Source organism: Doryrhamphus excisus, chromosome 18, assembly GCF_030265055.1.
Source record: "Doryrhamphus excisus isolate RoL2022-K1 chromosome 18, RoL_Dexc_1.0, whole genome shotgun sequence".
NCBI lineage: Eukaryota > Metazoa > Chordata > Actinopteri > Syngnathiformes > Syngnathidae > Doryrhamphus > Doryrhamphus excisus.
Window position 1 is genome coordinate 11,520,365 of NC_080483.1, and position 144,179 is coordinate 11,664,543.

The window sequence follows — 144,179 nt, forward strand, 5'->3', positions numbered from 1 at the left end:
TATAGTTTCTTCTTGTCAGTGGGCGAAGACGGGGCCACTTGCATACACACAGAGTAGGAGAACATATATTGTCATATAATTTGTTTGTGTTTTCTCATTGCAATTTTCTTGCTGCTGAGTGGTTAGCGCGCAGGCCACACAGCTAGGAGTTCGAGTTTGATTCCACCCTCGGCCATGCGTTTTCTCCAGGTACTCCGGTTTCCTCCCACATTCCAAAAACATGCTAGGTTAATTAGCGACTCCAAATTGTCCATAGGTATGAATGTGAGTGTGAATGGTTGTTTGTCTATATGTGCCCTGTGATTGGCTGGCGACTAGTCCAGGGTGTACCCCGCCTCTTGCCTGAAGACAGCTGGGATAGGCTCCAGCACCCCCGCGGCCCTCTTGAGGATAAGCAGTAGGAAATGAATGACTGAATTAATATTAATTATTATTATTTTAATTATAAAAAATCATTAACAAAAAAAATTGAATTAATAAATTAATGAAAAAATGAAATGAAATTAAAATAAAATTTATAAATTAATAAAAAAAAAAAAAACCTGGGATAGGCTCCAGAACACCCGCAGTATAGAAAATGAATGAATGAATTTTCTTAAAAATAATGTTAAAATCTCGTATCGTTCTACGACCCAAGTGTTTCGTCTTGTCTTGTGTAACGGTCCCTAAACGTTACACCACCTAAAAATATAAAGCAAATCTGTAATTCTCCCCCTCACAGAGACCAAACTGTCCTCATTCCCTTTCGATCCCAACCCCAAAACTTCGACTGACCGCGACTACCTCATGACTCACCTCTGCTGCCACATCGGTCGCCGGAGCGCTCAATGAGGAAAAGCGAGGGCCGGGGGCTTTATCTGCGCTCGCACAGCTTGAGACGCCTCACCTCAAGGCTGACCTCATCCTGTCATATGATTTAATGAGCGGCGCCGTGTCACAAACTACAGTGTCAGGAGGGGATGACGAGATAGGTCCGCACAATGCGCCAAAGATTAATGAGGTCATCTGGCCTCTCTGTGGGCGTGTGACAGAGAGGACGGAGGAAATATGATGTCTTTGGGGATCGCATAATGACTGACATAAATAGAATCACAATAACAGCTTCCCTTTTCATAGGCAATTATGGACTTGTGTGCTTATAGGAACCTGCTCGGCTCTGGTGGATGTATATATCAGCTTGGAAAGTTATTGCTCAGCCAGGTCAGTGCTAATGACCCGACAATCTTTGTTATTCACATGCTAGCGTCTATTCACTTGTCCATTTGGCTTTCCATTCAGGATGATAACAATCCCACAGGGTGTCCACGAGCAATCAAATCCACTTCCATATGCATGTCTCTCACCTCCACGGGCTGCTTCAAAGGCAGGTATCGATTAATATAATCCATTCTACTCCAACAGCAAACTTTTTCCACCGAGGGCAAGGGCCACTTTAATATTTTGTATGCCAAAAAGTTCGATGTATTTAAAAAAAAAAACTGCATCTGATCTTTGTGGTGCAGATGAAAAAGCATATTATAGTATGGACTTTGCTATTTTATTCTCAATTTTTGCTCTTTTCTTTTTTTTTACATTTTCAAAATATTTCAAGTTTATTCTTAAATAATCTGTTGATATAATAAGAATTTTTTTCTCATAATATTATAAATTTATTCCCATAATATTTTTGACTTCATAATATTTAGATTTTAGAGTATTCTCATAATATTAAAACCTAGACTAATTGACAACTTTATTTAGTTTTGTGTGGTTCCTCATATTATGACTAAAAAAATTAAAAAAAAAATAATATTTAAGCTCTATAATACTACAATTGCATACATTTTCCTCATAATAGTACAAGTTTATTCTTGTAAAATTGATTATTGATATTCATTAGAATGTGACTTTCCCTCTTTCAAGTAAATTTTGTACTTGTAATTGTAGGTTTATTACATAATATTGTGCATTATTCTCATTAAAAAAACTTTTTTCCAACTTTATTTGTTGTTTTGTTTGTTTTAATATTGTTACAAAAAAACATCATAAAAAGATCTCTCTTTAATTCCATTCTATTCCAATTTCTTCCGCATGGGAAGGTCCCGTGGGACCATTGTGCATTTGGAAGTGAGCCCTGAAAGAAGTTTAGGATGGCTCAAAATGTTCTGTTTCAAAAGGCGTGGTGACATCACAGACATCACACAGAATCCAAAGAAATACATCTGAATAGGTGCAGATTCTGGAAGAACTAGAACGCTTCCTGTGCTGGTTATTGTGCTATATATAGCTGCTCTATAGGAGTCCAAAATTCAATACAAAGGGTGGAAAAATAAGCATAATCAGCCCCATTTAAGCTATGCAACATGCTCGGAGCTTCATTACAATGCTTCAATTCAATGCTGCATTACATTTCACAACGTAAAACTACTTTATGTCATGTAACAATACAAGTTTGGGTAAGAATAGATAAGGCACAATATGACATACGATAAGATGCAATGTGATGCGACGAGTTAAAATGAGAAGGTACAAGATAAGACAAGATAACATTCAAAGATAGCATAGAGCAGAAAAAGGTTACATGTGATGAGATACAATCTAAAAACATATGAAATCCAACACAAAATTCAATATAATAAAACTTAAGATATGATACAATATGTCACATTATGATTAAGGTAAAGTACAGTAAAAGTAAAATACAATAAAATAAAGCAGGATATGGTAGGATGTGATTTGATGCAATGTGATACGACAAGATAGATTAAAAGTCAAATCAAAGAAAGACAAGATGTGATACCTTACCGAACAACATCATAAGTTAGATCAGATAAGATAAAGATGAGCTGCATTGTTCCCTAAGGAGACGGTACAGCGAGCATGTGGGACTGCATGAGAAATGGAAAAGAAAATTGCGATGATAATGAAATTACTAGAGGAAGAAGAGTTCCTGGCATTAATGCTGGAGGAAAGCGGAAGCTGAATGATCATGCCTCAGTGAGCAGTCCAATGCATTAAACTACACTTTCAGTCACTTTACTGTTATTTTTATCCCATATTATTATATTATATATTGTGTTATACAATAAATAAAATTATGACGATAAATATCTCCGAGACAGTGTCATCAACTGCTGCATCAATGACCCAAACAATGTAAGGGTGACCACACATCATCATCATCATGTGAGTGAAGCCGGATGAGGTCAACTCCCTGCAGTTCTTAGTCCTGCCAGCTATACCACATATCACCACTGAGAGGCGCTAATGCACCAGTACAGAAGCTCCCTGCTGCTCCGCAACACAGCGCGACGAATCCGCCTGCTCTCTCGCCGCCCTCCGACGCCCCAAATGATCCTCCCAACTGCAGGAAGAGGCAGCTAAAGAGCCAACTGCGACCAGAACGTGGATGGAGGATAAAAAAAAACTGCTATGATGACTGAATGTAGAAAGTATGAATGAGGGTTTCGGCGTGTGGTTCAGATGCTGTGGAGCTCCGGAGGATGAGAACTTGAGCAGCGGCAACTTTTATCTGACTTCCGAGTGTCCTGCCTCCTGACTCAAGTCACACTATTGTGCACCACGGGAACAAAAACTATGTTTTTTTTTTAATATAGGTTATGTTTTGTGTAGCTCGAATTGAAGCTGAGGGGAGATTGCTTTTGCTTGAAGAAGAAGAAGAAGGGCTCTGTGGTTGAAAATGGAGAATAAATGAAATCTGGGATTAATTGAAAGCACAACGATAAGGTAGGATGAATCTCACTTTTAATTAACCTGTGCAATAGTGCATGTTATGGAAACATTTAATGTGACACAAAATGGTGTTCATTTGCACTCATTAAGCAGCCAATCACGACAGTATATGGTGCAGGTGTTGCCAGATGTTCAGCCAGGTCGAAATGAAAGATGCTCAGACTAGATAAAAAAAAATAAAATCCACTTTTTAGAATGCACAAAGGCTCCTCTGTGTATAGACAACTTGCAGCCTCCATGCACCACGTCCACGTTGCACGACGTCCAAGGCATGCAGATGATGGGCATGCAGAAGCAGATGCAGTTCAGGATAAAGTTGCTACGTGATGTTCACATCAAGCAGAAGCAGTATTCTTGAAAGGTCTCCATGATTTCTCAAGATTTCTACTGTATGTCTCTCAACATCTATCAACAAGACACATACAATTGTCTCTGATGACATGATGCAAATGATTGAGAAGCAATTTCCCTCAACATCATGCCTTAATGCTCCTCAGCAAAATTGTTGCTCATAAAATGCTTCAAGTCCACCTTGTGGTAGAGTTCAGTACAGCTTGCCTGGAGGGCGGTAACGATTGAGGACATATTGCATCTGTCCTGTTGTCATGTTGCCAGTTATTACAAAAACACCCAGACTCCATGTGTTTTGCTGCTCTGTTTAGGTTCAGGTACTGCTGGCAACCCTCAGAGTTATACAAAAATATTCATTCATTTTCTACCGCTGATCCTCGCTAGGGTCGCGGAGGTGCTGGAGCCTATCCCAGCTGTCTTCAAGAGGCACCCTGGACTGGTTGCCAATCACAGGGCACATATAGACAAACAACCATTCACACTCACAATCATACCTATGGACAATTTGGAGTCGCTAATTAACCTAGCATGTTTTTGGAGAAAACCGGAGTACCCGGAGAAAACACACACATGCACAGGGAGAACAGAGATGCCCCACGGTGGAATCGAACTCCGCTCTCCTAGCTGTGTGGCCTGCGCACTAACCACTCATCCGCCATGCAGCTCAATACCAAAATATTGCTAAAGAAAAAACTTCCACATTACTCGAGACTATTTTGTGTTGAAAAATGACCACATCTGTCAGGACGGTCTTCTTGACCACAAACTAAAACATCCAAAATGACCGAAAAACAAACTTCACTAAAGAGCTTTTAGAAATGTCTTGTCATTTTTAAAAATAACAAAGACACATTTAAGGAAAAAACACTACATGGTGTAGTGGTTAGCGTTCTGGACTTTGGAGCGGACACCCCGGGTTTGAATCTCATCGGTATTCGTCAGGAAGGGCATCCGGAATATCACAATGCGGATCAAAATAAGATCCGCTGTGGCGACTCCGTAATCAGAAAAAAGAAACAAACAAAATTTAAAGGAAAAACACCCTTGCAGGCTGCACGGTGGACGAGTGGTTAGCATGCAGACGTCACAGCTAGGAGACTCGGGTTCAATTCCAGCCTCGGCCATCTCTGTGTGGAGTTTGCATTTTCTCCCCGTGCATGCGTGGGTTTTCTCCGGGTACTCCGGTTTCCTCCCACATTCCAAAAACATGCTAGGTTAATTGGTGACTCCAAATTGTCCATAGGTATGAATGTGAGTGTGAATGGTTGTTTGTCTATATATGTGCCCTGTGATTGGCTGGCGACCAGTCAAGGGTGTACCCCGCCTCTCGCCCGAAAACAGCTGGGATAGGCTCCAGCACCCCCGTGATCCTCGTGAGGATAAGCAGTAGAAAATGAATGAATGAACACCCTTGCAACAGGTGATACACATGTTCAGTGGAGGTTTTTGAAATCGGTCTAAAACAGGGGTTTTCGAAGTCTAATGTCGAGGCTACATGCTTTTGCGATGAGGACAGGCTGTGTTTACATTACATAGTGAAAATGTAGGAAAGAAATCCTCAAATTGCACTAAAATTTTAAATGTTTATCAAAATCTGCCACAAGTGGTGGTCGATAACGTACTGTATACACACCCCTGGTGAATACAGAAACCTCCATAGTAAATCTAATCTAAAACAGCAATTACCATAAATTTCACCACTTAAAGCAGATATAAATAAACAAGAAAGGCACAAATTCAGGAGTCTTTGTTGTGTAAACTTACTTGTCTAAACTGAGAGTGAAGTCTATTTTCTCCCAAAGGCAAGTGAACGGTCCGTCAACGACAAAGCCAGACATGTTTTGTAGCATTCTTAATAGTTACTTTTAGGGTTAATGGAACTCTTACTTCAGTCCCTGCCTTGTTGATAACTGTGGAGAAAGTCCAGTTGCCATGGATTCACACTCAGCGAAGCGCTGGACAGAACTCTAAGTAGGAAAAGGAGTCCTGTTATGTTATGGTGTCTCCCAGAGACAAAGTGTGTAGTATTTGCTGTCAGGTGCAGTGCAAACATAGGAAGTAGATCTGCATGATAGCACCGGCGACCTCCTTCGATGTGAGTCTGTCTCTCCCCTCGTTCATTCTAACGGTCCTTCATTCTGACAACTGTTGTGCGGTCAGCTGTTTTTCCCCTGCACCTTTACCTCTCCCCTCAATTAGCGCTATCATCGCATTTCATCCTGCCGAGCGCATGGTAATAACCTTACACGCCTATTTTGCCCTGATGCAATTCTGCGGTGATTAATTGAAGTCTCCTCTGAGAGTCCGAAGGATGGTGTAGATCTTTGCCTTCCTCCCTTCGCTGACAAGAGAGCCATTATATTGTTTTATAGATCGCCATCAGTAGCCCTCCTCCAAACCGCCGGGAGGCCCAGCGTTGTTCTGGAGCGTTTTATTGTGCCGCTGTTATTGGTCGGTGTAGCTGACAGGCAGAGCAAAGGCCACCCTGGGATTAGTGGAGATGGGAGCTGAGTGACGGGTGAACTGTATTCCATTGAAAGGATCTCGGGAAAATTGGCTAGTTAAACGGTTTAAAGCACGGAATGAATGGCTTGCATCCAACCTGACAGGACAGATGGTTTGTTCCGCAAATAGGTAGGAAAGAACTGAAATTTTATTGGCTGAAAGGGGCGATTGGATCATATAGGGATTTAGGGGACATGACCTCAACCCTTGTTTATCCTGGATGCTAAGTAAGCCCTCCTTGGGTATACGCCCACCACTTCATGGAGGCAGGTTTCACTACACATCTTAAAATAAAGCTATCGAACAGTTAGAATATGAGCGATATTAGTTAACGGGGCCAGTACTAGCCAGCAATAAATAATATAATAGCGAAATTAATGGTAATGGTAATGGTTTTATTTCATTTGAACAGATTACAATTGAATGCATCATAATCAGTTCACAGTTCCACATGTCCAAAAGGAGTAGGAAGAAGCATTCATTCATTAATTTTCTACCGCTTTTCCTCACGAGGGTCGCGGGGGGTGCTGGAGCCTATCCCAGCTGTCTTCGGGCGAGAGAGGCGGGGTACACCCTGGACTGGTCACCAGCCAATCACAGGGCACATAAAGACAAACAACCATTCACACTCACATTCATACCTATGGACAATTTGGAGTTTTGTTTTTGGAATGTGGGAGGAAACCGGAGTACCCGGAGAAAACCCACGCATGCACGGGAAGAACATGCAAACTCCACACAGAGATGGCCGAGGGTGGAATTGAACCTTGGTCTCCAAGCTGTGAGGTCTGCGCACTAACCACTCGACCGCCGTGCCGCCGAGGAAGAAGCAAAGCTTATTAAATCCTTACAATCAGTAACTGTTACATTTGTCCACTTCCTGCTTTCCTAATATAAAAATAAATAGATATATAATAAATATAAATAGAAATTAAGAACAAATTCAAAAAGAATAGTGCCATAGTGTCCAAATATTGCACCATGCACTAGACTAAAACCTAACCTGATCATCATTTCTTGGATTTATTAGCACCCCTGCAGTCAGTGAAAGTCAGCCATCTATCTACATGATTACGCCCGATTTTTTGGGCACCCTGAGACTGTCTGTGCTGAAGTGTTCATAGGCTAATGTGTTTAGAAAGCACTTTGTTCCACCTCTCAAAGTGCCGGCTGGAGCTGCCAGAGTGAATCCATCGGCCATTTTAAGGGGAAATTGGAAGCCCCATGCACCGTAGAGAACAAATGTAGCATCCTCCCTTCCGTCACCATCATATGTTTTATAGCTGCTACTTAAAGGAACATGTCCAAGATGGGGCTGGCTGCGATGAAGTGTAACTGCCGACAAACAGGAAGACAATAAACAAACAAATTGGTTTCCTGGAAGCCAGCAGTGTCCCACTCAGTCACTCATGCGGCCTGATGTGGCAAGTTGTTTTGACACCCCCACCCACCCCAAGCATCTCTTATTAATGCATCCTAATTTGCAGTGTGCATGTCTGCTGGTTGAGGGTGTGGATGGCGGTCTGTGTGTATTATGCTGTGTGAATGTACATGGTTGTGACAGGGGTCGGCAACTTACGGCTCCGGAGCCACTTACGGCTCCCCTTTGCAGAGGTCAGTGCCGAGGTCAGATAACCATGAACAATAGAGTTTAATTCTGAATGGACATATTCCCTTGTTTCACTGCCAAATGCTCTGGCTCACTCGTGTGCTTGATATGTGGCAAGAAAATAATGTAATATTCACAAACATTTTCAAAACAGCACACACAGCTTTTTCTGAAAAACACCCAACTGTAGATGGAGGTAAGAGAGCGATTTCTAAACTACTGTGTAAGGTAAATGACTCAAAAAGGCTTACATACAAGTTCAGTGTTTAATTTCAGTAGGCCTGAATGCACTCTGCACTTCTTGGAGTTGAATTGAACATTGAGTATTTTTTTTAATTACAACTTTTATAGGCTGTGTATCGTTGTGCAGTAACAGATTATATTTCTTTACTGGAAGAGGAGACTAAATGGCTCTTTTGATGGTAAAGGTTGCCAGCCCCTGGTTTATGGGAACATCCTTGTATGGTTTTTAATAGAAAAGTATTTGTACTTGGCAACTAGTGTGCCCTAAAAAGAACTAATAATAATATATATTATTATTATTATTATTATTAATAATAATTGTATATATTTTTTATTGATTTTATTTTATTTTTATTTAATTTTTTCATTAATTTATTAATTAAATTTTTTTGTTAATTATTTTTTATAATTAAAAAAATAATAATAATATTCATTCATTCATTCATTTTCTACCGCTTATCCTCATGAGGGTCGCGGGGGGATGCTGGAGCCTATCCCAGCTGTCTTCGGGCGAGAGGCGGGGTACACCCTGGACTGTTCGCCAGCCAATCACAGGGCACATATAGACAAACAACCATTCACACTCACATTCATACCTATGGACAATTTGGAGTCGCCAATTAACCTAGCATGTTTTTGGAATGTGGGAGGAAACCGGAGTACTCGGAAAAAAACACGGGGAGAACATGCAAACTCGACTCGGGGAGAACATGCAAACTCGACTCGAGACAACTCGACCGCCGTGCTGCCCTAATAATTATATAATATAATAATAATATATTAGCCCTATATTATGAATGAATGGAATTCTAATCTGTTCCAGGGTCAAAATGTGTCCATTACAAAACATGAACAAACTGTAACTGTTCAAAATAAATTGACCAATGCAATTTTAGTTGTTTTTGGCTCTATTTGTTCTGTGATTGACTAAGGACTAGTCCAGAGTATACCCCCCCCCCCACTAGTGACACCACTGAGGACACACAAGGCTCTTTTGTCCACTTTTCATTGCAATTTTTGCATTTAACCACAGCAAGAACCTTATTCATTGAATTGGTGTATATAACAATATAATCTAAATATAAAGCAAATGGAAAGAAAGAGGTAGACAGCACCCACTAGTCTTTATTTTACATCCCACAGCTTGGAAAACAATTTAGTTCTCCCAACCCTGCTGTGCTTTCTCGTCTCGGTTGCACTCTGTCTTTCCTTCAAACACACAATCATGCACATCACCATCAGCAGTAGCAGTAGCAGTAGCAGTGTGCTTTGGGATTAATTTCTCCTGGGCTTTGGATGCGGGTGCAAGAAAATAAATGCCAGGCAGCACAGGGGAAGCAGCTCACATTCACCTCCTCGCCTGAGAGCCTCGTCTCCCGAATCCCTTTGAGGTCGCCATGCATGCACGCTCCTATATGCTCAATTTGATTATTGTTTACTCCCCAGGCTCACAAACTGGAGTGGTGAAATTGACTTGTTAGATTGCTCCTTTTTGTATCCAATCAGCAGTAATTTATTGGCAAATATTAGCTCCATGCTGCCAATTTGTTTTATTTATTAAAGTTCAGGCAGCTGATTGTCATTTTGAATTTGTAGCCAAGACCGTTACGTTTTTATTAAAACCTTTATGACTGTAATCAGTTATAAATTTATGTCAGCGGCTTCACAGAAGCACGAGGTAGACAAAAGTATCCGGGTGTCAAAAAGGTGTTTGACGGGGTTAAATGTCAGGTTCTAATATGCCAAACACATCCCTCTATGGCAGGGGTCTCAAACATCCGGCCCACGGGCCAAATGTGGCCCGCAGGACACTAGTTTGAGGCCCCCGCCTTGATATGAAAGTTTAATGTTAGTGCGGCTCGCGCAAGTAATGTTCATGTTAAAGGTTAAATAACTGTTAATAGTTATCCTCTCTATTCGTGTGGAAGTGGTACGTTTTTGGCTATTTAAGTTTAAAGGAAATAACTTGAAGGCTACCGTTTAGGTCGCTAGCTCTCTAGTTTGCGAGTTAGCATGTGTCTCAAGACCCTGCAGTTGCGCAATATGTTGTAAATAAAAAAAGTATAAATGTGACTATAGTCGTGTTTTGTCATGTCTACATGTCTACTCTTATTCTTACTCTTATTCTTGATTTGTTTATTTATTTTTCATCTTATTTTGTGTAGAAAAATAAAAAGTAAGAAATTTGAAAACAGTGGAATGTTTTATCAAAACTTTTCTTGTGGAAAATTGGAACCAAAGCGAAGTTTTAAATTTTTTTTTGTTTTTAATAAATGTGTTTTTTTTTTTTTTTTTTTTTTTAAACATGATGCAGCCCAGTCTCACCCAGACCCGAGCTTCAGTGGCCCCCAAGTAAATTGAGTTTGAGACCCCTGCTCTATGGTTTCATGGACCATAAAGGCACATTCATCCCTTTTCTATATTGCTTATCCTTATTAGGGTCGCAGGAATATGCTGGAGCCTATCCCAGGCGGGGTACACCCTGGACTGACATAAAGGACTTACTCCATGAGTAAGAAATACAGGATTGGATCACCGCACACAAAATTACGTGAACCTGCACAATCTTATACCATCCAAAAATAATGCTGACTTTTGATTGACAGCATCATACTTTGTAGTCGATAATTTTAAGAGCTGTTTGTATTAATTTGGTTAGCTTATGTAGCTACATGAGATGGGTGCATCAAGTTTATGATGTGTGAACTAATGTTGTGTTGAAAAGTGTGTTGTGTTGTGTGCGTTGCCATAGCAACAGTGGATTTGTCATGAGTGTGTGCGTTTTTACTCTCATTGTGTGAGTTTGCAGCTTTTATGTGGCCTCATAACATTTTTTTCCCATGTGGCTCAGTGCTTTTTAATGTTTGTGTTTAGATATTTTTCTGCTTATGGGTGCCTCCATCCTGGGCTGGAATTCATTTACAAAGGCTCAATAATTAATGCTTCCAGTGGCTGACGGGCGTGTCTGCATGGCTTGTGCTCATTAATTGATGCCGATGTGCTGCCTCACATGGAGGCTTGGATTTTAGAGTTGCAAAATTCTGTAATTTTGGAAACATGACATTTAATGGATAAAGTTGCAGGAATAAACAGGGCATTTGTTAAATTGCTTGTTATTCTATGGCGGGGAACTTAAAAAAAGAACCATGTTTTATGTAAATTTACATCGCTTTTTATCCTTAACTTTGCATCACAGCACATATTGCCTTGTAGAAATATAGCAAAAAAGATTAAACATGTTCCGCTGTTATAAACGGACATATGTGAATGTGTCGGCTAACTAACTATGGCTCACTAACGCTGATTGACACTTTTCAAAGTTTATCGGGTATTATTTATTTATGCATATTTTAGCATTGTTTCTTTATCACTGGTTTTATCTGTTGACTGTATGTGTTTTATGTTGTATTGTTTGGTACATGAACTGCACACGCTTTGATACTCTGCACAAATTAAGTTGCTAACGGATAAATCGCAGATAGACTCCGCCCATGTGATCATGTGCACATGTGACCATGATCACAACCGTGTCTGCTAATGAGATAGCTAACAAGTAGCAAAGAGCAGGTTGAGTTCAAAAACTTGTCATGCTCAAGTTTCCGATGTTGGCACAGAACTGGGGAAGTTTAATGCGACCAGCGGCAAAAACGAAAAAAAAAGAGTGAGTCCCAATCAGTGAGCAATATCACATTTAAATACTTAATTGAGCACCTTGACACTTCCTGTATACTGTGGATAAAACAATACCGCACACGCATAAGGAAGTACATTTGAGTAATGTCACTTTAATCAAAACTTTTCCTACACGCCACAGTACAGATTTGTGTCGATATCAGATCGATATTGGTCAATATTCAAGCCTGCAATATTGGTATCATATAGACAGTGAAAAAGTTGTATTGGATCACTCCTGACAATAGTGACATAATCGGTTAGCATACCTTGCTATGCTTGGACGCAGCCAGGTCGCAAAGGCGAGGCAGAGGAGGAGTGCATGTGTTGCAAGTTTAAAAGTACACTGTGTACATTATCCAGCTAGTGGACCCTCCCATGGTGGGAGACGTGCTCCTTCAGCTGTACACTGTGGTTCTCCCCACCTGGGTGGACGCATGGCAGCATAGCGTATCCGATATTAATGCACCTCGCCCAGCCATGGCGGGTGGTTTCTCACTTTGTACATTCAGGTTCTCTCAGTCACTATCACTGTAGGTGCCGTAGGAAGTCAGGATGCCCATTTGCAATTGAAGCACACTGAAGTCACACGAGTCACATGCTGCACTCACGATCGGAGAGCCACCGATATTCAACCGAATGAGCAGCAAGCTGCGGATGTCACGAGTTCACTTGCTCCGTAAGTACGACACATTTGCAACCATGTGGTAACACAATTCATATGATTTGCTTTGTGGCACGGTGATCGTGTGGTTAGCGCACAGGGCTCACAGCACAGGAGACACAAGTTCAATTCCACCCTCTGTGTTCTACCCTGCCTCTCGCCCGAAGACAGCTGGGATAGGCTGCAGCACCCCCCGCGACCCTCGTGAGGATAAGCGGTAGAAAATGAATGAATGAATGAATGATTTGTGCACGGTAGACATGTGGTTAGCGCGCAGGGCTCACAGCTAGGAGACACAAGTTCAATTCCACTCTCTGTGTGGAGTTTGCATGTGTGGGTTTTCTCCGGGTACTCCGACTTCCTCCCACATTCCAAAAACATGCTAGGTTAATTAGCGACTCCAAATTGTCCATAGGTATGAATGTGAGTGTGAATGGTTGTTTGTCTATATGTGCCCTGTGATTGGATGGCAACCAGTCCAGGGTGTACCCCGCCTCTTGCCTGAAGACAGCTGGGATAGGCTCCAGCACCCCTACGACCCTCGTGAGGATAAGCAGTAGAAAATGAATGAATGAAAGAATGTTTTGTGCACGGTAGTCATGTGGTTAGCGCGCAGGGCTCACAGCTAGGAGACACAAGTTCAATTCCACTCTCTGTGTGGAGTTTGCATGTGTGGGTTTTCTCCGGGTACTCCGAATGAATGAATGTTTTGGACTGCATTGTAGTGTATATTAAGCCTCACAAAGAATATCCGAACTCGAGGGCTGCTGCTGTGAATCCAGAAATTCTCACCACGTTGGCGGCAGCCTATTCACCTGTCGGCACCCAAATTAAAGAGCAGTGTGTTGCAAGGATGAGGTAGGGAACGAAAAGGGGGGGGGGGGCTTCATTATAGCAAAGAATTGCCACGGGGTGCACGACGTGAAGGGTAAAGTAGGATGAAGAACAGAGTAATTAAGAGCAGAAGGAGTTCGGATGGGGGGGGGGGGGGGGGGGGGGGGGGGGGCAACGGTGCCAGAAATCAATGGAGGAAATATAGAAGCAATTATTTTGTGTCCAGCACTCGCTGACAAAGTGGCAGCTCAGCCAGCCAAGAAGAAAGAAAATGCAGAGAATCAAGTCCAGAGCGCCTGAGTATGGATCTTGTGGGTCATATGAGATCCTGTTAGGAAGCTGTCATCAATCACTTGTTTTATTACACGCCCCTCGCTGATGGTTTCGTGTACCTGGTGAGGAGCGTGCACTGAGAAAAAGGTCATAGCGGTTTGTTGTTTTGGCATCTGCACAGTCAAAACAGGCAAAATATTAAAAACATTATAGTATTGTCTATATCAGTGGTTCCCAAAGTGGGGTACGCGTACCCTGAGGGGTACGTCAATTGCCATACAGGGTATGTGAATAAAAATGAAAAACAATTAGCGCCTAACACTCAAAATTAGTTGTGAGCCTGAAAGCCTCACAGTGCAGATGAGAACGCAGCAGGAAGGAGACAGAGCAAGTTGTTCCTTGCTCTGCGTGTATCGTATCAACAAATAAGTACGTTTCAATGATTCCTCGGTGCATTAAGAGTGTTTCATCTTGAAGATTTCATTTATATTGGCGTTCCAATTCATCCCGGCACGCCGCAGCGGTGAAAATTTGTCACTCTGGATAGGTGCAGTGGATATTCGAAAATGAGGCTTTATTGATGGTTGTATGTATTTTTGTATTTTAGCTCAAACTGCATCACTTAACCTGCACCGTGAACGAGTGGTTACTGAGCAGACCTCACAACTAGGAGACCAGGGTTCAATTCCACCCTCGGCCATCTCTGTGTGGAGTTTGCATGTTCTTCCCGTGCATGCGTGGGTTTTCCCCGGGTACTCCGGTTTCCTCCCACATTCCAAAAACATGCTAGGTTAATTGGCGACTCCAAATTGTTCATAGGTATGAATGTGAGTGTGAATGGTTGTTTGTCTATATGTGCCCTGTGATTGGCTGGCGACCAGTACCCCGCCTCCTGCCCAAAGACAGCTGGGATAGGCTCCAGCACCCCCGCAACCCTCGTGAGAATAAGCAGTAGAAAACTAATGAATGAATGAATGAATGCATCACATAACCCCTGTGACACAAGTTGGTGCTGCATTCAGGTACACTTGTAAATCACAACAAACACACCCACACAGATGTGGATGGAAACAAAAGTATGTTTCCTTTTGCATCATAATACCATCCATTTCTATACCGCTTATCCACAAGGGTCACAGGCGTGCTGGAGCCTATCCCAGCTGTCTTCAGGCGAGAGGCGGGGTACACCCTGGACTGTTTGCCAGCCAATCACAGGGCACATTCAAAAGATGCGAGTCTAATCTACCTTTTGGTAAAGACCATGTATATCCCTAGAACACAATATTCTGTGTTCCTTGAAAAATCAATCAAAATCATAAAAAATGGCCTGAGTTAATGATGTATGGAGTCCTAAAGCTCTGATTGTGTTTTGGTATACAGAAGCACTGTTTGTACATAGTGAAAGGCTGATTTGGAACTCCTTCTTCACAGTGATGGATGGGCATGTCCTCCCTACCGTGCCCCACCCCCTGCATGGGCAGCAGAAAGAGTGACGGCTGATGTTGCTGATGTTTATGTGATGAGTCTGTGTTGAAGAGCAGTAGTGTTCTGTCGCAGGAGCGTCATGATGTGATGACAAATGTGTCACGAAAAGTGTCACTTCTATTGCCAAGAGGACGCCAGTGGAAATTAAAATCACTCCCCCACACGCTTAATCAGTTTTTTTTTTTTTTTTTACATTTTTGCACAGGGTCTTTAAAAACAGGAGAGAATTTGAATTGCATAAAGTTTGAATGACTTTTAGTTTGAATGACACAGACATTTTATCTTTGTGTTGTAGTTGACAAGCAAATAGTTATTCATGTAATAGCTAATAATATGCTATGATTAATTCATTCACTGTAGTCTGCCAATAAAAGAATAAGAAAAATACCTTTAGACTCTGTTGCTGAAAAACAGTCCAAATTAGGAACGCAGTCCAAAACCAATAGCAATCTACCTTTAAAAGAGTGACAAATATAATTAAAAGGTGTCAAGACAATAAAGAGCATCTCACTTGGAGGAAAAGTGTGGGTGCGGTTAAGACTACTTCTTGGAGGAGATAGCTTCTATCACACATCACATTTCATTAGCAGTCAGCCAGAACCTTTTCATGTCATGCCTTCCCCTCCTGGCGGGCTGATGTTCTGTCACATCTTACGCTGTAGAACATGCTCTTTGGAGAGGACGGCACTCGGACCTCGCTCTGATGCAAATGTGTCCCGAGCCTTCGCTCCTGCTATTTCCTAGGGGCTTCCGGATGAAATTGCGGGAGCATAGTCCATGTGTGAATCCAAATCTGCTGCCTGTCAAGTCGGAAATCATTAATTCCATGAAGAAGCCACAAAGTTCTTTCCTCTTATCTACTGTTCCATCTTCAATGGACTTTATATGCTGCGAAGGGGCCACACTGCAGGAGAGAACCTTTACTTTTAATCATGCTTGTCTGTTTCTTGCGAGCATAAAGAGCTTAGCTGTGAGGAGTCTGTTGACGAATGCAATACAATGTAATAGAATAGAAGTAATGAAGTTCAAAGAATGAGTGGATGATCAAATTACACATTTTAGAACTGCTGTGGAGGCACGTTCAGTACATACGTACACACATGCCATAGATATACACAGTACAAAACTGTACCAACATACTTCAATGATATTGCATTTCAAATAATTAGTGCTGTGTGCTTTTTCTTTGGCTTTTTTACAACACTTATTCCAAAAACAGATTAGCTTCAACAAGGGATTGCTGTCTATCACTATCAAATTAGCCATATTATAATTAGCCAAGGGCTGCTCGGTGGTTGCGTGTTTAGCGTGCAGGCCTCACAGCTAGGAGACTGGGGTTCAATCTCCCCATGCAAGCGTGGGTTTTCTCCGGGTACTCTGGTTTCCTCCCCCATTCCAAAAACATGCTAGGTTAATTGGCGACTCCAAATTATCCATAGATATGAATGTGAGTGTGAATGGTTGTTTGTCTATATGTGCCCTGTGATTGGCTGGCCACCAGTCCAGGGTGAATGACGCCTCTCACCCGAAGACAGCTGGGATAGGCTCCAGCACCCCCTGCGACCATCGTGAGGATAAGCGGTAGAAAATGAAAGAATGAATGAATTAATATTTAGCCAAAATATCGAAACAACAAAGTCACGACATAAACAACACAAAAAATGGTTGTTTTACATGAAAATAACACATTTAACGCCATAAAGTATTCTCAGGTGCTCAGGTGTGTTCGAATTTCCCTTCAGTGCGTAGCCTCCTGCACGCTACAAGGCTGCATGCCTTTTCACTTCCTGGTTGCTGTGCAGCTGTATTTATATGGAAAAGATCCATGTGCAGCGCTTCGAAAATGCACTTTGTTTTTACGGCCTAAAACAGCACCAGACATGATCTCTTCTATTGTCCAATTGCATCATCACCTTTGTTGTGCAAAAAATGTAAAAGGGATCGGGCGTTCAGGTTGAAAAACAAACTATAAATCTGTCTGCAAGGGGAGAACATGCAAACTCCACACAGAGATAGCCAAGGGTGGAATTGAACTCGGGTTTGCTAGCTGTGAGGCGTGCGTGCTAACCACTCGTCTGCGGTGCAGCCCATGTCTACTAGTGTTTTAAAAAATTTTCTTGTCTGTGATTTACTTTCATCTGTCTTTGTCTGTGCTGTCTTTTTAAGAAATTATAAATAGACCAGAGCACTGTGCGTTATCTTTGTTTGATCCAGTTTTATATTGGCTCTAATGAGTGTAAAATGTATGTGTGACATATGCGTGTCGGACTCATAGGCAGGATTTCCATTGATCTGTGTGTTGCATTTGTATGTTCAACGCATGCCTGCGTGGGTTTAAAAAAATAAAATAAACACACTGTGAACCTAGTAAGGACTAGTGGTATGGGAAGTGGATGGTAGTTGAACATACATGTACGTAGCTACAAAGGCTAAATGTAGATTATGTTCCATCACTTGGTTTTTCTGCTGCAGTATTGCGTTTTATTTTCACGCTTGGCTGTGTGGACTGCAGCAGAGCAGCTGTGGCATTTAAATGTTCTTGTTTTGGGGAAGCAGGTGGCCCAGCATGATAGATCAGACATGTCATCGCTTCTGTGTTAGCATCACTTCCACACACATACACAAACCCAGCCAAAACCACTAGCTCAATGATTCCACTAGCACCATTGCTGCTTTTTCCACCTTTCTGACCTATGTGGTTGTGCCTGTTGTGAAATCATTTAAACCTGCAATTAAAGCCTGTTGTTTAGGCGATCAAGTCCGGTAATTGTCTTTATGAAAATTTGAATGTGTTTTCTTAATGGGTTAAGAATTTTACTTAAAGTATTTTACGTCATTTGTCATTTCTATGCATGAAAATGCTTATTTTAGGCATTTAAACCATATACAATTTGCCTATTTTTTGGGTCCAATGGAAGTCAGTCGGCATTTGAATTGTCCTGACTTTTCTCCCTTTTATCCTTTTATACAACACCCCTGGACCTCATCATAAATAAATAGAAAAATATATAATTATTCCATACGATCGGTATCTACGTATTACTATTGTTCCTGTTGTGAAATAATTTAAACCTGCAATTAAAGCCTGTTGTTTAGGCGATCAAGTACGGTGATTTGAATGTGTTTTCTTAATGGCTTATAGTTGTATTTTACTTCATTTGTCATTTCTATGTATGAAAATGATTATTTTAGGCATTTAAACCACATACAACTTGCCTGTTTTTTGGGTCCAATGAAAGTCAGTGGGCATTTGAATTGTCCTGACTTTCCCCCCTTTCACCCTTTTATACAACACCCTTGGAACTCATCATAAATAAATAGAAAAATATATAATTATTCCATATGATTGCTATCTATATGCATCAGACTAATGGCATCCTCACAGTGTACTATAATGTAGTTTAATGTGGAAAGTCTTTTAGCAAGACTGCTCCACTTCCTGTACCATGCACCTTGCAGCAGCCCATTACCTTGAGAGGCTCAAACTCAGTGATTGTTCATTATAGTTGTTTCTGATGTTGTTTGTGTGGTTCCATTTCTTTCTCTCCCGCTGATGCTCTTTATTCCCGGAGAGGAGAAGAAGAGGGCATTTCAGAGCGAGCCCACAGCAAACAGGACTAAAAATAATGACTGGGTTTGCTGTGTGCTCCTTGCTTGCCCCTTAGGAATAACTCTCTAAGCACACACAATCTCTGGGTAACCTCCTTAGCCATCTTAAAATATCCACCACAAAATAAAAAGCCTTTATTGATCTGGAAGATGGGTGATTTCCATGCTATTTTCATTGGTTTGCTTGTACGGAAGCACTGAGAAAGTATTAAAATGTTGTTATTATTAGCAATATGGTGACATCATCTCTCCAAGGGAATGTGAGCAGAGTTTGCTGACAATACTTTGAAGAATAATCACATTCCTTTGGCGTACTTGCATGTGTGTGTGTGTGTGTATGTGTGTGTTTATGTGCTGACACCACTCCTATTAATTGTAATCAAATGTTTGCTGTTCACACACAGCTTGGCAACCTGTGCGTGATAATGATGTGGAATAAAAGTTTGCTTCCAAATAAACACTCGTTAGTCATTCGGCGATATGAGTTGCCAAATCGCAGGTGGAGGGAGACACAACAGGAAATGTGGATAATTGAGCTCCTGCAGTTCTTGTTGTATTGTATGTGTGTGCGCAGCAATTTTTTTTTTTTTCTCATTTTCGGACTTCCTTTTCACAGTGTGTGACCCGGTGTTATAAGACACAGCAGTGACAATGTTTAAACCAACAAATATCAACACAAGAATATGTAGTAATATTTACAAGTAGATCCCTACGGATTTCTGGTGTCTTACCCAATTTAATGATATTTGACCAATTGTGTTTGTCTCCAAAATAGGCCGAAGTCAGTAATAATTTACAAATAAGTGATAACAAAGCATAAAATGTCAACATAGTACATAACTTATTATAATAACATACTGTAGCATGCATGAGTCACGAAGGAAAATGAAGAGTCAAACTTCCGTGTCCTTTAAGGACATGCACTTTTATTCCCTCGTGGGAATAGGTTAGCAAACATTCACCCACACATCACAAAACAACTCTGGGTCATTGACTTGAACCACTATGTATGTTGGGAAGCCATAGATAGGAACGAAGGAAGGAAAGAAGGAAAGCAAAGTAGGAAGGAAAGCACAGTAATAGCAAGTTTTACAAGTTTAAAGCTCAGGCCATGCTTATCATTATACTGCACATCATTATGCTTCATTATTATTCAATAGTGATGAGTATATCATCTGTATATTATATTTATATACAATAAAAATGCCTTATTATAGTCATATTATAGGACTGAAGCTTAGATTGTTTGATCGTCACATGTGAACAATGACATTGGAGCCTATCCCCTGCTCCAGAGCTCCCCCTACAGGATGCTAGGTTAATTGGCGACTCCAAATTGTCCATAGGTATGAATGTGAGTGTGAATGGTTGTTTGTCTAATGTTCCGTGTGATTGGCTGAAGTCAGCTGGGATAGGCTCCAGCATACACCTGCGACCCTAGTGAGGATTAGCGGCGTAGACTCATTAAATCCCAGCCATTTTTCCACACATTGTTGCCGTTTTTATTAGTTTTCTTATTTACTTGTATTTCTAGAATGTGCCGTGGCCCATAAAAAAAATAACATGCGGGACGCAAATGGCCCCCAGGCTACACTGTGGACATTTCTGTCGACAGTCAAAGTAAATATATATAACATATTTTCTGGACTATAAGTCGCACTGGAGTATAAGTTGCATTTTTTGCGGGTAATTTATTTTACAAACTACTTGACCAAAACAAACATTACGTCATCTTTTTTCATTTATAAGTCGCTCTGGAGTATAAGTTGCAGGAACAGTCAACCTATGAAAAAAAGTGCAATTTATAGTCTGGAAAATACAGTAATCTGTTCCAGGGTCAAACCTTGTCCATCATCAAATCTTTAGCAACTGTAAAGATAATTTAAAATGATATATTTTAACATTATTAACTGTCATAAAAGTTTACATATAATCTCTGAGAGGTGATGTCATAACTTAAGGTTGTGGTGGTGGATGTGCATATAGGGGCATTGCTGCATGTGGTCACATAAAGAGCACTTTGCAATGCACATTGTTTTCCTCTTTGTTTGTTATTACAGGGGGTCCACTTGTTCCAACGTTTCTGCATAATGAAAAATGCATAATGCATAACAAAAAATCAACAAAAAGACACTTTTATTTATTATTTTCTTAAAAGACAGAGTTTTGTGTTATTAATAGTTTTCTATTAATATTCTCATTACATCTTACTTTATTTTGCTGTTTTTTGTTATATGCCACATGTGGACACGCATGCCTTAGGTTAGGTGTTTGAGGTTTCAGGTGTTTTAGTCTGCGTTTTAACAATTGTAATAAACGAGATTCATCTTGGAAGATTTTTTGGTGCACAGTGAACCTCTCCAGTTTTTTCCATCCTCCTGTCATTTATTGTTTGAACATACTGCAAAGCATCATGTTTATTTACACTTCATCCCCCCCCCGAGGCCCTTTGGTCCCTCGCATCCCTGAACCACTTCCTTCCCATCCTTCCTTTCTTCTAGGCTCTGTTTAATTCCCCATTTTCTGCTTCACCTTCCAGCGTCTTCACTTTTGTTTTGGTCCGTCAAGTTCTCTCCTCATCCGCCAGCTTCATCCAGGGGAACCAGGCGAGACCCTCTGGCCTCTGCCCGAGGGTTTACTCTTCTTAGACAAGCGCCAGGACTGAGCATCCAAAATTGCTCAATACTCAATCTCGACTGTGAATTAAAGATTGCTCCACACGACTTTGATGTTTGCATAAAACATGACAAATTGTTTCTCACAAATTGCATTTGTGCATGACTGATTTGCATCCAGTTGCTTCTTTAATCACCATAATGAGGAGCTATTTGCATGTACGACATTTGTTTTACCATTCCAGCATCTGAAGAACATGTTTAGGAAACAAACGAGGCGAAACTACAGCATGTTTTCAGCACAATGCAATCAACATTAACGGCGATATTTGGTCTTGTCGACCTGTGATGGCTGGCAGGAGGTAAAGTGTGCGCTGCTGGCAGCTGATTGAGTGTTTGCTTAAACTCTGGCTTGAAGCAAGACAAGCTGCAGAGTGTCTGATTGCCACAGCAACCATAAAGGTGGTGCTGATGTGGTGAAACACAGACCAACTACACAGATCAAGAAAATTGTACTTCATGAATGTTTCATGCATTTTTGCGGCTTTATTAAACTGTTCCGGGTCACTGAATTCCTCCTGTAGGGAGAAGATTTACTTTATCCACAGAAAAGAGCGTGAAACAATTTTTCCCCATATGAAATAATGGAGCTAGTTCCAAGGCTAAACAGGCCTGTACATAAAACTTTTAGACTGTTTTTCCACTTTTCTGACCAATTAAAGTAGTTAAAATGTTTTATTGGCTCTGCATGCTCTGTTTTTTCTAACACCGAATTCTACGGTTGCAGACCTGCACTCAGTAAACCAATGTATCTGGAAGTCCTCAGGAGCTCTTGGGAGTATAACCAACCACAGTGGATTGACCGTGCCTGGAGGTTTGAGTGGGAAGCAGGAAATCAATGGAAACGTTGCAGAAAGAGTTGCGGAATCTGGAAGATCTAGAAAGCTTTCTGTGCGGGTTATTGTGTGTAGCTGCTCTATACGACTTCACAACTCAATACAAAGGGATGGAAATTAGCATCATTGGAGCCTTTTAACTTTCATAGAAGTTTGAACCCCTAGGCTCTAATTTCATGGTGCAGTGCAAGGTGGTGGAGCGTGTGGTAACTTGGTGCAGTGCACCACTGTGCGAATCCAATATGGTAATTTGGTAGAATGGACTTTTCTCCGTTGACTCCGGTTTCCTCCCACATTCCAAAAACATGCTAGGTTAATTGGCGACTCCAAATTGTCCATAGGTATGAATGTGAGTGTGAATGGTTGTTTGTCTATATTTGCCCTGTTAGACCCAACATATGGTAATGGTAATAGTAATGGTTTTATTTGAACATGCATCAGATTACAATTGAATGCATCCCATAATCAGTTCACAGTTCCACATGTCCAAAAGGAGTAGGAAGAAGCAAAGCTTATTAAATCCTACCCCTCCATCTGGTACTTTTACAATCAGTAACTGTTACATTTGTTCACTTCCTGCTTTCATACCACACCCTACACCAGAATATGTGACGCTAACGAAATAAAAGACGCATTCTGCGTCAAGGGAACAAGCAATTTTTACAATTTTGAATGTTTAAGATGGCCGCCGGAACTCATGGTCGCAGTGCAGCTGTTTTTCACTCAGTCCAATGTGATAATTCTCTCTGCCAGATTACGTGTGGCCTGCGTGCATGTGTCGCTGTGCTAAAGACCCAACAAGGCAGATGTAGACGTGTGAGAAAAATGTCACCCTCCTCCTCCTCATCCTCCTCATCATGGCACAACAGATGCCCGTGACACACTTGCTTTGTGTGTGTGTGTATGTGAATATGGACATAATGTTCAACTCTGTAGTATTTAAAAGGATACTGATGTTTTTTTTTTCTTCCCAAAAAGAAAGTTGGAAAAAAAAAAGAAAGTGATGAGGTCTTCATTTGAAAAGAGAATATTTTTCATGGATTTTAATGCAAGGCCTCCAGTCGTCTTTGATTGTATGAAATTCAATTAGCACACAATTTCACTGTGCACGACTGTTGTTGTTATGTAATCATAACACTTCAATTCTGCATTTGTCCTATTGTCAACAAAAAGTACTAATGAATGATTCCACTTATTTGTGTCTACTTAGCATAATCTCAGAGAAAAAGGAATACCAACAAATTACAGTGAAAATAAAAAAAAAATTGCAATACAAATAAATGTTTTACACACATAAAAATGCTCAGGTCCGAGTGGTTAGCATGTTGGGCACACAGTCAAGAGACCGGGAAGACCTGGGTTCGAATCTCTGCTTTGATTCCCACATTCCAAAAAGTTAATCGGCGACTCCAAATTGTCCATAGGTATGAATGTGAGTGTGAATGGTTGTTTGTCTATATGTGTCCTGTGATTGGCTGGCGACCAGTCCAGGGTTTACCCCGCCTCTCTCCCGAAGACAGCTGGGATAGGCTCCAGCATACGCTGTGAGGATAAGCAACATAGAAAATGGATGGATGATAATAATACTCAGTTTTCACTTAAATGCAGAATCTGTGGACCGTCGTCATTCCTGCCCATTGGCCAGTGAAGCATATTCCGTTTCACGCCGACCAGGCTGTCTAAATGGTAAATACCATGTTCTTTTTTACGGAGGCTTGTCATAAACTCACCTTACACTCGAATGTGTGACACTAATGGAAAAGAAAGACACACTTTGCTCCAATGGAACGAGCAATTTTTACAATTTTGAATGTTAAAGATGGCTGCCAGCAAATAAATCGGTCATGACATAAATAAATAAAAAGACTAAATGCTATTGCTATAATTAAAAATATATGTATATATGTTCATGGACAATTTAATGTAATTATTTACAGTCGTCTTTTATTTACAACGGTTAATTAGTTCCAGAGCCGACCACATTAAATGAATTTCCGCAATATAGTAGTCAACTTTAATGAATAAAATGTATTTCTAATAAATAATATTTCGTAGTTAGAGCATACAAAATCTGCTAATGACATTCCACATGTGGTTTTGAACAATATTAGACCCCTGTAGACATGAAATAACACCACAATAGTCACCTTTACACTTCTATTATTCATTGTTTACACCACATTGCAACTCTTATGCTACAGGGACTCATGGCGGCCACTAGCTAGCATACTTCTAAACTTCAGGAAAAATGCACTTTTTGTTGAATCATCCAGAATCCTTATGCAAAACATGAAGTCATATTTTTTTCTCTTTTCTGTGCATTCTAGTGACTGAAAACAAGTTAGTATGAGCTAGCAAACAATGCACATCTTTGGAAGGTACCTATTTCGACTATGAGGCTTCTAAAAAGGTTGTATTGATATATTGATATACATGCTGTTATCATGCATTAATACTTACAGTATCTTGCCGTATTTTAATGATTTAAAGGGGACCTATTGTGCTTTGTCCACTTTTCAGACCTATAAATGTTACAAGAATGTTGTACTCTTGTGTTAAACGATGCCAAAGTTTCAAATAATGAGGTTTGTGCTGGAATAGGTGCAGATTCTGGAAGATCTAGAAAGATTTCTCTGCCGGTCGCTGCTCTATAGGAGTCCACAACTCAATACAACGGACTGAAAAATTTGCATAATAGAACAGAAATACAGAAATGTCTTTCTTATGCGCATTGATTTACCCCAGATGCTTATGCTACTTCCGTCAACAACAGCAGCATAGAAACATCAACACTTACAATGTCCGCTCCCATTGGGATGACTGTATCTTCCAGCACTTGTATTTCAATATGTTTTAACTTATAATAACAAACATATGGCTCCATGAGGTTATTAGATATTGGATTGTGCCGGCATACCTAATGTCGTGGTCTGTGAGCGTGCATAGAAAAGTGCTGCGCTGTCACTGATTCGATTACTAAGATGTTATTCTTCACAGGTGATGATAGTGTTTGTGTGTGTGTGCGGTTTTACATGAGAATTGAACGCAGCGGACAACAAAAGAAGAAATCAGGGAGGTGAGGGAGGCTTTGATAAAATTCACGAGGGACACCCATGTGCAATTGGATGAAAGAACATGCTCAGGCACATTTAACATAAGTCTTCCTGGAATATTTTATATCACTGCAAAGAAAATCAGGCTTTACATTCACGGTGGCAGATTATGCACTTGATCCATGCTAATGCTGTAAAGGAGATGGTAAAAGGAAAAAAAAAAGTAATTTTCTCAGAGGACCTGTTTCTTTCTTATCAGCAGGAAGAAAAGCTGCTGTGGTGGTGAGGTGTTCTATAGTGTGCTATACGTGCACGATGATAGCAAGCACACAGTTGCCAATGAGGAAGCAACAACAGGTCAAAGTGCATGAGACGATGAGAAACAACAACACGTTTAGCACTGGGGTTACTAATCGAGAATGAAGTTGCACAGTCACAGGTTGCAGAAATCATGCAGAGGAACCAGTAAGTGTTGACTATTTTAGATTCTGCTTTGATCAAGCTTGGCAAAGTCGTCAAAAGCAGACTCCGGTTCTCTATAAAGAATATAAGATGGCATTTTCTTCAAAGAAAAATGTCTGAAAACGTTGTCTTATATTTGGGGTCTATGGCCTTGTACATGCAAACAATAGCCACGTTTACATGTGGGGTTTTTCTCTCCGAACGACCTTTCCGAAAGCAATGGTGTACATTCATTCATTCATTTTCTACCGCTTTTTCCTCACAAGGGTCGAGGGGGTGCTGGAGCCTATCCCAGCTGTCTTCGGGCGAGAGGCGGGGTACACCCTGGACTGGTCGCCAGCCAATCACAGGGCACATATAGACAAACAACCATTCACACTCACATTCATACCTATGGACAATTTGGAGTCGCCAATTAACCTAGCATGTTTTTGGAATGTGGGAGGAAACCGGAGTACTAGGAGAAAACCTCCACACATGCAAACTCCACACAGAGATGGCCGAGTGTGGAATTGAACCCTGGTCTCCTAGCTGTGAGGTCTGCGTGCTAACCACTCGACCGCCGTGCAGCCCGCAATGGTATACAAGGAAAGGAATATTCCAATCGCGTGTCTCCATGCGCAGCTATAATCAACCAGAATAGTCAATGAGGCATGCCCAGTAAAGCGTAAACATCAACATCACGTGATACCGACTTCCTCGAGTTTTTCTTTCACTTGTTGGAATAACTCCGTATTGCCAGTTTTTCATTCGTCCAGTCTTGAAATTTAGTTTGAATCAAAAACAAACTTTCCACAGCAGTCCAGTGCCGATTGCTCGCCTCCATTTTTTTTAATCGAAGAACGTCTGGAGCTGCGTGTTACGTCATATCTCAGTATTCGCTGAACGAACGCACCCGGGAACAGGAAAAGATAAAGTTCAATCTTGCTAATATTTTATAATTAAGAAGAATTATTTTCTTTTTTTAATAAAACTGGACTTGTGAATGGCGTATAGAAGGGTTTAGATTCTGTTCCACAGATGGCGGTAATGCACACGAAAGTTGCTTGCCAACCGCCAATAAACATCAGAAGAAAAACACCACGAAGAAGAACGCACCCTGACAACTTTCCGATTGAGCGGGTACAAGATACCTCAATCGGATTGGGGAAAGGAATATTCCACCCCTGTGAATCCGATTATATATTCATTCGGATTGGCACTTTTCTTTCGGAATGAGGTGTATACAAAGGTTACATTCTTTCCGTTTGAGCAAATAACCCGAATGGAATTGGAATATTTGGGTCCATGTAAACATGGCTAATGTCGATTTCCTCTTCTTTTTCTATTTGTCTATTTTCCATTTTCCTTCATCAATACGCAATCTATTATCTTTCCTGTTATGTAAATGTGAGCAAGTTAAACACAGGAAGTGCTGTCAGTAATTGGTGAGACATGGAGAAGTATTATGATTAAATAAGATCTGCTTCTTACTACTCCTTTTCGGATCTGTTGAATTGTGCAACTGTAAACATGTAATGTTCCTCAGCATATGTTGTTAAGCATGGTCGATACAAAGAAAAAAAGTGAGTCCCCAAGCGAGTCAGAGGTTTTCTTCCTGGCGATGCAGCCACAACACAGAACACACGTTTTTTTTTTAGCATGTTAGCAAACAATAGACGATGTGTTCGGATGCTACATTTCAGATAATTGGAATTAGTGTAACAGAGTTATTACAAAATATTTCATCCTGCCAAAAACTTTTTTGTTCCTGTGGACGGGAGTTATAAATAGAAGCATCTATTTTTATCCATCCAAGCACCTCATTAGAAGATACAGGCTCGCACTGTTGCCGTCTTCCGGCTTTGAATCACACATAGAGAACCACATCAATCATCAGGGCAATAAAACACAAACAGGACTCGTTCACTTGTCATCAGCTGTCATCATCACTCGCCATGTTCTGTCTTGTCACAAACAACAGCTGTGCTAATTAGTGGCATCCCTGTCAACTCTCACTTTTTTTTTTTTTTCCCGGGAAACTCCCATATTTTGTACGTGACTAACCACAACGCCGTGGCCGTGCCTGGTGGAATATATTAAAATAAACCGTTATTACAAGAAGCTCAAAATCCATATACATACATGTGAAATAGGTGCAGATTCTGGAAGATCTAAAAATCTTTCTGTGCTGGTTATTGTGTGTAGCTGCTCTTTAGGAGTCCACAGCTCAATACAAATATAAAAAAATGAGCAGATCCACCATCAGTTCATCCAAAATGTGACCTGACTTGGCTTTTTCTTTCTGCTATAAGACGATGCTCACAGCTGCACTGCATGCTGTTGGCTTCAGGCCACCAGAGACGTGTACAAGATTGTACAAATACTGTAGTATGTGAGCTTTTTATAGATGCTTTATGGGTTGTACTTCTAAGTCAAACAAGGCCATCTACTGCAGTATGTTGACCCTGAAACAGCGTGAACTAAGTGGAGCACGGGCTTCAACCAAGGAAGAAAAATACTAAATGTGTTTTTGTGATGTATTTGGATGGTGTTCCACTTCAGTCCTGTAGGTATTTTAGTGTAGCTATAGCTGTAGAGTAAATGATCATGGTAAGGATATTCAAACTCAAAAATACCAGACAATTATGTGTATCATTAGCCACGTATACATGGACACAAATATTCCAATTGCATTCGGTTTATTTGCTCAAACGGAAAGAATGTAACCTTTGTATACACCTCATTCCAAAAGAAAAGTGCCAATCCGAATTAATATACAATCGGATTCACAGGGGTGGAATGTTCCTTTCCCCAATTCATTCGTCGTGTGTTTCTTCGCGGGGGTGCTGGAGCCTATCCCAGCTGTCTTCGGGTGAGAGGCGTACACCCCGGACTGGTCGCCAGCCAATCACAGGGCACATATAGACAAACAACCATTCACACTCACATTCATACTTATGGACAACATGGAGTCGCCAATTAACCTAGCATGTTTTTGGAATATGGGAGGAAACCGGAGTACCCGGAGAAAACCCACGCATGCACGGAGAGAACATGCAAACTCCGCACAGAGATCGCCGAGGGTGGAATTGAATGCTGGTCTCCTAGCTGTGAGGTCTACACGCTAACCACTTGACCGCCGTGCAGCCTTCTGGAATTTCCACAATGATATCAATCAAATAAAAGTGCTATGTGTTTTTTGTATAAGGCTGTGGTACAATTATACGGAGACCAAACATGACCATTCCACCCAGCCCCCACCCCCGGATGTTCCAACATGCTGCTTCTGCTTTGCCCATTAACCCCCACCTCTCTGTAAAACCTGTGCAAACTGGATTGATTAAACCTTAGTTCTTTGCTAATACCTCCCCCCCTTTTTGGGGCCAAATGCACATCCCAATCTCGGCCTTGGTAGCGTGTTCATAATCCTGCAGCTTACACTCCAAACAACACATAAAGTGGTGGCTGGATGGAACTTTTAGCCAAAGCCTTTGCAGAGTGGAGGTCCGAGGAATTAGTGTTAGAGTTGTGTGCACATCTCTGAACCAGAGTGGACGCCTGATTTTGGGTTTAATTCCCCCACCCCCACCCCCAATATATGCACATGCCTGGCTCTCACGGGTCTGACTGAATAAGGCTAAGTGGAAAAGAGTGTTAAGTGTGGTTAAAAGGGATAGAGGAGGGTTTTGGCGAAATAAGTGGAAATGGGCTTCAGTACGCTCGGACAGTTCCCGATGGACGGCGGTGGTGTGATGTAAGGTAATATTCTAATGAGCAGGACATCACCAAACCCTCCCTTATGCTTCCCGTCGTCCATTTCATCTCTTAGTTCAAGAGAAGGTCATTAGAGGTCAAATCTTGTTGTCACAGCAGATTTTCTAACTCTTCTTGTATCGTTCCCTATTTCTATTTAGTTAAATCCTGTGTTCAGGTCTATTTTAATAGGTTGCCGTGACAACAGCATCATTTGCACAAAAACAAAATGACACTTCTAGGTGGTTTTAGTTTAGAAAAAGGTCATCTTTGATGAACGGTCCGATTTTTTGGGACCACTCACTTTTGTGTGTGTGATGTTGAGTTCAGTCACTTAACTCAAAATATATTTTATATTTATTCATTCATTCATTTTCTACTGCTTTTCCTCACGAGGGTCGCGGGGGATGCTAGAGCCTATCCCAGCTGTCTATGGGCGAGAGGCGGGGTACACCCTGGACTGGTCGCCAGCCAATCACAGGGCACATATAGACAAACAACCATTCACACTCACATTCATACCTATGGACAATTTGGAGTCGCCAATTAACCTAGCATGTTTTTGGAATGTGGGAGGAAACCGGAGTACCCGGAGAAAACCCACGCATGCACGGGGAGAACATGCAAACTCCACACAGAGATGGCCGAGGGTGGAATTGAACCCTGGTCTCCTAGCTGTGAGGTCTGCGTGCTAACCACTAGACCGCCGTACCACCTATTTTTTTTTATGTTAATAAAAATATATATAAAATAAAAATATTATTATATAATATATTATTTTTATTTTATATATATTTTTATTTTATATACAAGGCCACTCCCCTTTTCATATAGTAAGAGTTTTGCCTACACAAACTTTTCCCACATTTCTGGCTCGGATGGCCCATAAATCTTTCTTATTGAAAATGTCAGCAATAAATACCTACCAAAGCAACAAACACAATATTTATATTTTCTAAAAAAATAATACAATAATAAAACAATGCATGTTCTAGAGGGAGATAAATTGAGGTTGAGAGGTTCATTTTCATTTATGGCCTATAGAGTTAAGTGTGGAGGTAAAAAGGCCTTCGGGGTGGAAATGGGGGTCTTGGTTAAAAGTGTTCACACAGCACATATCCCCGTTCCACTTGACGTCAGGTAGAACGTCGCTACAATAATTTGCTGTGCTTTCGGGTTCAGGCCAAACGCAATGAAAGCAGTTTTCTGCTTCGGAGCCTTGAGCTCGCCACCAATTATTTCAAAGCGCTCGGCCCGCCTGAAGATACTGATGATTTCTCCTCAAAAGTCACTTCATTATGACACAGAAATCTATGGCTCAATGACTGTGAATTTGATTAATTATGTATCCGTCGGTAAAACGGTGTCGAAGCGCGTCTAAGCTGCAGGAATAGAAGTTGTTAGGTGATAAGTGAGTAAAGCAGGCAGCCCATAATGAAGTGTTGCGCCTGCCCTCAGTTTCATATATCTGTAATCCTGTCTAACCTCTGCCACCGGAGACAGCCGGATCATTGCCTCATTTATGTATATAGAAAATGATGTCATAGATTTGTCCATTAACAGATCGTCTGACGGTGTAATTAAAACAGCTCACAGTGATGAATTAATCAATCCCACCCCCCCTACCCCATCCATTGTGAGTGTGAGATAAGGAAGAGCGGGAGGTAGTTGCGGTATTGAGATACTTAGAGATTGACGGGAAGTGTGAGGTCGATGACTGGCGAAGGGCGATGCAAAGTGAACTAAAACTGTTAGGGGTGGTTTAGTACCACAACCGCTATAACACTGTAAAGTGTGTGTATTCAATCCAATCATAGGCTTTGTTTGCTATGCTTTTGTGGTTTGCTCGGTCAAGTATGAACACCATCATCTGAACCCTGCTGTGCAGCAATCAAGCAAACTTGGCCATCATCCACAATTCTTGACATAAACGCATACTGTATGTATTTTTTGTTTTCTGTGTGTTCTAAAGCTATAAAAACAGACAGCTCAATATTCATAATGAGATCCTCATATGATGCAGATGAAGGCCACTATTAATACATCTCCAAAAACCTGGTTTAATATAAAACCTGTGACCATGTGATAATAGGTGCATTGCAAATTTCCCCACAAAATATCTTATCTTATTCATGATAACATGTAATTTTGTGTATTTTGGTCATTATCGGAACTTCCTTTCTCGGCACATTATTTCACATAGCAGCATAGAACACCTACACCTAGGGTTAACTTAACAAACTCAAAAATATCAACACAACAGCACCGGCGGTATTATGAATATGTAGCCGTACCTTTTGGTAGTGGCCTGAGTTGTTGAGTTTGTCGCTAGCCGACTAGCCGACAGCTACTCGGTGTGTTATTGCGTGTCAATACAATACAAAGTGTCAATACACCAGTAACATAGTGTGACTGGCATAATAACAATGTTGCCGCAGCTTGGTTAACATACATGTCACATTACATGTATGTAAAGAAGAAATTGTTGACGCTTTTTGGATACCACTTTTTAACAAAAAAAAAAGTTAAAGAAGGGATGCGTTCTAAAGGACTGTGGGCTTTTTTATATTGATTAAAATGGAGGGAAAGCTGCAAAAAATACTATATAAAAATACTATATACTATGCCATATGCCAGACTATACTATGCCATACTGTAATTTTATTCAATTTTATTTCGACAAACATGAATCAAAAAGCGGGCTGCTGTCACTGATGTTCAATACAAGAGCTTACAGCATTTAACTGACAATTGGCGACTCGTTTGTGGCCCCCAACTATACGTTTGGGGAAACCGTGCAGGTAAAATGCATTCAAGATTCTTACTTAGATTTACAGTATCTCACAAAAATCAGTATTTTTATTTTATAACAGTATATCTTGTCCCTTGGTGGACGAGTGGTTAGCATGTTGGCCACGCAGTCAGGAGACCCGGGTTCGAATCTCAGTTTGGGAATCTCTGTGTGGAGTTTGCATGAGTGTGTGCATGGGTTTTCTCCGGGTACTCCGGTTTTCCTCCCACATTCCAAAAACATGTTAGCTGATTTGTCTGACATCTTGGATAGCAAAGGCTCTCCAATGTGAAACAAACGCCACCGGCTTCAAAGAATTGGACGTACGGCAGCTGCATGACAACATACAATGAAGCGTGCGTCACTAGTGAAATAATCGTCGTCCTCCTTGTAGTTGTTTGTCTTCATTTTGTCATGTGACGTTCTGGGGGAATAGACATGCACAGACAGTGTTTCTCTTTTCCAGCTTGCTCTCTCTCATTCTGTGCATTTTTATGCTCGGTTCTTGCCCGTTTATTATTTATGGATGCATGTGAAGCCGCTTCAGAGCGTGAACCCTACCTTGCTTTGCTGTAAATAATGCATTGGCTGAAAACGTGCACTTTCTTAAAAGGTATATTGCTGGACTTTCCGATGTGGGAGCCACTGTGATGAATGGCCCCCCTACATCCTCCAAAACCTGCCCCATCGCTGTGTCTGTATGCACTAAAGGGAACCCAATGGGGTGCAGCAGTGCGGTCGGAAGTGTTTTTTTTTTTTTTTTTTTTTATGTTTAACTCATTATGATGCAGAGCAGAGCTGAGGCAGTTAGCGCCTGTGTGATTGGTAAGCAGAGGCATGTTTAAACCTCACAAAACAGACAATTCCAACCTTAGAGAACCCAAAAAAGAATCTTTTCAAGTTCCCAGAGCAGCGCCTTGTTTCCGTCTACTTTATTTTCGCTGGAGTTTAAAACTGACCTATTTAATACTTGAGAAGACGGTGGATTGACGCATGTAGCCTGCCGAATAAAGCGAGACACTTTATGCAAATGGTGTTATTATTGCGTTCTGTTGCTGAATTTGGGTCGGGCATAAGGCTTTGTTCCATCACATCTGAAGCGGAGTGTGTGTAGTGGAGCTGCTCAGTGCGCTGAGAGATTGAGGATATTGTTGTATGTATTTTTTTTAAACACCCTTATGCTGTAAACTGTCATCATAGCTGCTAAAAATGGCAGCGGTGGAAGCTGGCATCAACAGGCAAGGCAAAGAATTACATTTGATTTTATTAATAAAAGCAGTCTTTAACCAAATAAAAGAAAGATACAATTGGAAGTAGACAATCTGGAGGTCCCCTGCAGGACCATTTGTAGCTTTTTGGCGACCCCTAGTTTGTCAAACTGCGATGCCACTTTATGAGCAGGTTAAAATCAATTCATTAATTTGGTTACAATTTTGTGAAAGTGTCAGATAATTAGTTTTGCGCATTTGAATGTGAAAGTTTTTTTTTTTTTTTTAGCATCGAGTTCCACTGACATCAGTGTGACCCAGACTTCCTTTTATGGGCATGCCCATGCACAGGCTGTGTGTGCTCAGAGTGTGCATACAGTTAAGTTAGGGAGTGTAACCAATGACAGCAGAGTTTGGTTCTGCTCTCTATTTTGATTATTTTAAAACAGTAGAGAAACCTTTTTCCGATGTTGCATAGATACAGCGACAACACTTACGATGTCCGCTCTCCTTACAAGGATGAAGAGTCTTGAACCAGTCATGATGTGCTATATACGTATATCACTATATTGACACTTACTATGGTACCCATTATGTCATTGGATGGTCATATCACCTCGTACTTCGGTACGTGACAAAAAAAAAAAAAAAAACTATATTAGGAAAGCAGGAAGTGAACAAATGTAACAGTTACTGATTGTAAAAGTACCAGATGGAGGGGTAGGATTTAATAAGCTTTGCTTCTTCCTACTCCTTTTGGACATGTGGAACTGTGAACTGATTACGTGATGCATTCAATTGTAATCTGATCCATGTTCAAATGAAATAAAACCATTACTATTACCATTAATTTGGTATGGCCGTGTCTTCCAACACAAGACATGTGCTCCAGTCCTCAGGTTAAAAAATGCTGACGGTAAACGAGCATCTTGTAGGGAAATTGAGAGCTAGGCATTTGTCTTTCATCTGTGAATGACACTGAGACTAGGGGTTAGCGATGCGTCGTTTTAGTCCGCCAGTGAGGGCTTAAGCGTCAAAATAGGTATTTCCCATCTCATGTTGTGATCTCTGTGATATTAACTTGTTTTCTTGTGCGAGAATGCACAGAAAAAGGGAAAGACATATGTATTGGATGATGGGCAATATTCCCCCAAAAGTGCAGTTCCCCTTTAAGGTTACTTTTACCTTCATTGAAAACATGATTCTTGATGTGACTGCGCCCAAAGACGGTGGCAGCGACACACTTTCCTCTTTCAACATCACCTTCCTGTTTTTTTTGTATATTTCCCAAACCAAAATAGAGCCACAACTGCCAGCATTTTCTTTAAAAAAGTTGAGAAACATGATTGAATTCAAGAAATAAGTCATGACAAAACATGAAAATGGTGTCCGTGTTGATGTAACTAATGTAACGTGTCTTTGGGAACAGTCACTTTTTTCAAGTAAGCTAAACATGTCGCTCTGGGGGCCCTTGGCTTGGGGGCCCGAGGCAGTCGCTTTGTTTGCCGACAACAAACCCCTGAGATACTACAATTTGGAATAAAACCAACATTTGACTCTAGAGTTGCACTAAAACTCAAACCACCCACTATGTCTAAGGTAAAAGTCAAAGGTAGGCAAACTTGCAGTGTGTCAGTAATGATAAGACTCCTCTCATTCTTATTCAGCTTATACATAAGCCTATATATATATATATATATATATATATATATATATATATATATATATATATATATATATAATTTAGCTTATGTTGCTGTATTGGTGTTAAATTGCAGTTAGATGTGCGTTGGCAGAAATCACCACCCTGTAATTGTGTGTGTGTGCGGTCAACAGTGTTGGACTAATTACTGGAAAATGATCTCGACTTTAATAAAGTTATTCTTAACACTGGTCGTCAACTTCTCGAGTCTTCTGACTAACTTGTGTAACCACGGCGACCTCACAAAACAGGATCTTGTTTTAGATTCCTATCAAGTGCACAGGTGACATTGCTATTAATCACATTTGCCTTCAGGTGCCGCATGCCGTTTCTTTTCAATGCATATTTTAATGCCTCAAACCCAGTTGTTAGCTGTAATTATTTGCCGGAGCTGTTGTATAAATCACCACCCCCTAGCACCCCGTCAGCGGGTATATAGCTGTGTAATTAGTAACCCTTGAATTATTTACCCCTGCAATATTGCATTAAGGAGCTGTACTGAACTGTAGTGGAGTCTGTTAGCTGCTTGGCTAGTCTGCGCTGTTAATGACTAAAGTGGCTATAATTGATGATATCAAAATAATATAATGTTTAATGAGCTATACAGACTGTTAGACGTATTGATGTAGCGGTGAAGCATGTTGGCTTCAGTCTACCAATTCTTTGTGTGAACTTTTTTTTGTTTGGGTATATTTCTGGTACAATGTCAACTAGACCTTCACCATGGCCAAACAATCCTTTTAATAATAATAATAATAATAATAATAATAATAATAATAATAATAATAATAATAATAATAATAATAATAATAATAATAATAATAATAATAATAATAATAATAATAATAATAATAATAATAATAATAATAATAATAATATATTATATTTGTAAAGCGCTTCAGCTTTAGGGTTAGAGTTGAATAAAAGCAAGTAAACAGAGTAAAATATACATTAAAATACAACATTCATTCGTTTATACACTAAAACATGGGTAAAAGCGGGGCACAGCAAATGCCTTTTCTACTTTTCTTACCTAGAAATGTTGATCAGCTGACTGGTGTCATGTGATGTCATGTCATTGCAGGATTGGTGGATTCATAATGGTATCAAATGGAGACCACTGTGGTACAGATTGTTGCACCCCTACTAAAATTAACCACAAAATCCAAACAAATACGGCTGAATAGGTACAGATTCTGGAAGACCTATAAAGCTTTGTGTGCCGGTTATTGTTTGTTAGGGTTTGACTTTGATCAGCTGACTCGTGTCATGTGATGTCATGTCATTGCAGGATTGGTGAATCCATAATGGTATCAAATGGAGACCACTGTGGTACAGATTGTTGCACCGCTAGTAAAATTAACCACAAAATCCAAACAAATACAGCTGAATAGGTACAGATTCTGGAAGACCTATAAAGCTTTGTGTGCTGGTTATTGTTTGTTAGTGTTTGACTTTGATCAGCTGACTGGTGTCATGTGATGTTGTGTCATTGCAGGATTGGTGGATTCATAATGGTATCAAATGGAGACCACTGCGGTGCAATACAGATTGTTGCACCGCTAGTAAAATTACAACTGTCAAATTACAACAAAAAAAAAAGCCTCCAGCAGTTGTTCAGCAACTTGTTGCCTGGCAGTCGTTTTAGGCAATGGTGGACTCCAGTTTTCTAATTAAGTAAGCTGCGTCAAAGTCAGTCGCTCCTTTGCCATCAGTCACTGCGCAACACTTCTTATCTGCTCCGTCACTCAGCATAGGCTTAATTGCGTGAGCACGCGGACCCCGAGTGAACACTGTTTATTCTCGAGTGACTTATATTGCTGTAAAGTGGCAGCAGAATAATTTTCCGCTCCAGCAGACGCATTGTTGGGATGAAATGTGGGAATAAAGCTTGAAGATCCACTTAGCATTACTTTGATCTTATTACAGCTTATGGCGGGGCTCAGGCCTCCGGTTTGTGTCAGATACTTTGCACGCCTTTGACTATGCATTCAAATTTTGTGGTGCACTTTTGTGCATTTACTGAAATCTCAATTGTAACATTTTATAAAGGATGCTCGAATTTATTTACCTCTTTATTTATTTATCTGACTTCAAGGCATTGTCGCAGCAACATGATGTAAAGCAGTAATTCCCCTATCTGTAGTATATTTTCTTAAGGTTATAGCTTCAAATCACTGTCTGTACGTCGGTTCCACAGCATCCAGAGCCTTGAGAAATTTCAGGGGTGAAAATATTTCATCCTTCAGTCGGTTTTCTCAGATTGTCATAGGTATATCAGTGAGATTGGGAAGGGCCTTGAAGTGTTCCCTGCCCCTACTCCTTCAGCAGATCAGCAGGTCTTCGTCCCCATTGTAAACAGTGTAGACCAGACACTCCGTCCGATAGCTTGTCAGAACCTCTTTGAAGCCAACTGAACATCGTGCTTTACGGCCTCACTGAACTTTACTTACACCTGAGTTGTTGCTTCGACCAGCGCCAAAGCCGCATGCCGCTTGGCCTGCCGGTACATGTCACCTGCATCAGGAACCCCACAAGATATTCATGCGCGGTAAGATTCCTTCACCTTGACAGAAGTCGTAACCTCCGGTTGTCCACCATCGGGTTTGGGTTTTCCAGCCATGGTTGGCACGGATCTCTTCACGATCACATCTGCAACCGGCTGCCTTAGCAACGGAGACATGGAATACGACCCATTTGGACTCAAAATCCTCATCCGCAGATGACAAACCGAACCGACAGTTGAAGACTCAACATACGGGAGACTCAACATAGTATATACCCAGCACACCCTCACTATACGGAGCCATGTCAAAAAATTTGTAAAGATTTGCTTCCGTATTATCTCCGCAAGATCTCCTGATAGATTGCTGCATTGACTCTACACTTTAAAAAACAGAGTGAACCAACACCAGCAGATGACATGGCAACCCAAATCTCAACAGACTGAGGAAACTTCACACTGGACTTAAGGCAGCTTCTGTCCTTAGCCTGTCCAGCCTTCCTCCAGACTCCAGGACCTTTCTTTCCAAATGAGAGACAACTTTGGCTTTCATCAGAGAACAGGACTTTGGACCACATGGTCAACAGTCCAATTCTTTTTATCCAAAGCCCAGGTCAGATGTTTCGACTGAGTAACTGTAAATTGTTTTGAGTTGTCTTGAGTTGAGGTATTTTCAGGTGTGTAGCAAAGCCTGCTTTTACAACGCTGAACTCTGTGAAGTGTTGACCCCTACCTAGGCTCACTTACTAAGGGCGGGTTAGAGGCGGTATCAAGTCCATGAAGAATGAAGTTTTTCCATCCTGACATCATGAAAAGCGCCAACTTCTCTCAGGAGTGGAGCAAAAAAAAGTGAAGGAGATGCTAGATTTTTCTCATGTTTAGTTATTAAAAAGTCACTTCTGCAAAATCAGGGACCTTTAAGGTGATTTCTGACTACATGTCGATGATGATGATTGAAACAACGATAAAAGCAACAGTGCCTCCGAGGCAGCCAGCCAGCCTGCAGCAAGGAGCGATTTGCAGCAGGATTGGAATGACAGCGTGATCAGCAAAGCGTGTCTCCTAAATCCCTGGATGAATGCTTTGAAGGACCGACCATTTCCATAAAGTGATGGAATTTTCCCCAAACCCTGCTACCGCCAGCATGTTTTTGTACCTCCAAATCCTGTGCAATCCTGCAAGACAGCAGCAGACAAGAGAGAGAAGAAAAAAAAATGGTTTCTGTATTACGTCGTGGGAAAATGGCACGATGAGGAAGAGATGAGGATCACTCAGCTCAGCAGGAGCTGGTGTCTAATTCGTTGAAAATCCGAGCTTGTGAGGGAATGTTGCATGTAATTCTACGCCTAATTAACACTGCAGCATATGGCTCAGATGACACTGTTTGTATGCAATTACAAAACTGTCAAACTCACAAGGACAAAGAGAAGGTAGAAAACATGAGTGCAACACAACAACATGTCGATAAAAGTATTTAACTCGCAGATTTATATGAAAATATCATTGATTCATTTATTAGATTGCTGCCATTTGGCTACATGAATCCCTGGTGGTGTAATGGCTTCTCCCTTTCATGGCAGAGGGCATGGGTTGGACACCCGGCCAGGGTTACAGCAGGAAGGGCATCTGGTGTGAAAATGAAGCCAAAATTATTGACTCTTTTGATTGACTCTCTGTGGTGACCCCTGCCAGGGAAAAGCCGAAAGTGAAAACAAATTTACTGAAGTTACATGAAAGGGGCAAATATTTGGAAAAAAATAATATTAGGAATACCCCTGAATCTTTTTTTTCAAATTTACATTTTATTAAATTACATTGACATAATTACTGTCAATAATAATCTGTCTGTTTTTTACATACGCTTACAAAAGACATTGAATCCCATTGTTTTTACTGTTACTATGTTTTTATCTGTTAAATTACAGATAGGTCCAGACAAATCTGAATATATTTTTCCCCAAAAATGGAAATTCTGTGAATAATTAAAATAATAATAATCAAATAAAATTTAAAACAATCTGAAAACAATATCAATGTCAACAATATCAATGTCAAAAAATGTAAACCACCATGCAAAATAACAGCTAATAAAAAAATAATCAGCTACATTTAAACAATGCTGTAATTATCGTATTTTCCGGACTATAAGTCACACTTTTTTTCATAGGTTGGCTGTTCCTGCGACTTATACTCCAGAGCGACTTATAAATGAAAAAACTGTTAGAGGACATAATGTCTGTTTTGGTCAAGTAGTTTGTAAAATAAACTACCTGCAAAAAATGCAATTTATACTCCAGTGCGACTTATGTATGTTTTGTTCTACCTAATTATGCATTTTTGGCCTTGTGCGACTTATACTCGGGAGCGACTTATAGTCCAGAAAATACGGTATATACAAAAAATAGATAAAATACCAGGGATGAGCGAGTACGCCACTATCTCTTTGTAGCTGTACTCTGAGTGGGCAGAACATAAACAGGAAGTGGGCGTGGTTTAACCAGAAATTGGGAGGGGAAGTTGCTATTACTAATGTTTATGTACATAATGTAATATAATAGCCATACAGGCAGAACGTTTGAAGCAACTCTTGTACTTACTACTGTGTAGGTGTACCTAATGTCAATTCCTTACTGTTACAACTGTCGGTGTATTGCAACTTCTTTTTACTCCTTCTTATATTGTAGGTAACATGACTGTTTTATGATGACTTCATGGAATAAGACAAGCCTGGAATAAGCCTGCCTGTGCAAGACACCGCTGTACAGTGCTGTCTTGTCAAATGCACCGCATACATAAAAGATAAAAAATGAAACGGCGGTGCGGTGAGGAAAGTGTTTTCCTCACGCAAGCCGTTTCAACTTGCCGGTTGCACCGCCTGCAGCCTGTAGAGTCAGTCTAGAAAAAAAGTGATATGAAGACATGAAGAGTAATAAGGAAGTGATGTAGTGTACTCATTTAATGTTCGTACTCGTAAAAAAAAATGCATTATCCGTAACATATCCAGCTCATCCCTATACAATGACATTATGAACAACTGTACATTTGACTTACTGTGAACTTTTTCTCTTATAGTCATAGTAATAACTCATTTTAATATAATATATTTGCACCCTTTGCGTTGCCTAATGAGTTGGCTCTGTCCTGGGTCATTTTTATGCACAAACTTTTTGTCATATCAATTAAATGTGATGTTCGTGCTCTGATCTGCTTCCATGTTCGGCATACTACTTCCCCTCCTTTGGCATGATTTTATGACACACACATGTGTGTGTGAAACGTAGCAGTCATAGAATGACTGTAATGTGGTTGCTCTTCACAAATTCTTAACAATTACCTACACAATTTATAACATTAATCAATATAAAGACTATAAAATAATGCAAAAGTTAAAACTTTGCAAACATTCCCGCTTACCCACTCCATTTACTTGTGTATTAAAGACATGACATTTAAGTAATGGAAGCACTCTAAGCACGCTGGTAATTAATGACAAAATATGAATAATCAGACTTGTGAAGAGTCGGAATAAAGCTGGAAATGATCCAAAATGTCAGGGAAATTGCAGAAGTACAGCAGAATTAAAGTGATGGGATAACAGGCATAAATAAGCATGAATGCTCAATAAGGCAGAATCCCGATTTTACCCCTGATTTTTACTCCCTTCGTCTTACCCCTTTCTCTGCCCCTTGAAACCTTGTACCAAGGTTTCCACGACATCGTCAGCCTTCACCGGTTTCTGGCGGCGACATAGGCAGATGAGACAATTAATGGAGACTCCGCCTCCCTCTTCATTTCATGTTTTTTCCTTGACTACACTTGGTTTGTTGGGCTGCACACCCCTTGGCGCTTACCCCTTGATTTAAGGAGAATTGGGACGCCCACTTGGTTCTCGTGAACATGCAAAAACTAAGGCTAAGGGGTAAGATAAGGGCTAAGGGCTCGGGAGTACAATTGGGATTCAGCCTCACAGATGAGTTCTTGACAATAAGGTCAAGTGCAGGCTTGGTTGATCGCTTCCAACTTTGCTCTTATTTTGCAATTCCAAATCTGAGACTACAAAGGACCTTTAGTTCTACACTTTATAACAATATCTGACCAAAATAAACAACCATGTGACTTGCCGCCTCCTATTGTGTTTACAGCTGCATGAAATGCAAGCAGGCAGGAGTGGAGAGCTCTGGAGGGTTAGCCTGTTCCAGCTTCTCCTCTCCTGGCTGGCATCGCTAGTATTTTGGAGGTGGCTGACCAGAAAAAGCCCGAGCATTTAACTCCACAAGCCAACATTAGGTTCAGACCTGTTGGGAGGACAAAACCCCGAGGGGTGCAGAGGGAGAGGTCGTCCTCTGACACACTTGGCTAGGTTTATCTCTATCTGATTTTGTCCTCCGCCCTCCCTTCCTCCACGGCGGTCCACAGCGAGGTCTGCTTCATTCTGAGTCACGCAGTGACCTCTCAGCATGGTCCATGCCACCGGACACGAGGTACAGCAGCATGGATCACAAAGCTGTCCCAATGCATCATCACAGGAGGGGGCACAGGAAGGGGGCGACCATGGTGGGCCTCGACCGTGTTACTTGCACGGTGAACCTCATTTTCAATACTTTTTCATGCAAAAAAAATACATTGGTACTACATAAAGGAGGTTGCAAGTAAGAAACCATTTAACCATTCGTGTATTTGCATGTATTTGTATTAATTTGATTTATGTCAATTTATTTAGTTTATTTATTTACTTTTCCAGTGTAATAAGTGAATATTTATTTAGTGTCAGATTACATTAGAACATGATATGACAAAGAAATCAAAGCTTGTTCAGAAATATTTTACTTTTTTTAATTTTTTTTATTATTTTATTATATTTTTTTAACACAATAAAAAAATTAAATACAAAAAATCTGTATATTTAATTATGTTTTTTTTTATTTTTTTTTCATATTCATGTTTTCCATATTTAATTATACAATTGAATAGACTTTTCCACAAAATTGCCTGAAAATAATTATAATAATATTGCAAAATGATTTAATAATATGATTTTAAACTGTCATCATAAAACAAACCACATTTGAACACTAGTTATTCATGACATGAACAATAAATCATTTGTAAATCCATAATTTTGTGAGGATTCCTTATTTGTGTCCACACCGGTCCATCGTGTGGAAGAGACCAAACTGGGCCACAGGAAAATTTATGATAAACAAATACATTAACTAAAATCCTAACTACCTAGAATTTCACGTTTTGTGCTAAAGTGCATATTTGTTCAATATGAAACCTTAAGTTAATTCATGCTCGCTAATTTTCAGTTTGTGCTTTTAATTTGATGTCGTTCCCATCTTAGTTTTACACTATTTGTAATAATCACGTATCACCGTCTTAAAGAACTGTGGTACCTGCCATACAGTTAATTACCAGATGGGTCAATGGGCTTTGACACACTGAAGTAGTGAGACATGTAATATGAATCATTTGAAGGTTTTTAAGCTATGATGACTACACACGCATACACACATTACTGCAGTTCATCCCTCAGGCAGGGGCGCTCTCATCGCAAACACTCTTTCTGATGTTAAAAAGGCGTTGGACTCAAGACAGCAAATTGATTTCATAAGCTGTCACGAGTTAACCTCAAGGTCAATGAACGGCTTGAATACCTGAATATCACACATACGCACACGCGTTTTTCTCAATGCGCACACATCTACAGACACTATTACATAGGGAAACTGCCCATGTACTGCCTAGGTACTTTTTTCCTATTTGACCAGTGAATTGTTCAACTTTTGAGGTTACACAGTTCATTGAAGACCACAGTTAGAACAGCAGTTAGTAGCAGTTACTGCTACTGACCAAGGTCGTACTGCAAAACCACACGTCAAATATTGTCAATTGGACAGGAGCGATCTACTGCTTTTAAGGATATATTGCATAATGTAGTGGTGTGTCTTACCAAACATTACAGTAACATTACTGACACCTAGTGGTCAGTGTAGAATACGACCCGTCATAATTTCAATGACTCTTCTTAATGCCTTATACAGTAGTTGTGTTTTAGTCTATTTAAGCATTTTTCTTGCTTGAACATGCTGAAGTTAGGAAAAACACATTGCAATATATATATATATATATATATATATATATATATATATATATATATATATATATATATATATATATATATATATATATATATATATATATTAAATTAAAAATAAAAATAATAATAAAAAGCAGTAGAACATAAATACATGAATATATATTTATTTATTTATTTTACTAATAAGCTACTAATAAGGTGTACCCCGCTCTCGCCCGGAGACAGCTGGTATAGGCTCCAGCATGCCTGTGACCCTCATGAGGCTAAGCGGTGCAGAAAATGGATGTATGTTATAGAGTGAATCTGTGTAATTCAAACTGCAATGTTGTGAGGAACGATTGTATTGCAAAACACCAATCAAAGATCCTCTATATGCCAGGAGCGAGACACTGTTTTTCAGGACCCGGTAAAAAATATATTAATCAGGAAGATCATCTTCATGACAGGAGAAATGTGATGTTTTTAAGGATATATTGCCAAAGAACTAGTCAAAGGATTGCTGGAGCCTATCCCAGCTGTCTTCGGGCGAGAGGCGGGGTACACCCTGGACTGGTCGCCAGCCAATCACAGGGCACATATAGACAAACAACCATTCACACTCACATTCATACCTATGGACAATTTGGAGTCGCCAATTAACCTAGCATGTTTTTGGAATGTGGGAGGAAACCGGAGTACCCGGAGAAAACCCACGCATGCACGGGGGGAACATGCAAACTCCACAAAGAGGGTGGAATTGAACTCATGTCTCCAAGCTGTGAGGTCTGCGCGCTAACCACTCAACCGCCATGCAGCCCCTAGCCAAAACATCTAGTCGTCAATGATCCTATACATGACAGGAACAATCTGCTGCTTTTAAGAACATAATGCAAAAACACTAGTCAAAGATCCTTTATATGACAGCATGCCCAACATCAACAGCAACAGCTCTGCTTACTTACAATGAAACGTCTATAGTGAGCATCGAGTCACAGATGGCCTCCACAGCAGATTTCAGTGTAATGTAGCTAACATATTTCCATCTTGAGTGTGGTCGTGTTCAGGTGGCCTGGCGGTGACGCTCATTAGAGAAATGATTCCAGCAGGTGGACGACACCAGGTGGCTCATCACCAAAGCCAGTAATGCCATTAAATGATACTTTTTAAGGTGGCAGCCGGAAAGCTGACGATTTAGCGACTGGTTTATGCATTACATGTTATCTTAACAGTATATGTTCAAATATGGGTTCCTTTATGATACGTCTGCAGGTTTACAGGTGAAACATTATCACTAATTTCTGATGAAAGTGATGATATTTTGTTCATAATTTGACGTTATGTCACCCAGCAACATAAGCGTCATACATTGACACAAATATAAGAGCATTTTTCCATAGAAAATGTGTCATCATATATATATATATATATATATATATATATATATATATATATATATATATATATATATATATATATACGTATATATATATATATATATACTATATGTACTGTAAATGATGTCATCAGGACATAGGAAACTGCAACCATTCTCCACTAGCTCTTTATAGTATTGTAGTTTTTTAACAAGCTGTACGTCAGTGATTTAAGGCTGATGTAATATGAATAAAATAAAACCACAATTAGGTCTCATTTTATGATCCCTGCAAAAGTTTTATTATCACTGCACTGTAATTGTGCTTTCCCATTTCAAAATCTTTTTATTTTCAATAGTTTTCCCCCTAAATGTGTATTTTATGTCTGTGCCACTTAACACAGTGTGCATCTTGTAAAGCACTTGCCATGTAATGAGCAAGTTTTTTTTTTTATGTAATCCAATTTGTTATTTTGGGATAACGAGCTGGCGCTAAATGAGATCCTGGAATATAGTTGTTGTTGTTGTTGTTGCTGTTGGACGTGGCGTTTGATCCCAAACTCTTTTATTTGTAGTGATTCTCACAGGTACTCATTACAAGGACAAGACTCGTCCAAAACGGAATGACAGACAAGACGCACATGTTTGCAATGTAGTCACACCCGGCGGGCCGATGTGACTCGCCTGTGCTGCTGTCACTGCCACAACAAGATGACGACGGAGTGTTTACAGCTGATGTGTAGTTCGAGCTTAAGGTGGTGAGAGGGCAAAAATAAGGCGAGTGGTTTTGTTTACGTCTTATCTAAACACTGTCTCAAACGTTTGGTTGAGAGAAGACGGGAAGATAACATGCGGTGACGCCGTGGGCGACACTCTCTTCCTTTGTGCCGACAACATAAACCACTCACTGTATAAAATCTGGTATTTCCTCACATTATAGTTACTTTGACGTATACGTATAGCATGAAAGCATTAAATTTTATATATATATACGTATATATATATATATATATATATATATATACACTACCGCTCAAAAGTTTGGGATCAAATTTTTTTGGCTAGTCTGAGATATGGCTTTTTCTTGGCAGTCCTGCTATGAAGTCCAGCATCCTGAAGTCGCCGCTTCACTGTTGATACTGACACTGGTGTTTGACGGCTACTATTTAGTGCAGCTGCCAGGTGACGACCTGTGAGGCGTCTTTGTCTTAAACTACACACTCTCAGATATTTGTCTTCTTGCACAGTTGTGCATCGTTTTTATGTCCTTGTTAGACCCAGTTTGTGCTGCTCTCTGAAGGGAGTAGTTAACAGCATGGTAAGAGATTTTATTTTTAGTTTTGATTTTTAGATAGGTTTTCTAATAATCTATTAGCTTTATAAAATGATGAACTTGGATTAGCAGCCATACCAGGAGATTGATGCAGAGGACTGACAGTTGTTGATAGTAGGCCTCTATGCAAAAATTTACATTGTTCTTTGAAAATCATCTGATTAATTTTAATTGTTTGTTCATTCATTCATTTTCTACCGCTTTTCCTCACAAGAGTCGCAGGGGGTGCTGGAGCCTATCCCAGCTGTCTTCGGGCGAGAGGCGGGGTACACCCTGGACTGGTCGCCAGCCAATCACAGGGCACATATAGACAAACAACCATTCACACTCACATTCATACCTATGGACAATTTGGAGTCGCGAATTAACTTGCATGCACGCATGCATGGGGGAGAACATGCAAACTCCATACAGAGATGCCCGAGGGTGGAATTGAACCCTGGTCTGCGCCCTAAACACTGGACCGCTGTGCAGCCCTGATTGTTTGTGAAATGGATAAAAATGTGTTTTTCTTTGGAAAAATATTCTTTGGAATATATATATATATATATTATATATGGCTATATGGTATATTATGGCTATCAAAAATGGTGCTTTAATGGTGATAACTAATTAATTAATTCCATTAAAGCCACAGCTCATTGTTGTGACAGAACAGACGATGGCGCCCGCAGAGCAAAGTCTGATGCTCGGTAGTCCATTCGTCATTGCAACGACACTTCATTGTCACTAGACAACGAGGACACAAGATGCATTTACCGACACTCCGAACATCACAACAATGTCTTTATTATGTGTGTATGTGTGTTCTAAATAAACAGAGATGCAAATAAAGTGTATAATATATGGATATTATTATCACTCACTTTGGAAGTCTAAATTGCTGCATTTATGTATGCTCAGAAATCCTAGAAAATTCACTCAACTTAAATGACGTAGTGTCTTTAAACGGAACTCGTCGCTCGTAGTAACGCAATTAAAGTATGATTCAATTATGCTACTATTAAAGAAACCGGTGTAAATAGATTTTCAAACTTGTGTGCTATTGCTTAACTTTATTATAATTTTGGCGCTAAAATAAACTCACCACACGCTGCCAAGTGTTCGGCCCCGATCCAAATCAAAATCTTTGATTGCATTATGCACGTTTTGCAGGGTGCATAGATTTTATCACACAAAGACAGGAAGTCCCACACACGGCAGACATGCTTGTTCTGGATGCTGCAGCGGGGGTGAAGCTGATTGGCAGAGGATCTGCATTTTAAAGCAAGTATCGGCCGACATCGATACCGTCCTTTTTCGCTGATATCGGCCAATACCGATCTGTAGCCTCATATCAATTAAAAACCTTCCTGTCCGTGCCCCCTGCAATGGCATTTTGCTTTATGGCAGCTATTTTTTTCAACCAATGTTGCTCAAATTTTATACACATGTCCTTTTGGGTCTCCTAAAGATGTGTCCCAAATGTTGTGGTGAATCTAAACACCCAAAAGTTACAGTAGGTGTTTGAGAGCATTGAGTTGTGTGAGAAATGTCAAGTCAATGCAATTTTGGGGTCAGACTTAAAAATAATAGTACAGGCAACACAATGGTGTATGTAGATTTAAACAAAATTTCACCGTTTGTGTGAAGTTCAAGCGTGGGAAAAACTAAAAAACCCTTTGAGCTGTATGGCCGTGTTTGGCTGAGACACCCGATGATCTTAAACCTACATGTAAATATCCAAAGGACACCTTGAGGAATCCAGTGATCATGTTACAGACTGTTTGTTGGTGTGATCATAATACATGGTCTGTCTGATGTTGATCCAAAACGAAGAGTCTCTGGCTCTCAGTACAAAGCCAGTCACAGTCAACATATCATGCGCTCATTTGTCCTTGCAAGAGAACCAGGACATGAATCTGCCAGTAGAGAAACCAAGCACTTATTCCTCTGACGGAGCTGCACTGGAACACAGCTCTAAGACGGAGTCCACCAGGGCAGTCCTTTTGGCAGGGACATGAGCCACTGATTGGACGGCTTGTGTTTCGTTCTCTATGGGCCTCTCACTCTCCGATGCAGAGCAGTAGTGGACCAAATAGGACTCAGAGTGCTTATAGACCACCGGGCTATTTCGACTTTGCGCACAACGGTGCACATCTAAGTGCTTAGTGTATTTAATAGTGAATATTGTCTACAGATGGGTGGACAATATAATGGGAAGACAGTTAAAATGTAGAAAGACCACAAACCACTTGGCTTATAATGAGTCCTTTGGTTTCCCATTAAATTAAAAATAACTTTAGCTTGAAAGTAAGGTTTTTAATTGATGTGAGGCTACATTTGTGTGGTAGTCGTAGGCCACATGGAGTAAATCCCCACTGTAGCAGAGACGAACACTAAATCCAAGGTGCTACTCTAATTGATGGCCTCAAAGACCAGAAGGGGTATGCTGGACTAAAATCCACTTGATTCTGCTTGCACTGTACACTCAATTATTTTCTGTCATGCCCCCGACAAGGGACAGAAATGTTTTCACACCCCCTCGATATGAGATACTAGAGAAACTGCTAATATCTATTCATTTATTCGGACTGTACAGACTGAACTTGGTACTCATTCATTCATTCATGAGGGTTGCAGGGGGTGCTGGAGCCTATCCCAGCTGTCTTTAATTGAGAGGTGGGGTACACCCTGGACTGGTCGCCAGCCAATCATAGGGCACATATAGACAAACAACCATTCACACTCACATTCATACCTATGGACAATTTGGAGTCGCCAATTAACCTAGCATGTTTTTGGAATGTGGAATGCACAGGGAGAACATGCAAACTCCACACAGAGGTAGCCGAAAGTGGGATTGAACTCAGGTTTCCTAGCTGTGAGGTCTGCGCGCTAACCACTCGACCGCCATGCAGCCCTAAACTTGAAAATGAAACCTGGAAAATGTAACAAAATGGAGAGTATACAAGCGTATTCAATAGTCAAATTGTGTGTTGAGTACTATAAATATGTACATGTTGGCAGGCTTGTACTGAAATGAAAATCTCTCGCACCCATCCCGACAGTATTTGAGAGTCACTGATATAATGCAAATATGTCTTTATATTCAAATATTGTCTTTGTATTTTTCTATGCAGAATGAAGGAGCGGGATCTGCAGAGAATGTGTAGAAAGGCGCTGCTGCTGACCGTCTGCATGGTGTCTCTTTGGGGGCAATTCAGCAGTGCATCATCACACCGGAGCCACATAGGTATGTCTCATGCATGCATGCAATTAATTAAAGCAAACTTTAAAAAAAATATCTCTGAATCTACTATATATTACAGGAGGGGTCCGCTGTTTTATTTTTCTAATTCATAAAATACAAGTCAGAAATGCATAAATGTTAGTCAAAGATTCTCTACATGGCAGGAATAGTCCAAGAGGAGCACTGCTGTTTTTCTATAGGAATTTCTCGATGAAAAGGCTGGTCAAACATCCTCTATACAAAATGAGTGGTCTGTTGCTTTTAAGGAAAAACACCGCAAAAGGCACTAGTCAAAGATCCTCTATATAACAGGAAAGCATAGCTGTTTTTCAGGAACTACTGCAAAAACGCTAATCAAAGATCCTCTATTTTTTAGGTACCCACTGCAAAAAAGCACTAAATCCTGCAAGGGATGACTGAAATGTAACTCCCTATTTTTAAGTACTTATAATTCATCTCTGAACTATAATTTTTCCAAGAAACGAACATGAAGAAAGTGTATTGCATGGTGTTTTATTTAAATTTCGATATGGGCGCCACCAATTTCTCAAGCTGCTTGGGAAACGCATTAACTGATTTCACAAGGAACTCTTTTGGGGTGGAAGACATGACTTTTCGTATTCGCCATAGATTGAATTCATAACATAGATTTAATTCCATACATCATGGAGCAGACACAAAAAATGAGAAAATATTACAACATATGATTAAATTATATATTTTAAAATAGGGAGTTACTTTTCAATAACCTTGTATATAACAGGAACACTGCTGTTTTTCATTCATTCATTCATTCATTCATTTTCTATCGCGTATCCTCACAAGGGTTGCAGGGGGTACTGGAGCCTATCCCAGCTGTCATTGGTCGAGAAGTGGTGTACACCCTGGACTGGTCGCCAGCCAATTACAGGGCACATATAGACAAACAACCATTCACACTCACATTCATACCTATGGACAATTTGGAGTCGCCAATTAACCTAGAATGTTTTTGGAATCTGTAATCAAAGATCCTCCATATGACAGGAAGTGGCCACTACTGTTTTTTTTTTAGGAACCAATCAAAGGTTCTCTATTTGTTTTGTTATTACCTGACAAAAACTGCTTGTCAAAGATCCCAAAATAGGACAGAAGCACTCTGCTGTTTTCATTACTTATTACAAAAATCATAGTCACGAGCCAAAGATCCTCTATATCACAGGGGTTTCTGCTGTTTTGAATCCGCTGCAAAAAAGCATTGGTCTCGGTTGAAGTGATCATTAAGAACTAGCCCAGCCAATGATACTTCTACATTATTTAGCAAGGCGATGCTGTGTTTGTGGGCTGATTCCCAAGTTGTTAAAGAGTTGAGAAGTGAAAAAGTTCTCATGCACCAGTACAGTAATGGTGTCCGTGCATCTTTGTGTGTGTGTGTGTGTGTGTATATGTGTCCAAGGACCAGACCTTTCAAAGTGATTTCCTTTCATGGATAGATGTCCTGGTCCTTGGGCGGGAGGGCACAAACTGTGACTACACATTGAAATAATGAGCCTCATTCCACTGCACGACAATCAAATGGCTCAGCAGCGTCTGAACTAACTAAACCTCTAGCAGCCAAACACTTTGATTGGACAAAGGATCACAAACATGTTCGTGACCGAGCGGCTGCACCTTAAGGGATGCACACACACTGGGTGTGTTGGCAGATGAAGACAAAGATAAAAGCAGGTGAAGAAGAAGAAAGTGTTTTGTCAGAATTACTGTTCCTCTGAGTTGGAAGTTCTGAGTGTAGTTCCGGAAAAATAATGGGACTAGAGTTTGCTTTTGGTGGTTGACATATTGCACGTTTCCATTGGCGTTCATTCTTAGCGCTCGATGGTAGTTTCCAAACTGGTCTTCTGTGAACTTTGTTGATGCTGTACGAAGAAAAGTGATTCGATTCCACGCCCATCCAATTAAACACTCATGGCAGTGAACTGGGATTAACAATTTTCCAATTTACAGATGACATTGACATTATCAGTCACTACCACATATGTGTGACCTCTCATTTAGGCAATTACACTGTTTATTTTCTTTATTTTACTGTAAAAAATCCCCAATTTTTGAATGAAATTGTTAAAAGGACGGCTGCATGGTGGTTGAGTGGTTAGCATTAAAATGCTCCCCGTGCATGCGTGGGTTTTTTCCGGTTTCCTACCCCCCATTCCAAAAATGGTCGACTCCAAATTGTCCATAGGTATGAATGTGAGTGTGAATGGTTGTTTGTCTATATGTGCCCTGTGATTGGCTGGCGACCAGTCCAGAGTGTACCCCGCCTCTCTCCCGAAGACAGCTGGGATAGGCTCCAGCATAGTGAGGATAAGCGGCATAGAAAATGGATGGATGGATGTTAAAAGGAAACATTCCGAAGTACTGCGAACATTATATCCCGCCTCTTCCTGCTTTGAGTACTTTATATATGCCATGCTGACATAACACAGTTATGTTTGTTGTCAGCTAACGATAGCAATTTGGCAAAGTTTAGCTGGTAATGTTAGGTATCATTGGCTGTATATCACAACACAATGAATCCAAATTGACGGTCGCTGAATATACGTGAATGTACGTGAATACGAGGCAACTGCGAGTGACCACTATGAACGGAAGTTAATTTATTCTGACTGAAGAAAAATTAGCAATTTTTTTTTCAACCACTATTGGGTAAGAGTAGTGTTCTTATATTGTATTTTTTGGTTTCAAAAAAAGTCATTCGGAGTGAGTTGCATATATTATTTTTAACCTCAGGGTAATAATACAAACTGAAACACGATGAAATTACTCAGGTTTTTGTAGCATATGTTCATGTCTGTCTGATAAGTGTATGAATTAGATAACAGTAAAAATGTACCCATTTCCGCCTTACTTGATTGCTCAGATGCACACCACCAGGTTTTGGAACTCATCCATTGTTTTTCCAGCTAAATAGCATATTTTAGGAACCATGATGCATTTATTCAACGTTCTAGGCGACCAAGTTACAACTTTCATGCCTTGTAGTATGAAATGGGTGGCTGGTGGTGAGGTTGGGATTCACCCGTTGACTTTTCATGATGTGCATGGATATATTTGAGTCTATATAGACTGTCTACACATGTTTTTTTTTGACAGTGACAGTGTGCTTCTAAATCCCATTTGTTTGACTGCAAACATATTGGCTAAGGCGCTTAATCCGCGGGCTTACGTCGCTGCCTGCTTGCTTTAGTGTTGGTTATTAGGAGCGAGCAGCCTCGCGATGCCTACCCCCCAGGCTGCGCTGACCCTTTGATAAGCACGACCACGCCTGAAGAGGTCAAGTCAAGGTGGGCCCAATAAACAAACCTCTTTAGCCCCTCTGGTTTACCTGCGCCGGAGCAGTTCAACCTTTTGCGATGTGGCCACACGGACTCTCATATCACCGCCTTTAATAAGACCGCTGTTCTACCCCCCCTCCGCCCCAGAGCACCATCTACATTCATTAGCTGGTCATGAAAGAGTGGCGAGGGAACGGGAGTGGGGGGGGCAAAGTGGTCTGTAGAGAATGTAAGTGTGTTAAGTACCTTCTGGCTCTGATGTTGCGACGTACTGAGTCAAATAAGGGTCTCATGAGCCAGCTATTTATATACAGTGGAACCTCCAAAGTCCACCACCATCAGTTTAGTGCTGGTCCAGCATCAAACTATCAACAACATAAAACCTTTATTCATCATACAGGTAATTAACATGAGTTATGGCCGTAAGATTGTGCAAACAATACATGACAATTCAACAAACGTTCATTCATTCATTTTCTACCGCTTTTTCTGGAGCCTATCTCAGCTGGACTGGTGGCCAGCCAATCACAGGGCACATATAGACAAACAACCATTCACACTCACATTCATACCTATGGACAATTTGGAGTTGCCAATTAACCTAGCATGTTTTTGGAATGTGGGAGGAAACCGGAGTACCAGGAGAAAACCCACATATGCACAGGGAGAACATTCAAACTCCACACAGAGATGGAATTGAACCCTGATCTCCTAGCTGTGAGGTCTGTGTGCTAACCACTTGACCGCCGTGCTGCCCAATTCAACAAACATTATATCAAAAAACATTAATTTTCGCTGTCGTTTGGGGTTTCTGGAGCCTATCCCAGCTGTCTTCGAGTGAGAGGCGGGGTACACCCTGGACTGGTTGCTAGCCAATCACAGGGCACATATAGACAAACAACCATTCACACTCACATTCATACCTATGGACAATTTGGAGTCGCCAATTAACCTAGCATGTTTTTGGAATGTGGGAGGAAACCGCAGTACCCGGAGAAAACCCACGCATGCACGGGGAGAACACAGAGAGTGGAGGGTGGAATTAAACTCAGGTCTCCAAGCTGTGAGGCCTGCTTGTTAACCACTCAACCGCCGTGCAGCCATTTTAAGTGTCATATAAATATATAAATAAGCATTATATGATTTAAAAAAATGAAACAACCATCTGATTTGTGTATACAATTTGTGTAGCTACTTTTGGTAAAAGATTATTGCTAATTATGCAATAGAGATACCTTTACCTATAACGAATAGGACATTTAGAATGATTGCAGAGACACGTGCGGCTTTTCCAGCTTGCATGCTCATTTGTATTACCTTCATCATAATGTTTCCTTTTTCCATCATTGGTACCCTTGTGTGGTTGCCCCACAGTAAAAACAAAAGCTAATTAAAATGCAACCATTTAGATGTTAATTAAACAGAATTTTGCAAGATTTGACATTGTTGTGTAACTCTTTAAAGTTTAGTTGAATGGAGTTTCGACTGCACCTATAGCTGAGATTTGTTTTCTCCAGAGCAAATCTCACCGTGTATATTTTTTAAAAGCAGCATTCAAGCTTGTGTGATGGAAAGGGCAAACTCGGAAATGTTGACTGGAAGAGAGGGAATGAAAAACATTTTCCCCGGTGAGGAGGCTGTGAGATGCATCGTGAGGTAGAGTCTTCTTCTTCCTCTTCTCGAGAGAGGAAAATCTATGCAGTAAGGTCGTGAACTCTGTTACATTTTTAAATGTAAGTTATTAAGCTCTTGAATGCTCCGGCAAATTGTGAACAAAATGACTTCTCAGGTTTACATACATATACACACGCACATACATTAATACTAAGCAACTGTGCTCAAGTTTGCATTTGAATGTTGTGGAATATTTAATATCTGTGCACCACAACTCTACAAATTTTTTTGTAAAAATCGGTTATGAATAAATTGCATAATCTTCCCAACTGTATGTGACTGCCAGACAGAACAAGTGGTGGCCTCAGACTTTTGCACAGTAGTGATACAGGGGGTCACCATGGTAGCCTCCCTCAGGGCTAGCATGATAACATCCCCAGTGGGTCACCCCCACACATTTTTGGAGCATCGGTCCTCCAAAGAGCAGATGGACGCCGCAATGGCAGGGCAGTGACAGCAGAGTGAAATTGAGATGGAGATGTGGAGCTGTTTGAGATGCGCCGTGTTGATGACAGAGGTGAGGTGGCCCCGTCTCGCCGTGGCAGCTTCCTAGATTAGAAAACCGTCAAACGTCTGTGGCGATACGCCCCTGAATGGCAGCTGTATAGATGAGCTATGAGTGGCTGTGTGTGGCCTTGGATCCTTTTTGTTTGTGCTTGTGAAGCCGAGTGGGGGGACAGTGTGGACACGGAGAGAATTCTAATGCTTGTGTTCACACACTCTGGAATGGCTCGCACACTAAAAGGGATTGACTAAAGCCTCCTTATTGTCTTGTTAGTCGTAATGGAGGACCCGACCCAGCACCAAAAAACTTTAAGGGTGCGTTCACATTTATCTGCACCAAACAAGCGGGCTGTTTGAATGATGGGTCTTGATCTGCTTGCAAGGGAAATCATGTGGCTTGGTCCACTTGGACCAAAGACATGGACTAGTGTTAAAATGGCAGTAAAAAGCATTCAGAAGTGCTGCACTCGCTCTCTCTGTGTCTCTCTAAAAGTATATTTTAGAAGCTTTTTGTCAAATCTGAGCTGTTAAATATAACTGATGTGTTCAACCCAGCAAATACTAATTTGCTTTGCAGTATTTGAGTTGCAGGGCTGCACGGCGGTCGAGTGGTTAGCACGCAGACCTCACAGCTAGGAGACCAGGGTTCAATTCCACCCTCGGCCATCTCTGTGTGGAGTTTGCATGTTCTCCCCGAGCATCAATCTTCTCCATCCAACCCTGTCTTCTGCATCTGTCTCTCTCACACCAACTACCCTCATGTTCTCCTTCACTACATCCATAAACCTCCTCTTTGGTCTTCTTCTACGCCTCTTAACTGGCAGCTCTAAACGCAGCATCCTTCTACCAATATATTCACGACCTCTCCTTTGGACATATCCAAACCATCTCAGTCTGGCCTCTCTGACTTTATCTCGAAGGCCTCTAACATGTAATGTACCTCTGATGTACTCGTTCCTGATCCTATCTATCCTGGTCACTCCCAATGTGAACCTCAGCATCCTCATCTCTGCTACCTCCAGTTCTGCTTACGGTCTTTTCCTCAGTGGCACTGTCTCCAGACCAAACAACATGGCTGGTCTCACCACAGTTTTGTATACCTTTTCCTTTAATTTTTTTTCTGAAACGCCTGACACATTTCTGCACCCGTTCCATCATTTCATTCCTACACACGCTTCTTCACCTCCTTTTCACAATCTCCATTGTTCTGAATTGTTAACCTCAGGTACTTAAAATTCTCCACCTTCTGTATCTCTTCTCCCTGTAACCTCACTCTTCCACTTGGGTCCCTCTCATTCACACACATACACTTTATCTTGCTGCAGCATATGTGTTTGTCAGTGAGACCGACCCAAGTGGTATATATAAATATTCAGCTATTATGTTTGTATTTCTATTTTGGCTTGTCACTTCTGGTCACATGACGGCGACAACATTGTTTTCAGAAAAGTTGTCTGCATGGCAACAGATTTTCCCACTCAGGAAGTCGTTTTGAAAAAAATCCAGTTTCAGGGCACCCAGAATGCCTTTTCCTTGTGGATGAAAGGCTGGAACGGTAGAATGCTTCAGATAGAATACGATAGAATATGTTTTTCACATGGAGGTGTGGAAAAAAATGGAGAGGGAGAACTATTTCGGGAATGCAACTGTTTTAGTGCATGCAGATGTTCTGACTGTGTCAGGATGGATCCAAATGGCGTTAGCAAGCAACCCCCCCCCCCCCCCGCAGCCACGATCCTGTCTCCCTAATCACAACTCAAATGTAAACCCATTAGTCCATCAGCACTTTTATGAGTGACTTCCAGCTATTCTGGAATGTGTAGGAATAAGGGGATTTTTTGGGGGGGAATTTGATAGAAGCCAAAGGATGATAACGACTGGCGCTAATGAATGCAATCAGTGGCGAGGTGCTAACAGCATGGAGGTAATTGGGTCTTACACACTAAAAGCCTTCCTTTATCTTCCAATTAGAGCAGCCTCCTTTAAAGTTAGTCAATTGCATTGTTGTTAATGTGCCATGCTTGGTTGGAGCTTAGCGCAAGGAGATACAGGCCGTACCCTTTTTTAAAACGGCCACAGCTTCATTGTCTTTTTGTGCTTACATGTCCTTTTTCCATTTGCATCTTTGTTTTTGCAAGTCTTTATTTATCAGTCTCTACCATTTCCTTGAGAAGGACATATTTTTTAATAGCTAGTTATAAACTCTACCAATTTTCTTTTGAGTGACACAGCAGGGTATTAATAAAACAATATGTTGGTGTGCCATGCTAAATAATATAAAATACCAAGTTACAATTTTAATCATATCATATCATATTGTGGCATATTTTTTTTCTGAAGAAATAACTCAACTACAGAGAATATAAGGTACCCCCTAGGGGACTTTTATTATTATTTTAGAATAATGTTCTATGTATGTGTATTACCAGACCCAATCAATAAGTAATTTAAATATAACATGATGCATTTGGGGGCGGCACGGCGGTCGTGTAGTTACCGCGCAAACCTCATAGCTAGGAGACCCGGGTTCAAGTCCACCCTCGGCCATCTCTGTGTGGAGTTTGCATGTTCTCCCCGTGCATGCGTGGGTTTTCTCCGGGTACTCCGGTTTCCTCCCACATTCCAAAAACATGCTAGGTTAATTGGCGACTCCAAATTGTCCATAGGTATGAATGTGAGTGTGAATGGTTGTTTGTCTATATGTGCCCTGTGATTGACTGGCGACCGGTCCAGGCCTCTCGCCCGACGACAGCTGGGATAGGCTCCAGGTCCCTCGTGACCCTTGTGAGGATAAGCGGAGAAAACCCACGTATGAGGAGAAACTGTAAACTCCACACAGAGATGGCTGAGGGTGGGATTGCACCCGGGTCTCCTAGCTGTGAGGTCTGCGCGCTAATCACTCGACCACCATGCAGCCTGTATTAGGGTATAATATGCTCATTTTTCAACCTTTTGTATTGAGTTCATATATAGCAGCTACACACAATAGTTCTTCCAGAATCTGTACCTATTCCAGCTGTATTTCCTTGGATTTGTGCTTCCCGTCAAAATGGTCTATTTCCATTTATTCCACCCACGGCCCGCCTCCAGGCACGTGCACTCTGCTGTGGTTGGTCACACGCCCAAAGTTCTTCCTAACCACGAATAAAACCCACTTTCTAAAACGGTTGGTATAGGAGTTGATAATAAATGAATAAAATCTTTGGAGAGCTAATTGAAAAGTGTTTAGGAGCTACTGGCAGCTCATGATCTACTGGCTGGAGATCAGAGCTTTGGGCAGAGCAGAGGAAGCAGAGCTTGGGGGAGGACAGAGAGTTTATATATAAGGAATTCCTACGGCATGTTTGCTATATACAGATTCCGACTATAAACGACACCACTTTAAAACTATTGCACCTGAAGTAGGCATGAGACAGTGAAATATGATAATTTAAAGTACAAAAAAAGAATGCGGAGAAACACATAATCCCCCTTTTCCACAGCTGCGTTGAATTGCGGTCATATAGAATAATGCTGCTTTTGCCCAGACATTGAGATAATTCATTCATGGTCGGAAAATAGAAATGAATTGACACAAACATGTATTTTTATAAAAAAAATACACATTTCCCCCATTCCGTTGTATAAAAATGTCCATCCACAATAATGAACTACTATTCGACCCCCAACTGAAAGTTGACCTTGAGTTTTGGCCCCATGTGCCGTAAGGTGACATACATTGATACCTTGACTGCTGAGGTCTGCAGTCAAGTCGCAAAGATGTCCGGCTGAAGCCATCCCCATGAGTTGAATTGCACCGCGCCTCAGGATACCATTAAATGACAATACGACCTGTGACTGCCCCTTCTTTTTTTTTTCAAAGTAGCCATCTCCCGGAAAAAATGTGGACAAAACCTTTTAGAAAAACAAAAAAGTAATTCCAAAAGAACTCTGGTAGTTCCACCTATTACATTTTATCCTCCGCTCCATTCTCATAAACTCAATGCTCCTCCTTGGTCATTGACTTTATGGCCCAATGTGGACACTCTGGAACACTATTCCCAAGGAAGTCATGGAGCGCAACCAGAAGATGCAGGAAAGCTTTTATTTCACTTCTCCCAGTCAGTTATCAGGCCATATAGAGCGGGATTAGTAAGGAAACTACCCACCGAGCCAACATGGACTGACTCCAGATGAGCACTCATAAATGTCGGTTAGGATTTACGTGATCACACTGAAGGAAGAAAGGACAGTTGTAAAGGTGATAAATGTACCATTTGTAATGTGTAACAGGAAGTGAAGAAAAGACTATTCCCTAAATGCTCTTACACATTCCTGATCACAATTTGAATGAGAATCACAAGGACCATTTGAAAAGTAGCAGAAATGTATTTTACACTGTCTGATATTAAATAGGTTCTTAGTAGAGCTTCAAAGTGCAAAAAGAAGAAAAGGGAGCAAGTAGGCAATTTATTGCAAACAACCCTGACACTGAAATAGGCTGTTCAATCAGCTGATCAAACATTTAAGACCCAAACTATGGAATGGATTGAGTAAGGAACTCAAACAATGCACAACGATGAGCCAATTCAAGAAACAATACAAGCAGTTGATGTTTGCTAAATACAAGAATGAAGAGTCTTGAACCAGTCATGATGTGCTATATATATCACTATATTGACACTTACTATGGTACACATTATGTCATTGGATGGTCATATCACCTCGTACTTCGGTACGTGACAAAAAAAAATAAAACATAAAAAAACCTTAAACTATATTAGGAAAGCAGGAAGTGAACAAATGTAACAGTTACTGATTGTAAAAGTACCAGATGGAGGGGTAGGATTTAATAAGCTTTGCTTCTTCCTACTCCTTTTGGACATGTGGAACTGTGAACTGATTATGTGATGCATTCAATTGTAATCTGATGCATGTTCAAATGAAATAAAACCATTACCATTACCAAAAAATGTGTACTCAGTGTCACTTCCTGTTCGGTATTCACACGATCGTGATATCTTGATGGCAAAGGCAAAAAAAACTTCTTGAGTTTGATGTCGGATTCTTCAATACTCATCAAATTGTATGCAGTTATTCTTTACTGTTTTACAGAATCTTGAAGAAACCATACGCGGTGGTTGACCTCACAAAATGATGTTGTTACTGTTGCATGGTTTTGTGCTTCCATTTCTCTGCACATTTATCACACAGAAGAGTGGAGCCTGTGATTCATAGCCGTGATGTGAAGCATCCACATTCTTCTCTATGTTGTACTTCTTTGTAGACCTCCCTGTGGTCTAGATCCACGCACCAACAGAGCCCGACAATGCATTTGATGTGCAGCAATGGCAGCCGTTTAGGACCGACATGACAGCTACGCCACGTGTGAGCATGTCAGATGAGGGAGGACATAGAAGACACCGACTTCGTGTTTGAGGCCAGCATGCGTGGCGAAGGCCGGCACGGAGGCCCGTTGATCGTGCCTGTAAAAGCCTTTCAACAGTGCACTCGTTAGTGGTGTCTTACTGGCTGGATGCCATAGCTGCAGATGCAGACACATCAAAGCAATGGTCAAGGTCAATGTGGAAAAAAAACAATCATTAAACCGCTAACACTGTTTGCATTCATTTCTATTTAACAATCAGTAGTGTCCTGCGGTGGGTGTAGCAATGTATAGATAATTATGCAGAATATGTTTCTTGTTTGCTATGTAAACATTACTAAATAGAATCACTACTCTGTATGAAATATAAAATAAATACTGAAAAGAAAATCAGTGCCACCTTCTGCTTGATGTATTGACTTGCCCTTTAAACTGAGGGTTTCATACAACTATTCTTAATTTTAACATTTTATGTGACACCATGCAAAATGAGACGTTGCATCTTAAGATTAAGGGACAAGGAAAATAAAGATTCCATTGCTATATTTGGAGAGCAGAACACAATTCGGATTTCAAAAATGTGTCCAGTTAAATATTGAATTTATATTTAAAATGTATCCTTGTATCCTAGTATCCTTGAGGCGGGAGCAGAAATTATTTGAAGCACATTCGTGGAATTTAGTGAGGTGTACACCGCCTTTTTGGGACCAGTTCTTTCCATTTGTTTGGGACTATCAATTGTTATTATCTGAGCAGGACCACGACATGACATTCATCCAACCTCTGCATTACAGTTTTTATTGACTCCTCATCAATTACACAAAGAGTCACACTGATATTATTAATTGAGAAATCAGAAATTGTGGAATTTATGTACTTGTAAGTACGTGCCGTCTACATTCAAAAAATGTTGGCAAAATTTGAGCGGATTTGGGTGCACGCAGACACGACGTAGCAATTTTAGTGCAGGAGGAACTTTTGCTGTGTGCAGGTTGTGTCAAGGCTATATATGTACGTGGGACGTGCATGCATGCCCTCTGCTGCTGAGGAGTGCACAACACACCGACCGCCCCCACACCAATGTAATGTAATATTCACTCACTATTAGTCATCAAATCAAAATAATTGAATTACCGTATTTTCCGGACTATAAGTCGTTACATAAACACTGGACACCTTTTCTGTTCATGTTTATTTTTTGTGTAGCTGAATAACCATTGTGTTAGCATATCTTACACCTATTCAGCCTGTTCTCTATTCTTTTATTGTTAGAACTTGCCTTCCAAGAGGACGTAATGTCTGTTTTGGTCAAGTAGTTTGGAAAATAAATTACCCGCAATAAATAAAAATAAATTATTCCTACCTAATGATGCATTTTTGGCCTCGGGGCAACTAATAGTCCAGAAAATACGGTACTTATTTTCCGTTGAAATATATCTGCTTTTTTACTGATTAGAGTTCCATTAAATTTGCCAATAAATGGTTAATACTGTAGGTCAATTGAAGTACTTCCCTGTGCAGTATTACAGATGATCTTACTATTATTCGGTACTTAATATTGTTATTTAGCTATCTGACTTTTTCAAAAGTCTCAGACGTGACTTTTTCATCAACAAAAGTAATGTTAGACAATCACACAGAATGACTCTGTGTTAAGTCAAGTACCTGCAGTAAATCAAGAGGAAAACCACTAACATGCCTCCGAGTGTACTCGACCTCGCAATGTTGAAAATGAGATTGTGACAAATGTGCCGGCGGTGTCGCGCGCTATTAGGGGGAGAAAATTGCATGTGAATAAAATGTGCCAGAATGGTTCTTTGAGTGTGTCTGTGAACATTGAGCTGTACTTTTTAAGAGTGAAAAAGAAATACTAGGTTGCTGGATAACTGTACTTGCTGCTCTTACTCCAATTAATCAGTAAGTGATGGCTGCAGTGGAATGGTTCTTCTAAAGCACATACACTCCGGGGGTGGCGGCGGGGGGTGTGTGAGAGGCTACTCATCTGTTTTTATAGTCCACCTTTCCAGAGATCATCCTTAGTGGGAGAAACAAGAAAACTCATTTCAGCTCTGTCAACCAGCAATCTGACCTGTGAGGATAATAAGTCTGATGAGCAAGCAACACTCAAACTTTATTTTAGTGTCTCGCCAGGCCAGAGTTCTCGCTTCGGTTGCTCTCACATGAATAATAAGCCACAATAAATAATATATGTGCATATGCACTGTGCACTGTTTTGCTTGCCCTTTTCCAAGCAATTTTTAAAGACTCCCTCCCACATGAATAGATGACACAAACCATCATAAAGTGTTATCTCCTTTTTTAATATTGTACATTTCTTCTGGTTTGGGTATTAAGTTGAAACACGTTGCAATTATGCAAACCGTCTATAAAATACAAAAATGCAATATAACATGGTGTGGCATTGGCATTACAAAGGAATGAATATTGTGGCGTCTGCCTGGACGTTGTAAGGATGAGGATCAGTTGGTCGATGAACGATCTTTTTAATGAAGCAAATCAGCAAAACACACGGAACAAAATAATCTCAGTACGAGAAGCAGTGCTACTACTAATCTTTTAAATGTTGTTCTACTCAGTATAACAGTTTGATGTTTGGTGTCATCTTACATAGAACACTAAACTCATCACACAGCAACTTAATACTCAAAAGGTGTATCGAAGAAACATAGAAACAAGTTACATTACTTGTTTAAAGTGAAAAAAATATATCAATTTAAAAGTTTTCCCGTAATGCATTGGGTCTGAACAAAGCATTCATTGGTGCCTGCCGGGTCGCTGCAGTGATGTCAGCCTCCCTCCAGCCGTCCATCCATCAATTTTCTATGCTGGTTGTCCTCCGATGAAATTCTTTGCTCAGACACAATTCATTATGAGAAAACTTTAAAATAGTTGGATTTTAATTAAACTCATTGTTTCTTAGATACACCATTTGAGTGTTAAATTGCTGCCTGATGAGTTTAGTGTTCTTTGTAAGAGGACACCCTGACTGTTATATTGATATATTGATGACCTCCTGCAATTTCTAATGGGTTGACAAGTTCATTGCGAGTGTTTTTCATTTTTTCATGACGAGGCGGGGCAAGAGGCGGGGTACATCCTGGACTGGTCGCCAGCCAATCACAGGAGCCATTGGAGTCGGCAATTAACCTAGCATGCTATTGGAATGTGGGAGGAAACTGGAGTACCCAGAGAAAACCCACGTATGCACGGGGAGAACATGCCCACACGAGATGGCTGAGGGTGGAATTGAACTCGGGTCTCCTAGCTGTGAGCTACGCGCTAACCACTCCAACACCGTGCAGCCTCATTCTTATTATTTTTAACATAATTCTACGTGGAGAAAAGATATGAGATATGATGTGAGTATAGCGGTGCACGGTTTGTAATCAGATTATTAGGTATGGAATATTCATTACGGTGCAGAGGAACATGTTACATGAGGAACAAGAATTTATTAGTATTACTGCCTTGCTGTATAGTCATACATTAGCTCAGTTACTGCACCAAATGAACTGAAACAAGACTTTAAAACCAAGGTGCGTATTGAACCATGATTATGGCGTACAGTTACACCCCTCGCGTATGACTTCCATGTTCAAATACATGAAAGGAGGGCTTTTTTAGATATAAAGGAAAGCTACAGGGTAGTCTTTCCACTGATGTTTTTCCCTTAAAAATTCAAACCATTAGAGGGTTCACCCTGCCTCTTTTCCTTTCAGTACATTCAGCCTTACATCTCATGTCTGATTGTCTGCTCTGCAGGTTTACAGCCTCTAAAATTAGTCTTTTCGGAACTCTCTAATTCAATTAAAGTCCGACTTGGTCATTTGTTTCTCACCAGGCACCATCAATGAACATTCAGGCCTTTGTTACATCTGTCTCTTTAATGTGAGTTGTTTTACCTGTCTCTTATTATTTAATACCCACTGACAGTCATCTTTTGAACTCCTGCTGCTGCCGTTCTTTTAGTATCACTGGCAGGCTGCTAGCAGAGGAATATACTTTTATGAGCTGCGATCAACATAGCAGCTTTCAACCTTAAATGGATTACCGAAATGTGGAGCAAACTGTATGAATCATTGGGATTTCATAGAGGCCTGGACCTCCTGGATTTATGTCTGCTGCACTCTCCATTTTGTGTTTTGATGTACTTCTGCATGTGGAGTGTGGAAAAAGGCACATTTTTGATCGGGGCTTCTCGCTGTATCGGGCTCTCACAGTGTCAGAGCAATTACTTCATGCCTAACAGGATGAACAAGATTGCTTCATGATGACATGGATGCTAAAAAATAGTAAAGGGGTTGATGTTCATTCAGTTAAATATTTGTCATATTTGCAGTGCAGGCAAGCACATTTTGGCTTATATCATTTTCGTTTTTATTAGCAGAGTTAGACAAAAAATAATAGTGTTGAGTCCCCTAGCAGTTCTAGTAAGTGATAAGTACATTACTGAAGTGTGTCTCAGTGTTTATGATTGGTTCTTAAAGGGGACCTATTATGATTTTTTCCACTTTTCTAACCTATAATTGTAGTTACGATGTTATATTCTTGTGTTAAACAATGCCAAAGTTAGAGATAATGAGGTTTGAACATTTGGAAGTGAGCCCTGAAAGAAGTTTGGGATGGTTCAAAACGCTCCGTTTCAGAGGGTGTTGCAAAACTGTTCCTTTGTGATGTCACAGAGGAGCAGGCTTCTATATGGGCGTGGTTGAAGCTTTGCTTCTGTGTTTACGTTGCTCGCAATGGCTTGTAAAAAGTGTTTATTTGGATGTGAGGGAAAGTCACATTTGTTGACTAAAGACTAAGGATTGTTTACTTAAGACGCCACCTTCAGGCATTAATGGTTAGAGTTCCTGATTACCTACCAGCAAAAGATATGAATTTTAATCTGTCAACGGCATTTCACACTGGACTGTTTTGTGAACATGGGCCTTTATGCAGCTGGACTAGCCGACAAACGCCTTCCCAACGTTACTTGGTTGTGTCGAAGAGTCAAAATTGTGAAGAGCAAGCAATAAGTAACTATTTATCAGTGTATTAAGTGATGAATTGGGACTTATAAATTAGAATTAATTTTGTGTCATGGCGCAAAATAACTCACACAAAAAAAGTGTAATGACCACATTAGACGTTACCAATGAAAACTGCTAAAAACGCTAAAATGCTAAAGCTACTTACCACTGAGAGATGTCTAGAAGTAACCACTTTTCTTGAGAAACTTCGGACTGTCAACACATAAAGCTGTATGTTAAAAGCGGACATTTTAAAAAGATAAATTGCTGTTTATTATCAACTCCTATAAAGTTGGCTTTGCAGCTAGCGGTGCTAAACACTCGGGAGTGTGACCAACCAAAGCAGAGTGGGTGTGACTGGAGGCGGGCTGTGGGCGGAATACATTAAAACAGACCATTTACACATGACGCATGACATCCAAATAAATACAGCTGGAATAGGTGCAGATTCTGGAAGAACTAGAAAGCTTTCTGTACTGGTTATTGTGTGTCACTGCTCTATAGGAGTCTACAAATGAGCACAATATGTCCCATTTAAAACACCTACTACGTCCACCAAGTTAATTTATTTCTGCTACAACCGTGATAAGTGAATTTCTGAATTTATAAATGAAATATTTTTGTAATTCAGTGAGCCGTACATGCAGAATGCTTGATGCTACTGCGCAAGTGTGCCTAATGCTACACTGCAGGTTACCATTACCACTCACTGTGTACTGCAAAAACACATTTCAAGTGAAAAAAAAGTGGTCATGCTTCCCCAGTTGAGTTGTTGAGTGTCTGCACAGCACTATGTACCGTACATGTTACTAAACACGTTTACCGAGCTCCACATGTACTCCACCAAACTCATGCCGGTGTAATGACTTGCTCCCCATCACTCTCTCTCTTCTTGCAGGTTCAGCTTCTAAAACTTGGAGCTCATCCTCGCTATATTCAGGCTCAAAAAGATAAGGCTCTGGCTCTCATAAAGTCTGCCGTGATTAGTAGCTTCAAACAGACACGTGCTTTCTACACCGCTATTGTTGACGAAAGTAGCGTCAGTTCCTTTTCAGATCCCACCTAGGCTCTGTGAAATCTGTGCGTTCAGGGAAGAATAAAATGATCAAAATACTGTAAGTATTACATATTATTATGAATATACCTGTTAGTGCATTGTCACAGCATGTATTTAAAACAATAAACAATTGTTGAAAGTGAAATTCACAGCATGAAGTTGCAAGGGAGGACTGTATTTACAATTCAAAGAAAGACGCCATTTTAGAAAGTTGGTAATTTCTTGAACAAACTTAATATCAACATTAGAGACTCATTCATTTTCTATTGCTTTTCCTCACCAGGGTCGCGGGGGGTGCTGGAGTCTATCCCAGCTGTCTTCGGGCGAGAGACAGGGTACACCCTGGACTGGTCGCCAGCCAATCACAGGGCACATATAGACAAACAACCACTCACACTCACATTCATACCTATGGACAATTTGGAGTTGCCAATTAACCTAGCATGTTTTTGGAATGTGGGAGGAAACCGGAGTACCCGGAGAAAACCCACACATGCACGGGGAGAACATGCAAACTCCACAGAGAGATGGCTGAGGGTGGAATCGAACCCTGGTCTCCTAGCTGTGAGGTCTGTGCGCTAACCACCCGACCACCGTGCAGCCCCCAAACAATTAATCACAGAAATAAATACAAAGACTCTAAATAATACAAAAGTCAAAACCCATGGCACACGCATGTGCAGTAAAAACATGTCGGTGTACATTTATTTATACTGTATATTCTGTATATTTTGTATTTTGTGTCTGCACCTACTTCACCAAAACAAATTCCTAGTATGTGTTTGATACCTGGCAATAAACCCTTTTCTGATTCTGATTCTTTTACAGGGGACCTAATGTGCTCATTTTCAGCCCTTTGTTTTGAGTCGTGGACTCTTATAGACCAGCTACACACAATAACCTGCTTTCTAGATCTTCCAAAATCTGCACCTTTTCCAGCTGAATTTTCTTGAATTTCCAAAACGCTCAAAATTAGAGACTGCTTCTCATATTTCATAAACTCTTGCTTCTACAAAGAGCACATCTATGATAATGAATTCCTTTCTATGTGCGTCTAATACAGAAACGGAAAGGCTTTTTGCCCCTTTGTTACTTGGATGTCCATGACTCAGCATCACAGTTGTGCAGTTTTCCATGGAAGCAGCCTCCTAATCTCATCATCTTCCTGTCTCATGTTATGTAAGAGACGATTGATATTCAAGCCTCGCTGTCCCTTGTCTTTATGTTGCAGTAGCAGCTGTAGTTTTTACCGTTGCCTTGTCAAAAGAATACCAATTAAGTAGCCAACAGTGTTCATTGTGAGTTAACATAAAAGAGTTATCCTGTCGTTTCTTCATCTTTTCATCATCTTCCTCTTCCATACAAGGACTTTCCTGCTGTATTGACGTTGTCTGATTTCCCTTGTGGTTGTATTTACTGCGTCGGCTAGATGTCATCTAGCACTTGAGTGTCAATACGGGTGGTTTCACTGCTGATGTTGACAATGTGTCCCTTGTTGTCTCTGATGTTCAACAGCTGCTGTTTTTCAGCTTGCTGCTTCCAAATGTATCATTGTAAAACCAGGAGGGATGGAGTTAGGAATACTGGTGTAAGATTCCACGGAGGTGTCTTTTCTCCATTTGCAGAAATTGACAGGAAATGAGCAATTAGTGTTGAGGATTAAGGTTCTTAAAATAGCGCAGTGAAAATGTTTTCTGACTTATTCATGAAGGTCTTACAGGTTTTACATGGTTTAGCTCCCCTGCGTATCGTCTTCATGTTCAACGAAGTGTCTTTTAGCGTCAACAGACAGACACCGTTGTTGTCCGTGTTGTTATTCCATCACTGTATCTTCTTGTGCTTGAGTGGCCGGATGAGGCTGATAGAGTCAGCCGTGCAGCTGACAGCTGGGACATGCTTGTTAAAACGATGCCGCCCCACCTGCATGTTAAATCAATTGTTTGATTGTAGCTTGCACACCACTGGTGGCTAACCCTAATGATTAGTCCACTCATACAGACAATTGGAGCTCGGCAACAAGGTACAATGGACACAGTCACAGTGTAATGGATGTGCTGCTTTCTGTGCTGGATTTATTGGCGTTACAACAAATTGTATTTTAATTTAAATGCATACTGTATTGTGTCAGGAGACAATACTATGGAAAGTACATTTACATATATTATAGCATATGATAGTGTATAGATACATAGGAGTCAGTGTACAGCCTGTATAGCAGTGTCAATTCACTATCCATTGAAACATCTGGCAACACATTGTTATTAAGCACTAAATTAATCTGCTTGAGCATGTCTTTTAAAATTTTACTGAATGAAGTTGCATCACAAACAAACATTTACTTTATGACGTTTGTGAATGTACTGTCGAATGACTGAATGTGTCATGTTTTTAACTTGAACGATTATTTTCAGTCTTTCTATTTATTTCTGAAAGACCTGCAAGACCATTGGTCGTTTCTTTAAACAAGACAATAGCCACGTTTACATGAGGAGTTTTTCTCTTTCCGAAAGCAATGTTATACATGAAAAGGAATATTCCAATTGCGTGTCTACATGCGCCGCTATAATCAACCAGAATAGTCAATAGGGCATGCCCAGTAAAGCGTAAACACCAACATCACGTGATACCGACTTCCTCGAGTTTTTCTTTCACTTGTTGGAATAACTCGGCATTACCAGTTTTTTGTTCGCCCAGTCTTAAAATTTAGTTTGAATCAAAAACAAACTTTCCGCAGCAGTCCAGTGCCGATTGCTCGCCTCCATTTTTTTTAATCGAAGAACGTCTCGAGCTGCGTGTTACGTCATATCTCAGCATTCGCTGAAAGAACGCACCCGGGAACAGGAAAAGATAAAGTTCAATCTTGCTAATATTTTATAAAACTGGACTTGTGAATGGCGTATAGAAGGGTTTAGATTCTGTTCCACAGATGGTGCTCATGCACACGAAAGCTGCTTGCCAACCGCCAATAAACAACAGAAGAAGAAAAACACCACGAAGAAGAACGCAGTCTGACAACTTTCCATTTGAGCGGGTACAAGATACCTCAATCGGATTGGGGAAAGGAATATTCCACCCCTGTGAATCCGATTATATATTCATTCGGATTGGCACATTTCTTTCGGAATGACGTTTATACAAAGGTTAGATTCTTTCCGTTTGAGCAAATAACCCGAATGGAATTGGAATATTTGGGTCCATGTAAACGTGGCTAATGAGAAGTCTAATCATAACAATAAACAGAAAATTTCAGAAGCCTTTCATGCAGCCCAGTTTTCCAAAATATGGGGTCATGCTCTGCTTCACGTTGTCATATAGTCACATGTCGGATCTTCGTCATTCGCTCCCCAGTGCTGACAGCACTCATGCAGCTCCACATATTGACACTACCACTAACATGCTTGAGTGTGTACGCTTATCTTACAAAGAAAGTATGCTTGACAGCAATATGACAGGTCCGATAAAAATAAATAGTGGATTTGTGTACATGTTTATTTATAAATTAGCATTGCCCTTGGAAAAGGAATGAGCAGTACACAACTTACTAATCAACTTCTTCAAAACGCTGCTTATTAATAATAAAGTACATGAATGTCTCTCGTGACATATTTGCTATTTAATCTATTTTTTAATTTGGGTAATAAAAAAGCAGACATGCGAGGAGCAGACATGCTCAGTTTTAAATGGCTGTGCTTATATATTGGCATTTATCAATCAGCAGTCAATGGATATGAATGTGCTGCAGAGGGTTGCATTGATCGTCTGGGAGGGTTGGGCTGTACGCCAGTCCTCATTAGTGGTCTCTGTCCTTTCACCTTTCTTTCTGTCCCATCTCCTTCCTGCTGATGTGATTCTAACTCCTGGCAGTCCTAAGTGCTTTAATAGAAATGTATTGATCATGTACACCCACCTACACACACCCACACACACACAGACATTAGACAGGACCTCTTGCCCACGTCCACCTCTGTCCTGATAGCGAATGAAGTGCAGCTTTGTTCTTCATCCGGATGACAGGGTCACCGTGGTGGTTTGCCGGACCACATAACAAACATGACATCAATGACTGTGATCATACTCACACACACACACACTGTACATACATATGTCTCAGTGCTTTGTCAGTGCGTCCTTGTACACAACACATGGACTTATTATCGTCCCTGTAGAGCTTCCTGTATGACTGTATGTTGCCTGCAAGGTCGACGGAAGGAAAGCAAATCATTTGTACGCTCACGTGTGAAAGAGATCTAGTGTGTCATGTAAATAATAGATAGCGCTTAGGGTTTAACATTAGCAGCGGTGCACATCCGGCAACACTTTTCAACACAACACTACCTACCTACATAGTACATATCCATCCTTTCATCCACCCCCAACAAACCCACCTTCCAACCTACCCATGTACTTCTACATACATTTATCTACAGGACCCCATGTATCATTCAATTTATTTTAAACCTAAATAAATGGTTATGGTAATGTTTTTATTTCATTTGAACATCAGATTACAATTGAATGCATCACATAATCAGTTCACAGTTCCACATGTCCAAAAGGAGTAGGAAGAAGCAAAGCTTTTTAAATCCTACCCCTCCATGTGGTACTTTTACAATCAGTAACTGTTACATTTGTTCACTTCCTGCTTTCCTAATATAGTTTAAGGTATATAGTTCAAGGTGATATGACCATCCAATGACATAATGGTTACCATAGTAACTATCAATATAGTGATATATATAGCACATCATGACTGGTTCAAGACTCTTCATCCTTGTATTTAGCAAACATCAACTGCTTGTATTGTTTCTTGAATTGGCTCATCGTTGTGCATTGTTTGAGTTCCTTACTCAATCCATTCCATAGTTTGATTCCACATACTGAAATGCTATGGCTTTTTAACGTACTCCTAGCATATAAGTGTTTCAAATGTAGTTCTTCCCTGAGATCATATTTCTCCTCTCTTGTAGAGAAGTATTGGATGACATTTTTAGGTAATTGGTTATTTTTTAGCCTTATGCATTATTTTAGCTGTTTGAAGATTAACTATATCAGCAGGTTTAAGCTATTACGTTATTATGTTCTCTGTAGGCGGCATTATGAATTATCCTTACTGACCTTTTTTACAGTACATTTAGTGAGTGAAGATTGCTTTTATAGTTATTAGCCCATATTTTCCACACAATAAGTAAGATATGGTAGAACCAGAGAGCAATAAAGAGTGTGGAGTGATTTCTGATTGAGAACAAATTTTGCTTTGTTCAATATTGAAATATTTCTGGCCACCTTATGTTGTATATTTGTAATATGAGATTTCCAGCTCATATTTTCATCGATTGTGATCCCCAGAAATTTATTTTCTTTCACCCTTTCATAAAGGGATTCAAATGGAGTGGAAAAGAAAGATAAAGTAAGAAGCCTAATAGTTAGCACTTTGTCACAGAGTGGGAGGAGGACTTTGTTTCTATATGTCATGTCAGACATGCTATGGCTGACTTACAATATTTTAATATTGTCAGTTATTTATTAATTAATTATTTTTCGGGAAAAAATGTAATGGGGATGCAAGGGTTGTATTTTTCATATAGAAGTCTCACTGTCAGAAGACCAGCCTGTCAGGCAAAAACACTGTAATAAGATAAAATGTCATGCTGTGGTTGATGTGTAATGTGTAGCTTTAGTTCAATTCCCTGGGCAAAATAACATTCATTCTAGTTGAGAAATGCAAAAGTGTCTCATTCTGAAACATAACATTCATCTCATCTCACATTCTGCTTCCCCAAAAAGCTCGCCTTTAGTCATTTGAATATTATTGGGAGAGATTTAAATAAATGACACTATTTTACTCCATTGAATCTCTGCACTGCTGCTTTTTTTTGTATCATCCACACTTTTTCTAAATTCTTTGTAAAGATTCTCTTATCTTTTTACAAAATAACTTTTTACCCTGGCACAACTTCTCAGTTGAAGGCTTACCAGCTGAGACCGACAACCCCCCCACTCCAAACCTCCCGTGTCCTGTTCTCTGACCTCCCATCCTGTTCACGGGTTGAAGTCCGGCTACGGAGTGTGTGACCTCGTCCAGCAGACTCATTTTTAATTAGCAGCTAACCCTTCTCTTCACATACTCGACCCCAAACAGCCGATTGAGTCCCAGACAAAAAGGAAGCAGGAAGTTTTTTGTTCAAATACTGTCATTGGAGCAGAAATAATATTGTCCTATTCTGTATGTGTTGCAGTGTTCCTCTGTGTTTTGGTGAGACGATTTTCTCTAAACTGACAACAAACACTCCTGACTTATTTTACTCTGCTCCATGATTGCCGATTGTCCGCGTGCACATCTAATTATTCCAGCCACGCAATTCCGACTATTTACAAATTAACTTGACAATGGGTGTGCGATGCCTCAAAAGATAATCACACCAAGGACAAAACATTCTTTACATGCAAAACGTTGAAAAACATGCTTTATTTCTTTATTGTGCATCAGTATGTTTACTAAAGTTACAAAGCAAACTCGCAGGGGTCACAGTTGTTTTCGTGTGAGTGTGAATGGTGCCGTATTGATCGGAGGGAGAAATGTTTTTAATGTTGTAAATGAGATCTCCCAATTGCCAGCTAATGGGAAGATGAAAACTGGCTCCAATCTGTGCTCCAAATCAGGATCCAAATTGAAAATCTTTACGGTTGTAATCAAGTTTTTTCTCTGAAAGGAACCTCAAAAGTGTTCAAATAACGTTTTCTGTTTTGTTTGCAGTGTTTTTTAACCCGCTTATTTCAGCTTTTAGGTGTAAATGCATGCTTGGAATACAGATGAAAGAATGCAATGAATATAGAACAGCAGTATAGATTTTTGATTGGACTTAATTTAAAGGTCACCTTTTATGTAAAATTGACTTTTTAATGAGGTTATAACAGAGATACGTATGTGCCTGTGTATGTGGCTACCACTTCTCAAAGGATAGCTTTGTAAAAAAAAAAAAGGCTTCACTACATGTCTTTAAATAAAGCTAACCTAGAACCTTACCAGCATCGGTAACATGTAATTTGATCATTACACTTTTTTTACAGGCTACCAGTGTTTAAAAAACTTGGGTAGACCCACTGGTTGCTGTGGGAAATGCCTATTAGCAAGTTTAGTGTATGTGTGTATGCGCACTCTATAATGCTACACAGGCAACCGTGTTTGTTCCATGACTTACATAAACTAAACACAGTTAGGACACTGATACATTTTTACTTACCGTTTGCTCTTCTGACTCTTCAACACGACCAAGTAATGTCGGAATGGCGTCAGGCTTCAGCAACAGTTTTTCGGCTAGTCTAGCTGCACACTGGCCCCTGTTCACAGAACAGTCCAGAATGAAATGCTGTTCACAGATTAAAATATTTGTCTTTTGTTGGTACGGAATCAGGCTGCATGTGTGGGTTTTCTACAGGTACTCCGGTTTCCTCCCACATTCCAAAAACATGCTAGGTTAATTGGCAACTCCAAATTGTCCATAGGTATGAATGTGAGTGTGAATGGTTGTTTGTCTATATGTGCCCTGTGATTGGCTGGCGACCAAGTCCAGGGTGGAGCCCGCCTCTCGCCTGAAAACAATGAATGAATTAATGAATGAATGGTACGGAATCAGGAACTCCAACCACTTGTGCTTTGTAGCTTTCCCTTACACCCCAAAAAACACTTCCTGCAAGCCATTGCGAACAATGTAAACACAAAATATGTATTTACGGCTAAGACAAGCTGCGTTCTTGTATTTCTCTGCTTCTCCGCACCTTCATGTTGTCATCGGGCACTGTAAAACATTCCTTACTTTGAAGCTGTAAAACGCAATATGGTAAAAATTGTTGCAGCCATAATCCAAGATAAAAACCTTGACATCACTTCCTGTCCTCCACACATACAGAATACATCGATTACAACACACGAGTACCAGTCTTATTTATGTCTGAAATGTCCTTTTTTCTCAGATGATGTCTACTTTATTGGGGAATCCGAGTGTAGCAATGTTATTTCGTGTCAAAAATTTTTATTTACAAGACCGTAAACAGGCTTTCTAGTTTTACTTGCTCTAAGTATGAAAATATTTACTTTGTAAATTAGGAATCCTACTTGGTGGAAATTAATAGGTCAGGTCTGTAATGAATTTACCATGATAAATGAGGGAGTACTGTCGCATGAAAATAATATCTGCCACACATTGCAGGCATCTACAAGCATGCATTTCTAATCCAGCTCCTGTGTCAGTTCCCATTAGTTGTGCAGGTGTACCAGATGTTGTTCTATATCTTTCATACTCTGGTTGGAGTGTGGGGTCAGTGGATTAGTTGCATCTCAAGGATATGATGCCATGAGGGGCTGGACCGGGTTCCACCACGCGGGGGATGACCTGGATTTCAACTAGCTGTGATGTTTGGATGTTAGAGGCAGGACTACTGTACTGAGAAATTACTCCAAAGGCCCCTCAAAGGACTCTTTCAACACCAAACACAGAAATCTACAGCTGCGGAAAGCTTGTCTGACCATCCTTTTGGTCCACAATGCCAGATTTCTGGACCGGCTGCTTTTTTTCTCTCTCTCTCTCTGAGACAAATCACTCCTCAATAGAGTGATGTTATTGAACATTTTGCCGACGTGTGTTTGCGCTGTGTATGTGAACTCCTGGGGTCTGCATGCATAATGTATAAGTGCTTGGTGAGCAAGCCTGTGTGTATTCAACAATGAAAGCTTCGCAGAGTCATGGGAGATAAGCGCTACAGTCGGTCTGTATCATTAAAACCTTGCTGCTTGGACAGTGGAAGTGTTTACACACAAGAGTGATGGTTTCCAATCCAATAGTCTGTGTTTGTTAAAGCCCACTTTTAAACATTATATTGAGTTAGCCAAGGGAGTTAGCCAGTTAGCCTACCATATGGCATGTGTCATGTCATGTTATTAATACACTGTGTGTATCAAGGTGTCTTTTTATGAATTTTTATGACAAAAAGTTGTTGTTAGCAGCTAGCAACAGGAACCGGAAGTTAGTGCCGTCGCCCATTTATGATGTCATTACTGTAGTTCTTTGTTAATTAACCACTAGCTTCAACAATGCTAAGACAAAACACATTTTTAGACTTTTACAATTGTGGTTTCATATGCATAAAACAGATACAACTGCATATAAATGTCAAATGAAACAATAAATGACATTTACTTTTACCTTTATTGAAGACGCGACTGTTTCCAAAGATATGACATGGCAACAAAATCAACACAGACACTGCTGCCTCCAGTTAGCATCACGTTAATGACACTAACCAAGGTTCCACTGTAGTTTTATGTCGATAATTTACGCATTTTCAATAGTTCACTTTCAGTATATGCAATACTAATTTGTTTTTCATAAAGGCAACAACTTACCGGAATACTAAATCCAATGTTGTTTTTTAATTCCAGTTCATGTGAAAGCGGGAACCTGCGAAGTCATCGCCGCGCACCGATGCTGCAACAAGAACAAGATAGAGGAGCGATCGCAGACTGTCAAATGCTCCTGTTTCCCGGGTCAAGTGGCGGGGACGACGAGAGCGGCTCCGTCTTGTGTGGATGGTAAATTTCCTGGGTTTGCATTTACAAATAAGACTGACATTTTTTTTTTATTACAGTGCACTTTAATTTTTTATGATTTGTGTGATTCATGCAAACATGCAATAGTGACTCTATGTTCACTTTATTTTTCAAGCAAAGTTTTCCATGCCAAATTAGAAAAAAAAAACAGTGGCCATGACACAACGAGCCGTTTAGGGATATGCTGTGTTGCTGTGTGTGACTAGCCAATCACAGCGCATGGAGAGTGAATACATAATTATTATTATTATAAGTATTATAAGTTTAAATATAAGTTATATAAGTAATATATATATATATATATACTATATTATATAAGTTTACTTATATTATATGTAAGTATTATAAGTATTTTCTTGAAACATGAATACAGATAATGACGAAATGTTCCATACTTGTATCCAGCCAAAATGCATTATCCGTAATTATTATTAGCAGAAAAAAACAATACCGATATTAACAGGTATCTGATTTGTATGCCAATATCAACCATCCCTACTGACTATGCATCACCTTTTGTACAAAATCCTACAATATCTAGTGAGAACATGTCTGAATGAAGGACACAGGACAATATATTCAAAAGTTTGTATTTTTCTGGTCACATTTCTCAACCAAATAAAGCTATTTGTGACTTTTCTCACAGCGTCCATTGTTGCACAGAAGTGGTGGTGCCAGATGCATCCTTGTATGGACGGCGAAGAGTGCAAAGTGCTGCCAGACCTCAAAGGATGGAGCTGCAGTACAGGCAACAAAGTTAAGACCACCAAGGTGGGTTTTGACAATTTTGTCTCATTCCCGTGTGGACCTTCTGCATCAATTCACAAAATGTATAAAAATCATGTCAAACGAAATATGCCCTTTCATTTGGAGTTTTGAGTAGTAAATGAGATGAAATGCATCACATTCTAAATACAGAGGCAATTATCACACATCAGGCTGTGGGTGACTGGATGTGGAATTAGGATGTTGATGAAGGGCTGGGCCGCTGTTCGCCATCCGTCACACCCCGTCGTGTTTGACTCGGCAAACGCCTGTCACTAAGCTACTTCCTCTATTATTCATGTCTACAGGAGACCCGAGTCTTTTATTTTAGCCGGATTAATAATTCAGGATCTCCCACACTGCCACAGCAAAGCAGAAACACAGGCGGAGGGACAAGCAGGCCGGAGGAACTCATCACAATTGCAAAGATGATCTGAATATGAGGGTGTGCTTACACTAGGCCGATGGTATGGGCTATGCTTGGGCCCACTTCACACCTCAAGTCTGGCACGTTTGGCTAGTGTGACAACACGCTACCACTCTTTTGGCATGATTGGAAGAGGTGGGCCAGGGCATGACATGAATGTTAGTGAGTCATATAATAAATGTTGTGCAACATGGTCGCCAGCCAATCACAGGGCACATATAGACAAACAACCATTCACACTCACATTCATAGCTATGGACAATTTGGAGTCGCTAATTAACCTAGCATGTTTTTGGAATGTGGGAGGAAACCGGAGTCCACTTAAAAAAACCCACGCATGCACGGAGAGAACATGCAAACTCCACACAGAGATGGCCGAGGGTGGAATTGAACTCGGGTTTCCTAGCTATAAGGTCTGCGCTCTAACCACCACTCGACCACCGTGCAGCCCCCAAACAATTCCCCAACAAAACTCTAAACATTACAAAAGTCAAAACCCATGTGCAGTAAAAACGTGTCTTTTACGGGGGACCTAATGTGCTCATTTTCAGCCCTTTGTTTTGAGTTGTGGACTCTTATAGAGCAGCTACACACAATAACCTGCTTTCTAGATCTTCCACAATCTGCACCTTTTCCAGCTGAATTTCCTTGAATTTCCAAAACACTCTGTTTTATTTTATTACACCCACGGCCATGCTCCTGGCACACCCACTCCACTGTGATTGGTCCCTCTAATCTCACTACCAAACATGCAAACGTAATCATCAGAAACTTTGGCATTGTTTAATGAGAGAATACAACATTCTAACTACATTTTAACTACACTCAATACAATACATTCATATGTGACTTTTACTTATCTGTATACACCACTCATTATTTGCACTAAAATTAATATATATTCTGGTGTTTGCAATACATATCTTCTCCTGTGCAATATTATGTGTATATCTTGGATATCTTGTATATATCTTGTTAAACTGATCTATGTTTTTTTCTTTACTTTTTGTATACTTTTAAACTTAACTATTGCACTGAAAGGAAAAGCTCTCCAATCTCGTTGTGCATTGTGTATAATGACAATAAAGGCCATTTCATTCCATTCCACATTTATAGATCAGAAAAGCATAATAGGTGCCCTCTGATTCATGTCGACTCTCTTCTCACAAGTAATCGATGACAGCTGCCACCTTTCAAAATAGAAATCATTATCATGACTCAAAATAACACTGGAAATAGTCCACAAAATTAAAAAAAATTGCTGTCATGCAACCGTGTAGAAGTGACAGCAAAGCACAGTGTGACCACTTTTAAGGAGAACTGTTGACACAAGATGCAGCTAAAGGACCAAAACCTTGCAACTCCGCATATTATACATGTTTACATGATGGATAGCAAGTATACATTTTCCCCATTGATTCTTTTAATAGCCTATTAAGTCTTTGCTGCAGGCTGGCTCAGTTGGCAGTGAAAGCATCAGTACTAAAATAATAATTTAACGATATTTAAATGGTGGCACATGCCTGTTTGAACCCTCAGTCAGTCAAGTTGTTCTGTGATGGTAAGCAGCTTTAAGCGTCAAACCCCGAGGAGCCTTCTTCTTCTTCTTGCTCTTACACCTCCGCCGGTTACTCACCAATAACCCTCGCAGCGACGCCCACAACACCCTCAATGCGCTCGCTGTGAGGCTTCATCTCACCGCACTCCCTTCCGTCTCAGCTGCTGCAACAGCAGCCAGACGTGAATCAGTTTCACGGGGCGCTCTCACAAATCCTGAGCGCATGGAAGTGAAAATGAGATGGTGTCTCCCAACGCAGTGAGTGGAGAAATCACACCTCCTCACAAAAAAGATGCTTATATTGCATTTGGAAGCTGTCGTTGTCCAGCTGGTGAGGCGGCATCTGTTTGTTTTTTTTGACAGTAAACACCAACCTCATATCATTGCACGTCTGTGTGTGCTTGTACTGTATTTCAATTCCAATATGGAAGACTGAGGACAAGGCGAAGGTTTTTAAAACATGAATAACAGTAATCTGCCTTGCTGATGTATGGAGAGTAAACATACTGTGGCGTTATGTTGTTGTTGTTACGCTGCCAACTGTATCCTTACAGCAACGATGTCTGGGAATGCCAGATGGCAGCAAACGCACCTCGGAAAGGGACCACATTTGTCAAATGTTTTTGTTGGCAGTGCAAAGCCAACTAAATCTACAGTATGTTTTTTCTTAAATGTACGGCGCAGCTTGTCACCTTTTTCATTTAACTACAGTGTTTGCTGTTGATGATGGTGGCTAGTTATGAAAAAAAGGAAAAAGCAAATGTAGAAGAATTTAGATTTTTTTTCAAGATGATCTAGTGTAGTTATTATGATAGTTTAGAGGATGTTACAGACTTAATTTAAAAGCTAAATAGTACACATTTACAAGGGGATTGACTATTCTTCTATTTCATTATTATTATTACTTTATTATGGGCATGCACTGCAATGCAGGCCCCCACTGATATAATCAGTCAAGATTTTTTTAACTGGTCTTATAATTTGGATCAGGAGTGTATTTAAGTGCATTGCTTTATGTTCCAAAACCAACTCAAATGGCAAAAAACAAGTTTTAAGATTTTGAAATGTCCATAAAATGTTTATTTTTTGCACGTCCACCGAAAAAAATCCTCCCGCTGGCTTGTGTGATGTTCTTCTCCGATTTTGGATTAACATTATCACTGTGACTGAGTGACTGCTGTAATTTTTAGATTAGATTTAGACCCTCCCCTTCTCTCTTACTACCACTAATGAACGATGTAAGATGATCGCTGAACAGATGGAATCATAGTAGCCTAAGTTAGAGAATGTGTCTCTGTAAGTCACATCTATATGTCTCCTGGGATTTGGGAGTGGCAAAGGTTGGTGTTTGTTAAAGGTAGAGAGCACACCAGTTTGTCTTTCATTTGGTGGATTTATTAAGCTGTGGTATCGGAAAGTTATCTATGAGTTTTATGTTTGCGTTTCACAGCAACGATGATGCATTGAATGATCACTGAACAAACTGCGAAATGGTATATGGCATATTATCATACACAAAGCCTTTATCATAGACCACTTACCATTCATTCATTCATTTTTCTATCCTCACGAGGGTCGTGGGGGGTGCTGGAGCCTATCCCGAGAGGCGGGGAACAGCCAATCACAGGGCACATATAGACAAACAACCATTCACACTCACATTCATACCTATGGACAATTTGGAGTCGCCAATTAACCTAGCATGTTTTTGGAATGTGGGAGGAAAACGGAGTACCCGGGAAACATGCAAACTCCACACAGAGATGGCCGAGGGTAGGATTGAACTCAGGTCTCCTAGCTGAGCTAACCACTCGACCGCTGTGCAGCCAACCACTTGTTACATAGTTACATGTAAAAGTGCTGTATATTTAATTCCCTGCAAACTGATTGCCTTCAGATGAAGGAGTATTGGTAGAAAAAATGAAGTGACACCGAAAACCGAATACTCACAGCTCCAATTTGAAGAAGGTGTCATTCACGTTTGCATATGATTGATGGTGCAGAGAAGTGCTTTATTATACATATCAAAGACTGTTGTTTACAAGAACTCTTCACTAACTCTTCTCTCTTTTTATACTTTCTTTCTAGGTCACACGATAGTTTCCAGCATAGCCTCGTTTGGGAGAAGCAGTCGTTTATTTCACCGTAGGACACTTGGATATAATTTTTCTTTCATCTTTTTTTTTTTTTGAGGATTGTTCCAAACCAGAGACCAATAAGGACTTTGGTCATGGACATTCTAAGAAAAGGACAGTGTAAGGAGGCATCATGTCCCAAAAGATTCCTGACTTTAGCTCCAGCATCAACAGTAGCCGTCTTCGACTGTCTGCCAAATGTCTCTTTGTATTATAGTTTGACTCCTATGGACCAGAGGACTCGGCCATGAAGATATTTATTAGCTCAAAGACTGTGGATCATAACAAAAAAAAAGAGAAAAATGTGATGTGAAACCTTAGTCTTTTTTCTCCCAAGACTCTCAATACATATTTGTGTTGACACTCAAGTGAGACAAGCATTTTCATTCCTTTTAGCCTTATGAAGAAGATATATTATGTTTCATTCTTATTTGAAACTATACAGTTGTTAGGATGTCAAGTTGGCTTTGCAAAGGCTCCATGTGTAGAAAGGTGGGTGGTGGCGGTTCATCATGGAGGGCTCCTACCAAAAGGTTGAAATAGTATTTGTTGTTTTCAAAGCCTGACGACCACTATTGATTGCAAATGTCAGTATTATCTCAATAAATCTAACCTAAAGGAGGATACCGTCTCTTTGGATTCACTATTCATGTTTTTGGTAAGAAAGGAAATAGGTCAACATCCATGAAAAAATGACCTCATTCACCTTGTACTTGTTTCCGGAAGCAGATGAAATAGAATAACCAGCCATCGTCTATAAAGTGCTTTTTCTTTGTTGTTTTGATTTGGCCTCAAGTGATACTCTTTAAAATAACTCAAAATTGTCTTTCCAAAGGAAATACATGTTTATGTAATAAAAGTGGAATGTGAATGGATGAATGTCTGATTGGGACAGATGGATGCTAGGAAATGATGAATGAACGGATCCCTCTGACTGGATGGACACAAGATGGCTTCTATTTGTCCGGTAATATTGGCCAATCAATGTCATGAAACATAAAACATATTGATATTGGGGTTTTTTTCAGCAACCACACAGCAACAAGCTTCCTAGTTTAGTATGTTTGCCGACTTGAATGATTTCCAAGTTTCACATTTGGAATGTAAACATGCAATTTACATTGATTGTAAAGCACTGCGAGGACCGACTAAGGTGTTTTCCTTTCATATTTCTATTCTAATATCACACCTCCCCAAGAATCAGTCACACTCGCTAGCATACCTGAAGCAATAATAATCTTCAGAAGATGTGTTTAAGGAGCCAAGGTTATCATAATATTGTTACTATTTTCATGTTATTTTAGTTGACTTGAATTTTAATGACTTTTTCCATACCTTACAATGTATAATTTAGTATTTGTCTTATTTTAATATTGGAATATTGGAATATTTAATAATAGTTATTTAATAATAATAATAATAATGATATTATAATATTTATTATATTATATATATTATAATAATATATCTAATATTATAATGTAATATTATAATATGAATAATAATAATAGTGGAAATATTTCAGAAATAAAAACTGTTTGTGCAAACTAAGACAAATTTGTAAGAAAACCAATACGGAGCATCTCTATTTCTGTTGATTAGTGGATAGCTACATGAATACAATCTGTTTATTATCAGTCACACTCGCTAGCATACCTGAAGCAATAATAATATTCAGAGGATGTGTTTAAGGATTCCAGGTTATCCTAATATTGTTACTATTTTCATGTTATTTTAGTTGACTTGACTTTTAATGACTTTTCCCATACCTTAACATGTATATTGCAGTATTTGTCTTATTTTAATATTGGAATATTTAATAATAATTATTTAATAATAATATTGATATTATAATATTATAACGTACTAAAATATATCATAATAATAACAATAATATTGAAAATATTTCAGAATAAAAAAAATTAATAATAATAATAATAATAATAATAATAATAAGTTACAGTTATTATTACTATTATTATAAATATTGGAAATTTTTCAGAAATAAAAACTGTGCAAACTAAGACAAATTTGGAAGAAAACCAATATGGAGCATCTCCATTTCTGTTAGAATAGAATCTGTTTATTAGTGAGTTTATTGATGATTGGATTGATGATGAGTGGATACAATCTATTGATAAGTGAATCAGGTTGGGGATGGCGGTGAGCTCCTTCACCAAGGAGGATTGCAAGTACCTATGAGTCATTAAGATGATCACCATGTGATCGATAGGTGGATTGGTGTGACGTCTGCAGTGATGTGGGCTCAGATCCACCCTGACTCACCTATGGTCTTTGGGGAGTGACCGAAAGGACAAGATCACAGCTTCAGCAGCTGAAATGAGTTTCCTGCAGGTGTCTGGGATCTGCCTTAGTGATCAGGTGAGAAGCTGTGTCATCTGGGAGGAACTCTGTGTTGAGCCACTGCTGCTCTGCATTGAGAGGAGCCAGATGAGGTGAGGTTGGGCGTCTGGCCAAGATGCTTCCCTGGGGAGATGTTTAGGGCATATCCGACCTGTAGGAGGTCTTCGGGAAGACCAGGACATGTTGCAGAGGCTATGTCTCTCAACTGGCCTGACAATGAAGCTGGGGAGAGGCAAGTTGGGCTTCTCTGCTTAGGCTGCTGCCCCTGCAACCTGGGTCTGCATAAGTGGAAGAAGATGGATTGATGATGCTATTGATCGATAGGTGGATGGAATGAAGATGTTTTGATTAATGAATGGCTAGATAGATAGACAAATTATTGGCTACATGAATGGACTGATTAAAATGATTGATGGATTCTACTGACTAAAGGATGTCTGAATGATAGATTGTTGATTAGTGAATGGATAAATGATGGATGTGTGAATTCGTGATAGATGGATGGATTCCATTGATGGGTAGACGGATTCTATTGATTCATAAATCGATGGAAAGTAAAGATAGATGGTAAAAAGAAGATGGACAACAAAGAAAAACCGTCTCAGCTACACAATTAAAATTTCTATTCATTCACACATTTCTTACCACACAAAAATTTAGTCGTCAAAGCTGAGGACATCACTATAAACATCATGACATCAAGTTGACATGGTGACACATACATTATGCGTTATTATGTTCATATCTGGCGACCACCCTTGACAACAATTTTGTTGAGCAAAGTTCCACTTTATGAGAAATATGACTTTCTGTCTGTAATTGACGTATGAGCAGTCACTGCAGACACATCTTTCTACCCAACATTTTTAATTTCGTCAAAATCTTGAAAGCTCACTCTCACAAATCCAACCTACCGGATCGCCTTACCAGAGAAGTGGTGTGTGCATATGTGTATGTGTGTATGTATGTGTGTGTGTGTGTGAAGCAATCCAGCAGTGTGTCTCTTGTTTGGTTAGAAATCATTAAATTACAGTAATGACTAATTCCTCATGCAATCCACCCGAGGCCGCCATGGATTTAATAAAGAGCTGGCGATGAATTATAAACAGGCTGAGGAAAAAGGCTTCATGATTATACAGAGTAATTCAAAAGTGCATTAATAAAACAATAGAGAAACATTGCTAAATCATTTGAGATAAAGGCTATTTGCATAATTCATTAAGATTAATCAGACCGGGGCGATCCGACGTGGGAGCCCCGAGGATCACCGAAGAGAAGAAATGACTGCAATCCCCTGGAAGCAACATTCATCTCCAAACATTGATACAAATCTACCCTTGGATGCCAGGGTTAACCTTTGTGATCCATATAGACCCTTTAGCAGCGCCAACACAATCCTCCTATTATTCACCTTTTTGTGAGCTAATATTCTATTATGTTTAAAGACCTTTTCATATCAAAGCCCTTCTGGGTTTTGGTGCCATGTCACAAAATACCTTAAAAGGAAAAGTATCTGCATTAGTGTTTGAAAGCCTTAGCTGGGATTAGGAACGTACATAAAGATGCGTTTCTGTTGACTTCAGCACTTTATTCTTTGTACCAAATGAGTGTTTAGAATCCTTATCATGTTGGAAAACGCCCATGCTTCCCAGTTTCCCAATGGTGGTGATCATGGTCTGCTTCACAGTGTCGCATTACATGACGAAATGAATCTTCCTCTCAGTGAACCATCTCTCTCCCCTGCATGAGTGCCGGCAGCACTCGTGTAGCCCCAGCTACAATTTTATTTAATGTAGAGTTATTAGGATTTATCACATTCAAACACTAAAATCCTAATACATAGTACAAAGAACAGTTAGTAAATGTCTCATATCAGGATGATGACGCAGCCTCAATGGTGTACCACATCCACCTGACAAGCAGGGTGAGCTGCCTTTTCAGTATTTAATATTTCGATAAATTATTTCACAAAAGATCTCCTTGTTTAGCATATAAATCACGGAGTCAGCTGGTTGCGTTGCTAATGAAATTCTTTGAGGTGTCTTGTAATAGAGTATGTAGGTCATTAGTTTATAGCTGGTGTCACTGCAGCTTTTACACACTGACGCCTCTCAAGCTGTTGATTAAAATCCTCCTACTTCTCCACCTACTCCTGGCTGGAATATATTTCCTGGCAGACCGACTGCAATTGCAAAAAAAAAAAAAAGATGAAAATAATACATGTAGGGTTTTTTTCTTGGAAGTGAAATGACTTTGTATTGCATTTGTTATTTCATTGGAATAAAGTTGGTTGGTTTGGTTGTCTTTCTGCAGGTCTGGTTGTGGCTAATGATTAGGATTCAAACTGTTTTTTTTTATGAAGAGGTAAAAAATGTAGTGTATGTGTTATTTTTCTGTCATACTGACATCATCTCGGTGCACATAGATTTGAATTTTTCTCTCAATTTTGAATTACATGACCATCCTAACACATTTTAACATTTTTTATTCTGATTTCATTTGAAGGGAGTTCCACAAGGTACCATCTCAAAGCACATGTTTTTTTCTCTAATTTTAATTTAATTGAATGGGCTGTCTTTTTCTTCATTTTAGAAATGCAGCATTAAGCAGTCATACCTTTTACACAATATACACTACCGCTCAAAAGTTTGGGATCACTTGGAATTTTTTTTGGGCCAGTCTGAGATATGGCTTTTTCTTGGCAATCCTGCCAGGAAGTCCATCATCCTGAAGTCGCCGCTTCACTGTTGATACTGACACTGGTGTTTGACAGGTACTTTTTAGTACAACCTGTGAGGCATTTTTGTCTCAGATATTTGTCTTCTTGCACATTTGTGCATCGTTTTTATGTCCTTGTTAGACCCAGTTTGTGCTGCTCTCTGAAGGGAGTAGTTAACAGCATGGTAAGAGATTTTAGTTTTAGTTTAGATTTTTTAGACAGGTTTTCTAATAATCTATTAGCCTTATTAAATGATTAACTTGGATTAGCAGCCGTACCAGGAGATTGATGCAGAGGACTGACAGTTGTTGATAGTAGGCCTCTATGTAAATATGTAGATCATTCTTTGAAAATCATGTGATTAATTTTAATTGTGAAATGGATAAAAATGTTTGTGAAATGCATGAAAATGTTTTTGGAAAACAAATGCATTTGCAAGTGATCTCAAACTTTTAAGCGATAGTGTATATTTTTTAATGTTGACCTCTTATTTTTTTGTATTAGTTGTTGAAGAATTAAGCTTCCACTAAAAAAGAAATAAGGTAAGTTTGTTCAACATTGCATGGAGTAAGTTTACAGACATGAACGTGCTCAGGGATAAATATTGCTCTTTGAAAAAACCAAAACAACAACGCAATAAGCATTTAAATATGAAACACTGAGATTCTCTCACTTTACAAAGTGCTGCAATGAAAGATGAAGCTCTCAGTTACACAAACACCATCTGCTGCATTTGCTGGGGCTTTATCTTGACAGGATGAATTAGTTTGAAAAACTGTCAGATACAGCAAACTAATTCGATTTGCCGGTGTCATAATGAAAGCTGACAGACTAATGAAAAAGCGCTTCATCTCCAAAACAACCAAGATGAGCTGGCAAGAAAACCGTTATACTTGTGATAGAAGCTCTCTTTTTTTTAATATCTGGGTTATTTGCCCCAAAAATTGGATGTTCTAATTCATTTTGGGTCAAAGTTGGGATGTTATTTCTCACACCTTGGAGTGTTACTCCTCGGCAAACATAAGCAGTTTATTTTCAAGTGAGCTCTGTAACCTGAGGCATAATGGGATTATCCCGCTCTAAGCACAAAGCGTAGATGTTTGGAATTTCTCATATCAAAAGTATTCCTGGTGTACCTTCTCCTCATCGCTGTTTTTTTCACGCTCGGCCAACTCGAGAGGCGATTTCGTCTGTGAATGATGACGCCGGGACGCCAGCTGCCTCGGCCAAGTCACTCACGCATCCTGTTGAGGCTTCCACTGCCACATTTACTCTATTTAACAGCTCAGACTGTACTTTGCAACATTTGTGCAAAGTGGGTGGTTGGTGATCATACTAAAAGGGGTAGAAAACACCGGCTCTCGGCCTTAATTACTAAATTATTCGCCATGCCCTGGGGGCAGTGATCCATTCTTCTCAAGGGAGGAAAAGGTGCTAAATAATCAGTAGTCCAAAGTCAAAGTGAAGAGGTTTGATAAAAAGGTGAAAATAGTTCAGTCTACACTGGAAACCTCTCAATAAGTTAAAGGGACAAACATGAAAAATGACATTCAGTGGAGTCTTCAAAATAAAAGTTGTAGAATTTGAAGTAAAAAAAATTTTTTTTCTTTATTTCATACATGAAAAACATCCAAAGTACAACAAACCAACCAAAATCAATACAAATAAAAATACCTATATATATTTTAAACAAACACAAAACTCGAAAGGGCGAGGGAAGAAGTCAAGACTTATCTAGTCCCACCCCCTAAACACCAAAATTCCAACCTCATCCCAACAAAACATATATTATTCCTTGTCTACACAGAATAAAAACCCCACATCCAACCACCGTCACCCAGCTTGAGGCACCCAACCACGTGCCAAGAGCAACCAGTTCAAAAGTACAAAAGTCAATCAAAAATCTAAATCAATATTATGCTATTGTTTCAGTGAGATTAAAAAATAAAAGTATGAAAAAGAAAAAAGAAAAAAAGAAAAATATTCTTTAAAATACCTCAAATTAAATAATCACACTTGAGTCTTACTACTTCCCTAAAAACTTCAATCTATCTTTATTTCTGCTCACAATGGGAAAAAAGTCAGATTGCCGTCAAATCACTTTTTCTCTTTATTTTTCTCAGGCTACGACGTCTCCCCCAAACATTTCTGGTGCCTCCAAGGCTTGCCTCATACTTTGAAAACTGCAGTTTCATAGCCATTGACAGCTACTGTAAGACTAAAGGTATTACTGAGGCACCTCAGTTACTATGTTTTTTGGTTACACATTTGGCAAACGTTTTGCTTCATTGTGTGTACATTTTCCGGTTAACATACCGAATGGTGTGCAGTAAGTTACTAATATATTACATGAGCCTAACTGTGCTCTTACTGTATTTTTGGCACCAAACATTCTTGTTAGCAGCTTACTATTACATGGAAACCAGAACCGTGAGTCAGCTCCGTGGTCCCATCTATAACCTCCTCAGCGGTTGACACTTGGCGACTCAAGTCTCTTGCCTCAAAAAAAACTAAACATAACACGGATGAGTGACGGAATAGCCGAGAGTGCTCCTTTGGACCGTACTCCTCCCGGTCGATCAAATCCTGAAAACCACTGCCTTCCTCCTGACATCGAATAACGTCTTGACAGCATATGCAGGGTGACCGTCGACTAACCTTGGAGGAGGAGGAGACACTGCTGGAGGGCTCAGGACACTGGTCTTCACTGGCTTCAGGAGCGGGGTGTGGAATACGGGGTACACATTCAAGACAGCCAGAAGGATAAACCTGATAGACCAGGGATTAAGTACACAATCAATGAGAAAAGGACCAACGAATTTGGGTGCGAGTTACCTGGATTCTCTTGCCAATGGTAGACCACAGGAAGAAAGCCAAACCCTTTGTTGCGAGTGGCAATAATGGTCAGCCAATCTCTTGTTACCTTCTGACATGCGTGACAGAGCAGAATGGGTGTTGAGCCAAGCATGGCAGGCATGTCGGAAGTGGGCAGAAACAACCTTGGCTTACTGGGATTGAAACATGGGTGGCTGAAAACCACAAGCGGAACATAGAGGTGCTGATAGCTGAGTTATGGGCATATCCAATCCAGGGTACATGAAAGAACAATAATGTAGACTGTTGATGACAGACACAGTGAATAGTAGCCTCAAGGTCTTCAATGGAACTTTGGTCTGGGGGTGGTATCCAGAAAATAAGCTTGACGATGGCCCCAAAAACCTGGAGTGGTTCTTCCAGACAACAGACATAAACTAGTTAGCTCTGTTTGAGACAATGTTTGTAGGGATACCATGAAGTCAAAACACATCAACTACCAGTAACTGGCCTGTCTCAAGGGCCATTTACTGGTGGGATGAGTACCGCCTCTGTACAGATTTGGGAGGATGCAGACACTGTGTAGCACTTTTAGTGCAGGAGGAACTTTTGTTGTGTGCGGGGCTGCGACGCACTCCAGCTGATGTGTGACGCACAATGAGTGCAAATGTCTTTGTTTTCCAAAGAAAAACACATTTTCATGCATTTCACAAACATTTTTATCCATTTCACAAACAATTAAAATTAATCAGATGATTTTCGAAGAACGATCTACATATTTGCATAGAGGCCTACTATCAACAACTGTCAGTTCTCTGACTAATTGACTAATCGATTATTAGAAAACCCATCTAAAAATCTAAACAAAAACTAAAATATCTTACCATGCTGTTAACTACTCCCTTCAGAGAGCAGCACAAACTGGGTCTAACAAGGATATAAAAACGATGCACAAATGTGCAAGAAGACAAATATCTGAGACAAAAATGCCTCACAGGTTGTACTAAAAAGTACCCGTCAAACGCCAGTGTCAGTATCAGCAATGAAGCAGCGACTTCAGGATGCTGGACTTCCTGGCAGGATTGCCAAAAAAAAAAGTCATATCTCAGACTGGCCAAAAAAATGTCCAAGTGATCCCAAACTTTTGAGCGGTATTTTTTTTTTTCACAAGCTTCTGTTATGGCTCTGATACATCAATAATTGTAATTCAAAACTATACTAAAAATATAAAACTTTTGACTTTACAGTTTGCATAAAATGCTCATAAAGCACCATTGACTCTTACTTACTGGGAGCCATTGAAGTTCAGCTGATGCACCATCAGAGCCATACTGATGCCTCCAAGTGGACCTGAGCGATTAATACTAATGACATATCAAAGTCAGCCACTCACTCTCCATTGTGTGAGCCAAAAAGTGATTAAAGATGTGAGGCGGCCCACCAGGTACAAGGAAACCTCCTAATGCAGCAGATGTTCCTTACTAATTATCCATTATAGTGCACACGTCTCACAATCCCTTCGGTTTTTCTTGCACTTCTTCTGGTTAGATGGTGGTCAGTCGTTGTTTAAAAAGAAGTACTTGGGACGTACCTCACCATCTGTGGAACTGAAGAGGAGACAAGATATGTGTACGTAGTTATTTATAGAAACATTTGCATATGTTGTTGCTAGTTAGGGGATTTCATGGCTGTCTCCGTTGACCTTGTAACCTTATTCTTTTTCTGTCAATGCTATATAGCTAAAAAGCCAATGGGACTTTGTTTCATTAAAGTCAATTACATCTTTACTGTTATTATTTGCAATGCAATGCAACATGGTCTGTTTGTGTAATATATCCTCCTGTCTTCAGGCCATTTCTTGCTGTAGGCAATCCAGTCGACTGCAAGCCAACAGGGGGCCGCAGAGCTGCATGTTCACCCTCATCTGAGGAGAATAAAAATGTCCTGTCTTGCTATCTTGTGTGTTTATCCATCCCTTAAACGTTTTGACCTCCAAAAAGTAAAAAAAAAAATAAAAAAAATGCCAGATTTGATGAATACAGGAAATGAGCATGACAAAATACTGTAAAGGTTTAAACAGGAAGTCACGAAAAGAAGGAAAAAAACCAAACACACCTTGTATTATTATTATTATTGTTTATCACTTTAACTTGAGGGGTTCAACTTAAAGGACAACCACACTCTTTTTTTCATCCACAATCCTTTTTTACCACAAGTCATTCTACTTTCTGTGAGTATTATTTGTCCCGTTACAATGGGACATTATTACCGTATTTTCCGGACTATACATAAGTCGCACTTTTTTTCATAGGTTGGCTTTTCCTGCGACTTATACTCCAGAGCGACTTATAAATGAAAAAAAAAAACTGTTTATTTACATAAACACTGGATACTTTGTTACACCTGCAAACGTAATACAAATCTGCAGCTTTGAATGTAATAATCCCACAAATGTAATAAATTTGTAATAGTTATTACATTGACAATGTAATAGTTATTACATTTGCAGGAAATTCAGTATTACATAGTATTCAGTATACTGAATTTCCTGCAAATACAAATGTAATAGTTATTACAAATGTAATAGTTATTGGATTTGCAGGAATGTAAATGCAAATCACCTTTCAAAATTTAAAATTAAAAATTCAAATTTTGAATCCAAATCCAATTCAAATTACATTTGAATTTCCTGCAAATGTAATACTTATTACATTTGCAGGAAATTCAGTATTACGTTTGCAGTAGGCAAATTTTATTACGTTTGTGGGAAATTTCTTACATTTGCGGGATTATTACATTCAAAGCTGCAGATTTGTATTACGTTTGTGGTTTATTACGTTTGTGTTCAGTTATTACGTTTGCGGGTGTTTTCTGTTTATGTTTATTTTTTGTGTAGCTGCAGCATAGGTGTATCCCATTCCGTGCACTACTGGACTGTCGCTTTTTATGTGTTTTTATATCCTCAAACGCACATAAAAAAAGACACATGTGTTCAAAATTCTACTAAAAAAGTGCAGTTTTCCTTTAAGATGTTTCAGTGGAACCATAGCCTGTTTTCTTTATCAGGTGTAATAAATTGTGGCATCTTGGTGGACCAGCTAAGTAAGGGACTGATAAACAGCATCTTGCCTGGGGCCACCACAAGGGTAGAAACTGCCCTGCCCTGTTGTGCTTCATCATGTATGACCTCAGTCTGTTATTTCCTGTCACCATGAGGTGGCACTGTGACAAATGTAAGCCATTGATGTATGGCTCTTTCAGGTGGGACCTTCATTGTACATGTGTGGTCAAGTCCACACATTCTGGAGATGACTTATTAGCTTTATCTCTGTCCGCACTTTTTTCTATAGAGCGTCTCCTGTTCAGGGTCAGGCCAGGGCTGGAGCCTACCCAAGATGACACGTTGAACCCATGCCATGCTGTTTTTAGCAGTACCACATAAAAGGATAATCCCGCTTCTGTCTAGACTGCCTAGAACCCTTCAGGCTTCACTTGCAATCCCCTGTAGAACTAATGCACTCCATCAGAAGCACCTCGGACAAACCCGGACTGAAGCGAGGTCCGTCCAGAGTGGATTACGACACGCTCCGCTGCCATTCCTGCTCTTGTCCATGAGGGCCCGAGCCGATCAGAGGTACGCGGGAAGGTCAACCCCGCTGGCTGGAGGAGGCAGTGAAAATATTGTCATGATGTGATGCACAGCGACTTTTGTGACCCGAGGCCTGTGTTTTAGATTAAAACATGTTGGCTGAGAGAAGAGCTGGAGTCAAAGGAGGTGTAAAAAGGCTACTGGAAAAGGAAAACACCCCCGCCACAGTATTTTATATGTATGGAATGTTACTGACAAGCTCCCTCACCGAAGAATCTGATGGATAAATCTATTGAGACAACTTGTCCTTGTGATAACGATCTCATATCAGCCATTCACGACATGATACAAAGGTTTTGTGGTGACTTTGATGTTTACAATGCAGGATATCTTTCTAGAGCAAATGGAATGTTTTGTCTGTTGAGGGCTATAAGTAAAGGAGCCATCGATGTACCAACAATGGCTCCTTAACAATGGCTCAAGTCCGTGTCCTGCAATTGAAGCACAAATACGACAATAGTATAGTTGTCCCTTGGCACTTTGCAGTTTGAATTTCATGGCTTCATTCATTTTCTACCGCTTATCCTCATAAGACAAGAAGCGGGATAAACCCTGGACTGGTCGCCAGCCAATCACAGGGCACATATAGACAAACAACCATTCACACTCACATTCATACCTATGAACAATTCGGAGTTTTTGCATGTTTTTGGAATGTGAGAGGAAACCCGGAGAAAAACCCATGCACATACGGGGAGAACATGCATACTCCACACAGAGATACCCGAGGGGGTAATTGAACCTGGATGTCCTCACTGCATGGCCTGCACGTTAACCACTTGCAGCCCTAAATTATTGTTTCCCATTTAAAAAATCATACAAATCCAATGAATCTGTTCTAGACACCCAAGAATATTAACACAATATAGAATAAAGATACTTTTACATACAGAAAACAAAGCAAAGTACATACAAATTAGGGTTGGGCGATTTGGACCTGAGCATAAATGTTAGAATTAAAATGTAAATACTATCATTATAGTGCTAGTTAATGTTAGAATAAAATGTAAATTCAATCATTATAGTGTCAGTTACACCCTTATATCTGTTTGCTTAGACAATAGAGACTAGTCTTGAGTGTTTTAAAGGCAGGGAACATTCCATGACCCTGACCAGCAACTCCCAGCACCACTAATCTTGGAGGTGCCTGGGAGTGCCAGCAGCAACCTTGAAGATGTTCCTGTTCATCATGCAAAATGTGCCGAGATAAGTTCCTTCCTAAAGAAAACAAAAAGAGAGGAGCATGAATGGCGTATTCAGAGTGGAGCGGCATGTCACTGGGTATGTTGTTTCACTCTCCTCACTGCGAGAAATATTGAATTTTGTTGTCTGTCTCTTCTGTAATTAAGTGTTTTTACAAGTGTCACATGAGTTTGAACCTGACAATAAAACACTATATTTTTGCTATGTGTCACAATATGGAGATATTGGTGGTACCGGACCAAATTACCACTGCGTGGGCTGCTCCACACTCCATGTTTTTGGAATGTGAGAACATGCAAATTCCACAGAGATGATATTTAAATGAAAAAAAAAAAATCAGAATTTTTCCATGCCTTTACATTATTTTTTATTTTTATTTTGCTTTTTTGCTTTTTTTATTACTTGAAAATTTTGAATTTTAATACATTTTAGCCAAAAAGCAACTAAAGATCTCATTGCTGACACCATTGGTTTTAGAACAAAATAAAGCCGTCCATATCAAAGCACAATTTCGGACAATTTTCACAAGGTGATTCTTGTGCAAAATGTAATGAAAGTGACATCCTGCAGTTTAGTCTGAACTGAGCCTTCTGTTAGCTCTCATTTGTTCAGTCTCACAGTGCACATTTTCTCCTCCTCTATTTTCCAATAATACAACACGCTGTCTTTGTGCAAGCAGCATGTGATTTAAACATCTCATCACATCTCAATATAGCAATAAAAACTCACACACATGCGGAGCATATGTGATGAATTCACATGCTAACACACCACAATGTGTCAGTATCATCACTCCCTAATTAACCATCTGTTCCGCTTTGTTGTTTTTTTTTATGCATTAAATGCTAAGCATCTCATGGCAAGCGGCCCTCACGTCGCCATCTTATGTACATCAGGGCAGATTAATGAGTTACCTGAGAGTGGACAGCTTTTGTGGGCCTAATGGGAAATTAAAATTGCTAACAATCCTGATTCAGCCAAACTAATGGGGAGTGCGGTAGAGGCCTTCCTGGTCCACACAAGGGCCAAGGCTCCAATACTCCAGGGCAGTGAGCAATAAATAGAATAGCTGCGTTATTGCTGCAAACTTAACATTTAAATGAGCTACAGGGAAGAGAAAAGTACTGATTGCAATATCTCATCCGGTTCGGGACAATCCATCAGCAGGTTAGGTGTACCCCGCCTCTTGCGGGATAGTCAGCTGGGATAGGCTCCAGCATACCTTTCATTCCGCCTTTTTGAGGACAACTGTCATAGAAAATGAATTAATGAATAATTCAACTGTGAAATATTCATTCATTTATTTTCGACCGCTTTTCCTCACGAGGGTCACGGGGGTGCTGGAGCCTATCCCAGCTGTCTTTGGGCGAGAGGCGGGGTACACCCTGGACTGGTCGCCAGCCAATCACAGGGCACATATAGACAAACAACCATTCACACTCACATTCATACCTATGGACAATTTGGATAATTGTGAAATATAATACTGAATTACATTGCAAATGTTTTTGTTTTACTATTTTTTTATAATTTTTTTTTACTAATTTCTTTTTTTTTTACAATGCACAATGGAGAATATGAGTATTTGATCAGTATTCATATCATAGTATTGAACATAGAAGTATTTAATTTACTGGTTACCTCCTTTCAAAGATATGAACAGACATTTTTATGGTAGTTTTTTAAATAATAGGAGACAGAATGTAAAGAAGAATCCTGCAAAAATTACATTAAATAAATTTTATATATAATACAATTTGGATTTGAATGAGGGACATCAGTATTTGACCGAGTACTTGGTGTATACAGATGTTTCTTGTGGTCGGGGGATGTACTGCGAAGCAAGTTCTGTTGGGTCTAAAGCCAGCTGCCTCGGTTAGACTTACCATAGTTACTTAAACTTAAGCCAAGTCTACCCCTAAGCCTAGGGGTCCGCAACCTATCTGCCCTCTCAAAAGAACCATTTTACCCCCTTCCTCACTTTAGGGAATCAGGAACTCCAACCACTTGTGTCCGATGGTGGCATTGTTAGGAATTTTTGGAATAGCAAGTAAATAGAGGAGGAGGGCTTGGTAGAGACATGCCCATATAAGGAAGTCCACCCTCTGTGACATCACAAAGGAACAGTTTTGCAATGCTCTCTGAAACCGAGCATTTTGAGCCATCCGAAACTTTTTTCAGGGCTCACTTCCAAATGCGCAAACCTCATTTTCTGAAACTTTGGCATCGTTTAACACGAGAATACAACATTCTAATAACATTTATAGGTCAGAAAAGTGGGAAAAGATCCACTTTAACTCAATGTAAATACAATAGTAATACTAATAGTAGTAGTAGTATAGGAATAGTGTGCTGAAAACAAAAATATGCCAGTTACCTCCTGCACCCTTTCACCTTGGAACTCCCGCCTCCTGCCTGATTCCGCACAGGTGTTCCTCTTCACCTGATGACCCGCTTCATATTTATTCCCTCTATGAATGTGACAACGTTAGATTCCAAAAGTTTTACAATATGATGTGCTGTCCACATATAACCGTGTTGTTTACTGTATATCCTTTATTTAGTTCACTTCCTGACCTTCATATGCTGAATACATTAAACATATCACACTATGAGAATTATTGGTGGACTACGGTGGCTATAATTCACGGCAACCAGACTTCACTACAATGTGCTGCATTACATGAATGATTAGATCTCTCATATAAAACGTCAATGTCACTGTACACTTCGGGTAAGCGGAAGAAAATGGATGGATGTCTTTTGTTGTTGTTGTTGTTGTTGTTGTTGTTGTTTGAACTGGTCCTGTTTGGCAGCTTAGTCATGTTTATTTTGCTAGAACAGATCTACTGAATCTGCTATATTGATCTTTGTCTTTTGTTGATAACAAATAGAATTGTATACAGTATCAACAAAAATATGAAAAGTCCACTCTTCCTCTGAGGGCTTGTAAACAATGCAGCTATAGCAACTTTTGACTCGTATTACTCAAGGTGTGAGCGACCGCCGGGCGAACAAGAAAATACATTTTTTGTTGTTGTTTTGACCCATTGACACTAACGGTAATTTGTTTTGTGTGACAGCAGCCTTGCAAGGGCATCTCACACTTGATGATGTGTGTCAGGGATCAGATAGATGAGTTCATAGCCAAAGAGGAGACTCATAGGAAGGTCGTGTGTGTACTTTGACCTCTTTCAGCATTTGGTCACCTTTGGCCTTTCTTTTATGCCACTGATACAGACGAATAGTGTGCATGCATTGTAGTAATAACTTTATTATCATAAACTTCAAACAAAAATAATTTTGACTTTTGTGTGAGTTTTCTATTTGCAATGCCATGTGTTCCGCATAGTGCCTTAAGTGTTGCAATTAATAGTGTGGTGATTCACAGCAGATACTGACTGGTTTTGGACCACCCTCAATGTAGTTAAACTGGCCATTCTGTAATGGTAATGGTTTTATTTCATTTGAACATGCATCAGATTACAATTGAATGCATCACATAATCAGTTCACAGTTCCACATGTCCAAAAGGAGTAGGAAGAAGCAAAGCTTATTAAATCCTACCCCTCCATCTGGTACTTTTACAATCAGTAACTGTTAGTTTTGTTCACTTCCTGCTTTCCATAATACAGTTTAGGTTTTTTTTTTTTTTTTTAATAATGCACCTCGTAGCGAAGTACAAGGTGATAGTTTGCCAATTAGTGATAGCAATTAGTTGCTAAGCTCTGTCTGTGCTCCTGCAAAGGATGGCGGCCATGTGCCCTAAAGTTGGTGCCCTAAAGGTGTGTGCCAAATACTGTGGTGATGCAGCCGTACAGGCTAAAGTTATAATGCAGTGTTATAATGCAATTTCAACTAAATCCAACTTATAGGGTGAAACCTTGGTGTTGAAAAACATCGCCACCTAATAGCACAGACAACACAGTCAGGGTGAATGTTTTGACAAATATACACTCTTGTGTACATTGTGTACATTCTGCGGCGCACCTTCTAATCAAAGTTCAAGAACTTTTCTCCACCTGTGGACTTTGGGGGCCCGAAAACTAAGTAGCAGATAGAAGCGATCATCTCCGGGACGGCAGCTTCCATTCAAAATGAACTGCTGTCTTACACTTACACATCTGTATTTGGCCGTGACACTGACAAATGGGACAATCTGGGATGGTAGAAAAAGTACTCCAAGTTCTCTCGCCGGCTCGGACAAGGCGATCCATCAGGCGCCATGATCAGTCAACACCATCCGCCTCTGCCCTGTCTGCAGAGTGCTTAAATCCCAGTTCCGCCCCTCCCCACCATCACCTAACACTTCATTCTTGACTTCATTCCTGCTTCTTCCTTTGGACAGAGTGCCACATCATGGGAATCCCTGACAGGACATAGGCAGCCAGTGCTTTTTCAGAGAGTAATAGGAATTATACAGTGAAAGGACTTTACTTTCCACATTACTTTGCCCGCTAATGATCAATATTTATAACTCCATTTGCATCCCAGCTGGCTGTGACTAAGAACAGGTGTAACTAGCATATGTTACGTTTAAAGACTTTTAATAGGCCTACCATAGTAAACACACCTTAAAGTGTACTTGCCTGTCTTTGTTTCTGCATCCTCAGTCAACATATTACGTTGTTTTGGTGCCATAAATAACGGCCCTGAGAATAACCCCAAAAGGGATTGTTTATCATTTATTTATTGGCCAGAACAACAGAGGATCGAGTGCTTTCCTTTTTGCTTCTATTGTTTAGTCATAGTGTCTAGACTAACTGTGAACAAGGCTAGTATATTATATATTTTATTTAAATTCATCTATTTTATCATATTTTATTGGTTGTAACAGTAGTAGATTTTTCACAGGGTTTGTTGGAGGATTTGTTGTTCGTTGTAACGAGACAGGGCTGCACGGTGGTTAGCGGAGTGGTTAGCGCGCAGACCTCACAGTTCAATCCCACTCTCTATGTGGAGTTTGCATGTCCTCCCCGGGTTTTTTTCCGGGTACTCCGGTTTCCTCCCACATTCCAAAAACATGCTAGGTTAATTGGCGACTCCAAATTGTCCATAGGTATGAATGTGAGTGTGAATGGTTGTTTGTCTATATGTGCCCTGTGATTGGCTGGCGACCAGTCCAGGGTGTACCCCGCCTCTCGCTCGAAGACAGCTGGGATAGGCTCCAGCACCCCCGTGACCCTCGTGAGGATAAGGGGTAGAAAATGAATGAATGAATGTAAGGAGTCACAGCCCTATGGTGGGTTCAAGTGCAAAATCTCAACACTTAAAAAAACATTAACAGTGGAGCATAAAGACATAAATTAAAATTATGAACATACAGGTTTGCATCACTGTTGCATATCATTATGTTCTACTATTATTTGGCTCTGTCATGACGCCCCATCCCATTGGTTGAGAAGGGTCACCTTGGAAAAGTAACCATCTTGCATTAAAGCCTTCAAGGTTATTGGGTTAAAAATTGTGTACATTGACCACACCACAATGTTACAATTGTCGCCACGCTGTCAATCATCTCACTTCTGATACAATTTGTCAACAAACTGTAAAATTAGATCATCAGTACATATTGGAACCAAAGTTTAAATATCTGTTTGAGGGAATATTTGACAGTGGATCCAATTTGTATGCTTCAGATAAACCCATAAACAGCATTACCAATGTATTATAAGGAAATGCAGCAAAACAGTTACTCCATTATTGTTTCAGCAGCACATATTTTAGCATTGTTTTCAATAACAACTCGTCAGTCTTGAGACAACAAAAAAGACACTTTGTTAATTCCATTGCTGCCTGCTTACATTTGGCTGCTCATTAATCTGTTCAGTCTTCCTCAGCGGCAAAAAAACAATAAAAAATAATAATAAACATCTGCACTTCTGCCACACCGAGAGATGATCAGTGATGTTTCACAAGAGGAAAGTGCCCCAAAGCCAGAGATGGAAAGATGGACGTCTGCAGCATACTGAGCTTCCGCTCAAGCCTGCGGGCCTCCTCGCCGCCAAGTGAATTTAGAAGAGTTTTTGCACACAAGCTGTGCCTGAACCTGCGACCTTCAAAGTTTTTACCAGGAATACCAATCATATGCGACCATTTAGATGGTAAATGTAGCGTGTTACAGCTAATTGTGCTTTTGTGGGGAAACAGAAGATGAGCAATCGCACTGCATTTGTTTAAGCATTGTGCCATCAGGAATCATTTGGACATATTCGTCTGGTTGCTCAATTAGAGTAATGCGATCCATATTTACACAAAACATCTCCATGCGCTAATGGGATGACAGGCGATTAATTTGTGGCCAGCAAGTCACTGGGAATTGAAGGAAGGGGTTATGTTTGTGTCGTTAACTTGGTGCAATTGGCAATTTATATGCTTAGTGTCTAGCCTCGCGAACATCATGTGCATATGTGAATATTCATGAGTACCCATGTCAATTCACGGAACAGGAAGTGTGAACAAAGGCTCAGGCCTCACACCAACGATGATTGTGCCTGCAAGACATTCTCTGGGAGGATGGTGGCACTTATCAGTTAGCAGGTACACATATAGAGGCAAGTCACTAAAAACCGAATATGTTCCCTTTTCCGTTTATGAACAAAATGGCTTCCACAAAACCTCGTATTTGAAAAAAAAATGCATCCACACGTAACCGTATAAATAGACATTGAAAGGGTGAAGTAAAATAGATGAAAATATGAGCTGGAAATCTCATACTACAAATATACAACATAAGGTGGCCAGAAATATTTCAATATTGAACAAAGCAAAATTTCATCTCAATCATGAATCACTCCACACTCTTTATTGCTCTCCGGTTCTACCATATCTTACTTATTGTGTGGAAAATATGGGCTAATAACTATAAAAGCAATCTTCACTCACTAAATGTACTGCAAAAAAGGTCAGTAAGGATAATTCATAATGCCGCCTACAGAGAACATACTAAAATCCCAAATACTTAAACTTGCTGATATAGCTGATATGTATACATTAATGTATCTCTCATATACACTTACAATACAGTACACTTACAATATGTATCTATATACTTACATATATATATACACACACATACACACACATACACACACATAATATATATATATATATATATATATATATATATATATATATATATATATATATATATATATATATACATGCAGCATACATACACATATTCATACACATACGCACATACACACACATATATATATACATATATATATATATATATATATATATACATATACATATACATATGTACACGCATAACACATACATCCATACATACACAGCACCTCATTACTACACATGTCTGAAAAGGAGCAGGAAGAAGCAAAGCTTATTAAATCCTACCCTTTTTCCACGCCAGAGCAGTTACTAATTCATTCATTCATTCAATATCTACTGCTTTTCCTCATAAAGGTCGTGGGGGGTGCTGGAGCCTATCCCAGCTGTCTTCGAGGCAGGGTACACCCTGGACTGGTCGCCAGCCAATCACAGGGCACATATAGACAAACAACCATTCACACTCACATTCATACCTATGGACAATTTGGAGTCGCCAATCAACCTAGCATGTTTTTGGAATGTGGGAGGAAACCGGAGTACCCGGAGAAAACCCACGCATGCACGGGAAGAACAGGCAAACTCCACACAGAGATGGCCGAGAGTGGAATTGAACCCTGGTCTGTTACCAATTGTAAAAGTAATAGTACAGGCAAACAAGCCGAAGCATGAACGCTTGAGCGCAAGCACATGAGGTGGGGGCCAGGAGAGGAAAAGGGGATACCTCCCCAAGTCCAGCATGGTATAAATAGCGTGCCTTAAGTCAGCCAAGTGTTCCTCCTCTCTCCACCTGAGGTGCTGCATGGCACCTCCTCCTCTACCCTGCAGCCTTGTCAATAACAACACCACCTCCATCCCACCCTTGAGCGGCGCATCACTTGACTCTACTCAGCTCAGTTCTGGTTGCGGCTGCAGCTGGACTCTCCTTCATCGCTATTAATCCACTCCATCGGCAGAGCAAATCCATCACCCCTCGGCATCTATTTGACAGAGGCTAAAAACAGGGAGGAGATAGCAGGGCATGGATCAATGCCTTCGATTTCTTTCTCTGTCTTGGCAGTCGTTCTTTGCTGGTTGTTGATGTCGCTCATGTTGTTTGTATGTGTTCGGCCATGGAAAGTAGGCCACGTGAATTATGGGATTGATAAATGTTCTAGATTTATGTATTATTACCTGAGTTGGCCCAGTGATTACTACGACATGTATCCAGTTTTGTCATGGTCCAATGTCCAATTTCACTAAAAACTAACATGAATGACAATATCAAAACAGCAATATACATCCTTATATATGCGTCAATATGATTATACAGTATACACGCTTCTAAAGTCATATGAGCTGGAAACCTCATATTACAAATATACAACATAAGGTGACCAGAAATATTTCAGTATTGAACAAAGCTCTCTGGTTCTACCATATCTTACTTATTGTGTGGAAATATGTGGTAATAACTATAAAAGCAATCTTCACTCACTAAATGTACTGCGAAAAAGGTCAGTAAGGATAATTCATAATGCCGCCTACAGAGAACACACTAACTCCTTATTTCTAAAATCACAAATACTTAAACTTGCTGATATAGTTCATCTTCAAACAGCTAAAATAATGCATAAGGCTAAAAATACCCAAAAATGTCATCCAATACTTCTCTACAAGAGAAATATGATCTCAGGGAAGAACTAAATTTGAAACACTTATATGCTAGGACTACGTTAAAAAGCCATAGCATTTCAGTATGTGGAATCAAACTATGGAATGGATTGAGTAAGGAACTCAAACAATGCACAACGATGAGCCAATTCAAGAAACAATACAAGCAGTTGATGTTTGCTAAATACAAGGATGAAGAGTCTTGAACCAGTCATGATGTGCTATATATATCACTATATTGACACTTACTATGGTACCCATTATGTCATTGGATGGTCATATCACCTTGTACTTCAGTACGGGACAAAAAAAAACTATATTATGAAAGCAGGAAGTGAACAAATAACAGTAACACAGTAACAGTAACAGTTACTGATTGTAAAAGTACCAGATGGAGGGGTAGGATTTAATAAGCTTTGCTTCTTCCTACTCCTTTTGGACATGTGGAACTGTGAACTGATTATGTGATGCATTCAATTGTAATCTGATGCATGTTCAAATGAAATAAAAACATTACTATTACCATTTCATGTCCTCACACTTTAATGTAAACATGCTCTTGTACGCGGCCTCTCTAGCTGTTAAGGCGCTCGACTGCGTGCATGCTGTCATAATGTGTCGCCTTCATGTACGTGACATTTTGTCGGTTTTGAAGGCGCTCCTGGCTCACAACAAAAACTGCAACCATGAAGCCATTATTTGTTTTAGGTGATTCCGACTCACTCGGTTTGTTTTCATCTTCAATATTTACGGGTGTGGACTGCGTGTCAGGACATATTGGTCTCTTCAAGGACGGAACTTGATGGGTCAACACTTACACAGTAACCTGGATGTCCTCCTACTTTGCCCTTCTGTGTCATGTGGTGATGCAGTATCTTCTGATGTTAACTTTTGATGTTACGCCCTTCATGCGTCCTCAAAGACAGGCTGGGGCGGTAAAGTGAACGTTAGCCAGCAGCTCTTCTTTTCAAGTGACACCAAGGTAAAGGGAGGGGAGGGGCAGTTCATAAAAAAGAGAACAGCACATAATAAAGATTCTTCAGTAAAAATAATAAATTGCTGTGTGGCTTTTAAAAGCGTGAAGAAGAAAATATCCAAGGCTGCACAGTCTGTATCTGGATTAATAAAAAAAGACTGTGAACTGGAAGAGGGGAATGGTAGGGGAGTGTTCCAAATTTTAACCACCATTTGAGTTTTTTATATTAATTTCATTCATTCATTTTCTACCGTTTATCCTCACGAGGGTGGAGAGCCTATCCCATCTGTCTTCAGGCAAGAGGCGGGGTACACCCTGGACTGGTGGCCAGCCAATCACAGGGCACATATAGACAAACAGCCATTCACACTCACATTCATACCTATGGACAATTTGGAGTCGCCAATTAACCTAGCATGTTTTTGGAATGTGGGAGGAAACCGGAGTACCCGGAGAAAACCCACGCATACGGGGAGAACATGCAAACTCCACACAGAGATACCCGAGGGGGGAATTGAACCTGGGTGTCCTAGCTGTGTGGCCTGCACGCTAACCACTCGCAGCCCCAAATTATTTTTTATTTCCCATAAATTATGGGAAATAATAATAAATTATTCATAATAATTTAACAACAATAATTACTAACCCTTATATTATGATGAAAAAAAAATTACATTGATTATGTTGCGGGTCATTTTGACCCATACTGTGTAAATCCACTTAAAACAGTAAAAAAATCAGGTTAACCAATAACAACTTTATTTTAGATTATATAAGCATTTAGAAAAGAGACATACAATAAAAAAATTAAAACCAACACTATGTTTAATAAATTATTATTAATTTATTTACTATTAAAAAAATCATATAAATCCAATTAATCTGTTACAGACATCCAAGAATAATAATAATAACAATAGAGATAGATACTTGTACATGCAGAAATCAAAGCAAACTACATACAAATAAGAGTTGGGCGATATGTACCTGAGCATAAAACACTATATTTTTCTATGTGTCACAATATGGCAATATTGGTGATACCGGACCAAATTACCACTGCATGGGCTGCTCCACATTCCACCACCCTACCTGCGCCACGCCACAGAATTAGAGCCCTAAGAGCCACTATACATTCCTCACAGAGACTGAGTCACCAATGTGTGAATATGGCACAGGCGGGTTAAAGTCTGCACCCCAGATGCAAAGGCGAGAGGCAGGTGAGGTGAGTTCCGTAATGCATTTAGTCCATAAACAACAAAAGGCGATGGGGCAGTGACGGGTGCACCATGGAACAAAAAATACAGCAGGGCTGAAAGTCTATAAAAAAAAATGAACAAAGACTTAGGAGACAAGTAGCACAGCACAATTGTTGCAAGGTGCTTGGGAAAATAATAAGGTGAGTCCCAGCTGCCAGCAGTCAACATAACTAGAGAGGTTGGTAATCAGGATCAGGTGTGTTCAGGAGCTCATCCTCCAGCCAGGACCAGGGGATCAGGACCAGGGGATCTGGAAAAGAAAGCAAACAAGGAGAAGGCAGTGTTTGTTCAGCGCACTGTTTGGATGTATGATAACCAAGACAGTGTGCAAAAACCTACCAATAACTTTTGTTGAAAACCGAAAACCCGGGTGTATAAAAACCAAGAGTCCACTGTATTTGCATTATTGTGGGGTCTCTACATTCAAACATAATTGGTTGTTGCATTGTTTCAAATGAAATGAAAAATAACAGTGATACCATGAATTTATAATCTATTCATATTGAAAAGGAACAACTCCTTCCTATTATTCCTGTGGTTGTTCATGACTGTCGAGCAGTTGAGACCAAATGAGCTACCAATATTAGTGGGCGGGCCTCCTCTCAATTTTTTATGATGTTTGTTTTCAGTTCGATACTGATGCTTTCCTTTTCCTTGGTGCACTTTCGCTTGGGTGTTCAGTCAACTAACATTATAACCAATGTGACACTATAACCATAGTGACACTTTTTTCACTTTGATAATGATGCTTTCCTTTTCCTTGGTGCACTTTTCGCTTGGGTGTTCAGTCAACTAACATTATAACCAATGTGACACTATAACCATAGTGACACTTTTTTCACTTTGATAATGATGCTTTCCTTTTCCTTGGTGCACTTTTCGCTTGGGTGTTCAGTCAACTAACATTATAACCAATGTGACACTATAGCCAAAGTGACACTTTGTTTTCACTTCGATAGTGATGCTTTCCTTTTCCTTGGTGCACTTTTGCTTGGGTGTTTATTCAACGAACATTATAACCAATGTGACCCTATAACCAAAGTGACACTTTGTTTTCACTTCGATAGTGATGCTTTCCTTTTCCTTGGTGCACTTTTGCTTGGGTGTTCGGTCAACTAACATTAGAACCAATGTGACCCTATAACCAAAGTGACACTTTTTTCACTTTGATAGTGATGCTTTCCTTTTCCTTGGTGTTCAGTCAACTAACATTATAACCAAAATATTCTTCCTCAGTGTGGCTGCACAGGGGGGGGCACTGCATTTTTCCACCCAGCACAAGACACCACTGTATTCTTGTGCTGAGTAGTTCATATTTCTTCTGTTGGCACATGCTGTAACACATTCTCGAGCAGGTATCATCTTTATGGACTAAATTGTTGGGTTTTTTTTAATGGGTACACGTTAATAACATAACATCATAACATAAAAACATGGTTACCTGAGTATCTTTGCAAGGCCAGTCCATGTGTGATCTGCATCAGTTCCACACACACAAAAAAAACCTGTAATTGCAGTTACTTTCTGAGGTTTCATTCTGGCTTTGAGAGTGAGAACACAGAGTGCTGCCCCTGTGGTGTACTTGAGAAGCCCTGATGCCGTGGGGGGGGGGGGGGGGGGCATCGTGGCACCTCAGCATCGAGGTGAGAAAAACAAGGAAGTGCTATGACAAGTGCTATATATCAAGTGAGCTGCTTTGAGACAGGATGCATGAGAGATGAAAGTGTTGGTGGCCACTATTAAAAATGAAAGTCCTGAATAAAACAGAGAAGGTTGTTAAATTTACATCAGGAACTCTGAGTGGCTGGAAGAAGGCCGGAGCGCACCTATTTATTACCTTCGTGAAGACAAGAAAGGAAAGTGTGCAGATGAAAGGCAGCGTGAGTTTTGTGTGGTACAGCCAACACCGCCGGCTGAATCATGCTTAACATAAGTTGTCAGCGGACCTTTAAAAGTGTCATAGTGGCTAACATGTGCTGCAAGCATGAACAATGGTGCTTGAACAAGCTTCTTTGCTAACGTGTGTTTGGATCATTGTTTCAATGGCTGGAAAACTTCCTCTGGTCCCTGTAACCTTTTGTTTATTTTTACCTTTTTTTTTACCTTTATGTGAATCTGTTCTACCCTTCGGTTTGAACCACGATTAGATATATTCTTTTGCACTGCTTTCCTTGTCAATATTAGTTGTGTGAGCATGAAGCTAATTATTGACAGAGACTAGCCTACCAGAGCTAACAGAGGCTCCAATTTCGCAAATACAAAAGATGAGCTGTCCAGTCCTGAAATTGGCTGGCAACCAGTCCAGGGTGACTTTTCGCCCGAAGTCAGGTGGGATAGGCTCCAGCATATTCGTCCGACTCTAATGTGGCTAAGCAGTATTGTAAATGGATAGATGGATACATTTACCCTGCTGAAAAAAACAGCATAGACCAGCTACTAGCATGACTAGCAGGTCTGGAAACCAGCATATGCACATATGCACAAAATGTATGCTGGTCTATGTTGTCTTTTCCACCTGAAAAGACAAAAAGCTGAAAATTTTTTCAGCTTTTCAGAAAAAACTTTTTTTCTGAAAAAAAAAAGCATAGACCAGCTACTAGCATGACTAGCGAGACCAACAGGTCTGAAAACCAGTATATGCACATATGCACAAAATGTATGCTGGTCTATGTTGTCTTTTCCAGCTGAAAAGACAAAAAGCTGAAAAAAACTTTTTTTCTGAAAAAAAAACTTTTTTTTTTCAGCAGAAAAAAATAACAGCATAGACCAGCTACCAGCATGACTAGCGAGACCAGCAGGTCTGGAAACCAACATAGGCACAAAATGTATGCTGGTCTATGTTGTCTTTTCGAGCTGAAAAGACAAAAAGCTGAAAAATTTTTCAGTTTTTCAGGAAAAACTTTTTTTTTTAAAAAAAAACTTTTTTTTCTGATTTTTTTTTTTTTTTTTTCAGAAAACCGGATAGATGCTGATCATCCAACTCATAAGGACTGTTATGGTGATATCACTCATGAAAAACTGCTTTTAGATTACATAACAATGAGTCTGGTAAATTACAAATATAGGATCTATCACCATGCTAATTATAAGAATAAGACATTACATCTGGTCAACAATGGTAACATGCTAACATACATAGACAAAAAAATTACAAATACTAGGGTCCATGATTTATTATTTGTCGTACTCTACATATGGATGAGTATTGGACTGGTGAGCACCGATTTTAAGACTAGCAAAAAAAAAAAAAAAAATTTATTGGTACTTGTGATAAAAATGGTGTGCTTGTTTAAAAAGATAGAGACCGCTAAACACAGGAGTTAAATAATTACACCAATAACTTAAGTGAGAGTCCGCACTCCCCTTACCCCTCGTTGCCTTCGCTATTAATATGCTAACCATGCCCCTAAAGGTCCCCCCCTTCTCTCTCTGTTCCCACCCTGTCTTTCTGAGTAATTCCAACCATCCCTTTTTAATCAATTCTCCTTTATCTCGCCACTCTTTGAATGCTGATACGTTCCATTTAATTTTTACAATCAAGGGCACGTGGCTTGTGAAGCATCAATTGTCTGATGAAAGGGGACCGCAAGAAGGCGCTCACATGTGTTTAATAGTCCCTCGTGCACATATTCGTTTTTTTTTTTGTTTGTTTTTTACCTTTAGAATGAATCACACATGAGCAGGCACTTGGAAATGGAGGAAAGAGATTCATAAGTCAAATCAGTACTAACAATAATTTGAAATCATCAATCATATTTACCTAAAGTACAAAGCGGATGGGGCATTAATTGAAAGAAGGGGCTACTTGGAGAGTATAGCGGTTACTTCCAAGCACATGGTCATTTATTAACAAGCAGTGTTACCTTTTAATCTGGGCATGTGTGCAAATGCATACTCCTCTCCATGCATAAAACACAATCTGTAAATAAATACATAAAAATGTATTCTATACCATTTTGCAGTGCAACTCAGTGTGTGACAGGGAAGAAAGTATATAACACAATGATGGACACTGTCAATGATAGCCAATGATAACATACCGTTTGCAAAGCTAATCAACTCAGCTTTCTAGATTTTCCAGAATCTACACCTATTCCAGCTGTATTTCCCTGGATTTCCAAAACATTCTGTTCTGTATTAATGTATTCGCCCCAAGCGTTCCGGAAGACTTCGGGACTACTGCCGAACCCCACTTATAGAAGTTGATAATAAATGATTATACCCTTCGGAGAGCTACTTGAAAAGTGGTTAGGAATTACTGGTAGTTTTTTGATGGACTACCCGTGTTTAAAAAACTTGGGTACACCACTGACTGGTAGTGGAAAAGACTATTAGCGACTCCAGACATTGGTGAGCATGCACATGAGTATGCACACTTTATAATGCTACACAGACAAGCTTATGTACACAAAATAAACACAGTTTAAACACTGATAAATTGTGACTTACAGCTTGTGCTTCTGACTCTTCAACATGACCAAGTAATGTTAGAAAGGCATCGAACAGTTTGGCGGATGGCGAACAGTCCCATATTTTTGTCTTGCTAGTTTGGAATCAACAACACCAATACCTGATGTTTTAGGTAATTTAGCGGTTTTGCAATAGATATGTATGTATAAATAAATTAGTTATAAAGTTATAGGTATAATTAGGAATGAGCCAGATACTCGTTTATAACGAGTATTCATTTTTGCATTATTTGTATGAAAACGAGTATGGTAATGGTAATGGTTTTATTTCATTTGAACATGCATCAGATTACCATAGAATGCATCCCATAATCAGTTCACAGTTCCACATGTCCAAAAGGAGTAGGAAGAAGCAAAGCTTATTAAATCCTACCCCTCCATCTGGTACTTTTACAATCAGTAACTGTTACATTTGTTCACTTCCTGCTTTCCTAATATAGTTTAAGTTTTTTAATTTGGGTTTTTTTTTTTGTTATTGAAAATTTTATTTTATTTTATTTTATTTTATTGTATTTTATTTTATTTTTGTCACGTACCGAAGTATGAAACGAGTACATTTCATCATTATCCGTATTCGTGTTTAAAGAAAATGCTCATTATGTATTCACTCTTCACGCTCTGTGATTGGCTCATCGCACACAGGAACCGCCTCTCCCGAGATGACTGCAGCCACAGAGGTGCTTCACATCGTGAAAACGGCTCGGCGTTTGTCAATTATGCCTTTTTGCTAGGTTTTCTTCAGCTCGCCCCTTTTTTGTTTGTATCTAAAGTTACTTGGTAAACTTATGTTACATTTTTTAACACAACTCCATAGAGAGGATTTAACAATGTGTGTTTTTCCACGTGTTTAGGATTACACCCATTATTTATCCATTTGTGTGTCCATTCCACAGTAAATGATAACTGGGCATGACTCTATGTGATTCAAAACTGGACGTTTCTCACGCAGGCTGCCGAGACTCCCCAAGGTCATGTTAGGTGAGGTATTTAGACGTATTGTGACTGAAGCACAAGCATTACTTTTGCAGGCGCAAACCACCCACATTGATTTAGTCTCCTTTGCCCCATTCCAGCTAACATTATGCTTAGCCGTGATTTCAGCTTCCTCTGCTATTCCCTCCACCCAGATGAGAAATTTAGGCTGTTAATGGAGCTTTTATATGAAGCCTTCACAACATTAGAGCTCCTCTACCTCACCACTTTTCCACTAATGTCTCAGTGCGTGCATGCAGGCTGGATACAATCTGCGTAACCCCCCCACCCAAGAGATAGGAGTGGAGGGATAGCAGGAGGGGGCCAGCAGAGAATACAGATCATCCTCCTACATGTCCTGAACTCTACCATCTCCACTCATTACCTTTCACGTTCACTTACCAAGCAGAGGCCGTGATGCTGAATAAAGTATAATACACTTAGGACACGTTTGATGATTCCTAAGGCGCGACAAAGATGAGGCGGCTATAGCGCTTCAATGGCGTGTGTCTTTGCTTCAGCAGCAGCAGCAGCACTCAAGTGCTCGGTCTGCTTGAGGCTGGCTGCTAGTCTTTTAATGTAGCACTTCATAAACAGCTCTGCAGTGTGTCAGCAACTCTAATTGCCTGCAGGACTAATTCCACAGTCAATCAAACTCGTGCTTTATTTTCCAACGTGCGAAATGTCCCACAGCAAACCAACTGAATTCCAATACCTCAGTAGTCTGGATGTGTCCCCGGGCTGTGGAATGTTTCTCCATAAATATTCACTTAAATTCACTGCAAATAAGGATTATCACAGTCAAAGAGGAAATAATCAGTGTAGACTTTTATTCTACTATCGTGATTAGTACACCTTAGAGAGCATCGACTTAAGCACAATTTTAGCTTAAAGATCATTGAAAACCGATTCAAGAACAGACTGTGAAGATGGAGAAGATGGAAAACTGCAACAAGTGTCATCCACTCACTTGAACTTGAGTTCCAACACCATGGGGTGCCATTCAAAAGCACACTGTAAACCCGAATGTTCAAAGTTATGCATACTCAAAGTTCTTAAAAAAGTTCCAATACTTTTATGTCGAGTTAATTTAACATGTTGTTCCGTTTTGAGTACTTTTAATATTTTAATATTCATTCATTCATTTTCTACCGTTTTTTCCACACGAGGGCTGGACTGGTGGCCAGCCAATCACCGGGCACATATAGACAAACAACCATTCACACTCACATTCATACCTATGGACAATTTGGAGTCGCCAATTAACCTAGCATGTTTTTGGAATGTGGGCGGAAACCGGAGTACCCGGAGAAAACCCACGCATGCACGGGGAGGACATGCAAACTCCACACAGAGATGGCCGAGGGTGGAATTGAACCCTGGTCTCCTAGCTGTGAGGTCTGCGCGCTAACCACTAGAACGCCTTTTAACTAATATGTTTTGATTAAATTGAACTATGGCTATATTAAGTAAGATTAACTTAAAAACATAGCTTACATACAACTTAAGACACTGTAAATCCGATTGCTCAAAATAATTAATTAGTATAAGTGTAGTTAACTTAAAATTTTCTTAAAAGTTCTACTTATAAATTTTGATTGGCACTTTTTTCTGTTTATTTAACTTGTAATTTTTGATTAATATGAAATTTTTGCGCTGCACGGTCGAGTGGTTAGCGTGCAGACCTCACAGCTAAGAGACCAGGGTTCAATTCCACCCTCAGCCATCTCTGTGTGGAGTTTGCATGTCTCCTCATGCATGTGTGAGTTTTCTCCGGGTACTCCGGTTTCCTCCCACATTCCAAAAACATGCTAGGTTAATTGGCGACTCCAAATTGTCCATAGGTATGAATGTGAGTGTGAATGGTTGTTTGTCTATATGTGCCCTGTGAGGAAAAGCGGTAGAAAATGAATGAATGAATGAACTTTTTGCAGATTTGTGTAACCTACTTAAAACATTTTGTAGTTACTTATAAAAAAGTATCTATTAAACATACATAAATCAAACCAAGAATCAATTAAGAATAAATCCATTGCATCAGATAGATTTGTACTGTGTAGGTTGAAATGAGAACAAAAATGAAAGAATGAAGAATGCATGGCGAATGCGAAAAAGAAAGCTATTTCTCTCTTCACCCCAAAATTAAAAAAGTGTATCTAATATCAAATCCAAATATTAAAGCTCTGACATACTCAAATGTTTGAGTTTATGAACTCAAAAAAATGTGGCAACTGATTGCCTCACTTTTTTTTTTAGTTCTGCTAACTTATTCGGGTTTACAGTGCAACAGTTGTCTTGTTCTAAATGTGCAAGGCAACTTTAGCATAAGCGAGTTGCGCTGCTATGAAATTTGCAGGCACTGGGATGGTGACATTTCAGAGGTGCCAGGTTCAACCTTTAGAGAGAAGCTGTAGTCACTTTGAATTCACGTCAGCTACAATTTACTGCTACATTTTTCAGTTTCCACTGCAGGGGGACACAGACAACCCTTCGGGACAGTGTTTATTTCTGCTCTATATACTAAACATAATCGAGTTACAATGGAATGTTAAAGTTCCAAAAGAGGAAGATGTCTTTTTGACTATAGCACTGCGACGGTCTTTTAATGCAACACCTGCAACCATTCATATAGTCCAGCTGTGGCGTTTCTAACAAAGCCCACTTCATGGTTAGGCAGATCTGTCACAGTGGACTGAAGGCACTGTAATGAATAATTACAGCAGAGTGGAAAGGACACACACCACAATACCACACAAAGAGCTTGTACGAACAGGTGTGTTTCATGAATTATGCATGTGGATAAAATGTTACCATGCCCCTGATGATGATCGATTTGCTCACGTGAAGTGAAAAAAAAAAAAAAAAAGAGAAGGGACATTTTTTAAAGAATGGTGGGGATTTTTTTTTGTTTGATGTAATTTAGTGAAGTGCTCTACCTTGAGGGTGTTTTGCTAATTATACTTCAGAGAGATTAATTACACTGGACACATGCACACACACATTGCCTTGTGAATAGATGTACTAATTGTACACAAAAATAAAGAATGGACATGCAGACTCAATCTGGAATTATGTCAACCCCCTTACCCATCCCGATGTATCCTGTCAATCCTTGAACATCCCCCCCATCCCGATCAATCCCTGTGCATCATGTCCTAAAATTTTGTACACAATCTAGGTGCAATATGTCAATCCATACTGGACACCCCTGTGAACCATGTGTACCATTCCCATGCATCCTAGCAGTCCCGTTGCACCCTGCCCATTACTGTGAATCATTTCAACCCAAGTGCACCCCCTCCATTCCTGTGCATCATGTCAGTCAGTTCATATCCACACCTGTATGCTACGTATGCCCATCCCTGTGGATGCTGTCAATCTGAATGGACCTTCTTCATACCTGGGCATATTGTAAATGCCTTTGCACCCTTCCCATCTTTGTACATCTTGTCAATCCCTATGCAAACAATATACACAATCATGTATATTATTGTGAAAAATGGTTCGCCATCTTCTTGATAAATTTCTTGATCATCTTGGTCATCGGTGAACCACAGTTAAAGCCATGATCCGTAAATGGTGAAAACATGGAAGTTGTGAACCTTCCCAGGAGTGGTTGGGCCAACCAAAATGACCCCTTCAAAATGTGCCTTCAGTTCCTTCTCTACAAGAGAGGAGAAATATGATCTCAGGGAAGAACTAAATTTGAAACACTTATATGCTAGGACTATGTTAAAAAGCCATAGCATTTCAGTATGTGGAATCAAACTATGGAATGGATTGAGTAAGGAACTCAATGGTACCCTTTATGTCATTGTATGGTCATATCAACTCATATTTTGGTATGAGGTACATTATTAAAAAAACAAAACAAAAGAAAAAACCTTAAACTGTATTATGGAAAGCAGGAAGTGAACAAATGTAACAGTTACTGATTGTAAAAGTACCAGATGGAGGGGTAGGATTTAATAAGCTTTGCTTCTTCCTACTCCTTTCGGACATGTGGAACTGTGAACTGATTATGTGATGCATTCAATTGTAATCTGATGCATGTTCAAATGAAATAAAGCCATTACCATTACCCCAAAAGGGCAGCGGTGACTCATCCAAAAGGTCACAAAAGACCCCACAACAACATCCAAACAACTGCGGGCCTCACTTGTCTCAGTTACGGTTTAGTGTTCATGACGCCATCATAAGAAAGACACTGGGCAAAAAATGGACTGCATAGGAGAGTTCCAAGATGAAAACTGAAAATTCTGCTAGTCTCGACATCTTTGGAAAAATACTCTGTGGTCTGACGAGACAAAAGCAGAACTTTTTGGAAGGTGTGTGTCCCATTACATGTGCACACACTGTGCCCATCTCTGTGCATCCTGTGAAACCCCGTCCATCCCTGTGCACCCAGCCCAACTCTATGCATATTGAACACCCTCTCAGTCCCTGTGCCCCCCTGCCAAACCATGTGAATGCGTCCCATCCCTGTGCATTCTGTCAATCCCTGTCCATCCCGGTGCAACCTGTCCAACCCTATGCTAACCGAACACCATGTCCATCCCTGTAGTGTACAATATTGCCAAAGCATGTGGCCATCCCTTGCCCAGCCTTATAATGCAGGTTACAGAAGTAGGAGCAACAAGCCGTGAATCAGAGCGCTCCAGCTCAACACTGGCCTATGACACCAACCCCCCTCTGGCCCTCATAATAAAGCAGGAATACTGCAGAACCAACAAGCACAAAGGCCCACCAGTAAAGAATGATGGCCCACTGTTACATTCTTTTCGGCTGTCAGACTGAAAACACAATGGAGGTAGAGGGATAAACACTAGAAGAAATTTACTGGGAGAAACCAGGACACTGTACCTTCTCCTCTTGAGATGCAGGGGACAAAACACATGGTCAAGAAGTTTGGAAAAACAGACACAAAAGCACAAACACATCATTTCAGTTATGTTTGTGCTGTCAGTGGAGCAGAGACACACTTGGCTGCTATGGCTCACCTTGAGAACTTAAACATCTTTCAAGCAGTTGATGTAAGACAGCAACTGAAACCAATAAAACTATGGGAGGTAACTTTGTTAAAATGTGAAATATTTTGTGCAAGACTGCAGGGATTTGAGCTGTACAATAAGTTCCATCCTTGGACGTGCCTACATCTTCGTAGTTTGAAAAACAAAATAACTAGCTATTCGTAGGAAAAACAAATACAAATCAAAGAAAAGTGTCCTCTCTGCATTCACAAAGACCCCCAAAAGACAAAAGGGTTCTTGATTTGACAGACTGTGCCAAACAATCCCGCAGCTTTGAAACTCTATTGCAAATATTATGTTAAAAAAAAAATCTAATGGCATGCACAAATGATAATTTAAAATCCCTGAAAGTCTATCTAAAATCAATAGGATTATGGACTAGAATCCTCATGATTTTGAATTAATAGATAAAACAACCTCATGCATGTACAGTGGGACCCTGGTTAGCGTCATTAATTATTTCCAGAAGGTCTGACTTATCAATTTGCCCATACAAAATAATGTAAATCAGTAAATCAGTATATTTTACATTTTTAAATGTAATTAATATTTATTTAATAATTAATAATTAATTAATTAAAATTTAATATTTTATTAATATTTTAAATTTTAAATAGTCAGTTCCAGAACGCCAAAATGTTCACACAAATTACATTATTTTAGTTTTACAATTATCATTTCATATGTACAAAACAATTTGAAATGAATCTAAATAAATATTAATTGAGAATGAAATGAACAGTTAAGGTCCAAATAAATAAATGAAAGGGATAAATGAACATTGAAGGTTACGTTTACCTGAATTGAAGCAACCCACACATTAAACATATTGAAGCAACATCAACACCTTCAACACAAATGCAGGCTTTGGAGTGCAGTTTTCCTTTAATGATTTTATGGAAGACAGCAGTATTCATGGTTCCATTTATCACAGCAAGTCTTCCAGGTCCTGAAGTGGCAAAACAGTCCATCAAGTCCATCACACTTGTTGGTATGACGTTCTTGTTCTGAAATGCTGAAATGCTATTTGGTTGACCGGCCACTCATGGGAAGGTTCACCACTTTTCCATGTTTTCAACATTTATTAATAATGGCTCTCACTGTGGTTTGTTGGAGTCCCAAACTTTTAGAAATTGATGCATTGCTCTTTCCAGACTCAAAGAGTTAATCTGAGCTTTTTCAGGGGGATGTCACTAAATAAATTTTGTGGTCAGTTATGTTGACTAAATTGTTTGATTATATGAAACATTCATTCATTCATTTTCTGCCGCTTTTCCTCACAAGGGTCGCGGGGGTGCTGGAGCCTATCCCAGCTGTCTTCGGGCGAGAAGCGGGGTACACCCTATGTTGCCACTGGTCGCCAGCCGATCATAGGGCACATATAGACAAACAACCATTCACACTCACATTCATACCTATGGACAATTTGGAGTCGCCAATTAACCTAGCATGTTTTTGGAATGTGGGAGGAAACCGGAGTACTTTGCAGAACCCTGGTCCTCCTAGCTGTGAGGTCTGCACGCTAACCACACGACCACCGTGCCGCCCTTATATGAAACAAAGATACAAAAATAAGAACTCAGAAGGGAGCAAACCTTTTTTTTTTTAACACCGCTGTATTTACGTCAGCCTCCACATCATAGTCCCTGCTAGTTTGGTAAATGCTTAGGAGCCCAGGAGTGAAATTTGAAAAGTAGTTGTGTCTTCCAGAGTATACTCTACGTTGTTGGTGTGTGTGCAATGACTTGCCTATTTGTGCTCTTCACAGAGGAAGCTGTGACTCGAACATGATCATCCGCCCACAATTCAGTGTGAGACCTCTCTCTACGAATGCCCCCTTTACTGTGAAGACAACTGATTGGTGCACTTGTGTGCATAATTGTAAACACCCACCTTCAACATGAAGGGCTATTTGCTCTATCGTCGTCCATGCCTGTCCTTGAAAGGCGGCAGCGATATTGGCTACCCGCTTTAAAAAAAAAAATCCAACTCCTCTCTCCTTATGTATTCAGTGGGAATTCAAAGGTTAGAGGAGGACAGGATTTAAGTGCTCCTGTGGGAAATTAGGGTCACCTCTTAAATTTCTGAAGTGGAGAGGTCTCTGTGATCAAGTCATTCTTCAAGCCATCTTCCTTCCTTATACTATCATTTTCACCTAAAAGCTTGCCTTGTGCTGTGATCTCGTCTCGGCCGTGTTTACCAGCCATGCTAGGGAAAGCAAAGTTCTTTGCAACAGGTGTAAAATGATGGGAGTGGGTAATAATAAATCCCAGAAAACGTGGGTTGAATGTCAGAAATGACATCTTGTCGACATTCTACCCACAAGCGCCACTTCTGGTACTGGGGATTCAAGTGATAGCTTAAAAAATGTGTCAGCTTGGAGGTATTTTCTCTCACACAAAAACTAAAAACAACCCAAGGGCTATTTTATTAATTGGTATTTTTCTTATGTTGCTTCATTTTGCAACCGTTTCACTGTTGTTGTGTGTTACTTGCAGCCAGCGTGTGTTCATCCAACTGTTTGTCCATCTGATGCGTCTCATTCTGCCCTGCCGTCTTCATTCGGGTTTCCATCGGAGTCGACTGGCTAGTGGATGAATAAAAGTAGCTGTATCTGTTCTGCAGCAAAACACAGATTCATACAAACAGTGTGTGTCTTATAGGAGAGCTTTTAATGTGAATTCACAAGGCTTTAGTGAACATTAAACAAGTAATAAAAGCGTATTATGAAACAATTACTCTTAGAGTCTAAACATGCTGTCTAAACAAAATCTGTTTTTGTGGATAAAAGTATATTGGGATGTATTTCCAAATGAATATCCAGTCAGGGATTGCTCTATACCTGCTAATTCACACAGAATATACTTTTTTTTTAAAAATTTTAGCAACACATTATAGACTGAACTGAACAAAAAATATGACATATATGAAATGATGCCATAGTTTTTGGCCAAAGATGCCATGTTTCAGACTGCCTCTATGAAATACAACAAAATCAACCTAATTTATACAACCATGGCTAAAATATTGGTATTCTAAAGAAGCCAATGTTTTTGGCCATGGCTTAATGTGAGTCTAATATCATTCATTCATTCATTTTCTATGCTGCTTGTCCTCATTAAGGTGATGGATGAGTTGGAGCTTATATCCCAGCTGACTTTGGGCAAAGGAGCAGGGTACACCCTGGCCTGGCAACGAACCTGTCATCGTAGAAATGTTTATTAGGCTCTTACACCGCTATTCCACAGGTGTATGCTATACAAAAGCTAATAATTAGGCTCTGTAATTAGTGCCGGGTAAAGAAACATTGACGGGGGAAAGACAACATTGGCATCTGTCTCTCTCACACCAACTCCCCTCATGTCCTCCTTCACTACCTCCATAAACCTCTTTGTTCTTCCTCTATGCCTCCTACCTGGCAGCTTTAAACGCAGCATCCTTCTACCAATATATTCAATATCGCTCTTCTGGAGAGATGTCCGAACCATCTCAGTCTGGCGTTTCTGACTTTATCTCCGAGGCCTCTAACATGTAATGTCCCTATGATGTACTCCTTTGTGATCCTATCTATCCCGGTCACTCCCAATGTGAACCTCAGCATCCTCATCTTTGCTACGTCCAGTTCTGTCTGGTCTCTAGACCAAACAACATGGCTGGTCTCACCGCAGTTTTGTATACTTTTCCTTTCATTTTAGCTGAAACTTTGTATTTTTGTATACTACGTAGAATAGTATGTACAGTACATAAAGACCACCCATAGTTAAATCAAAACCTTGGGAGTGTTGTATCCATTGTTTACTTAGCAGTAATATTGTACAGATGAGCAGTCATATATTCACTGCATAACTACATGAAAAATGATATATTTGTTCAGATAATCGAATCAAAGTCTATTAGATGTGTTTTTGTCTTTCCTAAATAGAATCCCAAGAGTAATAATGATTACACACCACAGGGGCAAATACACTCAGTGGGTTTGCAATGTTCACCAAAATGAGCAAGAGAGCGAGGGACGGGATCAGAGCAGACAAAAAAAAAAAAAAGTCGCTATCAGATGCGTTTTAGACAGCATGTAGCCTGACAGGACGGCTTTCCTGTAGAGAGGCTGCCTTGACCTTTTCAGTATTCATCAGCAGATTGCATCTCCTGTTCCCTAAACCAATCAGCACCCTGGACTTTCCAGGTCAGCATAACCACCTCAAAGTAAAGGTCACGCAGGAGCATACGGGGTCTGCTTCTGAGACCGAGAGCTTTATCTACCTGGCAAATAACACCTACGTATATTGGCTCACCTCTAGTTCACTTTAGCAGTAAATACTATTTGACGACTTACATAATTACACAGAAGATAACCTCAGTGGTGTTAATTGTGGCAAAACTGCAAAACCGGGGTGGGTCAGAGGCTGTATGTCCATAAAGTTAAAAGTCCCAAACTTGAAAACCTTTAGAGTACCGTGTGACAAACTGTTTTCTGAAATAATATTCCTGTCCTGGTCGTCACACTCAGTACAAATGTTGAAGTATCCACAAAGATGGAGTGAAGTCCATAATAGCACAGACACCGGCAATTTCTTCACGCATCCCTGCCGCCTCCTGGCACTAATGGTCAGGAGTGCTTACTAATACTCTCCTGCTGGATTTTTAATCACCCTATCAATCTTCTACCACTGACGAAAGCTCCTGCGCCACACTTTGGCATCTCTGCGCCATTTGCCTTGCCAATGGAACGAGAAAAATAAGACAAGTGAGAGGGAAGGTGAGACGGTGGAGGCGAGATGGAAAAGCGGGAGAAATGTTTAATCTACTGATTCCGTTCCTGCCAATGGCCATCGTTCCTCCTCTCTGTCAGTGAGGGCCGGATGGAGCAACTGAGTCATGTTTCTTTTAACTTCTCAATATGTCTGTCTCTGTCGATGTCACACAACATCTCTCCTACCTTTTTCATTGTTTTCTTCCTGCTATGTTGCCACTAGTAGCCAGCCAATCACAGGGCACATATAGACAAACAACCATTCACACTCACATTCATACCTATGGACAATTTGGAGTCGCTAATTAACCTAGCATGTTTTTGGAATGTGGGAGGAAACCGGAGTACCCGGAGAAAACCCACGCATGCACGGGGAGAACATGCAAACTCCACACAGAGATGGCTGAGGGTGGGATTGAACTCCGGTCTCCTAGCTGTGTGGTCTGCACGCTAACCAATCGACCGCCGTGCAGCCCGCTTCACTTGTTTTGGAAAATAAAAACAATAATCACACACGATGTATGAATGGATCTGTCTGATCTAACTAAGAATCGGATTCTGACAATCTGACATTCTGTGCATGGTCGGCAAATGGTTGATACAAATAAACAGATCTCGTTAAGAACTTTTTCCACCTTAAAGTAAAAGACTAAAACAGTCAGATGAACAAATAAACAGGCGTACAATAACAGCAACCTTATTTATTTAGTGACACAAAATGCAATTCACCTCGATGCAACGTTAGCTTAGCAAAAACCTTGGTGCTATGAAATCCAGTACCCAAAAGTGAGCTTCTCGGGAAACCAAATGATATCAGCAAAATAATAATTCCACAACTGAAAAGCTAGAACACACGTTTTTCTCAAGTTAAGTCTCAAGTCTTTATTAACACAAAGGTCATGGTCAGAATGGTGTGGAAATATGGGGTAATAACAATAAAAGCAATCTTCACTTGCTAAATGTACGGCAAAAAAGGCCAGTGAGGATAATTCATAATGCCGCCTACAGAGAACATACTAACTCCTTATTTCTAAAATCACAAATACTTCAACTTGCTGATATAGTTAATCTTCAAACAGTTAAAATAATGCATAAGGCTAAAAATAACCAATTACCAAAAAATGTCATCCAATACTTCTCTACAAGAGAGGAGAAATATGATCTCAGGGAAGAACTTCATTTGAAACACTTATATGCTAGGACTACGTTAAAAAGCCATAGCATTTCAGTATGTGGAATCAAACTATGGAATGGATTGAGTAAGGAACTCAAACAATGCACAACAATGAGCCAATTCAAGAAAAAAAACCTTAAACCATATTAGGAAAGCAGGAAGTGAACAAATGTAACAGTTACTGATTGTAAAAGTACCAGATGGAGGGGTAGGATTTAATAAGCTTTGCTTCTTCCTACTCCTTTTGGACATGTGGAACTGTGAACTGATTATGTGATGCATTCAATTGTAATCTGATGCATGTTCAAGTGAAATTAAACCATTACCATAATCTTGATCACATGACATTTTCATAGATATGATTTGACTGCAAGATTGAAAGTAGACTCAGATTCTTCCAAATCGAATCGTCGAATAGTCAACTATTCTAAGACACCCATACCACACAAAATTGGGTGGGGGAGCCGAGCACCCCCACCCTCTTGAACATTGTAATGCTCCGTTCTGTCTGGTCAGGTTTTTGTCTTGTTTTATTTCAACGCCTTCCTGTTCTTTCCAACTGATTGTGTTCTGTTTCCACTTAAGCCCTTCCCCCCCGCTGGTCATGGACGATGGACCTGCTCATGATTTGGCATTACTGACTTTAGTTAGGCAACTTAGCTGCACACATTCGCCACTGGAGTATATTACCGGTACTTTCTTCTTGGACACATGCTAGCGGCTCCTGCTGTTATGTGCCTGTTTGCAGGACTGCAGGAAACCTTTACAACTGGATATGCCATGATTATTTTATAGCAGCTTTACCTAGCCACTTAGCCTGGCTATGAGCTGTTTGAATTTATTGACGAGGTCCTCACACCGTTCTCAGCTTCTAAGCCGGAGTTGGGGTTTTTTTCTACATATTCTCGCTGTGCCTGTTTTTCGCTGTGCTGTGCTTTTGTTTGTACTTTGATTGTCCATAATAAAGGGACTGTCAATGGTTTATGCTGTGTATTGGGGTCCACTAAAAATGACTAAAAATGTCACAAACGAATGTCAAAGATACAAAGAATTGAAAACGATGAACCTATATTTGTGCAAAATGTACACACAGCAAAGTCAAGTGTCACTTTCACATTCGCAGTTCTTGTAGTTTTTATTTTGCTCATATCGGATCTGGTTTAATATCTTACACTCGACGAGAGATTATGGATATTGGATTTCACAGTGCCAACCTTTTTATCACTAATCTTCGACTCGTCCCGGAGGTGCTCACAATAGGCATCAAGAAGGCACAAAAAAAAAGGCAAGAAAGGTTTGGAGGAATACAAGCTAAGCACACACAGACTCTCCTTACCAAGCATTTTCCTCAGTAATGTGCAATCTTTAGGGAATAAAAAAAGACGACTTATGACTCTACATCCTCCAAAGTAACATACTTTTAGACTGCAATGTCATGATTTTCACCAAGACATGACAGAACTGGCCAACCACCACACACTTTGGGCTGATGGAACATCAGCTGAAACTGGCGAGACCAAAGGTGGAGGACTCTGTATCTACAGGATGTGAACTGCTTTCTGTGTCGCTTAATAAATAAAGGAACTGTTGTTGCACTCTGAGTAAGTTCTACAAAACAGCTACAAATGCACTCAAGAGTATTTGAACGGGAACTATTATACTTTTTCCACTTTTCTGACCTATAATTGTAATTAGAATGACGTTAAACCTGATATGGTTCATAGTCAGGAAGCACTTTGGGCGTGTGACCAATCACAGCGGAGTGGGCAATAAATTAAAACAGACCGTTTTTGGCAGGAAGCACAAATCAAAGGAAATTGATTTTGCAAAATCTAAAAGGTTTTCTGTGCGGGTTATTGTGTGTAGCTGCTCTATAGGAGACCACAACTCAATACAAAGGGTCGAAAAGTGAGCATAATAGGTCCCAATTAAGAGTTTGGCTTCTCAAACGATATGCGTTCAAAATAGTAATGCATTTGCGTCACAAAAATGGGACTAAGCACGAGGAAAGTCACCATTGATGCACTACACTGCTGAATGTAATTTAGAACTTCATTCGTCATTCTCCAGGGGGTGGGTGGAACAAGTGGAGAAAAGTGTCAGACGTGATGCGTGATAGAAGAGTTTCAGCTAAAATGAAAGGAAAAGTATACAAATTTGTGGTGAGACCAGACATGTTGTTTGGTCTAGAGACAGTGCCACTGAGGAAAAGACAGGAAGCAGAACTGGAGGTAGCAGAGATGAGGCTGCTGAGGTTCTCATTGGGAGTGACCAGGATGGATAGGATCAGGAAGGAGTACATCAGAGGGACATTACATGTTAGAGGCCTTGGAGATAAAGTCTGAAAGGCCAGACTGAGATGGTTCGGACATGTCCAGAGGAGAGATAGTGAATATATTGGTAGAAGGATGCATAGAGGAAGACCAAAGAGGAGGTTTATGGTTATATTTAAATTTCAGCTAAAATGAAAGGAAAGGTATGCAAAACTGTGGTGAGACCAGCCATGTTGTTTGGTCTAGAGGCAATGCCACTGAGAAAAAGACCGGAAGCAGAACTGGAGGTAACAGAGATGAGGATGCTGAGGTTCACATTGGGAGTGACCAGGATGGATAGGATCAGGAAGGAGTAGATCAGAGGTAAATTACATGTTAGAGGCCTTGGAGATAAAGTCAGAGAGGCCAGACTGAAATGGTTCGGACATGTCCAGAAGAGAGATAGTGAATATATTGGTAGAAGGATGCGTAGAGGAAGACCAAAGAGGAGGTTTATGGTTATATTTAAATTTCAGCTAAAATGAAAGGAAAGGTATGCAAAACTGTGGTGAGACCAGCCATGTTGTTTGGTCTAGAGACAGTGCCGCTGAGGAAAAGACAGGAAGCAGAACTGGAGGTAGCAGAGATGAGGATGCTGAGGTTCACATTGGGAGTGACCAGGATTGATAGGATCAGGAAGGAGTAGATCAGAGGTAAATTACATGTTATTTTATAGTATATATATTTAAAGTATATATATATATATATATATATATATATATATATATATATATATATATATATATATATATATATATATATATATATATATATATATATATATATATATATATATATATATATATTAGTGTTTGTGTGGAAACACAAATTGGTGTCTTCCCTGTAAAGCTTGCTAAGAGCACTTTTAAATTGTCTAAATTCCAGTATCGAGGCTTGATTTTGGACAACCCACTTCAAATACACTATTCTGGAACCCTTAAAATGGGTGGAAAACAGAGGAATACGGGACCTTTGACAGATACCGATTGAATTCCACCGGTCACAATATTCATTGAATTCAAATGAATTTATATACACACAGTATTATTAATATGTAGTCTTCATAATGCCTTTATTTAATATTTATTTTGATATATGTCAAATATATAGCAAATATCTTTGGTAACATACCTGGCTTTTTTTCTGTCATTTTGCATGTTATTATTTCCGCATAGGCAGAATAGATATGGCTGCCGTCAAATGTTCCCACAATATGTCTCACTTAGAGTCCAAATGTCACTCCTGCAAAGTCAAGGCCTTCTTGGTAATACCACACGGTTGCAAATGTCAGGAAAAGTGCATTGCTGATGAGTGAGTGTCGTCTGGCAAAGTACGTGACTCCTATGCAGAAAACATGTATTTGATGAGAGCCGCCACTGTAGCGTGTATAGTGTGACCACAACAAGATGTGTTGATAAGTACACTACACGTTATCGAGCGCACGGGAAGGTGTTCCATAAGTGAAGGGTCGGTGTCATCTCCTTGTGGAATGAGATGAGGTTGTGTTGATTGATGAAGACGAGCCTTCGCTGTCTTCCGTGACCTCATTTGTGAGATTGACTTGATGTTCATGCATGGCATATTTCAGCATCACAGTGTGCAGTGGACAAATCACTTTGCTAAATGCACAGTGCCGCTTCTGTGTGTGTGTGCGTGTGACTTTCAATATCGTGTCGTTTGGTGCTGAAATATGAGGCTATAAGTGTGTCCTTTTGGGGGCAATTTGAAGCTGATATGATGCTGTAGTTTGATTTTCTGATTTGGAGCATTTCATCTTTAATGAATTGAAATCAATACATTCTACTGAAATGTGTTATTATTCCTGATTTTATGTCTTATAAGTGTTGACATTGAAATTTTAAGTGTTGCTTCTTTTCTATGACCTGTAGACCTTTGCTAAAAAGTAAAGGTGTACTACTACACTAAGAAAATAATACATTATGCTAATTATTCTGTATCATTTTTATTTAACTTTTGTTCTTTTTGCCTAAAATTTATCAAATTTGGTTTTCAGGTAACAGCTGGTACAGTGGAACCTTGGTTTGCATCATTTGAGGCTCTGACTTTAACCAAAACGCCAGAACGGACGCTAACCAAATAATTTTTTGTCATAAAAAAATTAAAGCCAAAAATGTTAACACAAAAATGTTTCTAATTGTAATTTTACGTTCAGAGAACAATTACAAATGCATATAAATACATATAAATATTGAATGAAAGGGATAAATAACATTTAAGGTTATGTTTACTAAACGTACTTTTACGCAAACATGTTTTCGGGTTTTGTGATGGTGGACAAAATTGACTCCTGCTTCGTTTTTCCTTGTAGTATCATGCTAATAGCATGCTTATTTTGTGATTAAAAAATACATTAAAGGGGATCTATTATGCTTATCTTTCGACCCTTTGTATTGAGTTGTGGTCTCCCATAGAGCAGCTACACACAATAACCCTCACAGAAAACATTTTAGATTTTCCAGAATCTGCACCTATTCCAGCTGTATTTCCTTTGATTTGAGCTTCCTGACAAAATGGTCTGTTTTAATTTATTCAACCCATGGCCGGCCGGCCATAAGGGTATGGCCACTCCGCTGTCATTGGTCACATGGTTCTAACTATTAACCATATAAGGAAGTCCACCGTTCTGTGACATCACAAAGGGGCAGTTTTACCACGCCTTTTGAAACCGAGTGTTTTGAACCATCCCAAACTTCTTTTAGGGCTCACTTCCAAATGCACAAACCTCATTATCTGATACTTTTGCATCATTTAACACGAGAATACAACATTTTAACTACATTTATAGGTCAGAAAAGTGGAAAAATGGAAAAATCACAATAGGTCTTATTTAAGATCCACAACAAGATGCGCGCCATATTGTATGCTAAGCGGAAAATGCACAAAGTTAGGCAAAATGTGTTGTCTGTTGTATTTTGACGTTAACCACAAAACACTCACCAGGGTTAAACTGTACTGGGTACATCAAAGCACATCATAGACACTTTTTATGCAGTACCATGCATACACCCCCTTTGTGGCTTTCAGCAGCATTTTGAAATTTGACATCATTGTGTGTGTGTGTGTGTCTGTGTGTGTGTGTTCGCTTTGACCTTTTGTGCACAAAATGTTTTTGCGTTGCGTTCCAGTTCCAGGCAGGTTTTCAAATCATGGTATTTTTTTTTTCCTGTTGCTTCCTAAGCCCTAAAGCACCAGATAGGATGCTGTAATGCTGGACAAGCCTGTCATCTATCAGCTTTCATTTATTTATTTATTTTCCACCATTTAACATCTCACCATTGGGAGGAGGAATTCTGCAGCAGCTGAGATTACATCTGTGTTGGAAGAGACAACTTTCCCCCCTCGTCTGACTTCAGAGGGATATCTATCTGAACTTTCACATCCATGAAAGCAGAGTTAGTTAGCCTCAGCTTTCATGATGTGCCCGGCGGGATGATCACATCAGTGTGATTAGCGGGCGCAACTCGGCTGTGAGAGCGACGGATCGGGCCTTCGTCTAATTAACACCAGCGCTCGTCACTGTGGTGTTTCTTCAGTGAATTTCTTCAGCCGTATGTCATGTGCCGAGTCATGTGACTGAATGATAGAATCCAGCCAGATGATGTTGGAATTGCTGCGTGATGCAAATACATATATAGATGTCCCTCACCACTTTGCTATATAAACCTCTCTGTGTCATTAGTCAAACAACCATTCACACTCACATTCATACCTATGGACAATTTGGAGTCGCCAATCAACCTAGCATGTTTTTGGAATGTGGGAGAAAAATCCCACGCGACTTATAGTCCAGAAAATACGGTATATATTTTTTTTCATTTTGAAAAATTGCTAAAAATATGTTATATATTTTTTAGAATAAAGCTTTTAGCATTTTAGCTTTTTGCTCTTGTTTTCCATGTTTTTATTTCAACATTGTACCATGGGCCCCGGAGTCACACTTTGGACACCCCTGACATAAAGCATGAGTGGTGTCCATTATGCATTTTTGGCCTTGTACGACTTATACTCCGGAGCGACTTATAGTCCAAAAAATATGGTATATATTTTTTCATTTTGCAAAATTGCTAAAAATATGTTATATATTTTTCAGGACAAAGCTTTTAGCATTCTAGCTTTTTGCTCTTGTTTTCCATGTTTTTTTTTGTTTTTTAATTTCATTTCAACATTGTACCATGGGTCCCGGAGTCGCACTCTGGACACCCCTGACATAAAGCATTAGTGGTGTCCTCTGTTTCCCTCATTAACGTAATGCTTCATTTCCATCATGGAGTTAATCAAAGTCTACGATGACAAGCTAGCTGGTGTGTTTTTTAAAAAATGACATGTAACAATGATGAGGTATTGCACCCAGGATGGACGCTAAGTCAGCGCCGCACGAGCACTCAGCCATTAACAGGTGTGTAATTAAGAGGTCGTGATGGACCAGTGTGACATTAATGCTGCCTGACCGTGTGGCGGGTCCACTCAGAGGAACCTAATTGACGACCGCCGCCCAGATGCGTCCTTGTCATCCTCCGGTTTGTGTGTTAGCTTGTGTGAGTGTGTGGTCTTGTTACTTCTCGAGCCGCTGACAGTCCACTATTCTTCTTTAGTCTCCTTCCTGGAAAGGCTTCTGGAGTTCACAGAGTCTACATAAAAAGTGGCATAGAAGCAAAAGGATTAAGAATAAGTCCCCTAATCTTGGGTGAGTAACACTGGCTTCCATTCAGATCAGTTGAAAAATATATGACGTTAAACACTGTTTACTGCTAGCTTACATTTGACTTACTGTATAGCTGGTGGTAATGTGGTCTAAAGGTGCTTGACGGTCGGCTCGCCTCAATCTCATGTTTCTACAAAAATGGTAATGGTTTTATTTCATTTCAACATGCATCAGATGACAATTGAATGCATCACATAATCAGTTCACAGTTCAACATGTCCGAAAGGAGTAGGAAGAAGCAAAGCTTATTAAATCCTACCCCTCCATCTGGTACTTTTACAATCAGTAACTGTTACATTTGTTCACTTCCTGCTTTCCATAATACAGTTTAAGTTATTTATTTATTTATTTTATTTTTGTCACGTACCGAAATAAAAAAAACAATTACACAGTTCCATGGACAATTAATATTTATTATAATTTCACCTGTCCTCATTAGCATATCACAGCTAACATTGCGCGTGAGACAAGGTACACCATGTAACGGTCACCAGTAAATTGTAGGACATATCTAGACAAACTGTGTAATAGATCAATTTAACTAAACATTATTTACTCTAGGGCTGCACGGTGGACGAGTGGTTAGCGCGCAGACCTCACAGCTAAGAGACCAGGGTTCAATTCCACCCTCGGCTATCTCTGTGTGGAGTTTGCATGTTCTCCCCATGCATGCGTTTCCTCCCACATTCCAAAAACATGCTAGGTTAATTGGAGACTCCAAATTGTCCATAGGTATGAATGTGAGTGTAAATTGTTTGTCTATATGTGCCCTGTGACTGGCTGGTGTACCCCGCCTCTCGCCCAAAGACAGCTGGGATAGGCTCCAGCACCCCCGCGACCCTCGTGAGGAAAAAGCGGTAGAAAATGAATGAATTAATATTTACTCTAGGGCTGCACGGTGGTCGAGTGGTTAGCGCACAGACCTCACAGCTAGGAGACCAGGGTTCAATTCCACCCTCGGCCATCTCTGTGTGGAGTTTGCATGTTGCCTCCGTGCATGCGCGGGTTTTCTCCAGGTACTCCGGTTTCCTCCCACATTCCAAAAACATGCTAGGTTAATTAGCGACTCCAAATTGTATCCCAGTATGACTATATTTTGTTTTGTTTATTTGATTCTGTAGTTTTTTTTAAACATTTGTACATGTGCCGTTAGTCACCTGGATGTCTGGTCACTCCACTTTAAAGTGCTTGGAATTTATTGATCCACCCAGATTCGACCAGGACTCAGCATTCAGACTCAGCTCCCGGATTTAAAGCTATGTTTTAGTAGTTTAAAATAGGGCCGCATCGAATAAATCTTTTGTCGCTCATGTGTTTACATGAAAAAAAGAAAAAGGAAATCACACTTGTTAGGCTGAAGCTCTTTGATGTACTCTGACATCATGCATGACTGCCGTTCCAACGATCAAGTTTTGTACGACTTCAAACAACCATGTACAAACGTGAATTTTACAACCTCGCGGGTGTTCGGCTTCATCGGTTGCACTTTATAGTAGATACCCTAGGGCTTACGGCCAGGGACCACCGGCCAGTGGCAAAATAACACAAGTAATTGAACCGCCCATGAAAATGTCTTTTTTTTGAAACATGAACCACCCTCAGAGTCACGGTGTAACCTCACAGCACACAGCTAACAGTGGTACTTGAATGCTGTACATTTTATATTATGTATTGTCACATATGGATGAATTATTACAGATATAGGGTGAATGAATTGGCTTTTCTGTGGAAACAGACTATTTTCAGAGGGAAAAAATATATATATAAATAACAAATATTTGATCAAAAATCACATTTGCAGTTGTAATGGATGCTGAATCCCCAATGAACAGGGTTCCTCTGTATTTTGATTTGGATTCGTGTTTGGATTCATGTTTTTTTTCCGTGTTGTCATACCTAATAGTAGCGAGTTCGATTCCCTGCTTGGGCATCTCTGTGTGGAGTTTGCATGTTCTCCCCGTGCATGCGTGGGTTTTCTCCGGGTACTCCGGTTTCCTCCCACATTCCCAAAACATGTTCGGTTAACTGGCGACTCCAAATTGTCCATAGGTATGAATGTGAGTGTGAATGGTTGTTTGTCTATATGTGCCCTGTGATTGGCTGGCGACCAGTCCACGGTGTACCCCGCCTCTCACCCGAAGACAGCTGGGATAGGCTCCAGCTCCCCCACCCCCGCGACCCTCGTGAGGAAAAGCGGGAGAAAATGAATGAATGAATGAACGGCTGCACAGTGGCGAGTGGTTAGCATGCAGGCCTCACAGCTAAGAGACCCGAGTTCAATTCCACCCTTGGCCATCTCTGTGTGAAGTTTTCATGTTCTCCTCGTGGGTTTTCTCCGGGTACTCCGGTTTCCTCCCACATTCCAAAAACATGCTAGGTTAATTAGCGACTCCAAATTGTCCATCCAATTATGAATGTGAGTGTGCATGGTTGTTTGTCTATATGTGCCCTGTGATTGGCTGGTGACCAGTCCAGGGTGTACCCCGAACACAGCTGGGATAGGCTCCAGCATGCCCATGACCCTTGTGACGATAAGCTGTATCTGAATCCAAATAACATTAGCACATAGCCAGCTAGCTGCAGATAGCCTGACAAATGAAGGTGCGAGGTGTTGATTGTACTTAGCCATGAACTTGTGTGCTTGTGACAAGCGCTCATTAAGGCTTCCCCGGTTATGCATTGTACCGAGGACAACGTTGTGTTTGACTTTCCCTCACACACACAATAAACATTTACATTATTCATAGCAAAGGGAGAAATTCTTAATGTCCGCTATTAGCATTTCTGCATAATAGATTTGAAAGAAAAGATGGAATAATAAATCACTGCCACCCTCTTTGTACATGAAAGGTCCACCTACATTATCCAACTCGGCTCATCTCATCCCTTTCTTTTTCTTTTTTCATCTACCATTTGTATGCTTTTCATTACCTATCTGCTCCTTCATGACACACCAGTAATAGCCTCGGAGGCATTCTGGTAAACAGTTTTGACAAATTAAAATCATCCGACTCATAGTGAAGAGCCGTAACATTGGGTGAAAGGAAGGACGAAAGGAAAAGAAAGAAGGAGGTAGAGCCAGCTCCATCTTCCAAACGGCGAGGCCGGCGAAAGTGCATACTGTGACGCACAATGAATCATTCCAGCGCAAGCTAAGCCGCAGACAATCGCCTGCTGAAAACGTGTCAACGGCGAGGACGTTGAGATAACGTGCTGGTGTGAAAAATATGGAAAAGTCTCAATGAATCTCATCACCTCCTGCGGGGGATTCCCCGGATGTTGATGATTAGCACCTCGGGTTTTCATCGTAATTTGACATGTGTGTGTGTGTGTGTGTGATGGTGACAAGCGTGTAACACAGATGGAGAAAGTAATCCATTAATGATGAGAAACATCATTAATCCTTTCAATGTTGAAAAACGTGTTAGCATGAGAGAGGCATATCAAATCCACAGCAGGAGTATAAATCCTCAGACCACAATCTCTTATTTAGCTTTACTTTCTTCTCACATCGTGCTTATTTATAACAGCACAGTATAACAAATAAAGGCTATACATAAGCATTAATCCGCTCATGGGGAACCAAGATGCAAATTATGTGTTTCAATATATTGAAACTGAAAGTCAGTCATATTCATCTTAAAGCCACATTATGGAAGGGTTGTGTTAGGTCCACCTACTATGTAATGAATACTACCGAAGTATCGCAAAGTGTCTGCAAGTGAGACACACAACTTTGAAGAGGAAGTATAATTATATATTATTATGGTGATACAGCACTGCCATGATAACAACAAAAAAACCAATGTACCAAAAACACTTTTTTTTAGACTTATTGTTGCATGAATGAAGGGATTCATGATAACATAATGGACAGTGAAATCTCAGTTTTTGGGTGCCCCAGTTTTTGTCTGATTTAATTTTTGGAAACTCAGTTTTCATACACTCTATTTGATTTTCTAAATAAAAAATTGTATATCGGGCTGCATGGCGGACAAGTGGTTAGCGCGCAGACCTCACAGCTAGGAGACCAGAGTTCAATCCCACCCTCGGCTATCTCTGTGTGGAGTTTGCATGTTCTCCCCGTGCATGCGTGGGTTTTCTCTGGGTACTCCGGTTTCCTCCCACATTCCAAAAACATGCTAGGTTAATTGGCGACTCCAAATTGTCCATAGGTATGAACGTGAGTGTGAATGGTTGTTTGTCTATATGTGCCCTGTGATTGGCTGGCGACCAGTCCAGGGTGTACCCTGCCTCTTGCCCGAAGACAGCTGGGATAGGCTCCAGCTTCCCCCGCAACCCTTGTAAGGATAATGAATGAATGAATAAATTGTATATGGTAGGAATGTGAGTGTGAATGGTTGTTTGTCCATATGTGCCCTGTGATTGGCTGGAGACCAATCCAGGTTGTACCCTGCCCCTGAAACCAGAGTACCCGGAGAAAACCCACACATGCATGGGAAGAACATGCAAACTCCACACAGAGATGGCCGAGGGTAGAATCGAACTCGGGTCTCCTAGCTGTGTGGCCTCCGCGCTAACTGCACCGTGCAGCCATAAACAACATTTATTCATTCATTTTCTACCGCTTATCCTCACAAGGGTTGCGGCGGGTGTTGGAGCCTATCCCAGATGTCTTCAGGCGAGAGGCCGGGTACACCCTGGACTGGTCGCCAGCCAATCACAGGGCACATATAGACAAACAACCATTCACACTCACATTCATACCTATGGACAATTTGGAGTCACCAATTAACCTAGTATGTTTTTTGGAATGTGGGAGGGAACCGGAGTACCCTGAGAAAACCCACGCATGCACAGGGAGAACATGCAAACTCCACACAGAGATGCCCAAGCAGGGAATCGAACCCGCTACTCCAAATTGTCCATAGGTATAACAACCATTCACACTCACATTCATACCTATGGACAATTTGGAGTCGCCAATTAACCTAGCATGTTTTTGTAATGTGGGAGTTCTCGGCCAAGAAACTCAGATACTCAGGGTGTTGTACAACAGTACATTGTCGTGGTGAAGAAACCAGAAGTTGTCCTAGTACAACTTTTGTCTCATAAAACACATCTTTTCACAGTATGTATTTGTTTACTTCTTTCGTTCATAGTTTGGCTTGGTGACAGAATCTCTTGAGAATTCACCGGGCCATTTGAGTGTTGTTGTTGAAATGAAACAAGACATAACACAATGTGATCTATTATAAAATGCCATCCAGAATCCATGATGAGCTGATAATGATGCTGCACAGTACACTCAACATGCGACATTATCTCCCTAAAACACCCTCAACTTTGCGCTCCACAAAAATCACTTCCCATCCGAGACGCCATCAGTCTTCATTGCCGTTCATGGCTCACTGACAGGCGTTTCCATCATGTGTCATTATTGGTGCACGGGGCAATTCAGCGGAACACTCTGGGAAACACATCAATCACCACCTCCTTGTCCAGCTCTGACAGTGCCGGCTCAGAGACGACACAACGTTTCTCCCGCTTACAGAGGTGGGATGCGCTTGAACCTGGCCTGCAAACACTTGGTAATTAAGATCGGGAGTGAATACATGGCAGCAGTGAGTGGATGTCAGCCTTTACTTTCCCTGACAATGCAGATGGATGAAGTTGGCATGGCTGTCAAAGCCCAGCTTGAGCGGAGACAGGTGTTCGAACCGCAACACGGATACGGATACATCTGGTGATGGGATTGAGAGGTACTACGGTTAAACACACAAAAGAATTTGAATTCTTCCATGAATTCGACTGAAAGCAGCTTTTTAAAACATATGCAAACACTTTTCTTCGACATCTTCCATGCGATTGGAAACCAGATCACTTTGTTCTTGTGTTAAACTATGCTAATGTTTCAGATAATTAGGTTTACGCATTTGGAAGTGAGCCCTGAAAGAAGTTTGAGATAGCTCAAAACACAAGGTTTTAAAAGGCGTGGTAAAACTGTTACTTTTTTGATGTCACAGAGGGGTGGACTTCCTTATATTGTTCATAGTTAGAACCATGTGACCAATGAATAAATTAAAACATTAACAACTATTTTGGCAGGAAGCACAAATCAAAGGAAATAAAGCTGGAATAGGTGCAGATTCTGGAAAATCTAAAACGTTTTCTGTGCGGGTTATTGTGTGTAGCTGCTCTATAGGAGACCACAACTCACCAAAGGTCAAACTGAGGTTTACACATTTGGAAGTGAGCCCTGAAAGACGTTTGGGATGGCTCAAAACACTCGGTTTCAAAAAGCGTGGTAAAACTGTGACTTTTGTGATGTCACAGAGGGGTGGATTTCCTTATATGGGCATGGCTGTAAACCAGATTAGCTCACTGCCCTGCCTCAAGCTCTGTTCCTCTGTTTACTTGCTAATAGCTGTTTCCCAACACAATTAGTAGCCACATTAGGCATTACAGATGTTGTAGAAAACCTAATGCTAAAATGCTAAAGCTAAGCCAAAGAATCATGCATCCCCATGCCACTACTGTTCTTGATGATAGGCAAAACAGCTATTGTGTTACCAGCTACAACAATGGCTGTCTGTTGACTTCTGCTAATATGAGTTGTACACTGACTACAATAAAGTATATTTAAGTATACTTTCTATAGTATTGTCGCTTAATAAAATATAAACAAAGAATTTTTAAATGGGGAGCCGCTCAGGTCATCTTTTGGATCAAAGATTTTTGGCCTTGTTTTGATTTCAATTAAATCCTTGGGAGGGCGGCCATCAGTGTGTGATCTTTATCTCTCAGATCGCTATCTCAGTCGGCCATGACGTTCATGACAATAGCTCGGACTGGTGGGCTCCTCCTTTGTCCTTAATAACCCACCATCCCTCCCGTGTAACCAAGGCTGGGACTACATTGACATCATCAACCTTGGGCAAGAGGCCAGACCCCGGCATGCTTCTGGTCCCCGCCCCGGCTTTATGCTGTGAAAGCAAACCGGAGCTTTAATTAGTTTGTCATTGCTCAGATCACTCTGAAAATATTCATGACAAATAAATATGACTGCAATTTCTGGGGAACATACATTTGCATTACTTCCCTTATTAATAAATGTTTTCTGATGGTTCAAGCTTTGTTTCATGTGCATGATATTACTGTACACGGTGCTGTAATAGCAGGGGATATTCACAGATATTCTGTGGACAAGCGCCATGTGTCCCCCGTGTTTCTGTCCAAGCTGCCCACTTACAGTACTTCTACTTCACCCCTGCTGTGCCAGCTAAACTAAAAATGCTGGTGGAGGTAATGCTAAAACAATTATTTGTCTTCTCTTTTTGGATTATCGTTGCCAGCGTATGTGCTGTATGTATTGTTCTCTGATTGGTTCTCTGCCAGCGTATTACATCCCCCGTGTCAGTGGGAAATGGTCCAACAGTCAATCAAGCGAAACGGTTACCAAAGTAGCACAACTACATTTTGGAACTCAGTGCACACCGGATTATAAGGCACCTTATACATTTTTTAGAAAATTAGATGTTTTTATGTGCGCCTTATAGTGCAGAAAATACGGGACATTCAATAAAATTTGTCATTGCAAGGGCCTTCTTGAGAAAGTACTGGAATTAGGAACTCATGTATCTACATTCAAACACTTGCAGTACAACACAAAATGCAGCAGGAAGTGGATCCGGAAATAAAGAGCAGAAAAAGAAAGACCTTTGGACAATAGTAATACTAATAATAATTCTATTTATGTGCATGATTGTATTGGAAGAGTAAGTAAACAGGGAATTAATGGATTTTAAATATAGGAAGTGAACATTCATTCATCCCAGTGTACACCCTGGACTGGTCGCCAGCCAATCACAGGGCATACATAGTCAAACAACCATTCACACTCACATTCATACCTATGGACAATTTGGAGTCAAAAATTAACCTAGCATGTTTTTGGAATGTGGGAGGAAACCGGAGTACCCGGAGAAAACCCACGTATGCACGGGGAGAACATGCTGGGGAATGCCCAAGCGGGGAATCGAACTCAGGTCTCCTAACTGTGTGCCCTGTGCACTAACCACTTCACCACCGCGCAGCTGGAAGTGAAAATATATATTCATATAATACAGAGAGTGGGTAGGCTTACATAAGCTCTGCTTCTTCCTTCTCCTTTTCTCATGTGGAATTCTGAATTGCAACATGAAGCATTCAATGTAAACTGTATGCATATTTGAAATGAATTAAAACATAATCACCATTAAACCAAAAATGTATATTTGATCAATGTAAGTATATAATATGACAACAAAATTCCCAATTTTATGAGAATAAAGTCATAATATTATGACATTAAGTCATAATTTTACAAGGAAAAAGCCACAACAAATTCATTATTTGATGAACATTATTAACAATTATTAATTATTACAATATTATTAATTATAATATATTATTATGATCATATTAATATAAAAATCCACAATTTTTGTCATACCTTCATGACAATAAAGTTTTAAAATTAAAAGGATTACTGTTTAATAACAATAACAATAGTAATTTGAAAGCCCATAAGTTAGCATGCCTGTGCCCTTTGTACTTCACTGATAATGTTTGGGTTTGTCCCACAGTGTTGGGCAGTCAGTGAACACCATCGCTGTGCTGTGACGCTGATTGAAACTTACTGTGTATGATTATCCAACGCTGCACCTTTCCTCTTCTTCCTTGCGGCTCATCCTTGTTTCCCCATGTCAATGCCGTGTGTGAATGCATACAGATGAGGCTTTTGATGCCGTTGTTAGAGCTGTGTGAGTGCTATTCTGCATGTTTTGCAAAATCTTGTGGTCATTGTGCTATTCATTATATGTCCATTAATTTCATTAATAATTGCGTTCATTTCTGTAAGTGATGTACATGGCTTATAATTATGATTATATATAATATCAGTAGCATTATTTACTGCTAAAACAGATATTAAATAAAATATTGCTTTTGTCGTCAATTCTGCAGTATGGATGCATTTTTAGGCCAGTATGTCTTTGAATTCATCATGTTGCTCTTTGTCGAGGTTATTTATCATTAGCGAGCCAATACCAATAGTTAATTATTCCTCCAGCAGCCCTGAAATGCCAAACATTAACATATTCCCACATTGGGGATGATGTCGTCTCCTCACCCGTCCGTGTTTGCGTCGGTGATGGATTCAGGAGCGTTGCTCTTTTCCGTCTGCACAGATTGCCTGGGGATGATGGCGGGCCCCCTGACAAGAGGGGGGTCTCCTCTGCGCCTCACCTTGATCAACATTCAGCATTGCCCCTTGAATCTATCACGGTGGCCGTGACAACACCACACACAGGGTGTTTCACGGCGGATGATGATTATGATTTTGCGGTTGTCTCTTTTATTGATACACATATTATTATGGATTAAAACATGAATAGATACACTGACTTAGAGCTGTGTCTGTGGTTTAGTGGTTTAAATTATACATAGTGGACTGCCAGTCCTGAAGCAATGACAAGCCTCTTTTGTCTAATATACAGCGCCATTATAAGAAATGTCGGAGCATGAAATCCCATGTCTTTCAGTGTGCTGTAGGGATCATGGCTGCCTATGCATTTTTCAGCAGTGACTTGACTCACAGAACAGAAAAAACGACAAGAGCTAAAGAGAATGTAAGGAATAATAATGACATCTACTTTTGATCACAGTATTTTACTTCAGTAAGCAAAAACACTTGTGTTGCATTTATTTGTTTGCATAGCAAAACAACAAATAATAAGATGGATCCATTGATGTCAGATAAAATTCAACTCCATTGAAGTTGAATACTATACTCAAAAACATGGAAAAAAATAACCCACTTGGCGCTAACACTCACAGTATGGCATGGCAGTTATGCTGGCGAAGATCCCAGGATGCGGAGATGAGACACAATGAAGGTAAAGAAATATATATTTAATGAAAGTGGCAGAACAGCAACAGGGATCCAGCAGCAGAAAGGATACAAGCACGTGTATTGCTCAATACACCGACAAAGAAAGCAACACACGGCTGGACTAAATAGAAGGGGAACACAAATCAGCACCAGGTGCAACTACAAAATAAGAGCATAGAAACGGAACTAATGCATAAAACTGGACAATAAACAAACTGTCACGCAGGAAACCTCACAAAGCGACACCTGAAGGAAGCGTTCTGCTTCAGGTGACCAATAGCGAATGTAAATTAAAAAGATGCATGGGTCCTAAAAAGGAACCCTGGGGGATTCCATTGTTGGTCTGGTAATTTTACAATTACAATTTGATTGTGAAATAACTGCGTCAAAAGGTAAGTTTAACAATTTATTGTATCTGGAGTGTCGGCTGCACGGCGATCGAGTGGTTAGCGCGCAGACCTCACAGCTAGGAGACCAGGGTTCAATTCCACCCTGGTACTCCGGTTTCCTCCCGCATTCTAAAAACATGCTAGGTTAATTGGCGACTCCAAATTGTCCATAGGTATGAATGTGAGTGTGAATGGTTGTTTGTCTATATGTGCCCTGTGATTGGCTGGCGACCAGTCCAGGGTGTACCCCGCTTCTCGCCCGAAGACAGCTGGGGTAGGCTCCAGCACCCCCGCGACCCATGTGAGGAAAAGCGGTAGAAAATGAATGAATGAATGTATCTGCAGTGAACACAAGCCAGCACTCAAAAATTTTGCAAGGTCTGAGTGCTCTCGAAAGTGAAAGTGAGCTCCTCTTCTTCATAATTTCTAAACATAAAATTCATCGCAAGCATTACAATTTGTTGATGATTTAGTAGCAATGCGTGCAGAGGCTGACATACGCCACTCACTCTGTAAACAAAAAATATGCATGGGTCCTAAAAAGGAACCCTGGGGGATGCCATTGTTGGTCTGGTACTTTTACAATTACAATTCAATTGTGAAATAACTGAGTCAAAAGGTAAGTCTAACAATTGATTATATCTGGAGTGAACACAAGCCAGCACTCAAAAATTTTGCAAGGTTTGAGTGCTCTTGAAAGTGAAAGTGAGTTCTTCTTCTTCATAATTTTTGAACATAGCTCGCCTTAGCCATAAATACACATTCTGCACACACAAAACATACTTCTGTGACCGTCCTTAATAAATAAATAAGAGTGCCGTTGGCCCCGTGTCTGCATGAACAAAAGAGGAGTGACATAAAAATATCTTACATTTGAATTTGGAATTGCATGGGTGACTACATCTTCCTTCATCACAAGCATTACAGTTTGTTGATGATTTAGTAGCGCAGAGGCTAACATTCACCGTTGTGTTTAATATCGTGATGCATTACATAACTATTTGAATATATAAGGTCCATATCGCCCAACCCTAGTTTTCACTCTGAAGCATGTTGTGCATCATGAAAGGCGCTGTATCAATCCAATTCAATAAACTGATGCGACTTGATATTCGATTTGACAAGCAAGAGATTCAGGTGCGCCAGTTGCAGCCTCCTCCATCCACCAGAATCAGTCATAAATTCTGAGAGTAATTGATCCACAGAGACAAGCGAGAGAAGCGCCGGGCTGACTTAAACAACATGGGAGCCTCGGCTGCCAGCAAAACGATTTTCACAGTCGCTCTATAGCTTACCATGACTGAAGACGAGAATGCATCTAAATAGCTGTAGTGCGCTATCATTAGCGAGTTACCGTGGAAGAATTCCAACACATCAGCAAAAACAAAAAAAAAGAAAACTGCACTCTTTTGGAATTTTGCCCATCATTTATTTCTTCTTATTGATTAGACCTAAGGTGAAGACTTTTTTTAACTTATTTTAGATTAGTCCCATCAAAAAAACTGTTCAATCAGCAAGTCTTTTGTTTGGTTCGATATATTTGCTTGACAAAGGTGCGTTCCCAGCAGGTGAACCCAGTGAACATCGCCTTTACCCAATACTTTGTTTTTCTCTCCCCCACAAGCTGCTTTTTAAGACCTGCCTGAAATAGCCGAAAAACGTTCCTGTGTAAATCCCATCCACATCAAAGACAAATGTGGGTCTCCCTCGCCGCTGCTCGGCAGTGTCGCTGCCATTCCCTCCAGAAGGCAGCTTTTATTTGATATCCAACTAATGAGATTTCCATTCTCAGAGCACAGCCAGCCTTGCTCCCCAGTCTTAGCAAAGATATATTTATATACCTTATACCCTGCAATGATATTTGTTTTGCATATTTATATAAGATACATCCTCTGTATCTATATGTTCGCCAAATGCCAATGTTTAATTCATATTTTTTCATTGCTTTTCATATCCCGCTGCCACTTAAAGGACTTAAGCTGCCACAGAGAGGAAGAACGAGAGAAAGACGCAGTCAACACATCGTTTTTGTTGTTGGAGAGCGTTTAGAAGCCTCTCAAACAAATACAAAATTTATTTTATGATAGTCTTTCAACATTTTTTTATTGAAACAATGTTTTTTACTCAATGTAATATTATTATACATCAATCCACTTTCTATGCCGCTTATCCTCATTAGGGTCGCAGGTATGCTGGAGCCTATCCCAGCTATCTTTGGGTGTCACCAGCCAATCACAGTAAAATATTATTATGATTATTTAATGTTTGAACAACTGGCATAATACTGGAGGAAAAAGTCTTTATTTGAAAACTATAAACAGTAAAATAAATTACAGGATTAAAAAAAAAACATATAGTCATAATTTGAGAAAAAACATACTTAATTTGACAAGAATACAATCCATGATTTTATAGTAATAAATTGAACAATTTTATCAGAATAGTGAAAAAGTATTTATTTATTAATTTTTAAAAAATTCATTTTACAATTTTATTTTAGCATTGTGATAAAATATAGTGGTATTCAATCAGTATAAAGACAGAAACAAATATTAAATTAACTCTTAATTTGACAAGAATAAAGTAACAATTAGTGCTGTCATAACATAAAAAAATAGAGAGAATAATTGACGCATTTTAATTAATTAATCTTTTTTTTAAACCTCATTTAAAGGTTGCTGAGAAAAGACCTCACCTTGAGGTATTTTCATTTAAATTAATTACATTATCATGGCAGATAAAACATGAATATAGTTTGTTTTTGTTTTTGACAGAACAAATACAGTATAGTTCCAGCCACTTACATTTCACTGTATTTGAGACTAGTGTTGCCTGCCACATTTACTTTCGGACACCATTATATATAATATCCGAATAATTAGAAAATAAAAATAAAATGAAATATCAGGTCCATATAAGGTGCTGCAGTTAACACATAAAAAAAGGTAAAGGTGTACTCTTCAACTTCAGTTTGGTGAAGAGATTTGCAATGGCTCGCTAAATTGTTAATATCTTCGCCGCTAATATTAGCTATGGCTGCACTTGTGACATTTGTGACACATCGCACTGATGTGGTCAACAAACAATGGTTCAGTCAGAGTGTTTTTGACATGTTAATTTGGCATTCATTAGATTGACAACTGTAACATGCTCGTCCATTTTCACGTCTCCTCCCCGCTACTCACCATGCCCTCACAACTCCAATGGGTTTCTCTCAAGTGATGCTAGTAATAGGAGTAGTCACTATCCCTCTATTTAACGATGAATGTACTGTAACTTTTTACTCTTGAACCCTGACAAAACTGAGATGTTGAATATTGGCGCTGCTAAACAAAGTTGCCTGTTTAAGGACACCACTCTAAGTTTTGATGAAAGCGTCATTACCCAAAGTAACTCGATTCAATTCAACTCTATCCTTCCAAAAGCACATTAAGAATGCTACGTAATGGTCTTGAAAAAATTCAGTTTCCAAACCGGCTGAAGGTAGTTCCAGCACACCTAAAGTGGTATTAAATCTCATCACTGATTTGATGAAGATTTGATGATAGACAACTCCCAAGATAAGGAAAGTGATCCACTATCCATCTATCCATTATCAAAGGCTGTTTCACTCAGTCTGATTGATGGTTCTCTTCCGGTTGGGGTCATTTGGAGCACAACCTGAGTTTTATTGAGGATTACTTTGAGACCGCTTAATGCACATCTGTTGGAGGTCCTCCTTATGAGATCACGGTTTCAGAACAGAAGTCTTAGAACCACACTGTGAGGGAGCTGCCAACTCTCCCTCAATGATCAGGCATATGCCCTGCCTCTGCTATTTACAAACACATTTTGGTTAGTACTTTAGTTATATTATATGTATTTAGTTGTCTTTCAGGGCGGCACGGTGGTCTAGGGGTTAGCGTGCAGACCTCACAGCTAGGAGACCAGGGTTCAATCCCACCCTCGGGCATCTCTGTGTGGAGTTTGCATGTTCTCCCCCGTGCATGCGTGGGTTTTCTCCGGGTACTCCGGTTTCCTCCCACATTCCAAAAACATGCTAGGTTAATTGGCAACTCCAAATTGTCCATAGGTATGAATGTGAGTGTGAATGGTTGTTTGTCTATATGTGCCCTGTGATTGGCTGGCGACCAGTCCAGGGTGTACCCCGCCTTACGCCCGAAGACAGCTGGGATAGGCTCCAGCACCCCCGCGACCCTCGTGAGGAAAAGCGGTAGAAAATGAATGAATGAATGAAGTTGTCTTTCAGTTTTCAGTTAATTGTTTTGTTTCTCCTCTCTTTGAGGTGATTGGTTAAGGCAGAATCATGATGGCGTGCCCATGGGAGTGCAGGCCAGATGCATATCATCACCCTGATTGGACTCTCCCAACTTTCACCTGGAGGAGGGAGGGTTAACTGTGTAGTTTGTCTTTGTAAATGTAGTTAAATGTAATATAGGGGTTAAATTCCTACAGAAATTAAAACCTAAATTAAGTAATATTGAAATACTTTTGTAACATAAAGGAAGGGTTTTAAAAATGTAAATATGGTACCTTTTGTAGAAACTGCCTCACCCTCTCGTTGAGGATTTATGGTTGGGCTCTCACTATGTAAAGTGGTGTGGGTGAATTGTTGTTGGGCTGTTGGGCTGTTGCAGGTGGAATAAATTAGAACAGAGCATTTTGAAAATTCAAGGAAATTCAGCTGGAAAAGGTACAGATTTTGTAAGATCTAGAAAGCAGGTTATTGTGTGTAGCTGCTCTATAAGAGTCCACAACTCAAAACAAAGGGCTGACCTGTAAAAGACATGACATGTCTTTACTGCACATGCGTGTGCCATGGGTTTTCACTTTTGTATTGTTAGAGTCTTTGTATTTATTTCTGTGATGAATTGTTTGGGGGCTGCACGGCGGTTGAGTGGTTAGCACGCAGACCTCACAGCTGGGAGACCAGGGCTCAATTCCACCCTCGGCCATGCATGTTCTCCCCGTGCATGCGTGGGTTTTCTCCGGGTTTCCTCCCACATTCCAAAAACATGCTAGGTTAATTGGCGACTCCAAATTGTCCATAGGTATGAATGTGAGTGTGAATGGTTGTTTGTCTATATGTGCCCTGTGATTGGCTGGCGATCAGTCCAGGGTGTAAAAGCCCAGGGAAGGACGCTACACAATTGAGTTCAATTGAGTTTTTTCATGGTTCTATGATTTTCACACAGCCCAAAATAAGACGTCATGGTCAATAAATCACATAAGCCCGCCTTAATTTACCAAAGAAGGCGGTCTTATAGGTCTGCTTTATGCACAGCGACCATGAAGAATACGAATAAGCCCCTAAGTCATTAATTTGATGAGAATAAAGTCATATATAAATTATGAGCATAAAT

At 40.1% G+C, this 144,179-nt stretch overlaps 1 protein-coding gene across 1 annotated transcript; it reads left to right on the forward strand.

Annotated features, from left to right (window-relative positions):
- Positions 1–3,331: 3,331 nt before the first annotated feature.
- tafa3a (TAFA chemokine like family member 3a) lies at positions 3,332–82,008 on the forward strand. Its single transcript, XM_058055230.1, has 5 exons — positions 3,332–3,726; positions 49,849–49,961; positions 76,339–76,488; positions 77,153–77,277; positions 81,345–82,008. Exons 2-5 carry the CDS (start codon positions 49,850–49,852, stop codon positions 81,354–81,356), a joined length of 399 nt encoding a protein of 132 aa, XP_057911213.1. The 5' UTR covers positions 3,332–3,726; position 49,849; the 3' UTR covers positions 81,357–82,008.
- The last annotated feature ends 62,171 nt before the right edge of the window (positions 82,009–144,179 follow it).

What these genes read in the sequence shown, in the direction of transcription:
- tafa3a (XM_058055230.1), top strand. Translation starts at nt 49,850, where the DNA reads ATGAAGGAGCGGGATCTGCAGAGAATGTGTAGAAAGGCGCTGCTGCTG. An exon ending in ATCACACCGGAGCCACATAG is followed by an intron (nt 49,962 to 76,338) that starts GTATGTCTCATG and finishes TTTTAATTCCAG; the next exon opens with TTCATGTGAAAGCGGGAACC. An exon ending in GGCTCCGTCTTGTGTGGATG is followed by an intron (nt 76,489 to 77,152) that starts GTAAATTTCCTG and finishes CTTTTCTCACAG; the next exon opens with CGTCCATTGTTGCACAGAAG.